This window comes from Python bivittatus, unplaced genomic scaffold, assembly GCF_059951505.1.
Source record: "Python bivittatus isolate LINGU-HERP-01145 unplaced genomic scaffold, Pbiv_v1 ctg000700_np1212, whole genome shotgun sequence".
In the NCBI taxonomy this organism is placed as follows: Eukaryota; Metazoa; Chordata; class Lepidosauria; order Squamata; family Pythonidae; genus Python; species Python bivittatus.
In genome coordinates this window covers 37,975,001-38,093,681 of record NW_028277098.1, presented here as the reverse complement: position 1 = coordinate 38,093,681, position 118,681 = coordinate 37,975,001, and the positions used below count along the sequence as shown (strand labels likewise).

The window sequence follows — 118,681 nt, the reverse complement described above, 5'->3', positions numbered from 1 at the left end:
CTCATCATCACCCAATTAGATGACTGCAATGCCTTTAAAGATCACCTGGAAGCCTCAGCTGGTACAAAATGCAGTGGCCCAGGTACTCATGAGTGTGGAATATTGGGCATATATTATACCTGTTTTGCAGGCCCTGCATTGGCTTCTTACTGCCTTCCAAGTACAATTTAAAGTATGTTCCAATGCAGTTGACTGTCATTTCCTATTGATTGATATATGAAGCACCACCTCTGTTTAGAACCTTCTTTGCCAGATTTCTTACATCAGCCCATATATAATTTCTGCATATTTAAGATTGATTCTGGAAGAAAGCCCATGATTCTTTTCTCATAATTCATACAGTTGATTATGATTATGAAAGACATGATTCTTTCTCTACACACACACACACACACAATTTTATATATTTACATATTTTATATAAAATGTGTGTGAGTGTGTGTAGAGAAAGAAAGGGGGATTATTGGTGTATTTGTTTCATTATGAGAAGCATTAAGTTATATCTTTTCCAATTTTATAGTTGGAACAGATTACTTGCTTGAAAGTACTGTCCATCTAAATTTCAAATAAAATATACATTTTTCAAATCTTTTTCCAACAAAACTGATCAATGTAAGTGAAAATAAGGTAGTCACTGAGGCAACCTCAGAGATGATACTGAATGGCTGTTGCTTATAAGACAGTCTAGATTTATACATACCGACCTATTGCTTGCCTTCGACCAGGATATTCATGTACTAATTGATATCAGCTGGGAAGGCCATATGTCCCATTGAACTATGAGAGACTGGTTTTCCTCCCCCCCCGCTTGCTTTGACATCTGCAAAAAGGACAATAAGTATTTTGTAAGTGAAAGAAAGAATGGGTTCAAGAAGCTTGAGGAGTAATAAGAACTAAGAGAGAGGCAACCTGGCACCTTGCATCTTCTAGAAAGGAGAGGCAGATGTGCTCAGAACTGGGTCTTAGCCAGGAGGTAAAGCAAGTCCAGCATTTACAGCTGGACATGAATATCCATATGAACAGACAAATGCTTGAACCATGTACCATGTGTGAGGTATACATAATAGATTTTCTATGCTGTGCTTCAGTTAAATTCAGTTAAATGTATCTATTTCTAATACCAAATAATAATCTAAAAAAAAATCAGATTAAATATCTTCAGATTTATCTTGGACATAACACAGGACTCAGTTACAGAAGAGAAAGCAGTTTGAATTGTGCACAACAGCAAACCCATGGACCAATGTACTGTTAGTCCAAAACACCAGAGATTGGAGAAATCAGTATCTGTTAAATATGGAATAAAAAGAACTATGGAAATGGCAGGATGTGGACTTTATCTGCCAACCAGGAAAAATTGTCCAGAGGAAAATAGCATATAGGTAATTATATATAGGCTTAGGGAAGGAAATAAAGAGAACATATATAATTAAATATGATATGTTCTAAAGCAGTGATTCTCAACCTTCACAACGTTAAGATGTGTGGACTTCAACTCCCAGAATTTCCCAATCCACACATCTTACAGTTGCAAAGGTTGAGAAACACTTCTAAAGTAAGGGTAACACAAAATACTTTACTTGCCATATACCCAAATGTGTATTATGAATATAAAACTGTCACGAACACATGAAACGTTTTTTAAAATGTAGTAGAATAATTTGTTTCATCTTGGGATCTAAGATGGCAGATTCTTAAATGCTTGAAATTCTCTGCTTTCCCAGAACAATTACTGGACTAAAAAGCAGTAGCTCATACATACTGTATTCTCTGTCTCCACTCAGAACCAAAAGTTTGTAAAGAAGTTACATTCCAGAAATGGGACAGGCATTGGAATCAATGGATGCTTCCTCAAGAGACATAACTTTCTCTCTGTATATGCAAGGCAATTAGATTCTTCAGGCAAATGAGGCAACAAGATAATTTGGTAACAGAAATGGAGGAATATGGTCTTGGAATGAAAGATTATCTAGGAGAATAGAGAACAAAGAGAACTAGATTAAGATCTATATATATCCTCCGTTTCTGCCCTCACCTCCATCTACATGGACCATGGTCCCAAACAAATCTTCAGGTATGTGAAGGAAAGGATGAGATGTCCCCTTCATCCATTCTGCTTTACATACTATCAATTATCACAGATCTCTGCTTGGTAATATGTTGCAGTTTGCTCATTAAGTATTTGTTTTAATTTAATGTTTTAATTTGACTTCCATCATGGTTTTATAACCAATCATATACTATTTGCAACATTCTTAGGTTTGTTTTTATCTTTTATAAAGCTCAACAAATTGTACATATTTACAGGAAAAAAAGAAGAAAATGTAAATTAGCCCATTATAGTACTTAAATTTGTCTGGAATTTTATTGCTATTTATTCTCATTAATTGAGATATGTTCTGTACTCTGTTAAATTGCCCAGTAACTAATTCATGTCAGGTTCTAGAGATTTTTTCTATTGGCAAAGCTTAAAAATGAGTATTTTTTCATGTTATATACAAATTACACGCTTATTTGTTCCATAGTTCTTTCCATGTTTTTCTGTCCAAACAACTTTCTATCCAGCACGTACATCTTATTATTAAGCAACAAGCACAGTTTGTGTATAGCATGGATACACTGAGTCTGTTTTTTCTACTGCCTAGCATGAAAATGTATATGAAGTGGCATATGAGATATGCCTGATAATTACAGAACAACTTTCCTATAACAATAAAGCAATAAACTACTAAGAATAAATGTTAATTAAAATGGTTTCAAATTAAGAATGAACAATGACTTCTTTGAATGTTATTACAGCAGTGCAGAAGCTGTACACTACTGTAGTAAAAATTAGAGATCTGGCAGCATATGAGCAAAGCTAATTATATAGTGGTGAACTAGGTGGAAAAAGATACAGATAATTAGCTTTCCAATACATATTGGGCTTCAGAATAGGATGGCCACTTATACACTGCCAAAAAGACAAAATGGATTAACCAAAGGATCCAAATATACATAACATTTTATATTATACCAGTAAATATAGGAACAATACTATATACATATATCTCTCCGTAATTCCTTTTCCTTAGAAGCCATCCTGTGTATGAAAGGAGCAAAGGAACCGAGTTTTACATAAGGTTGGGAAATTTATGGCATTTCATACTTTGCTGAATTATATTTAATTCCTGATTAGGATTTCTGGGAAATGTAATTTACCAACATGTGGAGAGTCACAAATTATCATTAGTTTTATATAATTGTGGAATGGACGAGGGAGGAAAATGCTAGGCCACAAAGATCAGGTGGTACCTCCAGCAAACAGGTTCTGTTTCCTGAAATGGGGTAGGAAAAGTAACGGTGGACAATTCATTGGATTAAATGAATACAAACCAGTATTTATATAATAAATACTGACAAATGAGGGAAGAACCAAAAAGAAAATTCTGATGGATAAACATTAAAGTAGGGAATAAGCCCAATAATTACTATTCTAATCCCAAGCTAGGAAAAAGTGGTGGGCCGTATTCTGTCACTTCATTGTGTGGAGTAGCTGCTAAATAGTAGCTAGGGACTGTAGAAGGCAGCTCTTCTTACTCATCTCTCTTTCTCTCTCTCTTCTGTTTTTATTCAATTTTCTGGGAATTTCTTAATTCAGTCTTCCGAAACCTTGGAACCTTCCTGATAGGGGGATTTCGACTCCAAGAATTCTAAGTGATGGTCACACTGTCTAGGCAATTGTGGGAGTTGAAGCTCACACATCTGGATGTTGTCCAAATGGAGAAAGCAATTTTAGCCCATTTTCCCTTTCAGAACAATTTCCTTCAATATGTTCCCAACTTGGTTTTGGTTTATTCAGAATCGCATCTTCAGAGAGAAGATTGTCCCCTGAACATTTACAGTCAGCCTATTTAACATTTCTACAGTCATATGAAATGAATAATTGAAAAAAAGGCCATTGTGCTATGAAGTGGATGTCCAGCAAACAAAACAGATGATTTGATTCTTTCAGGAAATGAGGTTTTACAGTGGGGGAGGCTAGGGGCTGCAATACAACCTCTTTTTCTGCTGGAGGGTCACAGGGAAACTTCTAGTAGCAGCACCAGAAGAGATGGGGTTATTTTTTTTTGGCTTTTTAGGGGGAGGCAGTTAAAGATTGGAATGGAAATGTGAGACAAGTGCTTCAAACCCTGCAAACTCCTAAAACAGATAGATATCACTTTGCTGACATTCAATATTTGGCCACTGAATTTTGGCAGCCCTATCTTGTGGTGCTAGAAGGACTAGCTGTGACCTACAGGTAACCGGTAGCCTGCTATGGCTTACAATATTATATCTAATGATCATCATAAACAATCTAATTGTCCATACATACATACATACATACATATCCATCATGATGTTCCCTTTTAACAACATTATGCAGAACACTGAAGAGGAATAAACAAATGTCATGTAAATTAAATACATGAGATAAGAAGAAAAGGAAACATAGTTAAAACTAGTTTATGCCAATACTAGTCAATATACTATATCTCTCCCTATTTTTTTATTTTGTGAACTACATCTCTTTACTTTGAACTGTTCATCTTTCTTTTTGAGGATTGCATCAACTTGATCCAACCACAACTTTCTCAGTTTCATCTTCCTCTTGACCTATAAATTCATGTATTTATCTTGCCAATTAATCATTCCGTCTACATGACTGGACCACTCAATGAATGGTTGCTTACTTTTGCATTCAATTCACATTCATTCTTGAGCCCATCCCTTCTTGTTTTACTACAGTCTTCTTAAGTACGCAATTCCCATTGCCTTCAGTTTATTTTTATATCTCTCCTAACATAACAAATTCTCATCTCCATTTAACAAAGTGGGCAGGATCATGCTCTCTTCTACACTTCCTGCAGGCATAACTGGTCACAGAAATAATCACTTCTGTTTTATTTATCACTTTAGGTTTAATACATGCTAGCTAACTTATTATAGGTGATATATATATTTTAGTTCATAGGTTGTAATATTTTAGATCTGCACTTGCACTGGTAATTAACATCATTATCATAGTGTAGGTTACATTTTTATTTGTTATTTTATCTTTGTTATGCTAGCATTTCATCTTATTTATTTGACTTTACTTTGGTGTTGTGTTTTTTTCAAATGTTGCTGGTTATTGACCAAATAAACAATATTTTGATTTTGTATCTTCTACATATCCTGCTATCTTCACTTCTTTCAACATCATTGTAAAATGCAACAAATGTATTTATACTACAAGTAATAAAGGAACAATCTTACTTTACCAGCAATCCATTGCTAAATTACTAAGATATTTATTTAAAACCACAAACCCTATTCATTCCCATTTGTGGTACAAGGTGGTTTACATCTATAATTTAATTTAAAAATTAAAAAATACATTTACTGCTTACCTAACTTGCAATAAGGAGAGAGTCAGTCAAGTTGTTCCTTAATATTGGCCTGATCTCAGAAAAACAGTGGTAGCGTCTGAGATTAAACATCTCTATGTTGGGACCTGCTGAATGAAAATGAAAAAAACAAACAAACAAACCCCACAAAAACAGCAACACAAACAGATTATGTTACATATACAGGAAACCATTATGCCCAATTTTACATCCTATAATCAGACCTTAATACACAAAATATTGAGCAGTAATTCCATTAAACTGATAGTTCATAGGCAGAGAGTAAACACCTATCATTGGTCCAAAAATGTGCCCTTGGTGTTACGCACACCACATTTACATCAGAGAGTAATCCTCTCTGCTGCACCCATGCTCAGTAAAGGAGTGAGCACAAAAAGCAGGAAAAAAACCCTATTGTTTAAGGTCATGCAAAAAATATAAAACAACTTTAAAACAAAAGCTACCGACTCCCCCAGTCAATCTCAGATTTCCCCAGCAAAGTCCTATCCTTACTCCACAGCAGCTTCTTTTGTGTGATACTCCCCTAAGTGCTGTTTCTCCAGGTTGCAGCCCTCTGGGGGAGACCAAGAAAGGGGTCTCATCACCTTTCAAGCCCATAACTACTATCCCAATGGCTGTCAGATGACAACAATGACTCTGCTTGGTTGGAGCTGACTGGCTGGCAGCATAGTACCAATAGTTTAAAACCATTACGGTTTTAAAGTCATTCTTGGCCAACCCATCATCTCTCATCTCTTGTTTTTTTTGGGTGATGGAATTTAAGCCAGGTATGCCTAATCCAAGATGGTAAGCTGGTCTTCCAGGTAGTTGCAGGAAACAGATGTTGGTGCCAGGAAGATCTTCCAGCTCCCCAGGTGGACTGCAAATGGAATATCTCCTCTTCACAGTTGAAATGACAAGGCTACCTAGAAAAATTCACACCCTACTTTACTTCTCCTGTAGTTTCAGCTCATTTAAAATGAATTCATCAGTTCATGTGACAAAAATTACCATAACAATTTTAAGGAAAGAAAGTGGATATATAATACGCCAGGATTTTAATCTTTTCTTGGTGGTGCTATTACTACTATTCTTTCTTTCTTCAGATATATAGCATGACCTTTTCCCTCTTTTCTCTGTGACTGGTTTCAAAATATAGCCAAAATATATCTTAGCTGATGGTCTGAAGGTTGTAACTTTCAGAGGAAAATGTTTATTTAATGAAAAATGGATTTGTTCTGAGGAAATATAAAAATTCACAGGCTAGAATTTTCTTTCTATATATTTGGCAGCCAGCATAACTACAACCTGTGATGCAATTGTTACTATAGAAACTGTTTTTATTTAAAACACTGTAAACAAGCCTGCTAAACACATGCATATGAAGAGTTGTAAGATGGCCCTGGATGGCTTTACATTTTCCTTGCACTTTTTGAATGACATGTCCATCTTCTTTGTATTGTAGAACTAGGTATTTATTCTTCCATTAGTGTTATATTACCCTTAATTAGTCAGAGTTCTTCACAAGAGTAGTAGAAAGAAAAAGAGTCCTTATCCTTAGCATTAGCATTACCACAACCTTATCATTAAAGCTGTGGTCCCTTCTTGTCTGGGGCAGGCTGCAGTTGCAGAAATGTTCAGAAAAATGTAGCTGTTGTGAGAAATTTTCACTCACTGAATCTTTAGGAAAGTAGTCTTTCATGTTGAGACAGAGTTTTCTTTTTCCCTCAGTACAAACTGCAAATTTCTTCCTTAAGAAAATCTATAACAGTGTAGCATTTTTGGCAAGAAGATAGATACAGTATTCAGAGAGGCTAACAAGGAGGGCTAGGAGACAAGAATAGGGTGCCATCAGGAAGAAAAGGTGCCACTAGGAAAAGTCAGAAATCAAGAAAAAGATGTATATATTTTCCTGCTGGTCACTGACTATTTTTTCTATTAAATAAAATAAATGTATACATTTAAAAGTTTGCTTATTAAAGGAAATTGCTTCAGATGCTCGTTAGTATAGAAACAGATGAGAGAATTTGCATGTTTCAGAATTCCTTCGCAACTATTAGAAGTATATGAGCTTTGTAACTTTCTTAAAAGGGGGAGGAAAGGGATATGAAAGAAATGAAAAAGCAGAAATGATAATAGAAGTTACTTGAAGAAAATGCATGAGAAGATATTATAATATGCTTAATGCTTAATATTTCATGAGTTAGATGCTGTCAGGAAGTAGACAAAGAGCAGATGAAAGTACCTTTCTACCTTAACTGTTTGGCTCCCTGTAACTGCCATAGAAGTACATTGATTTTGAAAATTGCAAATGTCCTCTGATTTTTATCTATTCTTTGATAAAATTCTGCTTCATGAATGGATCCAATCCTCTGGAAAATTCATAAAAGCCAAAACACTGTAGTAAAAAACATTAGCAGATATTCTTTACCATGAAATGACACACACACACACACACACACACATATTAGTAGACAAGGACCAGATGACAGTGCGGTGGTGATAGATGTAGCTGTGCCAAGTAGTAGACAAGGATCAGAAGGTGGTAATAGATGTAGCAGCGTCAAGTGACAGCAACATCAGGAAGAAGGAGGATGGGAAGCTGGAGAAGTACCAGGGCCTGAAGAAGGAACTAGAGAGGATGTGGAAAGTAAAGGCTAAAGTGGTCCCAGTGGTGGTAGGATGCCTTGGGCCTGTGACTCCTAAGCTGGGAGAAGTGGCTCCAACAGATCCCAGGAGCAACATCAGAGCTCTCCATCAGAAGAGTGCAGTGCTGGGAACAGCTCAGATAATGCCTCTAGTAGAGGACCTGAGATTGAGGAAGACACAGCTATATGTGTGTGTGTATATTACAATAATGACAAAACATGCATCATGACATCACAAAGCAAGGTCGGCCCTTTCATATTTGTGTCATGATGTCATATCCATGTATGTAAGGACGGAGTTTTCATTGCAATATTGCAACACATGTTTCATCATCTGCTCCACTTTCACGTTTCCTGTTGACACCTATATGAAAGAACAACAGGGAGTTGGGATTAGAATGCTAGATTTGGAACAGGAATGATGAAGTTGTTACGATCAATATTTTTAGTTGAGCAGAAAAACAGTCCCAAAGCATTTAAGATGGGAAAGTGCAGATTTAGAGAGCAATCTAACAGTCCAAGGACAATATTTCAGGAAGTTCTCATGATAGAATCATTAAATAAAGGCATAATCACATTCTATTAAGAGGTAAAATTAAAAGGATAGAACTGGAAAGAATCCAGGCAAACATAGCCAGGCAAGTTTGGAGGAAAACTACAAACACAGTTTCACAGAATTTTCAGTAGTCTCAGGCAGAAGTTTAAATACTGAAAACTCCTATTCACCCCCTCCTGCTGGTGCTAATCATAATTAATTGCAAAAACCCCCAAGGTGCTCCTACAAGCAAGCATCAGCACTCACAGGAAGGGCAGGCAATGGGGGGAAGGGGAGAGTGATGGCATATGCATCATGACATCATCACACAAATGACATGAATTACATAACTCAAGTCATTTCCACAATGTGACATCATTGTGGCTCTAAATGGACACTTATGGTGTCATTCCTCCACTTTCCTGATCTTTGAGCTTCTGGGAAACAGTGGTAACATTCACTTGTTTAGGTGGCCAAACTCTATACCAGGTCAGAATTTATGGGTGAAGAACCAAGAAGTATGAGGCTTTGTTTTGCCATGAATCTGATGTTAGGGTCTGTTGCTCTAGAATTTGCTCTTTTTCCTCAGATGGAGGTCTTCTGAGAAGGGCATATCGATGAGCCCTGTCACTCCACAACCTGTTGGATTTATGTTGTCCACCAATAACAGTACATTTGCACTATTCTTCCTCTGTATTGTGTTCACTTGTTCTAATTTGCAATTGTGGGCTGGGAATAAGAAGATGTGAGGTGAGGGAGTCAGCCTCTCCAATAGGAAAATCAAAGGGTGAGAGACATATGCAGATTTTTCTTGGAACGGGGTAGAGGAGAGAGAAATGACCTCTTACCTGCCATTTGCTGAGCAACCTGATTTTTTGTCTACTTCTGATGTACCATGAGAATGACAAGAGTGTCCCCAGGGGAAGATGTCAAGTTTTCTCTACACATGATATGAATGAATGTCACCCAGTTTTGATTAGCAAACATTAGGCCTGTTCTGTGTCAACTTAAGATCCCAGATTGTACAACATATTGTAGAAAAATTTCTGGTCTTTTCTACCTATCCCAGAATTTGTAATGTCTATCACTTATTCCAAAGCAAAATTGAAGAATTAGGGAGGGAGGGAGAGATGAAGGAAGCAAAAACATCCTTTCCTATAGGCAACACAAATTGATTTGTTTCTTCTAGTTAAACAACAACGTTGACATTCCTTACAAGTTTCTAATTTCTAGTCTTCACAGAAAATTAAACAAATGAATAAGCAGCCTCAATAAAAATACAACAATTATATGCTTTTTTTATGGCAAAATGTGGTAATGGGGTTTCAGCAAGAGCTTTTTTCTCTTGCAAGTATGATGATCAATCACACACTTTTCCAACATTGAAGTTGCAAAGATGGGCAGAGATCTCCCAGCAGTTGCACTGGAAATCATAGCTTTCTTTCCAATTTCATTGTTAGAAAGCAAGACTATGGGTAGTTTGGAGCAACATGGTGAAAGTCCCTGCAAAATACTGGGTGTAGAGGGCCAAATCAGAAAAAAAAATGTCAATCTTTCCTGCTCAGAAACAGAAAGAATGGTAATGAGAAGGTTGGAAAGTTATCAAGTTTCTTGCCCTGGAGTTAGCTATATAGATCTGATATATAGATCTATATATGGCTTAGCTTGATTCCTTGGTTTGATTTGGCCGAAAACTCAGATATAAGTTGCCTATATTAGAAACTTTATTGTAGACAAAAATGAAGAGGCTTGTCTGCTGCTAGTGCAAATATATAAAATGCTGCTATACTCAGAAATTTAAACTGAAGGTTTCTTCCTCCTGTCTTTCTGAATAATGGATATTGGGTGTGGTGCTTGGTGGCTTTGAAGTTGAGCAGTTATATGTTTACCTAATGGCCAACCTAGCCTGGGAATATTAATTCCATCTCACCATCTCAATCCTTATAAATGCAACTTAGTTGGCTATGGAAGAGTTAGAAACAAGTAAACTTTGTGCAAGCTCATAGGAGTTTGCCAGGACAGAGAACAACAAAGAAAACTGTTCTAAAAGCAAAAAATAAAACTCAAGAGTTATGAAAGGTTTAAAAAGTTCTAGACTGTGGGTGCCACACATGCATATGTGGGGGAAACAGGACAGGAACAGATAAGGTTTCATCTGGAGGCATGGCTAGAAAAGAGAGGAAAATAAAACATATGGGTGAGAGAGAGAGAGAGTTAGCTTAGGATGAAGCAGCCTAAAGAGAATGAGAAACTGTTGGAGAAATACCCTGAGAAATATCCTGAGCTCCCTTTTCCCTTCTTTGCCACCTGGATGGTGAGGTTTGGGTCTGTTCCTCTACTCAGTCATAACATGGATTAAAAGTCTCCAAAACTATAATAAGAATCTGCAGAATTTTGGTTAGACATGCAAGAACATGTTAAGTAACATTACCAGGTTGAGAAACCCCAAATAGACATACAAGCAACCTTAAATAGTTAATTTCACACAAGGAATTTCAAACCATACGATTGCATTGGCTAATCTGTAATTTGGTCATTTACAAATTTCTAAGCAAGTGGACCCCTTCATGGATCACTGCCTTGTCGTGGTGAAGGGGCTTGCATAACTCAGTGAAGCCATGAGCTATACCGTGCAGGGCCACCCAAGACGGACAGGTCATGACAGAGAGTTCTGACAAAATGTGGTCCACTGGAGAAGGAAATGGCAACCCACTCCAGTATCCTTGCCAAGAAAACCCCATGGACAATGTTAAAAGGCTAAAAGATATGACGCCGGAAGATGAGCCCCTCAGGTCGGAAGGTGTCCAATATGCTACTGGGGAAGAGCGGAGGGCAATTCCAAGTAGCTCCAGAAAGAGTGAAGCGGCTGGCCAAAGCCGAAAGGACGTTCAGCTGTGGATGTATCTGGAAGCGAAAAGAAGGTCCAATGCTGTAAAGAACAATATTGTATAGGTACCTGGAATGTAAGATCTATGAACCAAGGCAAGCTGGATGTGGTCAAACATGAGATGACAAGATTGAACGTCGACATCTTGGGAATCAGCGAACTGAAATGGACGGGAATGGGTGAATTTAATTCGGGTGACCATTATATCTACTACTGTGGGCAAGAAACCCTTAGAAGAAATGGAGTTGCACTCATAGTCAATAAGAGAGTGGGAAAGGCAGTAATGGGGTACAACCTCAAAAACGACAGAATGATCTCAGTGCGTATCCAAGGCAAACCATTCAATATCACAGTCATCCAAGTCTATGCCCCAACCACTGATGCTGAAGAAGCTGAAGTTGACCGCTTCTATGAAGACCTACAACACCTTCTAGAACTAGCACCAAAAAAAGATGTCCTTTTCATCATAGGGGATTGGAATGCTAAAGTAGGAAGTCAAGGAGTAATCGGAATAACAGGCAAATTTGGCCTTGGAGTACAAAATGAAGCAGGGCAAAGGCTAATAGAGTTCTGTCAAGAGAACAAGCTAGTCATAGCAAACACTCTTTTCCAACAACACAAGAGACGACTCTACACATGGACATCACCAGATGGTCAATACCGAAACCAGATTGATTATATACTTTGCAGCCAAAGATGGAGAAGCTCTATACAGACAGCAAAAACAAGACCAGGAGCTGACTGTGGCTCAGATCATGAGCTTCTTACTGCAAAATTTAGGCTTAAATTGAAGAATGTAGGGAAAACCACTAGACCACTCAGGTATGACTTAGATCATATTCCTTGTGAGTACACAGTGAAGGTGATGAATAGATTTAGAGGATTAGATTTGGTAGACAGAGTGCCTGAAGAACTATGGACGGAGGTCCGTAACATTGTACAGGAGGCAGCAACTAAAACCATCCCAAAGAAAAAGAAATGCAAGAAAGCAAAATGGCTGTCTGATGAGGCTTTACAAATAGCTGTGGAAAGAAGGAATGCGAAAAGCAAGGGTGAAAGGGAAAGATATAAGCAACTGAATGCAGATTTCCAGAGAATAGCCAGGAGAGATAAGAAGGCCTTCTTAAATGAACAATGCAAAGAAATTGAGGAAAACAATAGAATGGGGAAGACTAGAGATCTCTTCAAGAAAATTGGAGATATGAAAGGAACGTTTAGTGCAAAGATGGGCATGATAAAGGACAAAAAAGGCAGGGACCTAACAGAAGCAGAAGAGATTAAGAAGAGGTGGCAAGAATACACAGAAGAACTATACAAGAAAGATCTTAATGTCCCTGATGTCCACGCTGGTGTGATCACTGACCTTGAGCCAGACATCCTAGAGAGTGAAGTCAAGTGGGCCTTAGGAAGCATTGCTAACAACAAAGCTAGTGGAGATGACAGGATTCCAGCTGAGTTATTTAAAATACTAAAAGATGATGGTGTTAAAGTGCTGCACTCAATATGCCAGCAAGTTTGGAAAACGCAACAGTGGCCACGGGATTGGAAAAGGTCAGTTTACGTTCCAATTCCAAAGAAGGGCAACGCCAAAGAATGCTCAAACTATCGCACAATTGCACTCATTTCACATGCTAGCAAGGTTATGCTCAAAATCCTACAAGCTAGGCTTCAGCAATATATGAACCGAGAACTACCGGATGTACAAGCTGGGTTTCGAAGAGGCAGAGGAACTAGAGATCAAATCGCCAACATTCGCTGGATCATGGAGAAAGCACGAGAGTTCCAGAAAAATATCTACTTCTGCTTCATTGACTATGCAAAAGCCTTTGATTGTGTGGATCACAACAAACTGTGGCAAATTCTTAAAGAGATGGGAATACCAGACCACCTTACCTGTCTCCTGAGAAATCCGTATGCGGGCCAAGAAGCAACAGTTAGAACCGGTCATGGAACAACCGATTGGTTCAAAATAGGGAAAGGTGTACGACAAGGCTGTATACTGTCACCCTGCTTATTTAACCTATATGCAGAGTACATCATGAGAAATGCCAGGCTGGAAGAATCACAAGCCGGAATTAAGATTGCAGGGAGAATCATCAACAACCTCAGATATGCGGACGATACCACCCTAATGGCAGAAAGTGAAGAAGAACTAAAGAGCCTCTTGATGAGGGTGAAAGAGGAGAGTGCAAAAGCTGGCTTGAAACTCCACATTAAAAAAACTAAGATCATGGCATCTGGACCCATCAATTCCTGGCAAATAGAAGGGGTAGAAATGGAAGCAGTAACAGACTTCATTTATTTGGGCTCCAAGATCACCGCAGATGGAGACTGCAGCCATGAAATTAAAAGACGCTTGCTCCTTGGGAGGAAAGCTATGGCAAGCCTAGATAGCATATTAAAAAGCAGAGACGTCACCTTGCCGACAAAGATCCGCATAGTCAAAGCTATGGTTTTTCCAGTAGTAATGTATGGCTGTGAGAGCTGGACCATAAAAAGGCCGAGCGCCGAAGAATTGATGCCTTTGAACTGTGGTGCTGGAGAAGACTCTTAAGAGTTCCCTGGACTGCTAGGAGGTCAAACCAGTCAATCTTAAAGGAAATCAACCCTGATTGCTCATTGGAAGGATCGATAATGAAGCTCAAGCTCAGATATTTTGGCCACCTAATGCGAAGAGAGATCTCTTTGGAGAAGACCCTGATGCTGGGAAAGATTGAAGGCAAAAGGAGAAGAGGACGGCAGAGGATGAGATGGTTAGATAGCATCACTGAAGCAATGAGCATGAAACTGAGCAAACTCAGGGAGGCAGTGAAGGACAGGAAGGCCTGGCGCAATATGGTTCATGGGGTCACGAAGAGTCGGACACGACTTAACGACTAAACAACAACAACAAAAAGCAAGTGGAAAATCCCTGATAAGTTTACCTTTGCATATGTGTATAATAGTGGCAGTTCCCTAGCAACCTACTGTAGGATTTGTTCCATTATCTATAGCATCTGTTTCAAGGTGTAGTGTGTAGTTCCACCACACCCAAACTGCACCCTTGCCCTCACATAAGAATAATGGCTGTTTGTTTATCTATTCTGTACTGTTTCAGCTAACTTTGCATTCTAATAATGAAGTCTGTTTCGTTAAGGCTAAAGCTTTTATTAGGACTAAATTCCTCATGGATCCCCAAAGTTCTCTGGGTTCATCCATCTCTTATAAGACAAAGTTTGAGTTAAGGGAGAGAGAAAGATTACTCATGAGTTAAAAGCAAAAGCCTTCCCCCCCTGTAGTATTTTGCCCAGTGAGGATTCCACTAACAAAGGCAGTTGGACAGCTTAGGGGTTCAGAGGATTCAGGAGATGAATTGTTGCACTTGGCCAATGCATGGAGAGAGAAAGAGAGGCTGGCAAGTTTCACCAGCTAGGAAATTTCCTAGTGGATTGGCTGGAAGAAGATCAATGGTTTGAGTAGCCAGGAAGAGAGTGAGGCCAGAAGCAGCAAATTGGACGTCCAAAAGGAGGGATCAAGCAACCTGAAAACCAGCCACTTGAGTTTTTGCAGAGACAAAACCTGATATGATCATTCTGCCAAGGAAGAGGAGAGAATTGTTTTGTCTAAATATATTTGTGCTTTGAACAGTTCTGAACAATTAAGAAATCTGCTCAGTCTATTATGACTGAGCAAGCTTCCCTCCAGGATAAGAGGTACTACATCCCAGTGAATTCAATAGTATAGTGCTGCTTCAAATTATTCCTATACCATGGAGTTCAAGCTCAGAGAGCACCACGGACTCCACAGTTCAACCCTGAACTACATATATCTCTTCTATTGTTCATATAATAGTATCTGTATGGTTGTTTCTTTAATGTGAATATAGGTAGTCCTTGGCTTATGACCGTTTGAAGTTATGATGGCACTGAAAAAAGTGACTTACGACCAAACCTCATACTTACAACTGTTGTAGTGTCCCCGAAGTCACATGATCAGAATTCAGGTCCTTGGCAACCAGCATGTATTTACAATGGTTGCAGTGTCTTGGGGTCATGTGATTGCCATTTGAGATCTTCCCAGGGGGCTTCCAACAAGCAAAGTCAATGGGGAAATCTGGATTCGCTTAACAACTGTGCGATTCATTTAATGACCACTGCAAAAATGGTTGTAAAATTGGGCATGACTCACTTAATGACCGCATTGCTTAGCGCTTGAAGTTCCAGTCTCAGTTGTGGTTGTACATTGAGGACTATCTGTAGTAAAGTTAAGATCTGTTCATAATTAGCTGGTGGATGTTTTTCTTATTGGATACCCTGGAGGGAAGGACTCTGCTGCCCCCTAGAGTCCCTCCACTGGTGTAAAGGTTGGCAGCAGGCTTGCTTAAAGTGAATTGGGTAGAAGCTGGAATGACAGTATATAGGAGATCAGTCAAGCCTAGCTTCTGCATTAAAACAGGAACTACACAAAAGTAGTGGAGAGCTGGAATGTTTCTAGCACTGGTGTCCAAGAGTTCAGTTTTCTTGCTAGCATTTCCAAGCACCTTGTAGCAGGGAAACCCAACTGGATCACTTACAGTTAAACATTTGTGTTATCTGCTTCCCTGTAAGAATAGCCAGCAGGAGATAGCAGAGATGGACAGCTGAACGCTGCTGCTGATGGAGCTGCTCCAAGCTACTGTTGTAGCCTTCTGGATAATAATTTTCCTCTGTGCATTAGAAGGAGTAAGAGAATTAGATGGGGATAATATCTGTAGCATTTGAGCTGAAAGAATATAGCTGAGCTGGGGGTCATGGGTCTCTCTGCTTTTCTGGAATCTGCAGCTTAGGTATTTGACTTGATAGATACCTCATCACTTCCAAGCCTGCAGGAATGGTATCATCACAGAATGATAGAGCAATACATGAAATGATGTAAAAACTCAAGACTTGTTTTTTAATTTTTTTTTGTTAAACTGTTGTAATATGAAGGCATAACCTAACAAAAGCCCAAAATTATGCAGAATGAGTCCTCTGTAGCCTCAGCTTAAAAGCAGCAATTGTTGGAAACAATAAATAATAATTTTTGCTCCAGTTGATCATGGGGACTCTGGAACTTAGTTTTGCCTATACTTTATGCCTCTTCTCTGAATTTCTGGTATGGCTTTTGCTTGGATTGGATGGATTGGACTTGGACTAACTTAGTTGGTTTTTCTTCACTTTATACTGGTCAACTTCAGTTCAATATTGGGCAAAATTCTGAAAAAGATTATTAAGCACTAATTTGCTAGCATTTAGTTTGTTAGCATTGCTTCATGTAGGTTAAAGGTAGGATTAGGGTAATTAACAAGTCATTTTAAACCAGCCTGATACATCTTTTTATTAGATAGACCAGTTTAGTTGACCATGGGAATGTGGTGCACATACTGTATCTTTACTTCAGCAAAGTATTTGATAAAATATCCCATGAAATCCTAACAGAGACAATGGCAAAATGATGGCTAGACTATGCTAATATTATTAAATGGTTATGGAACTGGTTGGAGAATTGTCACCAATGAGTATATGTAAATGGTGCTTGGATGAGAAGTTAGAAAATATAATGGTCACATTTGGGGATGACTCAAAGTTACAAGGGGATAGCAAACACCTTAAAGGACGGTATTAGCATTCAGGAAGATCAAAATACTATGGGGCCTTGAAGAAAGTACTTATGAGGAATGGCTGGAGGCACTGGATATGATTAGACTGGGACCTGTCATCTAGACTTTTCAGTGTTGTTCCAGAAGCCAAGAAGGCAAGAACAATGCATTTAAATTATGAAGGAACATATTTTGATTTTGACATCAGAAAATATTTCCAAGGCGTAAGAGCTGTTCAACAATGGCACAGATTGCTTTGGGAGGGGGTGTGCTGTCCTTTGCTGGATGTATTAAACAGAGACCAAAGGGCCATCTCTTTGGGATGTTGTCATAGCGGACTCCTGTACTGGGGAGGGGTTGAACTAGATAATTTCCAAGCTTCTTTCAACCCTTATGTTGTATGATTTTATGATGTTTCATTGATGATAACACAGAAGAGATTTGCTGTTGCCTTCCCCTAGGAACCCTCCTTCCCTCCTTCCCTCCTTCCTTCTCTCCCTCCCTCCCTCCCTCCCTCTTCCCAGTCTCACATACAGCTTCAGGATCTCTTGGTAGATGCTCATCCATATACTGACTAGGTCTCATCTTGCTTATCTTTTGTGGGGAATAGTCAAGGTCAGCTAGTATCAATACTTAAAATAACAGGAATAATGATTCTATTACACTTCTCTAGGTTTGCTATGTCAGATGTGTTAGAATTACTCAAACTGATTTATTGTCCACTTGTTCTGGAAGCAGGGAAGGTTTTCCCAATATTTCACCCTGCTGTATATCTTTATATGCCCACAGTAGGGTATCTGTGACACTTCTTCCATCAACTCTATTGTACAGAGTTACTAAGAGAAATATTTGCTAAAATGAAATGTAACTTGAAGGAATTGCAAACCAGAACAAAATTGATTGTACTTATTGCTCTAATTTTAGCAAAGAACATGATGCAAACCTAGGATACTATTGCTGTTTATTAGTTAGTATAGAATTGTTTGATTTTGTTAACCTTAGCAGCTACTAAATATTTCTGCATCAGGGTCATTTTTATAAACTGACAGACTTTGTTCCACAGCCCTGCTCAATAAACATTAAACTCATTGGAGTCTCTGTGTCTCAATTGTGTCCTGTGGATATTTTTGATCTACTCAGCCAGGTTATATTTTCCTTGTTGTTTTTCCATCCAACCTTTATTAACACATCAGTAGATATAGCTATTGAGATTGTGCTTCTGGCTGTGTTAATAGTGGTCATATCTAATCCTGAACAAATCAGGCTTGGGACTCTCTGGTAACACTAAAACTATAAAAATATGGTTGAGGAATAAAAGTGCTAATTGAAGATTTAAAGCTGGAGCAGAGAGAAGAGCTTTAAAGGTAATATAACATTTTTTTGATACCTTGTTTTTGATATAAAGCTTTAAACACAAAATTTTGTATAGATTTTTACATATTTTCTAAAACAAGTTATACTAGGTTAACATTATTTATCACCACATGTGATCTTCCAAATGTTAAGAGCATTGCTTTGCGGATCTAGTCTGTCCACAAGTAATCTGATAATGCACAAGATTTAACTCATTGGTTTATTTGAATGCACTAAGTATTTTCAACTTATCTGAAAATTAAAACAAATGAGTGAATGGGATTTGAACTCTTCAGCCTAGGTACTTGAAGCACATGCATGCACACACAAATAAAGAGAGAGAGAAAGAGATCTCCAATTAGCCATAGCTGATTAGCCTCTATAACATAATAAAGCAGCATTATGAAAATTCAGGTTGTAGAAAAGCCTGGACAATAAAAACAATGTTTACCATATAGATTCGAAGCCTTAAGAGCTGTTTTGTTTAGTTAAGGAACTTTAGAAGAAAATAAAAGGAACAGTCTGTTTTACTAGGAAAAACATTTATTTAGTGCATTGTATCTTGCTTTTAGTCCTTGTTTGTTCAATGCAAATTCTAAACTCTTCCATGCTTTTAACAGTTTTATAAAGTCTCTGTCATATTACATATTCACTTACATTGTGTTAAAATGGAAGATATTTGGCTACTTATCCCAAAATGGAATGATGGGAATGAATATATTTTTATTTCAGACATTATTCTTAAATTTAAACCTTTTCACTGAGAACAGGAGTAAGCCACTTATGGCATTTCAGATGTTGTTGGACTGTGGCTACCATCAGTCCTTACTGTATTTGATTTAGAAAGTCATCTAGTATCAGCTATTATTTTTCTACTGTGTAGAAGGTACTTGTATTGCAGAAGATCATGTTAGGAAAAATATCTGTGGCAGATGAAGTAAGACTATTTGCAAGGAATTATCCAATTTCAAGTAAATGTTTTGAAGTAAGTAATTATTTTAGCTTTAAGAGCAAGGATACCCAGGTTCTAGTTCTTTCTTAGGAATGGAAACCAACTGGGTGATTTTGGGCCAGTCACTTTCTCTCAGCCCTAGACTACATGACAAGCCACATAGGTATCTTTCCTTTCTTCAATATCCATTCCATCTTGGACAGTCTTTAATTAGAACTTATACTGTACTATGTGTTGTACCCCTTGAACTGAGGGTCAGACTAGAGTTTTCAATATGTTCTTGCATTTAAAGTATAATGCAAATAATATATAATTAAATGTATAATATGTAATGTTAAAAATGAAAATAGCAGCCCCTATCATAATTGTAGTGATTGCATTAGGAAGAAAATGTCAGGACTTCTTTTTTCTTATGATTCTGATTAGCATTCATCTGAAGCTGCTATTTCCATTCAGAAGAAATCCCATATTTAAACTAATACATGCTTTCCTACTGAAATAAACAGCAGCTATAGGAGTGTAATTTTGTCAAGTAAAGTGTTAAAACTTCCCCTCCCTGCTTGCAGAAAGTTCAGCAATTGTCAGTCTCGCTAAGTGTACTATTTGCATTTTTTTTACAACGTTGCATACAGGTTGGCCTTGACATGATTAAATATGAAAAACATTTCTGATTTGTCATGATTCATGTCACATACCACAGTATACAAAAAGTAAGCTTATGGGTAGGTATGAGACAAAAGGTTTAGATTGTAAGTTGTTCTGCTTAGCATTTTCCATCAACCCCCTCTGTCTGTGGACTGCATGTCAAATAACATTCTCAAGGGTCTTATAATTCTCAAAAGTAGAGTATGTGTGACATAAATGTTTTTTTTTTTTCTCATAGGATCTGACTGCCAGTTTCCATCTGCAGCTCTTGTTTGTTAAAAGGAAATGCAAGAGCAAATTGCCTAACGACTATATTTGGATGTAAGATGGACCCCAATCATATATGAAACCCAGGGGACCCATTTCTTTCTACTAAAAAATGCCAATAAAATTTTCTATGGGAAAATTTCAGTTTTGGTAGATCAGAAATAATTTCCATCATTTACACAAATGATAGGATGTTGACTAAAAGAAAGGGGGAAAATCTGTGAATACTTGGCAGGTTTTTTTAAAACATTAGTTTGCAGGGAATAGTGAATGTGTGGTCAAAAATCCACTGTGCTATGAAATGGATATTTTTAAATCAACATAGTCAATCAGTTGCGAAACCCTTTCAAAGCTTCAATTTGTTTGCTAAAGTCAACTTTCACTGACTTCTGTATACACACATTAAGATCTTTGGAGCATTCTATCTTATTGTTTTGAGCTTGGCTATGAAGCTCAGTTAAAAGAATGTTTGTTTTTGTAGTTCTGCTCTAGATAATAGCAGAAGGTGAATGCCTTCAGGGATAAAAAGGGATGGTTAAATTGGCAAAGCAGGTTCACTAGCTTTCCATCTAGTACTCTGTTCTTTTTTGGTTGGCAAATGTCTTCTCCTACCCCGAAACAAACAAATATTTGAATTTATAGTTACCACACTTTTGCTGTCTAAAGCAGCCTTCCCCCAAATGTGACAACCACCAGATGTGTTTGGCTTGTAATTCCTAGAATAATGCCCACATCTGGAGTGCACCATATTAGAAAAAGCTGCTGTTGCTTGCTAATTACATAATTTAAAGTACTCTCATTAAAGAATCCCAATTTTCATGAGAAGCCAAATACTCTAGGAACATATTAGCTAAAATTGTAACATGTTGAATAGTTCGAGTATGAAAATGCTAAAGAAGATGATCAAAAATACTGTAAGTGTAATAATTTATTTATTAAAAAAGGTTTATAGTATTTTTAAATAGAAAACTTTAAAAATGGTAATGCTTCATGAAATGAAGACAAAATTTTTTAGATATTTTTCTTTGTGGATTATGTTACCTTTCTTTAAACAATTTTCAAGGGTAAAGGGAAACATATAATATGTTTATATATACTGTATACCAGCAGACAAGCAGCTAACAAAAGAAGAAAAGAAATGGTTTGTAAGCTGTGGAAAAACTGTACTTGCTTAGAAATCTAGTCATATTTTGGTTTTATTGAGGGGTGAGGGGAACATTTCTGGCCAAAGAATCTCTTCACAAAATATAACTTAATGCCTCATCTTAATAGTTTGCTCTGAGTATTTCAATAGATTAAAATATAATTAGTTGAATCTCAAACAAGCATACTTATGATTTTTGTAGTTGGTCTTTTGAACCATTTCAAGCTGATATATGTTGCTAGAATGCTTACATCAAGTTTGCAATTTGTTGTGAATTGTCCCTGTTTCCTGGCATAAAATTGATAGATAAATATATTTTTTTATAATTTCTTCTGGTCTTTTGGCTTTAACAAAATAAAAATTATCAGAAGATGCTTTTGGTCCCAGGTGTTATCCTAATCTGCTCCTCCATAATTCATTTTAATAGATCTCAAAGCAGAGCAGAAGATTTATCATTTTGGTTACTTAATTATGTTTCTGCTATCTTTTGAGGTCTGAGACATGGAAAGTATTCTATGACCTTATTCTGATAATAAACATGTTCATTTTCAGGCTGTTGAAATATATATATTGCTTGTTGAAGCCTTCTTAACAGCTTGATTCCTTTGAGCCAACGCTAAGCTGAAGAAGCTTCAGCTCTTAAAGTTCTTTTTAAATCACCATGTTGTACTTTTGCATTCACTGAAGTTCTGAATATTGAGGGGAAAAAAACCCTCTATTGATTGTCCATATGCAACTATGGATAGGCTTAACCTGTAATGCAATACATGTTTAAATGCAGTATAAAATTAAAATTGAAATATTAATAAGCACTGTGTTATTGATTTAAAACTGAATGTACCAGAAAGCTAGGAGAATAACTTTTGTCCACTTCTCACTTCCTCTAGTGGCAAGAAGTCCAGGAGCAGTGCTATAGTAATAATTTCCTTCTCCTGAGGGATACAGAACACTACTTTTATTTTTCATTGTAAACCACTGAGAGATTTCAGTAACTGAAGAAGTTGCATAAGGACTAAAACATACTAAAGGTGTATGTTGCTGCTTGTGTATCTCTTTATTTACAGATATAAAAGCAGAGATGAGAAGCTAATGCAGTTTAACATCAGGTACCAACACCTCTGATCACATTCTGAAGGAAACAACTTGGACCATAATAACTTCTGGACTGCTTCCAGTCAAGTTCAATTACTCCACACAAAGCAAAGCATTGTAATTTTTCAGCTCCTAACATTATTCAGATTCAACCGTACAGGTTGTCCTCATTTAGCAACCATAATTGGAATTGGCAACTTAGTTGTTAAGTGGTCACTAAGTGAAACTGTGACTGTGCTTATGATCTTACTTCAGCTTTCCTTTGCGTTACAGACCTGCGAAACTCGTAAATATGAGGATTGGTCATAAAGTTACTTTTTCATCACTGTCATAGCTGTGACAGTGACCTCAAGGTTGCTAAACGAGGCAGTTGCTAAATGAGGACTACCTGTAATAAAATTGTTTTTCTATTCATCCCAAGAGTTATGACTTGATCACCTTCAAATGCAGGACAGTGAGAGAGTTTTGCCATCATCAGTGCTTAGGGCAACTGCAGGGGTAGGGTGGAGGTGCTGTAAAAATAAAGTCAGGATAGTGGCCAGAGCTGCATGACTGAAGCCCTGCTCCCTTTTCATGTAGGTTGCACATCCCTGTCTGCAGTATTATTTTATTAATTTTCTTGACTACCCATTAGCTGCCTTGGGATACCACACATTCACAGCAATTTAAAGCAGTCAAATTTATAACCAAATTATTTCTTCTCAATGTAGAACAAATTCTGGCATGAGTTCCATTTTTAAAAATGAGTCTATAGGGTGAGGAAGCGGAACTGGTGAGACAACCAATATTTATATTTTACTATCATGTCTTCTACCATGACACTGCAATGGTAAGACATACTGTATTTGGCACTGGGTTTTGGTGCAGTTCATAGTTGCTGAGCTGGAAAGATCAAAATTAACAGATCTGGAAATGTAATAATAAAAATTAGAGTTCAACCCATGTTTGATTCCCTCTCCATTTTTGCCAAACTCATTAAACCTCCTTCCAACTGTGGCATGGAAACCTTCCATGAATATATTACTACAAAAGGAAATTAGAGTACACTCCTTAATTAACTTGGTGTGTGACTTAATTTAAACCTACTCAGAGCATTGCACCTACGATCAGGAGAGCATCTAACAAAAACCAGTGCCTGCTTTGAAGTCTTGGTAAAGGGTAGGGAAAAGTAAGGGAAAATTATTCAGTGCTTTTTCAGAGTTTATGTAAGTCCTGAATGCACCTGGTAAATTTATTTTGAAGATCTTTTAGCTTGCCCATTTTAAGGCACAACCTAGCATCTACTAAAACAAACTTAATTCGTAGGAATTTAGGTTACTTTTTGTTATTACTAAATTCTATCCCTAGAAGTCCTGTTATGCTCCTTCATCATTATAGTGTAGGGGCTGTTCCAAGGGGGAATGAGTGAAGAATGCCAAGATTATATAATCCCAGTATAAAGGTAATCCCAGCTGCCCAGCTAAAAGCAAGCAGACATCTATATTAAGCAGCAGTGTTATAGGAAGATGATGGAGGCAGATGATCACTTCAGTGACAGTGGCAAAGCATTGTTTCATACTGCATGGCAGAAGGCAATGCTAAACTACTCCTATATTTTACCGAGAAAACCACATGAATAGACAAGATAATGTGACTGATGATATGAGGCTGGATAATGGACCCCTTAGGTTTGATGGCACTCAACATGCTACTGAGGAAGAGTTGAGGATCTTTCAGAGTACTAATGGTGTTTATGATGAAACTAGATTAAAGCCTGCCAGATGTCCAGTTGCTCATGTTGCCATATAGTAAAAGAAAATCTGAAGCTGCAAAGACAGAATTACAGTGGGAACATGCAACATAAGAAGCATGGACATGGGAAAGCTCAGCACAGTGAAAGATGTAATGAATTGACTACACATTGACATCTTAGGCATCGGCAAACTGAAAGGGACAGGAACTGGGCACTTTCAGTCAGAAGATAACATTGTTTACTAAGGCCATGAAAAACAAGGAAGGAACAGTTTTGCTTTCTTAGTCATGAAGGATACAGCAAAGAGTCTGCTTGGGTACAATAAAGTCAATGACCAAATAATATCAATTAGACCTCAGGGGCCACTGTTTAATATGATGATTACCCAAGTTTATGTTCAGTCACTGATACAGAAAAAGAGGAGTTGATGAGTTTTATGGCTAAATTTATTTATTTATTTATACATTCGATTTATTGTCCGCCCATCTCCCCCAAATGGGGAACTCTGGGCGGCTCACAAAGTACATATCATACAATTACAATTATACAATTAATTACGTTATGTGACCAGCAGGGGTCGCTAGGGGGTCATCCGGGCTTTTTCCTCCTCCGTAGATCTTCCTCGCCGCTCATGCCGGCTGCATTCGGAGTTCGGCCAGCACCGGTATTTTGCTCCCCTGCGCAGCACCGCCGGTTCCTCCCATCTAAACGGGAGTACCCATTTATCTACTTGCAGATGGAATAGCTTTCGAATTGCTGGGTGAGCAAGGAGCTAGGACAAGGGACAGGAGCTCACCCTGTCCCGCGGGGCAGGGCTCGAACTGCTGGAGAGCCAATCATTCTGACCGGCAACTCCTGCGTCATTAAGCCCTTGTGCCACCACGTCCAATTCAATCTGAATTCAATCTGAAATTGACAGAACATGCAAGCAAGATGTGCTGCTTGTAGTTGGAAACTGGAATGCCAAAGCTGGAAATAGTAAGAAAGAGAACATAGTATGTATGGCCTAGAAAACAGAAATGAAGCAAGAGAATGACTTACCAGTTTCCGCCAATCCCATGATTTCTTCTTTGTTAACTTATTTGACAAATAATCAAAATGATACCTATATACATCACCAATTGGAGCACAAAGACATCAAATTGGCTATATCATTGATACAAGGAGGTGGAAGAGTTCATTTATAACAGTAAGATGTGGCGAGGGGCTGATTGTGATACATGAACTGCTCATTTGCAAGTTCCAAGTCAAGTAAACTGGAGGAACAAAACTAAGCAATTTCCACAATATGGTATTGAATGTACACCCACCATTTTCAAGGAGAACATCAGGAATCACTTTTAAGTCCTGAACCTAACTGATAGGGCAACAGAGGAACTGTGGAATGAAATCAAAGAAGTTAAGGATGAATGTGAAAAGAGACTGCCGAAGACCAAGAAACAGAAAGAAGCAAACTGAATGTGAGAATAGATGTTGGAAATTGCCAAGAAAAGAGAAGAAGCCAAAGAAGGGCAGAGATCAGGAAAACTTAACAAAAAATTTCAAATAGCTATTAAAAGAGAAAAGGAACAGTGTTACAATGACATCTGTGAAGACACTGAAGATGGAAACAGACACGAAAAAACAAGGGAAGTCTTCCAAAAGATCTCTGAACTCAGAAGGTGATTCTAACCTCAAATTGGTATCCTAAAGTATGCCAATGGACAGATAGATTCGAAGAAGATCAAACAGAGATGGAAAGAGTATGCTGAAACTCTGTACAGTAGGGATCCAACATCCAAGATATCTTAGAAGTTATTCGCTATTTACAAGAACTTCTAGTACTAGAAGATGTAGTAGAGATCAGCACAGCCATTATCAAGTTGGAAAGCTTGGAAGGCTACAGGAACTGATGAGATATCTACAGATATATGTCAAGCCACAGAAGAAGAATCAGTAAGGCCTTCCGGGAGGGACAGTTATACCCCTCACTTCATCATGCTTGCCATCTTTTTTTCTTTATTTTTTATGTTGTAATTTTTTTGTTTGATTGTTGTGAGACACCCAGAATCATTGAGAGTTGAGTGGTAGACAAGTTTAATTAATATTTCTACTACTAATATCTGGATGAGGAGGAATAGACTTTGGCTCAATCCTGACAAGACTGATTGGCTATGGCCGTTTGGTCCCCCCGGGTCAGGGACTGTTCCATTGTTGGTCTTGGATGGGGTTGCACTTCCCCATTTGAGACTAGTGTACAACTTGTGGGTCCTCCTGGACTTGTAGCTACTGTTTGATTAGCAGGTGGCAACTGTGGCCTGGAGAACCTTTGCATAAATTCATCTTCACAGATAAGTTTATCCTCACAGATTTTGTGTACCAGTTGAGCCCTTTTGTTACTCAGGAAGACCTTTAGACTCTCTCTCACACCTTGGTCACCTCACAACTGGACTACTGCAATGCACTCTACATGGGCTATCTTTGAAAACCATTCAGAAGTTACAGCTGATTCAGAATACAGTGGTCCAGACTGCCTTATCTTGTTTTATGTGTTTTTCACTGCTACTAATATTTTTTTCTTTGATATTGTAAGCCCCTCAGAGTCTTTTGGACTGGGCGGCCATAATAAATTTAATAAATAATAAAAATAAAAGATTCTAACTAAACAAACAATAAAAATAATAAAAATAAAAGATGGAGAATGACAAAGTGGTCAACAAATTGGAAGAGGTCAGTCTACATATTAATACCAAAAAAGGAGACTTAGCAGAGTATGCAGATTAGGGCCTTACATGGAAAGGGAGATTGCAGATGTAGAAGCTGTTTTTAGAAAAGGCCAAGGACAATAAATATTATTGCTGACACATACTACACAATTAATTAATTAATTAATTGTGTAGCATGCGTCAGCAATAATATTGTAAGGGTAAAAATATTAAATAAATAATAGGTAAATAAATAAGGAAAGAGTTTACAGCATTGTTTCATTTAATTAATTAATTAATTAATTAAATGAAACAATGCTGTAAACTCTTTCCTTATTTATTTACCTATATGCTAGATATATGTGGAGGGAGGCTGTGTTGGAAGAAGATGAATTTGGTTTTAAAATTGAAGGAAGAAACATCAATAACCTGTGCTATGAGTTGACACTGATTGCTGAAACTGCAGATGATCTGGAGGCTCTAGTAATGAAAGTAAAGGAGCACAGCGAAAACATGGGATTAAGATGAAAATAAGGAACACCAACCTAATGACAACAGGTACAGCAACTAGCCTGCAAATTGATAATGAAGATATTGAAGTGGTGGATAGCTTCTGACTTTTAGGCTTGATTATCAACCAACAGTGAAGAAATAAGCCTCAGACTAGCATTCGATAACAAAGAAGGTCTTGGAAAAGATATTCAGATGCTATGATGTGTTTATACCTACAAAGATGCTAGTCCTTTAACTAGTGCTAGGATTATAGGAATGCTACTTTACTGTTGGGTATAATAACAGAAACTTGAAAGCCTGCCCCCTCCATCCCTTCTTATACTAAACAGATTCAAGGCAGGATTATTCTGAGTCTCTTTTTCATATTTTTGCCTTACTTCATGCCTTAACTGTTGCTGCATACTGTACCTTCTTCAAGTTTGTCTCTGCGTTTCTCTACAAAAGATCAGAATCATGCAGGTAATAGTTTTCCCTGTGACACTCTAACAAAGTGAAAGTTGGACTTTGAAGAAGCAGTATAGAAAAAGTATTGATGCTTTTAAATTTTGGTGTTGGAGAAAATTTTTAAGATAACCAAGATAACAAACGAATGACAGAAGAAATCAATTCACTTGAGGCACAAATGACCAGGCTCAAACTATCATATTTTAGAGACATTATGTGAAGACTCAGCTCCTTTAAGAAGTCAATTCTGGGAAAAATGAAAGGAAAAAGAATAAGAGGACAAGCAGTGAGGTGGATAGACTTGATTACAGCAGCAATGGGTGCACTGTTGAGAGACCTGAGGAGTCAGGTTGGGGACAGATCATCCTGGAGTAGGTCTCCCTATGGGGTTGTTAAGAGTTGACACTGACTTGATGGCATATAACCAATCAATGAAAGTTGTTGTATGAATGGATATAAGTGATTATGGACCTATAAGAACATCTTCAATTCACAATCACTTTCCATATTGCCAGTTTGGAAAGAAAGCACTATGCATATAAGTTCTTACTTATATATGCAAATAAACACTATCATGTGCATATAAATTATGCTATAAATTATCCTGCATTGCCTTGGTTTTCCAGGAAATTCTCTGTATGTTATAAATACATTAATAGATATTTGCATTGCATGTGTTCTGTTCCTAGCTACAGCAGTATCCAAGGCTTGTTTTTGCCCTAAATTACATGAGTTTCTAGCCGCAAGCTTAGAACTCTAGACAAAGATGTAGACATTCATTCTGGAACATAATAAGAGAAAAAGAGAAATGAAAGTGTTTTGCAATTTTTCTAATAAAATCATGCACATATATGTATGCTGAATTTGATTCTCAAACAATAATCCAGCATTTAACCCTAAATCTATCAAATCAGCATATCCTTATTATTAGACTTAATAGTAATGGCATCACTTTCATTTTAGTCCATCCCTTTCATCTCCATAGAGCACAGAGTTATAAAAACTGCTTCCCTGTAGGTTCTTCTCATATTACTCTGTAACATCTGCATATCAAAATTATATGCATGAGTGGATGAATAACCCAGCAAATTGCTCCCTATCTATTTAAGGCTTCTGATCCAGGAGATACATCTTAAAATCTGTTCCAGTCAGTTAAGAACTCTTTGCAACAATGAGAGACATGGGGTTGAGAGCTGCAGAGGAATCAAAATTTTAAGTCTCAGTTCTCTAGGCAAGAACATTCTGAATGGAACTCTGCTATGAATCTAACCCATTATCTATTCCAAGAAGAGAAACAGGGAGTTGACTCCTGTACTTGAATTAATAATTAACAGTCTATGAATTGGGCTTAGACATCCACAGTTGAATATATTTGGAATCAGAGGCAAGGGCTATGGCTTCCAGCTAAAAATGCTAGAGCTGACATCTTTTAAAAAGTTGATTAGTCAGCTCACTTATCATTTATTGAACATTCTATTGCATTTTAATGACATGTCAACTGTATTGAAATGTGGTAATAGATTTTCTGACATTTGGTAGGATGGTCCATTTTAATAAATGCTCAGAGGCTTACTGTACAACAATCCCAACTGTGGTCATGTTACCTAGAAATTTTGAGACTTGTACTTTCAGCATATCTGGAGGATGTTGGGTAGGAGAAGGCTGGTTTATGTCTTCATAGGCCTCACAGAATATCAGATTAATTATGAAAATGTTGCATCACTGCAATTCACTGTTAAGAAAAGTGGTAACTTGCTATCTGTTCAAATTACCTTCTTTCAAATATATTGGCAAAAAGTACTCTTTTTAAACAAATGGTTTCTTTATTAATTGAATTTACAGTCAAACAGCAGAAGAAGTAAAACAAATTTTTAACTTTGGTATGATGCTTCAAGACACTTTACAATTTTATATAAAACACTGCATAATTTATATTTATCTCATCTTCTATATTACAAAAATTAGGCATTCCCTGAATAATGCATTTCAGAGAAAATATTCCATTATCCCACAATTATATATGATTTGAGAGAAGCAATACTTTAATTCTTTCCATTAGGCTATAGTATCTTTGTATATTGCACATTATAAAATTATAAACAAAAATACTTGAATAAAGTATTTTAATTCTTAACAAATGTTGCTATCGATTTAAATCAGTCTATTTTGTTGGGGAATGAGAACTTTTGGAAATAAAGGAAGAAACAGCACGCATACATTCACAAGAACTACAAGACCTAATAGTTAAGGCACCAGGCTAGAAACTGGGAGACTATGAGTTCTAGTCCCGCCTTAGGCACAAAGCCACCTGGGGAAACTTGGGCCAGTCACTTTCTCTCAGCCCTAGGAAAAAACCACTTTCAAAAAACCTTGCCAAGAAAACTGCAGGGACTAGTCCAGGCAATCACCAGGAGTCAAAAACTGACACAGAGGTACCCCCCCCCGAAAACCCCCACACAACCCTGCTCCAGTTATTTAGGAATGCAACCTCTTGCTCAGTGTAGTATGTGACTGTCTTGGTTCTGTTTGAAAAACCTCTATTGATGGGGAGCCCATTACCTCCCTTGATACTTTCACTATTGAACTGATACTATTGTTGGTAAAATTTCCCTAGCTTCTCAACTGAATCTGTCTTCCTGTAAGCTAAGGTCATTTTTCCGTGTGTTGTCCTCTGGAATGACAGAAAACAGGTCTTTAGTATGAAATCCTCTCAAGTGCTTGAAGTTACTGAATTAATTAATTCATTTTCTGAGTTTGCACAATACATTGACTCCAAATAAATGCAATAGCCTATACAGCAATCTAAACCATGGAAAACTAAAGAAGGTTAACAGTAAGGCAGCAAACTATTACGATGCCAAAATGACAACATGCATATGATGAAATAGTCACACACTTGTGTCAGGATGTAGGAGGAGGAGTATCTTTATTTATTTTAACCAGAATAAAATAATATCCAGTTATAAAATTACAGCCAATATCAGCATGCCTGGTGCTAGTAAGTCATGGTGTTTGCATGATTATGATATCATTTGCACCCAGTGCCCCCCCAAGGATACCCATATAATAGGACCGTGTATGTTTCAAAAATTATTTAGAAGTGCCTCAGAACTTCCACAAATGTAGCACTTCCCTGCTATTTATTATAGTAGTTCAACTTTTTTCAAATGCCCATGGGAGCCTGAAGAAAGTTGCCACTGATTTAAGGAATGCATTTATTAAAGTTAGTACATATTTATTTTCTTTGAACATATCTGAATCAATCCTTTGCTGTTTTAGCACCCTTCACTAACCTCAGTTTGTTATGAGTGTTAGCCTTCCTGATACCATCTTTACAAACCCAGGCTGCCTATACACACTCTTCTTTTGTGACTTAGACTTGTGACTGTCTCTCTTTCAAATTTGATTTTTTAAAATCAAATATAATTTTTTATTTTCACTATGTTTCTTATGTAGTTGTCTTCCATTTTTCCTTGTTAGAATTAAGGAAAGGTACATGAATAAACTGTGATGCAAATTGTCAATTCATTCTGGATGGTCACTTTGATCTGATTCAACATTTCAAATAAATTTTGAAAATGTTTTTTGGCATGTATACAATATCCCTCAGAATCATTAAATATATTTTAAAAAATCTGATCTAAGCTGTTGATTCAATTGGAAGTCTGGTTTGATTGAGCTGTTGGAAGTCTGGTTTGATTGAGATACAATGTTAAGCTGCCTCTGTTATGGGCTGAAATGAGAACATGTTTAAAAATGGTTAGTGGGGCAAGTTAATGCTATGGTTAGAGATGCATGGGGATGAGCCCCTGGTCTATCTTATCTCTTATTTTTAGGATAAACATAGAAGTGGGAAGGAACAGGAGGAAAGGAGTTTGTGAAGATTGAGTACCTACCTATCTGAATTGATGACACAATCTTCAATGTTTGGTTTGTAATTTTGTTTCATATGCAAGTATAATTAAAAATTTGCTTCTTTATCCATCTCATTATGCTAATATCTGGCTACAAGTTCTCAGATTGGTACAATTGTTCAACCAGTTACATTTGCTGAAACTATTGTGCTATTGGTAGGCCAAGGTTTTTGCTAAAAACTAAATATGCCTTGCAATAATGTTTGTACATCTTTTCTTTCCAAAATGACTAAATTACAGCGTTTGAGACAATGAGTAATTATTTCCAAAGGTACATCATTATCCTAATGAGAGCTACATACTTTGGATTACTTTCTACTGAGCTGTTACAAGGTTATATTTCAAAACTGCTGTTACAAGGTTATATTCCGCAAAGGGTGGTCATAAAAGTTGACTTTCTCACCTAGCACTGCTCGGCAGCCCCAAATGATCTGGAGCATTTTTTCTGACACCAGGGGACCATTCCCTACAGGGAGGAGGGCTGAGGAGCAAGAGGCTCAGGGGGAGATGGAACTTCTAAAATCAAAATCATACCTTTCCCAAGCAAGGGGCTTGGTAGTGTGAGGTTAACACTGAATATGATGATATTGGACACTATAGGGATACTTAAGTATTTCATTTTGGTATATAAAGGATTGCCTGGACAGCAAGCTAAGTACTAGGGCTCAAGAATGACAGATTTTCCACCTCTTCACAGGCTTTTCACTTTTTGGGACAAGCACCCAGCACTTCATTTATGCCTTGAAGAATAATAAACTGGTCATATGACAGAAGAACACTGGTCTCTTTCATCATACACCTCGGAAACTAACCTGAACTGAGCATAAGACTCCAATGACGGCGGGAAAAGTCCGAGTCTTTCAGGTCTCACAGGAGAAACTTGCACACCTTGGCGCACATGTTAGTAGCGGGTGCAGTGCAGACCCCTGGGCACGCAGTGCTAGGGTTCCCGGTTCTGGCATTGCGCAAGAGCACCAGAGCGTAAATGTCTAATTCTTAAGCCCGCAGGCGTTTCCCGCGCCCCCAGGAGCGAGTGCGGGAGCTGCACAGGTAGCGCGAGCAGAAGCTGCCCGCTTTTCCCGCCCGCCGTTTGTCCACACAAGAGTCGCGCGCCCTCCAGCCTCAAAGCTGTCTCTGCAGACGGCGCCGACGCTAAGCTGAGTGGCTGGGATAAGGCCGAAGGGGGCTTGGGGAGAGGGGACCCAGGGATTCAGTGCCAGCCGCCTGAGAGCGTGGACACTGACAGGAAAGGAGTACAAAGCGAGGAGAAGGAGGAGGAGGGCTCAGTTCCCTTACCCTCCCCTCCCCTCCCCTCCCTTTTTCAGGAAGCCCCCTCCCGTGGAGGAACGGTCGTGAGATTAACTGACCGTCGCAGCAAAAGGTACGTGTTGTTTTTCCTGCTTCCTTTCTTCCAGCTCGGAAGGTCTCGTGTTTTGGCAGAGGCTGCGTTTGGGAGAAAGGCATTAGTGGGTATTTATGTGCCTCGGCACAGCAGCATCTCTTCCTCCGAACAGTTGAGGTAGCTTTCGGACTACTTTTAAGTTAACTTTGGGTACCTAAAAAAACCTTTAAAGACTAATGAATTGATTATAACATAATAACCTTTCGTGGGCTACAAATTATAGAGTAGAGGTGTGTATGTGCGTGTGTTCATATTTATGGGCGTTTGTGCATAATAAAAACAAACTAATGTCCTTCTTTTTTAAAGGGAATACCCCCACCAACCTGCTCATCAATCAGACGGGACGTGCATGGCGCGCTTTTAGAGACCTCCTCCCAGATACATTTGCTCTAACCTGACATTTGCGACTGTAGCCTCCTACATTGCCCTTTAATTTTCTTCAGCAGGGCAGCTCTTTCTGTTATTTTGGAAGAGGAGGGAGTGGAGATAATGCTTTCTGCTCTGTCATAGCTTTTTCACCTTAAATGAGCACTTGACTTGCCTGAAAAGTTTTAAAGTTGGATGAAAAGGCAAAATAAACAAGCAAGTGCCCATAAAATAAATACAGGGAAAGACAGGCAGCAGGCAGTGATTTGGAAATTTGAGTAGGGCTGTTAAAGCTGATGGCTAGGTTGCTGTTTAATTTGTTGATTTAATTTACATTCAATCCTTTCTCCAAGAAACTTTTCACAGTGTGTGTGGGAAGTGTTTGTGTATGTGTGCATATGTAAGAAGGATGAAGAGTTGAATGTGTGACATACTAAACTCAATGCTTTAAAATTCATCACACTTGAATATTTTAGTCTCTGATAGTAAATGTAAACCTACATTTATCGGAGCTCTGTTCCGATCTCCAAGCATAAGTCAGGTAAATGTAAACCTACACTTATCTGTCTTATGCTTGGAGATAGGAACAGAGCTGTTTTTGATCCAAATAAAAAAAAGTAGACTGTCCTTAGTATGTACAACTTGGTTTTACATTGATTGTTTTTGTCTTGCTATTCCAAACTCTTCTTTTTCACATATAGACCGGTAATGCAAGAGTCTATAAGGAGGCTTAAATATTAAGTATGTCAGTACTTTCAAATTGCTTCAGTTTAGCTGATTGAGTAATTGAGTTCAAAAGTTTTGTGGATCATTCACTGTGTTTCCAATCAGATGTGAAGAAAACCTGGCAAACTGCCTCAGTTGAATGGTTTTCAGAGAGTTAGTTGGCTTATATATATGTTTTTGTCAATCAGGAAAATAGCTTTTTCTGTCACACTTGTTCCAAACATGTCACATTATCTAAAATGACTCTTCCTTCTATCTGAGTGATAATTGTACTGTGCCAGCATTGGCAGTGTATGGCTTTCCAAATTAGGGGGCCTTCTGGGCACATAGATGCCCAGGGTGATTTAAAAATGACAAATCACTGATTTACAAGAATGCTACTTACCACAATTCCCTACTGCCACTCCTTACCTTTTCCAGGCAGGCGGGCACATTTATTGGGTGGTAGCTACCCACTCCTTTTATGGGGTTCATTTGAGGCCCATAGGCATTCTTGGAAATGAAAGTGATGCTGAAGGCTGACATTTTGCTTTGCAACTTTAGTAAGTTCAAAAAGCTGATGGGCATGGTATCCACAGGCATATGGGTGCCTTGGATGCCACCTTGGGAATGCTTATATTAGTGTTGGGTGAAAAATAGATTGAATAGTCAAAGGTCCTTATAAGAGCTAAATAGTCTACTCATTTTGAGGTTGCCTGGGATATTTTTATGTAAATTTAACTACAATTAAACTATGTATTTTGTTGGATGCAATTTCAGAAACATGGAGGGATTTACACAATTGAAAAAAATAAATATGAGAACAATATCATTGATTGGAATAATATTACTACTTACAGTTCTCTTGTCTGAATTTAATTGGCCCTATTCACAGAACATTCTGGACCAAGTCAAGGGTTATCATAGATCATACAAACATTCTGACCTAGTTAATTAACATTGACAACTAATCCAAAAGCGGTTTAGAACAAAACTAGTTTCCTCTGGTCAATGGCATTGGGTAAAATGATTACCAGGGGATTAACTATCCATTCCTACTCCTGCGACAGTCTTGGGCCCCATGAAAATCTTTTTTATTTCTTACACCACAGTAGAGGAAACTACATTAGTGACAGCCTCAGAATCTCTTTTGCCATGATTGGGAGGACTCATAAAATAGCATTTCCTAATTGACTGAATGATCCATGATTTCAGGCCACCAGCTCATGGGAGTAAGGGGATGAATTGGCCATTTGTGTTATCCAAACACAGCAATAACTATTATGTTCTAGATATCAACATTTAGATAATGTTGTAAAAATACCGCAAGTATTAAAAAAAATCAGAATAGCCTGAATAAGTAGATTTTGTAACAAGACTGTGGGATTTAAGTGTTTTCTTGTACCTCCCTTTATAATAATTTTCATCTTTAAACCTGTAGGATTTTTAGATTATGGATACGCAATGTGGACTTATGTTAAGATTATGGATATGCAATTATGGACTCATGCTAAGTCCAGTCAAACTTTATTACAGGTCACTGATCCGGACTTAATTAAAAAAAATTAAATGTAACATGTGAGTTGAAAAGGTCTACTTTGCTGTCAACAAAGCAAGAATTCTACAGGCTACAGATATAAAATTTGCAACAGCTTGGGATAGCTTTGTGATCTTGGGATATTTATCTACCAGAAGAAGCTACACATAGAATTCTTTTGCCTAACCTGGAAAGGGGCTTGGAAGAGATGTTAGTAATTCATTGGGAATGCCATGGTAAAAATTACAGTATAGCAGATATGATCCCATGATTCAGTGCTCCCACCTTTGCAGAGATAAAGGCTTTCAGCATAGGGTATTTTGTGGTATTTATCCTAACAGCACTGCTGTTGGTAAGATATTAAACTGCAGTAGTGTAAACGTTGTCCAAAGTTTTAATTTGTAAGTTGGGCCAGATATAATGCTGGTTTAAAATGAAAGTTGCTGTGCCCCAATCAAGATCTAAGTGGCATCCTGGGCTGAGCAGCCACTTTTAATTTGTTTTGAAAAGTGTTTAGAAGTTTGTATAATTAGTCACTGACATTTTATATTATTCTTATATATTAGAAATTCTAAAATAACTTTCAAATAGTAAATTAACATTGTGCCATGCTCTGTGTATGCACTTATGTTTATGTGATGAAAGGGAGATGCCTCTTCCATTAGAAGAATTTTAGTAATCTTATTTGCCTGCATCTTTCTCTACAAGTGCTGTTACTGAATTCCTGGTTGGTTAATTTAAACATCCCACACATTTGTGACTTAATTGTGGAAGAAAAGATCTGAGATGTTGTAACCTGTTAGTGCTTTGACTACATCTTTTTAGAACAATTAATGCATGCGCCAGTTCATTCTTCTTCACATTATTTTATCTCAAAAAATCAGGTTAGGTTCTCTGATTGCTTTTATGCTTGCTCTTTTGAGCAATCGCAACTTCAGTCTGCTGCCAAATACAATGGGTTTCAAAGGAGTGATACTTTCACTTCTGGGATGTTGTTGGGAAAGCACATGCTTCTTATATAAGCAGGAAAAATGAAGCAGGGTAATTTTATGTAGACATTGTGAAACATGGAACATATGAATTATTTGCTTTCAAAAGTCTTGCAGTCATATCACAGTATGATATTGACTATTAAAACATAACAGGCTCCAATTACTCAGAAAAAGAAACTACTGGATAAAATTCAAATGATGCAGTGAGGAAAGAGAAAAACAGCCTTTTCCCTCCATTTCTGACCCAAAACAAACTGAATAATTATGGTATAGGCCAGGAGATGAAGTGTTTGAGTGGGTGGTGGCTGATCTTCGTTGAATTGGATTCCTGGGCCTGTTAGTGGCTTTTGATACCATCATCTATCAAATTTTTCTGAAGGGCTTGCCTTGGCAGTGATCTTTATAGTTGTTATCTTTAACCTTAGATGACTGCTTCTAGAAGGTGGTACTGGAGAATTTCTGGTAGCCTTTATAGCAGTTAAGCTTTCCAAAATGTTAGAATTTCATTTTATCTCTATTCTATTTAACAATTTGCATAGTTGCAGAACAGCATCTAACCTCCCTCCCCATGTTTTTTTAATAGTTTGTGGACCTTCATGATTTTACTTACCCTTTATGCTACTTAAAATATACATGAAAAGCTTAGACCGCTTTTTGAAGAATTACATTGCAGTGCCATCAGTATGCTGATGATAAGCAAATCCAGCTTTATTTTTAATCACCCAGGTAAGGCAGTGAAAATGCTGTTTGTGGAAATGATCTGGACAATGTCCTATAAACTAAAGAAGATGGAGGCACTGCTAGTGTGGAGTTGTCTATCTGGATGAATGATGTTCAAGGGTTAGACTTTTCCTAAAAGAATCACATTTGGTGTCTGTGTGCATGTGTGCACATGGTTCCATTTTTGTTATTTAGAAGCATAAGGAATTATATGGTCTGGAATGCTTTTTACCAGCTTATTAGGTATCTATTGCCAGGTGTGCAACATATTATGCTACTTGAATAGAGACAGTCACTGAACATGGTTTGGGCACTTAAGTTAGAACAAAACATAGCAGCTGAGTTATGGACTGAATTTGGGTATCAGGATCATCTTAAGCTACCAATGTATGATTGTCATTTGCTCCCAGTTCTTGATAGACTAATTTAAGATATTGGTGTTAACAAAGCTCTTAATTACTTGGAGACAGAGTATTTGAAGGAGTACTTCTTTCTGTATATTCCTATCCATGCCCTGAGATTATCACTGGAAGCCCTGCTTTGAAAGTCCTTCCATGATGAAGCACTGTGGATACTATTGTGAGGTGGGTTTTTCCATTAGATCCCCCCTCTTTCCTAGAGATATATTTATATTTTTCTGCCATTGTGTTATCTTTTAAAATAATGTTACATCTATGATGGTTTGAGATCTTCTTGTGATACCTCTTTTAGTTGTAATTGATTGCTGCTTTTTTGTGTGCTGCTTTTATTATGCTTCTTTTGTCCTGATTTATATGGATTTTGGATTTCATGATACTTTATTGTATAGCACTTTGAGAGATGTTAGATATAAAATGCATTTTGTAAAGAAATGGACAGATCCATTATAATAGGCATAAAACCAGGCACTTGTAAGCTGGATCCCTAGCTCTCCTGACTGGTTTGAGCTGCCTGGGAGAGAACAGGTGACAGGATTTGAGGATTAGTAGATTCCTCATTGAGTGAGAGGGTTGTCTGTGTTGCCTCGAAGGTGGTGGTTGCGCATCCTCTTCTACAGAAGCTATCCTTTGATTCAGCAGTATTAGACAACTTCTAGCTAGTCATCAACCTTCCCTTTTTGGGAAATGTGGAAAAGATCTGTTAGAAAGGGTCCTGATATGAGCAGATTATATGACCCCTTTACAGACCTGGGCATTGAGCTGAAATAGGACTGGTAGTTCTTGTAGATAAACTGCAGTGAGATTTAGATGGAGGGAGTGTGGTGCTTCTGGTCCTGCTCTTAATTCTCTTATCAGCATTTTATACCAACAACTATAGTATTCTTCTGAACTGCCTGTGAGGGTTGGGAGTCAGAAACACAGTGGTTCTACTCCTTATGTCCAGTTGGTGATCAAGGGTGATGAGAGGTTGGACCACTGGGGTGCCTAAGGGTTGGGTGTCTTCCTCATTCTGTTTAACATCTATGCAAAACCATTGGTAGAGGTAATTTCTTGGTTTGGGGCGAGATATTATCAATATGTTGCTGATATCCAACTGTGCATGCCCATTTCTGACCAAGCAGAGATGCTATGGAGATGTCTGAAGACTGAAGAGCTGAGTGAAAAGAAACTGTCTCAGTTTAAGTCCCAGCAGGACAGAGTGGCTTTTTACTCAGAAATATCTGGATCAAAAGTAATTGCAACTCTGGATTTCAGTAGGATAACACTCCCCTGGAAGAAGTAGACATGTGATCTCAGGGTTCTCCTGGATTTGATGGCTCCTGCTAGAGCAGCATGGCTAAAAAGCTTTTGCCCTGCTTAGGACAGAGCATCAGATTTGGCTATTCTTGCAATGAGATGCTCTGGCTAGAGTCACTCATGCATTCATTACCTTGTGGATGAATTAACTGAAATATATTCTAGATGGTTCTGTTTTTGAAGGTTAACTGGAAACTAAAATTGATCCAGCTATCCTCTTGCTGATTGGCTATGGTCATTTCAGTTGAATAACACTGATACTGCGAGAGCTGCACTGTTACCAATAGATTTCTGGGTACAAATCAAAGTGCTGATCATTTCTGATAAGGTCCTTTATGGCTCATGTTCTCAATATCTGTGTGACTATATTCTCCAACCAAAGTCTGCCCATCCTGTATGCCCTCACTGGGAGGATACACTTTTGATTTTCACATTCTGACACATTAGGAACAAAATCACAAAAAATGTCTTTTTTTGTGCTGCCTAGACCTTATGAAAAACTCTCTGCCTTGAAGTTAGGATGGTTCCTTTATTGCTATCCTTTAGAAAAGATAAAGATTATCCCCTTCCTCTAGGCATATGGAGCTTTGTTAGGTGGTTAGGATTAGCTGATGTCATGATCTTATGTTTTTATTGTTGAGTCTACACCTGGGAGAGAGCCAAATTGGTGTAGTGGTTAAGGAATCAGGCTAAAAACTGGGAGACCCTGAGTTCTAGGCACAAAGCCAGCTGGGTAACCTTAGGTAAGTCACTTTCTCTCAGCCCTAGGAAGCAGGCAATGGCAAACCACTTCTGAAATCTGGCCAAGAAAACTGCAGGGACTTGTCCAGGCAGTTGCCAGGAGTCAACACTGACTCGAAGGCACCAAAACAACAAAACAATTACACCTGGGACAGCATATAAATCACATGAAATAAATATTTATAAATTAATAATAAATACATTCTATAACATAATTTGTTATCTATATAACCTGGATCTGAACAGCTTCTTAAGGTTAATGCATCAGGTTTGCAAGTAAATCAGTAATTTCAGGATTTTCATTTTCTTTGGATAATTGAACTCTGTAAATTACTGTATCACTTCTGAAAAGTCCTCTTAATTTCAGAAGTGGTTTCCCAAGCCTAATGATAAGGTTATAGGGGAAAAAAAGTTTCTAAAGTTTTCTTGTATTAACTCTTTATGATGTTTATAAGCACAAATTAAAACAAGAGCGAATTATTTCCTGTATATTTACAATTTAGCAAGCTTGATGCATAAAGGTCACAAGTTCCGGAGACCAAGGGAAAAATGGGAATGCAATAATAACAATTACTAGAAAGCAATTTTACAACGAAAAAAAGGGGTACCAGACCATCTTACCTGTCTCCTGAGAAATCTGTATGCGGGCCAAGAAGCAACAGTTAGAACCGGTCACGGAACAACCAATTGGTTCAAAATAGGGAAAGGAGTACGACAAGGCTGTATACTGTCACCCTGCTTATTTAACCTATATGCAGAGTACATCATGAGAAATGCCAGGCCGGAGGAATCACAAGCCAGAATTAAGATTGCAGGGAGAAACATCAACAACCTCAGATATGCAGATGATACCACCCTAATGGCAGAAAGTGAAGAAGAACTAAAGAGCCTCTTGATGAGGGTGAAAGAGGAGAGTGCGAAAGCTGGCTTGAAACTCCACATTAAAAAAACTAAGATCATGGCATCTGGACCCATCAATTCCTGACAAACAGAAGGGGTAGAAATGGAAGCAGTAACAGACTTCATTTATTTGGGCTCCAAGATCACCGCAGATGGAGACTGCAGCCATGAAATTAAAAGACGCTTGCTCCTTGGGAGGAAAGCTATGGCAAACCTAGATAGCATATTAAAAAGCAGAGACGTCACCTTGCCGACAAAGATCCGCATAGTCAAAGCTATGGTTTTTCCAGTAGTAATGTATGGTTGTGAGAGCTGGACCATAAGGAAGGCTGAGTGCCAAAGAATTGATGCCTTTGAACTGTGGTGCTGGAGAAGACTCTTAAGAGTCCCCTGGACTGCTAGGAGGTCAAACCAGTCAATCTTAAAGGAAATCAACCCTGATTGCTCATTGGAAGGATTGATAATGAAGCTCAAGCTCAGATACTTTGGTCACCTAATGCGAAGAGAGGACTCTTTGGAGAAGACCCTGATGCTGGGAAAGATTGAAGGCAAAAGGAGAAGAGGACGGCAGAGGATGAGATGGTTAGATAGCATCACTGAAGCAATGAGCATGAAACTGAGCAAACTCAGGGGGGCAGTGAAGGACAGAAAGGCCTGGCGCAATATGGTTCATGGGATCACGAAGAGTAGGACACGACTTAACGACTGAACAACAAATGTATGTATGTAAGTATGTATGTATGTATGTATTTTTCAAATTTATTAGCCACCCAACTCCACTGTAATGGTAGAATTCTGCATATTCAATGAGAACTGGGTTATATATTTCCCAAACAGAATCTGCTGTATAGCAAACCATTTTTGAAACAAAGAGAGTTATAAAGCTGTTTTCTATTTGGCATGGAGATCTGTTGTTGAAACACAAATGTTATTAATAAAATAAAATGAACAAGCTAAAGCTAAAATAGTCTTTGGATTCTAGCCTTTAACTGATTAATTAAGAGTATTAAGCCATCATTGGATACAGCTGATTTTAACAGTATTTCATACTGTTATGGAATATTGTCTAATATTTCATATTTAGCCAATTTGATGGAGAAGGAGGTAGCACTGCAGCTCCAGAAGCACTAGATGAAATGGATGATCTTTGAGTTGGAATTTATACCTTAATTTGGCATAAAGACAGCCAGGGTCAATTGTTTCTTAGGAAATCAGTGATTAGCAGCATCTGGGTGTGGGGGGGAGTTGAAAAGTCAAGATGATGGTCCTTGCAGGGCAATTGAATCTCCACCCCATTTATGGTTGTATTGATGTTGCATGCAACATTGATGTTGAAGGGGAGGGCTTTGATTGTGCACCTGCCATCTTGACCTTTTTTACCCTTCCCTGCAGAAGCTACTGCCAGTGATATTTTTATATGCAGGTAAATACAAACTGAGCCATCTCTTTTGTAATACAGAAGTTATCCTCAGTAAACTAATCCTTATAGTATTGAATTGAAATTTAGGCTATACCATGTTTGAAAAATTACTGTAACTGCATAGTTTGCTCAGTTTGTAATTTCTTTTGTATAAGCATTCAAATGTGAGCTATTTTAACTTTCTAAAATGTTCTGGTTTTGATGTATCCTATAACATTTGAATTGTATTATGTTGTATTAAAATTAAACTTAATCAAGGTAGGACTTTGAGCAATGGAGATGGAATGAGAAAGTGGAGGCAGGAAGAAGATTATATTTCTTTGCCTCTACTGAGCCATAGAAAATGTTTCTCAAGAAAGTAGGTGACCTGAAAGGATTTTTTTCTTCATGACTGTCAAATCAATCCTAGACAAATGCCAAAAGGAATCTTTATAACATACTAATTTATTTTGTAAAAAAGCATAAAAAAATAAAATTAATATTTGAAATAGTTAATACCTTCTTTTTCATTTTTTTTTTCAGGGAAGGGCTTCTATTCTTTATAAGTTAACATTTCAGAAGGTCCAGGATATTAGAAACCTCTTTTTGCAACCTGTCTAAACAAATAACATTATTTATATTTGAATTAACTATACCATCTGTATTCTATTACTTATTGATTAAAGTCACATAGAATGCTAAGTCAGGATATTTTTACCTACAGTTTCTTGACAATTTTTAATTGAATTGTCATCCACAGTTAGCACACAAGCACACATGTAGCACACTAACCAACTAAAGCCCTCCAAAACATCTTAAGCAAACCAAAAGACCCAGTAGCCCAAGAAGAAAAAACAGGAATCATCTACAACATACAGTGTAAGGACTGCAACAACCACTACGTAGGACAGACAGGCAGAAGACTAGCAGAGCGCATCCATGAACACCAACAAGCAGTCAGAAGACCCCATGAAACTTCTTAATCTCATAAGTTATGGAAAGACTCAACCATAGTTTCAGCTGGGAAACTGTCAGCGTCTTAGACCAAGCTAAATCCAAAATGTGAGGGAATTCCTGGAAGCTTGGTATTCAGACAAGTCAGCCATCAACAGGTACATAGCGATAAACAACATTTACAGACCATCAAAAGAGACAATAAAAAGGATACTAAAAGACCAGAATACCTCTTCACCAGCAATCAACACTCAGATAAGCAGGGATTAACACTAGGATTAACACCAGACAAAGAATCAAGCAGTAGACAATACCCTAATCAAGGAACTACCAACTCAGACAAACAATCAAGCAGTAAACAACACCCTAATCTAGGAACTAACAAGAAAAAAAAAACAATGCCCTCTCCAACACTGAGAGGGCAAGCTACTGCATATAAACAGAGAGCAAACCCCACTCCCTTCGAGCACTGAAGATGTAACCTAATCGGGTCATGAAATGTGTGCAAGAAACCAACCAAGCTCAAGGAACCCCAAGAATTTTACAATTTCTAATTTGGCTTAGTATTGTATGGGAACCAAGCTAACATTTTTGTAGGAGGTATTAAATGTGCAATTCTGCTTGCGTGGCTAAATCTGGTAGGATATACTGTACATCTGAGTAGACATGTTAGGACTGGCTCATAAAGTAGAAGCATGAAAATATTATCCTAATATGCTGATTATATTTTCCCTCAACAGTTACATATACTAATCTCTAATACTGTAAATATACTGAATTGCCACTATATAAAATGACATAGTCTAAGAATTTAATTCAACAACCTTCAGGCATCTAACCCAGAGATACTGTAGAATTCTCTGCTTGTTGATAAAAGACAATTCTGTTTGGCTCCACATTTACCCATCTGAGGATACCTGGTAAGATTACCTAAAGACTAAGTTAGTGTCCTTTCATGATTACAGGTAGTCCTTGCTTAATGACTGTTCACTTAGTGACTGTTTGAAGTTACGATGGTGCTTTAAAAAGTGACATACAACCGGTGCCTGAAGTTATGCCCATTGCAGTGCCCCAGTGGTCATGTGATTGCAATCTGGGCACTTGGCAACCAGCTCACACTTATGACAGTTGCAGCATCCTGGGGTCACATGATCACCATTTGCAACTTTCCCAGCCAGGTTCTGGCAAACAAAATCAATGGGGAAACTGTGTGATACACTCAATGACTGTTGCAAAAATGGTTGTAAAATCAGGTCCGGTCACATGATGATTTGGTTAATGACTGTGTCACTTAGTGACCTAAATTCTGGTCCCAATTGTGGTCATTAAGCAAGGATTATCTGTACTTCAATGACATATCAATATAGTTTTCTTGGTAACAGTATGGAAGTGATTTGCCTTTGCCTTCTTCTAAGATGTTTATTTGAATTAGAGTTTAGCCTACAGTCCGGAATTTCCTGCTAGATGCTCACCTGAATACTTACCAGTTCTGACCTTGTTTACTTTTCTGGGGGAGAGGGGAAACAACCAGTGTTGACTTCTGAGTCTAACTTACTATCTTGGTATTACCTTGTGGTTTCTCATCCAAATATTAAGCAGACTCACCTCTGTTTACCTTTTCAAGGTCAGCCAAGACTGGTGAGGTACCTCCACCTAGAAAGTCAAATCTCCAGAATCATCAAGAATCAAGGATTGGTAATTATTTAGAAGTAATACTGTTTGATACATGAATTTTTAATATTTGGTAATTAGCAATTTAAAGTAATGACTGCATGAATAGAATTCCAATCATCACAGACATGTTGCATTTACTACAGTAAAAATGACTAAACTAAAATCTTAAAAAGACTTTAGTAAATACTAAGATGGTCGCTGATAACTATGACAAATATTAATGCATATTCAAAATTAGAATAATTACAATACAAAAAGTACAAAAAGTAAAGAAAACAAAGGAAATTTTTAATGCTGTGCAGATAACTCACTTCTAAATCATAGTTGGTGTTCCATGATTTGAACCTTGTGCTTGAATGTTTTCCCTCTGTTTATAAGCTTTATTTCTCTTTTTTAAAAGATTTCCTTCTATTTTCATAGAGAACACAATTTGCAATTGCCTCCAGACAGGAAAACAGTAGGTTGCATAGCCTGTCAAAAGTAGAAATGCAAATCAGATAAAATTTGAATTTGGCGTTCTATTTTCTAGAGACGAACAAGTCACAGTTTTGATGTATGTGGGTTACATTAAAGCAGAAATAACTGGAACATTGTATGAAATAGAGTAAGGCAGGGGGGGAAAGTTTGTAATTACAAATATTCTCAATTTAATAATAAACTGTTAAACCATTTCCATTTAATATGGAAGTGTGTAAAGAATGCATTGTCAAATGAAAGAAAAAATTCTCTCTGGGCGGTTCCAGTCAGTGTTGAGCGAGGGAGAGGTTGAACCCAAGGCAAGGGTACAATTCAAGATGATGGTTGCCAACCATAAAGCCCTTCATGGCATATGACCTAACTATATCATGGACTACCTATGTCCAATAATTTCTGCCTGACCTATGATCAGGCAGAATGTGTGCGTTCCAGTTCCCATTGATTAAACAATGTTGTCTGTTAGAACTGAGGAAGTGTGCCTTTTCTGTTGCAGCATTTGGTCTCTGAAAGCCTCCCACCCCAAGAGATCTATATGGCTCCCATGCTAACAATCTTTAAGAAGCCCTTGAAAATCTGGTTGTTTCCCCAGGCCTTGGGCTAGAGTGGTATTAAGCCCCTTATAGGATTCTTTCTGTTAGCACAAATGTTTTTTATGTTGTTTTTATTATATAGTTAATAAAAACTATATTATTATGTACTAAGTAATAATTTTAGAACTATTAACATTGTACACCATCCAGAATCTTTATGGGATTGGGTGGCTCTCTATATTTAATCAATAAAAAAGTGTGTCTGTGTGTATAAGTGAAAATTAGAAGTTATTCAGCCTGAATGATGCATTCTGCTCATGTTGTAAACTTGCTTTTAGTGTTTATGTTTACTCTGTTTTATAGACGTCTGCTGTTGGCCATGATGGCATTAAAATGATGAAACATGCATTGTGATGTCATGATGTGAGGTCTGCCCTTTTATACTAGATTGCAATCAAGTATGTAAGGGACAGAGTTTGCATTGTGATGTTGTAATGCATGGTTTGTCATTTGCTTCCCCTTGCCCCTCCATGAATGCCTATGATCTGACATTGTGTCATATTCTCAGGATTGAGTAAGACAAAGATTAAACTATTGGCAAGACTCATTAAATACAGTAAAATAGGATGAAATTTTCTAACTATTATGAGCAAGTTTGTTTTTATTTTTTTGTTTTAAAAGATTCCAAGGTCTTTTCACTCATTCTGAATATTTTTTGTCATGTTTTGCCAGAGGGAAAGCTAATAATATGGAACAGTCTAATTCTTGGAAGTCTGGAGTAACTCCCAGTTTCCAAATAAATAAATCAACACACACTCCCATATGCATTAGGAGTAGGAGTTTATGTTTCAAACTTATCTATTTAATATTGAAAAACAGCTGTGACATACAATTTGTTTTTGATGATAGCTTGGATACTCACATTACTATGTTGCCATTCCGTATTAGCTAACAGCTGTAAGTATATTTCTTTCATAAGTTGTAGGTAAGTAAAAAGTACTATTGTTGTTTTGTTAGAAATTGATTGCTAAATGTATATTTGCTCCTCTAAAGTTTGCATGTGATTGTGGGAAGTATCCTCTTAGAACATGCAGTTCTAATTTTGTGCTTTTAAAAAAATAGTTCTGAAATAAAATACAATTATTTCATTCCAACTTAGCAGAAATAATTGGATAGCACAATTGTATGAAAGTATACATACTCTTTCACTCAGTGCAATGGAATATAGCTTTTATTCCAAATTTGTTCATACTTTAGCCAGTTCCTATTTTGATAAAGTGTGCATTCAATATGGAGATAAACTTAGAAATGTGATTATATTAATCTTCTCAATTCTTACTGATGTAAAGTACAGGGTTAAGTTCTGAAGTACTGATACATCTTTTTATCTTGTAAATGGTTTTGTTTTGTATTGTGAAAAGACATCTAGGAATTACTAGTTTCTTTGTTTTCATATACTAATATCACCCAAAGGATTTTCATTTTTACAGATTAAAATGTGAATGAAAGTTAATTTTATTTTCGCATTTCTGAAATATTATCTTGGGGATTCTAGCTAATGATAATGCATGATATATTAAATCACTAATATCTGTTAAAAATCCATTCAAATGATCAAAGTATTTTTCATATTTTTAATATAATGCCAATATTTATTTGTTGACTTTTGGATAGCTTTCCTTTGGATTTGATTTTTTAAAACATTTTTTAAAATGTTGAAATCCTTTTGGTTCTGTTTGAGTCTAAATAACTGAATTGTGAATTAAAAAACTCTTATGGCTGTATGGGGGAGAACAAATCAAACACCTTTCATTTGATCAGATGAGGAGGGTGAACATGGTTCTGAAGAGAAAAGAAGTTACTTTCATTATACAGACCTAAAAATGAATATATTATATATATGCATTCTTTAATCAAGTAGTCTAAAAGTATTTATCACAACATCAAACTTTTGTGAAATTAGAATGGAAAATTCACTGTAAGGAATATAATCTTAAACAAACAAAAAAACAAACAGAACATTTTGTCAGTATGGATTCAGATGTAGGTACCTGCATTTCCTATTATATTTGTGCCAACTCCAGATAATTTTATTTCACTTGGAAATTGAGATGGTGTTAAAAATATAAAGTTTTTGGTGGAGATCTCTCTTTTATTAGTCTTTTTTAAAAAGTATTTTCTTAAGGTTAGGGACTTCAGAATTCCAATTTAATCAGTTATTTAAGCAAGGTTATATTATTTAGCGCATGATCAAATGTAGCTTTTTGACTGTTCCAGAATCTGTGGAAATACCACCAACAAACACTAGTATGACATAATTCTTATACAGTATTTGTCTCTAACAAGACAGAAGTTTGGCTGAAAGACTAAGGAAAATAATAGCTGCATGAAAGCTAAAATGTCAACACATGCATTATTTGAGGTTGCAGAAAATGCTTATTGATGTTATTTGATTTTAAGAATTCTGTGTGTTCTAATATATGCATTATTTTTACATAGGCATCAGTGTACAGTATATGACATCTTTGGTATGAGCATGAAAGTTTGGCCACTAGCTTAAGGAACCTGCAGTCTAAAGTTGACAATGAAAATAAACCAGAGTTAAATAGGAGGAGATGTGTTCTTTAAATAACCTGAACTTTAAATTATCTGACATCTCCAAGGTAGTTGAAATGAAATGAGAAACATTTGTGAATATTCTGAAACTGATTAAATGCCCTTTGGATCAGATGATGTCACGTAGGCCTTAAGTTTCTTCAGCAACGCTAAAAGACATGTCATCAGTTGCCTATTTGAGTAAAGTAAATTTGTTGTCACTTTCTCTCACATAATGATTTCTTCATTTCCTCCTTTTTATTCTTTCTTTTTGTAAGTTAGGCTTTTATTCCATTTCTGGTATTCCACATGTGGCAGTGGAGTTCAAATTCCCCATTTTCAGAAATACTTCCAAACAAGCTTAATTGTTTTATTTATTTATTAAACAAATGTATATCCCACCACAATCACTGAGGTTCTTGGTGGTTCACAAAAAGAAGCTTACATAGTAACAGTACACAAGAGCATAGATTCAATTTAAAACCCCAAACAGTACATGGCATCAGGCCCCCAAACCCCTCCAGAAAAGAGCTTCTTTTATTTTTAATGGAAGGCAGATAGTAGCTTTGTGATAACTGTTCACAAAATAACAAAACTTTGAAGACTCTTCAGCTGCAATCTCTTTGGAATAAAAAGTTAAATCAGGTGTATTAAAAGCTATTTCTGAATATATATATATATATATATATATATATATATATATATATTGTAAACTTGTCCTTTAGTTTCTTATATTAGTACTGAATGAGAAGCTAGTGGTTGGATGGTTCAAGACAGATGCTTTACAATTTGTTAGCTTTAGATTTGATAGCAGGGAGATTTGACCAATTTCTTGTGTCTGTCTTATGTAATATCCATACATTAAGGTATTCTGAATTTTTCATACTCATTTTTTCAGCCATGTGTTATTGTATGCTATTCATCTAGCATTTCATAGCAGAAATATGGATTGTTATAGTTGGACTTTTGTTGTTCTTTCACATATAACTGATTCTATACATTATTTATTCTTTTAATGTAATAAAGAATAGGACTGTGCAGCACTTTGGAAATAATTTGGAAAGAGTGCTTTAGAACACATTACTGTATGAATGTGGCATCTGTCTGCAACTTTTTAAAGCAGCTATGTTTCTTTCTGGAATCATATAAAGTGATCCCAGGAAAAGACACGCCTCCTTTAAAAAGTGGTGGAGAGATGTTACATTTGGACCCCTGTACATTCTGAAGCACCATTTGAAATTGAATCTGCAGCCCTGATTAAATCACTGCTAATCAAGTAGTGTTTTGTTTTTGAAAAATAATAGAATTTGCCTTGGTTTATATTTTGGTTTGTTTTCTGGATTTCTTCTTTATTGTTTTAGTGACAGCCATGATCGATGGGAAGTTTTTGTATATGTTGCATTCAGTTGAAACAGAGAACTAAAAAAAAAACCCTCTTTTTGTCTGAAGATATTTCTCTTTAAACAATAACATTTGTGTTTGCAATAAACAACTCTATTTTTAAGCTTAATTTTAGTGAATAAATGTAAAAATAAGTTAAAATGCTGGAGAGCATGATACAAAGCCCGTATACATTAAATCTGAATTTTTGTCATTAATATTATACAGTAATTAACTTCACCTTGTTTTTAATCCCAGTCTTGGAATCTGATGGGATATGCTTTTGCTTTGGACATTCTGGTGCAATTAGATTTGAATGGTGAATTTGAGATATATCATTTTAAATCTAGCAGCTTCCAGGAATGGAACATTAGTAAGGATGCTAAATTGGTTACCTTCCATAGGTTAAGAACACATAAGCATTATAGTGGGTTGTGACTACTACAGTGGAATAGTATGTTTATACACATGTATCATGATATGCATAAAGTTTCCCTCTTAAAGCTGATGCCTACAATTCCATTTTCCTGTCTTTCTATCAATGATGCTTTGCTAATTGATTTAGCATTTCAAGTACATTTCATGTCTGTGAGATCAGCTGTGAAATGCGCCTAACAGTACAGTCAATTGATAGTATGACATCTTGATTGGATTTACATACTATGGTAAGCCATATTAATATCTTGGTTGACAATAAAATAAATGAAATACCATAATGGATTTCTGTTTGCACAATGTCTCAAGATAAGCATTTATGGTCAATATGCGTTGTGCAAAGTCTTCAATGGTTCTTGCAGAACAGTTTGCAAAATAGTACTACTCCTAGAATATTTTCTACTGAACTATCTTTAGATTTAACCACTTTTCTTTTTCAATAACCTTTTGGCAATTTTAGAAATCTCTATTCTTCTGGGTTTCTTTTTATGAAGTTGACACAAATTTTGGTTTTGTTAAAAAGATGTGATTTTTGAAAATGGTTTTTCTGTGTCTTAGGATGTTTTCATACTCACATATTCCATGATACCACATTGACTCTTTTGTATGGCAGATACTTCTACCATCTAGATCTAGCATAGTACAAACAGCCAGGATGGTAGTATCTCCACCAGTAATTTTATAAATGTTGGGGATCTGTAGAAACCATCAAAGTTCAGGGAAGTTAAAAAGAAGTTGAGTAATCTCTCTGCCCTTTGAGTGTTCATTCCACTGCTTACTGGCATCCGTGGGGAGGGGAAGTTAAAAAAGGCAATATGGTGGGTGTGGTAGTACTGTATAATCAAAGCCCTGATCCTCTTCTTTGTGTATCAATGTCACATGCTCATAGAAAAGGACAGGGCTTCCACCACACTGCTGAAAATGCCTTTTTTGACCCTCACTCCCTGTGGATGCTGGTGCTGGTTTTCACTGAACATGAATGTGTATTATTTATTTATTTGTCAAATGTATACAGCTGCCCATCTCACAGACAAGTGGTGACAAACAACCAAGCTAAAAACAATTAATTAATAAATACCAAGCAATTATAAGTAGTAGTCTTAAAAAATGTTAAAAATTGTAAAAAACAAGCTAAAAGAGAATATTGGGTGAAGAGATGTTAATAACAATGTAGGCACCTCAATAATTCACCAGTCCCCTTGAGTCCCCAGGCCTGATGGCACAACCAGGTTTTGAGGTACCTGCAGAAGGTCACAAGTGATGAAGCCAGCCTCACTTTGCGGGAAGGATATTCCATAATGCCGGTGCCACAGCAGAAAAGGCCTACTGCCTAGGACCCACCAAATGTAGCTCTCGAGTTGATAGGATCCATAGCAAGCCCTCTCTGCTGGATTTGGTGAGATGGGCAGATGTAATCAGGGAGAGGCGATCCCTCAAATAACTTGGTCCCATGCCATGTAGGGCTTTAAGGGTTGAAACCAGCACATTGACTTGGACCCAGAAACAGACTGGTAACCAATGCAGCTTGCGGAGCAGAGGTGTAACATGTGTTCTATGAGAAGCACACATAGCTGCCTGCGCTGCTGCATTTTGCCCCAGCTGAAGCTTCTGGATACTCTTCAAGGACAGCCCCATGTAGAGCACATTACAGAAGTCCAACCAGGAGGTGACTAGGTCATGAGTGACCCATGTAGTACCCCTCGAACTAGGAACAGGTGCAACTGGCGCACAATATGAAGTTGTGCAAAGGCTCTCCTAGCCATGACTGTCACCTGCTCTTCAGGCAGGAGTCATGAATCTAGGAGGACCCCCAGATTGTGCATGGGGACTGCTTGGGGCAGTGCAATTCCATCCAGCACCATAGATGGCATAGTCCTGGAACTGGCAGTCCCCAAAACCCAAAGCCAGGGTTCAGTTGAAGCCTGTTCTTCCCTATCCAGACCTTCATAACCTTCAGACACTGGGATAAGATGTCCATAACATTGCTTAATTTGCCAGGGGCAGAGATGTATAATTGGGTATCCTCAGTGTACTGATGATACCTCATCCCATGGCAACGGATGAGCTCACCCAGTGATATAAGTCTGGGGAATTCCACTGCCAACCCAGAGATGGAGTCAAGGAGCTCAGGCAGGAGGTTGTTATGCAGCAGGGAGGCTGGTACAGCAGCAACAAACCCAACTGATCCCTAGAGCCCAACTTATGAACAGAGTCTCACATCCAGTGACCTATGGTGCAGTGCCCTTGAAAGTCTTAAGCAATTCTCAGATGACAATCGCCACACCTCTACCCCTACACTGGGGCTCGGTTGATGCTATACCCAAAATCCAGTTGGGCGTATCTTGGAAAGAGCCACCCCCAGCTTCTGAGCCCAGCCAGGTCTTGGTAATACAGTTGTGTGAAAAAGAAAGTACACCCTCTTTGAGTTCTATGGTTTTACGTATCAGGACATAATAAAAAGCATCTGGTCCTTAGTGTGGGAAAAATGCAGTTAAAACGCACAGATCCTGTGTTCCTAGATGGACATGTGGAAGGAGGCGGTGACTCTGTGAGGTCACTTCCTTCTTTCTCCTCCACCATGCTGTGAAGAAAAGGCACATGTCTGAGCTCTTAAGCTCAGAGATAAAGTATGGCCTAAAGTATGGCCTAGTCTTATAAACCAGTTAATAGTTTAAATTTGCTGTTTATTTATTTCTTGCTACTGTAACTGCTGTTCTGAAAAGAAAGAAAAGTACTTCATGTGAGTAAACGTGATTTCTGCTTTTCTTTACAAGAAAAACTGTGATCGTTATTTTTCGGGGAATAAAAGGGGTAGCACCAGATATAATCCCATGCCCACACTTAGCAGTTCTGAAAAGTAGGTAAATACAACCTCAGATATATACCTCAAATACAACAACACATGACATATTACACCATGTCATCATTTATTATGATAATGTATTATTATTATGTCCTGATATACGTAAAACCATAGAACTCAAAGGGGGTGTACTTTCTTTTTCACACAACTGTGGCAAAATGTGCCAGGCCCATAGGCACAGCCTGTCCTCCAGCCCACTCCTTCGGCCACCAAACCTAGCGTGGCCAGTACGTGGCAATGCTTCTGCAGCCTGCTCCTTCCTCTGTTATTACCTTCCTTATTAATCTTTAATAGCCACTGATTGTGCACATCTCTACGCTTTTTAAATTTCTTTTTAAAGTGGTGTAACAGAAGGGTTGTGAGTTTATATTTGAGCAGTAAATTCTATTAATTATGTGTTGTGTGGATAAGAACTTTTATCTTTTGAGAATTTACTATAAAACACATCCCTGGAATAGCTTGTTTAATTGGCTATTCAGCAGTCCAAAAGGAAAAAAATGATTCAGAGCATGTGTGGGCACTCCCATAGCATTTGTTGGCAACTTTTTAAAGAAACTGCATATTTCCATGCATTTGGTTTAAGATGGTGCCAACAGGTTATGCCCAGATCACTTTTTTCCTCTTCAAATCTGGATCACTGCACAGCTTTAGCTGTTGACATATATTTGGAATTTTAAATATGTTTTCCTTCAATCTATTTGGTATGTTACTACATAATACATCTCTGTCCTTTTATCATTATACTAAGTCTATCAAAATAGTAATTTTTTCAGAAATGCCCAGTCCATACAAATACAGTTATTTACCTCATTATTGCCCTTGTCTGATAAGAATCCCCCTCCCCCTGTCTGCAATTCTTTCGGAAAGTTGCATTTTTCTGTAAACAAAGAATTTATTTGTGAAACATCCTTAGGTTTCTATAAATGTCAATGATCTTTCCCCCTATTTTTCTTCAAGATCTGTTGTCCAGAACAAGATGAACTGGCGTAACATTTTGACTGGATTTCTACAGTTAAGTAAGTTGAAATTTCTTGTCTTTAGTTCTCATTTGTATGATGGATTTCTTTTTAAATTGCAGAATATGACCCTAATTTTTGATGCTAGAATCAGTGCAAATGTTAAAACTAGTGATTAAGTTCAAATACATTTTATGATCTTATAATTGCTTCACTAATTAAACAAATCAATCATACTGTTGCCACAGTACATATTCTTCTTCCACTGCACAAGCTGTGTCACCAGAAGATGTGATTGACACACCTATGGTGTATTTCTGGTGTATTGTACAGGATTTCTTTTATAGCTAATTTTCTGTATAAACTGTACACAATGGGTTAGATCCAGCTTCTTTTCTACCAACTTGAGCATTTCCTGAATGTAATATAATTCAAACAATAGCGAAGATATACTTTTGCTAATTTCTCCCTCCCCAAGTTCCTCAATTCTCCAGAACAGTTTTAAGAGTAGGAGAATCTTATACTGAGAGCCAGTTTGGTGTAGTAGTTAAGGCATCAGGCCAGAAACCGGGAGACTGTGAGTTCTAATTCTGCCTAAGGCACAAAGCCAGCTGGGTGATCTTGGACTAGTCACTCTCTCTTAGCTCTAGGAAGGAGGCAATAGCAAACCACTTCCAAAAAACCTTTCCAAGAGAACTTCAGGGACTAGTTCAGGTAGTCACCAGCAGTCAACAATGACTTGAAGGCAATAAACAAACAAACAAACTTACACTGAACCAGAAGCATTCCATAATAGAATAACCCCTTTTGTTTATAGCAGGCAGGATCTGCATCCTGTATGTTACTAAAAGAATGTTAGAATGATACATTAAGCCAGTATTTCTCAACCTTGGCCACTTGAAGATGAGCATGCTGGCTGGAGAATTCTGGGAGTTGAAGTCCACGCATCTTCAAGCTGCCAAGGTTGAGAAACACTGCATTAGGCCATTCTGAGTAGCTGTTAGGATTACACTGGTTCATGTAACTAAAAATGGTAACTTATAGATTTGGTCCACACATTTCAGTTTAGATAAGCCATCAAAGATAGTTTAAGAACTGCAACAGATAATCATGTATGCGACAGTGAATGTTATTGGGCCATTTATATATAATTTTATTTTTAAAATATTCTTGATATTAACAATTAAATTGTTGCAAGCAAATGTTTCTGATATTCTATAATATAATATATACCGTATATCAATTGAAGATATATAAGCCCATGAATATGTCTACGTTTTCACCTTACAATAGTGATTTAGCTCTTCCTTATTTAAAATATTCAAACTATTTTTTTTTTCCTCTTTATTTCAGATTTCTTTCAAGTAGTAATTTCTCGTTGCATGGTATATCAGATTCCTCCGCAGAGCTTTGAAATGCCATGTGTACCAGCTAGAATTGCAGAGGATGGTCCCACTTGGCATGATGTGCATGGTACAGTTGGAGCCAATGCCACTGTACTGGTGGCTGAAGATAATTTCTTATGTTGTCGTTGGAGTGATACATATATACATTGTTTTGCATACACTGCAGAGATGGAAGCCAAAGCATTTATTTCTTCAAAAATGGTTGATTCAACACTTCAGCAGATAGGTGTGTTTGGGAAATATGTTTTTATTATTACTGAGATTATTTTAAATTGTTATAGTGGCTGTACAATGAAAATATAAGCAAAGAATATAGATAAATCAAATTGTATGCAGTAAAATAGACAACAGTAGAACCGTGACCAAGCTAAAACAATTTATGTTGGCTTTTTAAAAAAAGTTCTTTTCAGCAACAGGATTTTGGCTTGCTACTGGAATGGATTTAAAGTCAGTGTCAGATGAGAAATTGGATAGCTCAGTCTTGCCTATAGGTATTACTGAAAGGATGAATTAGTATGCGTAATAGCAGTTGATCTCCAAGGGTGAGAACATGGGTGTCCATGAGGGTGGGAGAAGGGGGAAAAATGATAAAATATGTGCCATGACTTCATGACATAAACTCCGCTGCTAATTTATTTGCATTGGGATGTCACATATAAATATGTAAGGGGTGGAACTTGTGTTTTTGTTTTGTCTTTTTGATGGTTGTGGTGGATGCCCATAGATGGGAGCTACATGAAATAATACGAGCTTATGTAAAATCAAGATCATTTAATAGAAAGCCAAAGCAAATAAGTTTAAAATCTGACTCTTCTACAATACCCAAACATATAATCCATAGATGCTGATGAAAGCAAGACAGAATTGGGCTAAACCTTGGTTAGGGAGGTAGTATAAAATAGCCAGAGGTTCATATAGTAAAAACAAAGACACAAGCTGGAATTGTAGAAATATATAATAATTTGGAGAAAGTTATTGATCCAAAACCAGTCCATGGGAGAGTACAGAAAGGAATAACCCTTTAAATAGGCTTCTGTTATCAAGTAGGAAAAAACTGAAATCTGTAATACCCATCTACTACATGTACATATTTGGAGTTATAATTGGTATGAAGAGCTAATCAAAGTGGACAGAATTAATATGTGGCTTCACATGAATGCTTGCCATATATTTGAGCTGGCATACCTTTACTTCCTTCACAGCCATGATTTGCACAGTAGTGTGTTAGTTACCTTGGCAGCAACATGGGGGCTTTTTCCCATTGCCCTTTTAAGGGACAAAATTATATAGGAATAAAATTGGTTGCTTCCACTCCAGTCTTTGCCTGCCTCTATAGCCACTGTTCTGAATTGTTGCCAAATGCTAGGATCCTTATTTATCATGTGCAAGCCATGTTAAGGAAAGGAATTGGTAGGTTGCTCTGGCTTTGTTTCCCTCTGCTCCCGCCAGATATAAAATATTGGGGAAAATCATTCATCAGTCACTCTCTAATGCAGGATGAAGATGAGGTTTAGAAAATTGCCAATTTTTGATGAATAGCTAGATTGGGGCATTTAGCCATCTGTTAGTACTCACTTCTGGTTTTGTGTGTTTTGCACTGGTATGTTTAAAACAAGCACAGCTAACAGCTCACTTCTGGGATGGGGGTGCTATGAAGTGACTATCACTTCTGTGATAGTGACTATGAAGTAAAGAGGGACTTATGGTGGCTTTTAAAAAGCCAGCTCTCCTTCTTTATCTGTCACTTCACAGGCTGTACAGCTGATCCCTAAATTGGTAAACATGGTGGGTTAATGGAGAACTGGCTCTTTCAAAGCCATTAGGTCTCTGATCCAAGGGATCAGCTTACCCATGGGATTGGAGAACTGAATGCATACAAATCTGATTCTTGCATCCTGGAAATCAGCTGACTGGGCTGGTGAAGGAAAAGAGTCTGTTTAAAAGAGCCAGATTCCACACCATATCTGGAGGACAGTGCCCAGGGACTGGAGTGAAGATGCATGTGTCTTCCAACCTAAAGTGGCCAATAAGTGTTGGGCTGCCCCCTAGGGTCACCATCAAAATGGTAGAATCAAAGTGTTAGTAAAGAGTGTCAGATTGTAGCCACCTGAAAACTACTGTGGGTTGCTGGTGACTCAAGGGGGAAAACACTACATTAACACTGGAACAGCTAAGGATGATTTTAGGCTGTCACAGATGTAGGCTGAAGAAGAGATGAAAGCAACACTATGGGTACACAGCAAGAAAAAATTTGCTGGATATGTTTATTCCACAGTTAGATGAAAGTGGGAAACTGGAATGAAATTTAATTCTAGAATTGTATGGAAAGTCACCATTTTTATTTCAGCAAATTTTGGATTTAATACAATCAGGATATCAGTTTCAGGAAATGGACTATTTAAATTTCAACCTAGGAAAATGTAAGTGGGTGCTTGAATTTATTGATATTGGTGCCACTAAGAATATTAACATGAGCTATAACATAATAACACTTGATAATTAGTATTTATAAACTTTCTTTGAAATGTAGCCTCTTCACTGCATGATAAATTATTTTCAAGAGTTCAGGGTTACAAGGATTTTATTGTAATGCTTAACTTTCTATTTAGATTCAGTTTGGAATCTGCAGTTTTGGACTAATGAAACTACAGAAGAATTGTTTTGCATTGTGAAATTATCTACTAAGTCACCATATTTGAATGAAGACTTTACAGTTAATCTGTTGCATGCATTGTAAGTATAAACAAAATCAAAGTTAAAATTTGTGAGCTTTACAAAGTATAGGATCTTATCCCGTTCTAATATTTTGACTCTTGATAAGGATAGTTCCAGTTTTATAGTTTGGTTGTCTTTCTGCCAGATTTATTTCATATAAGGTGGGTAGGGGTGGGGGGAATATGTCTTCCTACAGCCAAGAGGAAATTGCAAGAGTGGGGAGAGAAATTTCCAAGTACCAAGTACAGTGGTACCTTGGTTCACGAACTTAATTCGTTCCACGACTCTGGTCGCGAACTGAATTGGTCATGAACCGAATCAAATTTTCCCATAAGGTTCAATGTAAATATGGTTAATCCGTTCTGACCCCTACGAATGTGGTCGCCAACCGATTTTGGTCGCCAACCGAATCAAATTTTCCCATAAGGTTCAATGTAAATACGGTTAATCCGTTCTGAACCATATGTATTTTTTTTTTAAACCACAAAAATATGAAACAAAGTACAGTACAGTACAGTATGAAGAGAGAGAACACTAACCTTGCTTGAGGCGACTTCTGGCATGGACGACAGGAAGGCGGTTGGGGAGGCGGTTATTGTTTGGAAGGAGAGTCGCCCTCCCTACAGGAAGCCACGACCACGTGTCACAGCAGGGAAAATGGCCACGGGTCATGTTCGTCACCCGATGCGGAGTTCGCGAACGGAAGCAAAATTTTGCGAACGGTGCTGTTTGTGAACCGAGGTATTACTGTACCAAACTGAAAGGGGAGAAGGGGCTGGCATGGAACAGAGCGTGCCAAAAGCAAATTACAGCCTTCCTATCTATGTTTTTTATTTTAAGAACAGTTTAAGAGAAGCTGATTTAAAGCAAGGAAACACTCTTATTTTTTTGGGGGGGGGATGAATGAGACTTCTTGTCTTCAAAATAAATTTGAAGATTTCAAGAATTATGCAAAAGTAAACAAGCCTATCCTCCCCATTAAAATACAGTTTTAAATGTTATTGCATTCTGGGAGTCTTTTTTTTTAAGATTGTTATCCCACCTTTTTTTCATGTACAACTCAAGCTGGCAAACATATCAATACTCCTTCCTCCTCCTATTTTTCTCACAACAACAATCCTGTGAGGTGAGTTGGGCTGAGAGTGACTGGCCCAAAGTCACCCAGCCAGTTTTTTATGCCTAAGTGGGACTAGAACTCACAATCTCCTGGATTCTAGGCCAGCACCTTAACCACTACACCAAACTGGCTCTCCTTTGCCAATGAAACAGTTTTACTTTAAAGAGTTGTAACATATTGTTCTTTTGTTTGATAGATTAAAATGTAATTATGAAAAGTTTATTGCCCAACCATAACTCCAATGAAATAATTCATTTTATTTGGAGGTGAGATATTACATAAATTCATTTTATTGTTTTACAAGTTCATAATATCATGACATTTAAGATCCCTGGAGTCAGACCCATACTCCAAACATAAAAAGTAAACTGTTAAAATGAGGCATTTTCCATCCTGTCTACTTTGCCTTTCGTAAAGTGGCAGGTTTAATTTTTGGCAGATGAAAGATATCTTTTGTCAATACACTTCTTGAGCAATACTTCTGTTTAGGCCTTAAAACAGAAATCAGGCTGCCTTATATTGTCGTCAGATACTTCAGTTAAGAATTGTAGTTGTATTTTCATGCAGCCCCTTTTGAAACATTTAAAAATGTTATTTTGTGTTCCACATAGTCTTCTCAATAGCAAAATATTTTGTTCACATAGAATGGAATACAGAAATACTTTTATTATGTGGTCTGGCCTGAATACTTAGGTTCCCTATTGGGAACATGTGTGTTTTCATTAAAAGTTCTACATCAGAAAGCCTTCTGCTTTAAAATCTCCAAGAAGAAAAAGCACTTACATGTACCATGAGTGCATTTTTACAGTGTTTATGTGTCACACTAAGCTATGATTTGTTTTAATCATGGCCAAGAGTCTACACCTGCTGAACTCAGAAGACTTATTCTGTAATGTAGAATTGGGCTGCTAAGATATCAAAAATGGAAAACTCACAGCATTGGAGAATGCAATATTTGTGTTATGATTAGCTGCCATGTTCCGAATGAGAGGAAAGTTCCCTCATTTAAATAGAATGAGGTTCTTTGTCTTGTGCTTCTTCAAGCAGACTCTCAAACCAAAGGAGACTAGGAAAACACGGTTCACTAGTTGATCCTAATTCACCTTGTGTGCCCTCTGCAAGATGAAGGAAGCAAACATAAATATTCAGGAACCAATTACAAGGATTCCCACAGTCATCAAAATATATTATCTTTTGAGGAACTGGACAGATTTGAGAATCCAAAATTCTTGCCATGAAGCCTAGTGAATGCTGATTCACTGAGAATTGATTCACTTTGAAAGTGATGAGAGTGTATGGGAGAAGTGACTGCTATTTTGGAGCTCCTATGGGCTTTCCTGTAGTAAAACTGATTACTCACCTTTTATAAGCAACCAATTCCTGTATTAAACTTTTCTTATATTTAAGAAAAGCATATTATATGAATGTACGGACCCTTACCCTGTTTTCTATTACACCAAAAACAATCAGTTGAAGTGGTTATAGTTAAAAATCTATCTATCTTTCTTTCTTTCTTTCTTTCTTTCTTTCTTTCTTTCTTTCTTTCTTTCTTTCTTTCTTTCTTTCTTTCTTTCTTTCTCTCTCTCTCTCTCTCTCTCTCTCTCTCTCTTCATTTTTTTCTCAGATTTTACAATCATTTTTATTTTTTTTCCTGAAATATTGCATTTCCCAGATTTCTAAAACAAATAATTGATCTTAATGCAATATGTTTAGTTAACATGTTTTTGTTTCAAATAAGACATTGAGTATCACATCTGGATTCTTTTAGGAATTTAGAAAAAATAGTAGCCAGTGGAACAATGAACTCTTTCCACTTGCAAGTAGTACAGCACAAACTTAAGCCAGAGTATTTTTTCCTACGCTTTGTTTATCAGAAGTGTGATCTAAAACATATGAATTTATAACTGTATTTTTTTAAGTCCCCAATATGAGCAACTACACTTTCTCCTTGCACTGTTATGACTTCTATTGTGATTTGGTTTTATGGTATGGGAATTATGAATATATTTGAAAAGACCAAATAAAATATCATTGTCATTGAGTAAACTTGTGTTCTATTTCTCCAGATTGTTTTTGGCTCCTTCACTATAGTACTTTTTATGCTGTAATGTATCTAGTGAATTATCTGAGGTATACTTGTAGTCCCTTTTTGGTTATGAATTGCCTCGATTGTCTAATTTTATCATAGTTACTGAAGGGTGGAAACAATAATTTGCAGCATTACAAACTTTTGTTCCAGTATAGTGCAAGCAAAAGTTCAGTTACCAATGTTAAATTAGTGGTGCTTCATACTGAGAATGTGGGACATGCACCAATCAGATTTGACAGTACGTATTAACTATAAGGCTGTACATCATACAGGCTGTAACTTAGTTTAGCTGTGAAGATGCTTGGAAGTCTGTTTCAAGTGTTGCATTGCAAACCAGAAAGAGAAGGCATGGGTATTGAGTCTCTTTCTGATTTATTCTTACTAGTTGTAATGCACTGAATAATGTTCCACTGAATGGGTCATTTCCCATTCATTGCTCAGAAGAAGAAATCACTGAATGAATTCATAGCTACACAGCTGTTGTGGCTATATCATGCAATAACATCTGCATTCTTATACTATTCTTATAAATTGTTACACATGCAATGTGTGGGACTGGCTTGCAGTAATCTGTAAGTAAATAATCTCAATATTGGTGAATATATTCTGGGACTAGGAATTAGGGGAATTGCCTATTTTATATTTGGTTAACTTCCACTTGAAGTAGTAGGTTTGCAGCTTATGGATCCATCACTGTCATTAAAGGTTTGAATTTCCTCTCAGGCTCAGAACAGCTATCATCAACTTAGCTGACAATGAATGTTCTTTTTCTTGAACAATGGCTTTTCTCCTTCCTAAATGGGGAGTTATGGATTATATTAAAAGGGGAGAAGTGTTCAAGCCTTTAGCTCACTTCATTGTTGAATGCCTTATGGTTCAGAGCTTTTCCCCATGTTATTTTAACATCTATATGAAACTTTTGTGGGAGGTTAGTTTGGGTTCAGATATTATCAATGTATGAAGGATACCCAATTATACATCTCCAGAATGTGCTAGGAGAAGATGCAATGCACATTCTGACTCAGTGTCTTGAGACTGTAGGGATCTTGACAGAACATAACAGGCTGTAATTGAATCAAAGCAAGACTAAGTTGCTCTTTGTCCAGAAGTCCTTAGGTTAGCTGGCAGCCTCTATGCTAGGTGGGATTCCATGTATTCATAGCTTCTGCTAGAACCACAGGTGGAATCTGTGGCCATAAGACCTTGACCTAGTTTCAACTTATGCACTAGCTGCAACCCTTCTTAGAGGTACTCACACCCTTAGTATTTTTAAATTAGATTACTGCAACACACACTGCACTTGGGACTGCCTCTGCAAACTCCAGCTGATGCAAAATGCAGGAGTTTGCATGCTGGCAAGATAATTGCTTCAACAGTTCTAGCATAGTAATTTGGGTGTTGACTTGCTACCAGCTAGTTTTGGGGTACTAGGAGCTGGTGACGACTTGTAAATCTACATAGGGGACCTTCTCCTGTGAACAGAATCTACCTGACATGTGGAATTAGGTCAGGTAGGGATGATCTGGGTTCTCAACCTTTGGAAAATTGAGGGTGGGAGGAGCAGAAACAGGCTTCCAGTGCCTCAGCCCTGTGGAATATGCTGTTCCAAAATCTATATGGCTTCCATGTTTCTATCTTTTTATGTAAGCAGGATAGAGTGTTGGAAACTGGGCAGAGTATACATTTAAATACATATATATGTACATATATACTAGAAAGCTACTTAGATTGGCCTGACTGAAGTAGCATAAAAGCATACCTGTAATATATAAATAGAATAATGCAAAGTCCTAAATAACTTGTTACCAGGCTATCTTATGAACAACTTCATTTGTTTTATTTGCTATAATATTCAATTAAAATTAGTGATTTTAGCTGTTTCGGGTATTTCTATTGAGGCTTGCCACTTTGTTGAGACATAGAAGAAATATTTACTTTATTTGGAATGTTAGATTGTAATACTGGTGTGCTTTAGATGTTTCTATGCAGTGTTTACATGCTGGCTCAGAATATTGGTACAGTAGAATGCAAGATGTAGACACAAGATATCAGCTGCAGAATTTATGAGCTTGGAAGGAAGTTTGGGGGGTGTTCATGGGAGGAAATTATGTGTTGTTCAAGCCCCATATCATTCAGATGCTTTTAACTTTAGGAAGAATATTCTGGATGATTTCTCTTACTCATCCTCCATGTTCCATAAACCTATATCATAACCATTACTATGAGAAATCTCTCCCATTTAGTATAGATTGCACTCCAGAGGTTTTTGTTTCTCAGCTGATCTTAATGTATTAAATACAGCTTGATGTGTTAAAAGTTTGGGCCTCAACACTTATTTCAGAAGTAGAGGAAGCTCTAAAATTTGCTGCCTCTTGTGATGGATGGCCACCTCCCTTCTTCAGAAAGGGAGAAAAAAAAAATTAAGATGAAAACAGGTGATTGTCATTATCTGCTCCATTTAAGGGAGCCCACATAAAAGTTGACTGTTCCTAGATTAAAGAGAATAGAACTGTTGCCTAAAAAACAAGAGAAGTTCGTAAACATAGAGATCATTCATGATAGCTGGCAATTCCCCCTCATAGTGTTTTTAAAAATTATTTACTGAGTTATTCATTATTGGTGGCAAGGAAACAGTCAGCTGCCCTCGTCTTGCCCTGTTGCTAAATTCACTCAGTGCTTAATTTATGTGCGTGCTTAGTTTATTACTTTGACAATCTGCCACAAGGGCTGAGGTGTTTTGTCAGCTACTGCTTCTGTTCACACTGACAGTATTGTTGCTAAAGGCTAATTTTGTCTTTTTACTACCCTTCATCTGATACTTTCCATTTTGGATGTCACAAGTTAATATATATTCAAAAAGATGTTTGCTTCATTTGAACAGCTTTCCAGTCTATGAAACAATGTGTAAAAACAAAATTATTTAGAGAGGTCAGCCAAAGAAGATATTTTGAACAGAATTTTGTAGAGGAATGAAAACAAAATAGTATACTTAAAAGGAAAACCCAGACTTTCCATAATCTAGTCCAAATAACAGACCCAGAGGAGTTTGAATTTAAATGAGATTTATTTTTTCCTCCATGGAAATAGAAGAGCAAATTATATAATAACCTAGCAAACTACAATGTTAGATTTAAAAGCATGAAGGTAACATAAGAATATTTGAGGGTTATTAATCTAGAAGTTTTTAATGATAATTGTATACTTCCATGAATATAATTTTGAAGAAACAGCTGAAAACAGATATAGCATTTTAAGAGCAACAAGTGCAATTTTATCTCTCTCTTTGAACAGTAGGTATGCCTTTTTTTCCCTGCCCTGCTGCATATTCTGTTGACATTAGTTCTGTTGGTATTATGAGTAATACAGACCAAACAAAGGAAAATGTAATTCTTAAAATCAAGAAAAATGATATACTTTTCCATTCTGAAAAAGCATCAATGGTATTCCAAGGTAAATGGATATAATATTACAGTTACAAAGGCAACTGTGAGTTCTTTCAGTTCCTTCCAACTATTTCTTCCATTCTTTACCCCCTTAGCAACTTATTTTCCAAACAGTATAAAAAAGTTTATTTATTAATAAGCTTTTCAACTTATTTACTTAAAAAAAAAAGACTTTTTTTTTTAACCTGCTCCAAAAGCATAGTCTTATAGTTTTAAAATGATCTTTTAAAAAACTGAGTTAAGGTTTTGTTTCCTGCAATTAAATGAACAATCATTTTAAAGCAGCAAACAGACACTATTTTCCAGAAAATAATTTCTCCATCCCTATAGAAATCTTTTTAACACTTTGTCAAATTTTCAAGCTTTGGCTACCTAGTGGGGAAAATCACCCAGAAAATTCAACCATATGAAATTGTCCTTCCACAAACACTAAATATTGCAGGGATTTTTGTTTGTTCGAATTTTGCCCAAATAAATGCCACACACTCAACAGAGATATTAATTCTAGGATTTTTTTGAGCCTTTCTGCACAAGTGGATTAGAGCAGCATTGGACTACTTCATAAATTCCACAACTACATTATTTCACCCTCAAGTCATGCCTGCTCTATGATTGAGCTCTCTCTGTCTTCTTACTTCCTGTCTTATGCTTATCCCTTGTAAAGCAATTCAACTTCTGGACATCCCCAAATTCTTTTCCCTTTCTTAAATGGGATTCATTTAAAATCAGCTGTAAAACATTGAAGCAGATTCTGAGTTATGCTGCTTCTTCCCTAGCCAAGTTCTTATGATTACAAAGGCCTTGTGTTGCCTTTAGATAGTTGGTGGGAGTTTTGGTGGGGAGAAGAAGCCACTAGATTTTGGTTTTTTTCCCCTGTGTAGTGGATTGTCTGGGCACCTCGCCTCTTTACTTGTTTCTTAAGCCTTTTCCAAAAGGACTTTCTTTGCAAATGAGTAGCTAGCATGTAAGCAAGCATACTGTATGTTATCATTTATAGGAGAAGACAGGGAGTTCCATGGATTGATCAGTTTTGGACCAGTTAAGCTTTCAAATTGTGGATATTTGTCCTCTAGTTTGGATATAACAGATAAAATGGATGAAAATGGGATGGTTGCACAGACAGATCATCCCTCAAACGTTTGCTTTTCCATCTGCTACAGAAATGGCTTGATAGTGTTTATAGAGATTGATGTAGAAATGTATTTTAATAATATGATTGGAATTGATTGTTAGAATTATACAAAATGATTAGAAATATTTTATCTTGCCTTTGCATAAGTAAAGTGTTGTGTTGCATTTTCAACAGAATTTTTTTTTCATTTCTTACATGCGTATCTAAACTAATGCAAGTAATTTATAGAATTTCTAATAAAGTCCTCTGCATGCTCTAGTAAAAAAAATACAACAAGAAAATGACTAGTTTTGTTTTCTCTTCAGAACAGATACGTCACTGGAAAGTGCTTCTACGAATTCACTAAAGGAAAATGCTACAGTCACTCACTGTAATACTCTAAAAGCCCCAAAATATGAATGTCAGATATCTTCAATAAAACTCAATCATATTTACATTATGTGGCTCAAGATCACTAATGGAAATGTATTATTGCAGTCACCGTTAATGTCAGTCAAGCCTATAGATATTGGTAAGTTTTGATTTATTAGCAAAAGCATAGAACCACTTGCCAAGTTCTGTCAGAGTAAGCCAAAATTATCCTTGAGACTCCATTGTAATCAAAACATCCTTGGTTTGCAGGTCTAGATGTACACTATGGCTGAATTAAACTTACTCTAAAAAATAGATTCTCTGAAAAATATGAACTAATGGGAAAGGTAGCACAGAATGTAATGTTTGTATTACAATCTTTTTTATATCCCAACATGCTTTAATTGGATATTGAAGTGAAACAGTCATTCTGTTTAGTGATACTAGTCTTGAATGAATTCCCTAAAATGTTGAATTAATATTATTAGTTCTAAATCCAGCATTCAGTGAACATTGTGATTTATAAGTCGGTATTAACTCATGATTATCCTGACAGACTTAATATAAGAAAATGTTAATTATATAAATTCTTAGTATATTATCAAGAAAATTATGTTAGAGAAAGAATATATCATTTTCATAATCCTCTTTGTAGCCAGCTGAGTGAAATTTAAGAAAGAAATGTTTACCAATTCTTTTGCAGCCCACACTCTTAATGCTGTTCTAGAGTTTCCTATCTCCCCCAAAATCATTAATTTAGGGGGGAAATGTGAATCCCTCCTTCAGTCAGGGCATGCCTGGATTCAACCTGAAATTATTTTCTAAATTAGGAATATGTTCACATAATGATCTGTCATGGTTACTGGAAGTATAGATTATACAGGCTTTTAATTACATTAAAGCATACGAAAGGGCTTCCATTTGTAGCTCAGGTGGTTTTTTTTTTTTTTTTAAATGTGTGATTATGCCAATATAGAGTCAAACAATACACTGGGACACCTGTATTTAAGGACTAAACTGCATAGAGAAGAAAACGGGGAGAGGAAATACTCAACTCCTAAATAGCACAGAAACTATCCCTCAATTAATTTTCATAGGTTCCCATTGTTCCAGTTGGTTTGTGATGGCTCATTTCATTTCTGAAGTTGGACTTCAACTGAGGAGAAGAGCACTAGGAGGGAGGTGCAGGAAGCCCTGATATGCAACTGAGGGATAGTGCTTAGTTTCTTATAGATGCCTCTTTGCTAATAGAACTGGATCCCATTCCTCACTTTACATATAATTGGATAATTTAAGCACATGAGATTTGATTGATTGATTGATTGATTATGTGCCATCAAGTTGGTGTTGATTCTCAGCAACCATATGGATAGGTTTTCTCCATGATGATCTGTCCCTAACCTGGTCCTTCAAGTTTTCCAATTATGTACCCATCACCATGGTAATTGAGTCCATTCACGTTGCTGTTGGTTCTCTTTCCTTCTTCCTTTCCCAGCATTGCAGCCTTCTCCAAAGAGCTAGATCTTTGCATAAAGTGTCTGAAATATGAGCTTGGACATTTGTGCTTCGAGTGAGAACTCTAGGTTGATTTGTTCAATGATCCATTTATTTGTTTTCTTGGCTGTCCATGATATTCTCAGGAACTTTATCGATTGAATATGGCAGTAGTAGGATTCTACAGCTTTACTGTTACCTGTTCATACAAAAACCAAGTTGGCAACAATGCTTCTACCATGAAATCCAGAAGTTTTATATGGGGGCATGTTAATCAAATTGGGTAAAAACTAACAACCATTATGTTGAAGAAAACTATTGTTTGCAGATTTTCTCTTGCATGTTAATTTCTTACCTGAAATCAGTGGGGTATAAAATGCTTAACTTTGGCTGGATTATGTTGACTTTGTGCCAATAAGCATGTATTGATCTGGATTTTCAGTATGAAAATGAAGATTTGACAAACCAAAGGTACAAGTCCATTCTAATAAACTGATATTCCTACTTTCATTGAAATGGTACCCTTAGTGGTACAGGTAGTCCTCATTTAGCAACTGCCTTGTTTAGTGATCATTCACAGTTACAACAGTGATGAAAAAGTTTGATAAAAATGATGAATAAGTTTGATAAAAAGTTAGAGCCAGTTTGGTCTAGTGGTTAAAGCACCAGGCTAGAAACCAGGAGACTATGAGTTCTAGTCCCACCTTAGGCGTGAAAGCTGGCTGGGTGACTTTGGGCCATTCCCTCTCTTTCAGCCCAACTCACTGCACAGGGTTGTTGTTGTGAGGAAAATAGGAGAAGGAGGAAGCAGTATTAGGCAACTTACCACCTTGAGTTATTTATAAAAATAAGAAAGGCGGGATTAAAAAAAAGTAAAAAAAAAAGTAACTTTGTGACCAGTCCTCATGCTTACGACTGTCGCAGGTCTGTAAAGCAAGGGAAAGCTGAAGTAAGATCATAACACTGTTGCGGTTTTACTTAGTGACTGCTTTGCTTAACAACTGAGTTGCCAGTCCCAATTGTGGTTGCTAAACAAGGACTACCTGTACTGGGACTACAGCTCCCAGAACTGCTTGCTATGAATTCTGGAAGTTGTAGTCTCAACATATCTTGATGGAGTAAAAATGGGGAAAGCTGATCTGGGTTCTAGTGAAAAAAAATCCTTTCAGGTTTTTAAACATCCAATTTCACTCTGTAATGCTTTATTCCAAGTATGAACAGCAAAAATAGAAAAAAATTTTTTTGAGAAGATGGGTTACATTTTAATAGCTGTATTATCACAACATTTGTTTCATAAAAATATAATTTGTTTTTTTTATTTTACTTCTATTTAATTAAATCAGAGTTTGATATAAACAGAGGATGGATGCACTTAATATTTTGTTACTTTCTGGCTGAATAAGTAGCTGCTTCTAAATTACCCATTTTCTGAACTGTTTTATGTTTTATTATTTTACTTATAACAACAAAAACATTTTGATGGACCACTTTTCTTTACTTTTTAGTAAATTAATATAAACCTTTTAGAATGAGTGTTTTATATTAGTTATAATATAGGTTAATGTTTTGGAAAGATGATGGAATTACAGGAATGACACAATGATTCTGTAATCATGTTACTCAGTAGTCAGATGTTTTAAAACATCTAGTTAGCAGAATTAAAATAGCATTTGGTAGAATTCAGTTGTTTCACATCAAATACATGCAAGGTCTGGATATACATATAGACTGAGATAGCTCTGTACACAAGTCAGCAATACTTTATTGTGGAATGGAATTATGAAAGTGGGTTTTCTGATGTTAAATTCCACTTTTAAACTTTCTTCTAAGGCACAGGGCTTGTAGTGGCAGTTAGTTGTTTTTAGAAAACAGGCACATTAAAGTGTGATTATTTATTTAATAAAAATGTAGCTTTGCCCTTATGCATACTTTCTGAAGCAGCACCCCCAGGAATATTCATAATACAATCAATATGTGCTGAATTGCTGAGATTGCAATCTTTTACGTATTCACAAGAATATTGGTCCAGTTGAAGTATTACTTTTTAGTAAAGTTATACATATGATCTAATATAAGCTCCATTTAATGCAAATATTGCTTTCATTTTTTTAGTCTTTAATCAGACTTGCTGGTTTATTGATGTATTTGTTAGGGTACATTATTTCACTTAATTTACAAATATCTTGAATAATTTATAAAATGATTAAATATTTTAATAATAACAGAATAATAATAATGCTTGAAATACATCAGTTGTAAGATTGTCATATTGTTTGAATTATATTTGTTGTGTGTGTTTACTTGTGAAACAGTGATTCTTTTATGTTAATATTTTATCTAATACAAATAGACCTAGAAATATAGGTATACATAAAATTGTGAAATGAATGCATTCAAGAATAGTGCTAAAAGTTGAATATCCAAATTAGTAGTGTAGAATGGTACAACATTTGCTGAAGATGATGATTCATATCAGATATATGTTATATGAATATAGTTTGTGGAAAATAAATGATATTGTTATAAGTCATAGGCCAACTGAAGGTACAAAGAGATGTGTTTAATGTGGCAACTCCTTAAACAGATTCAGCTAAATTCTATAATCGCTTATAAAATAATTTGTATATTGTTTGGTGCTTGATCTTAAGTATCTGGATTCAGATTTCAGTTTAGCCAGGTGGCAGTTTTAGAATTAGTATTAACATAAGGGAATATTGTTAAACTTTCCCAGCCCATGAAATAGCAAAACATAGTCATTCATTTGTACTGTTCATCTTTTAAAAAAGTGCCTTACTTTTGTTTCTTTTCCACTAAACCTATTAGCTGGTATTGGATATCTTCCTTCCAAGCCTGGATATACTAAATAATATGGGAATTTTAATTATTATTTTGCTTCTTTTGGATACTGAACAAGCTCCAGCCACAACTGCTTCAGACCACAACCACAGTTCAGCAAGGAATTTATGAATATGTTGAAATTGTTTTGTTGAACTGGAACATGAGGGAATAGGATACTCCTTCTTGCTTAAGGTGAAATTGGTTGAAAAACATGTTCCAGATATTAACTGAGTCATTTAAAAACATATCTATGTATGCGTACGCATGTGTGTGTGTGTACATACACACATGCACACACATACACAGAGATCAACATCAAACTAAAATGAAAATATTAGCAAGCTAAAATATTACCAGAAATCAGCATGCTTAAGGCATATTGTTTATTATAATATTTTACAGTAAAACCTGAGCCTCCATTACATCTGCAAGTCGAAATGACAGATACCGGACAGTTAAAAATCTCTTGGTCTCAGCCAGCGTCAAAATCAAATCTATTTCTGTATGAAGTGAAATGTTTTACAAACTCAACTAAAAGTTTCCAACAGGTGAGAAATTCCTTGTTCTGAACCTTTCATAAAATAGGTAAGAGACATTGTAAATCTTGATTTAAGATTAAACAGTCCTAAATATTTAATTTGTGAGAAACTGAAAAATTAATTACACAGTATAAATGACTACCAGTACATGTAGAATAATACAAAGTTTTCTTGTAACTATGAGTTTTCATGTGGGAACAGCAAGATGGAAGAATGAGGAAATACATGTTGTGAGATCACTACGCAAACCGTGTTTTAGATATTTGTACCCAATATGCCGATGTTTCCTTATGATTTCATTATAATGGTTTGTACTGGACACCTATGCAAGCAATCATAGTTTCTCACCACAATACATTCCCATTGAAATGATTAAAATCAACAGATATAACACTTAGAAATAAAAGGGATTTAATCATGCCTCATTTTCATTGGACTGTATCTAATTAGCTCATGATATAAGCACCGAAACATATTTCTAAAATGTGATTATAATCTACTCTCCCAGTTGCAGACAAACAAAAAACACCACTCTCTAAATGCACTTTGAACCTGTTTTAAGTTTGGCATGGAATTGTCTAGGAATCAAAATTTGTGTGCATGAGAAAGATTGAACAATCCTCTCCATTTTCATTTTATACTATTTAATGCAGTTTCTATGAATCAAACTGAAAGGTGACAGAGGTCATGGAGTTTATATATGTAACCTTTGCATATATATATATCTTATATATAAGATCCCTCGGTTTGGAGGAACAGTGGGGGCAGCGGGGGGTGCCGGAAGGCATCCCAATTGACTTTTGCTGCATGAGGGGCAAATTGGGGCTTCAAGATCCAGCCACCCCTACTCAATCCTGCCCAGTGCCAGTACAGAGCAGTGGGTCCCTCCATTGGGTGTTTGGGACTCCCTCCCGGTAGTGAGAGTCTGGGGGGGAGTCTAGGAGCGTATGGGGATGCAAGGCTCCACTTGCTGGGTGAGAGCCAGGAGGTGTGAGTGTGTGTATGGGATGCCCGCCCTGCCGGCTAGTGAGAGAGGTCGTGCAGGGGGGCAGAGGGTGATTGAGGTGTGTGGCCGGTGGGGGGTGGGTCTCTGCCTGCGCCGAGAGTGTGAGCTGGTGCGTGGGCGAGATCCCCCCTCTCCTGGGAGTGTTTGGTCTTGAATGTGGATGTCTGATGGGATGGAGGGATTTCTGCCCCAGATTGGGGTCTCCGAGGGCCTGGGATTGGAGGCACTTGGGCCTGGCACCCTCGGGGAGAATGGGGGGGGCACATTATCGAGGTGGTGATGGCGGGAGCAGGGGGGCAGGCCATCTTCGGGGAAGACGCCCCCGGTGTGTATTGCCAGTGGCGTGTTCCGGCCCTCCTTGCTCATGCCCAGGTCCTGGCCAGCAGGTTCACAGGGACCCTGGCCTTCGGCTGCTGCTGCTTAATGCCAGGTCAGTTAAAAACAAGGCCCCCATCATAGGTGACTTGATCACTGAGGAGGGGGCAGACCTGGCATGTATCACCGAGACCTGGCTGGGGCCTGGGGGGGGTGCCCCTCTCGGAAATGTGCCCAGCTGGGTTTACGGTGTGGCACCAGCCAAGATACCAGGGCAGGGGAGGAGGGGTGGCTGTTGTCATCCAAGAGCCTCTAGTGGCCTTCAGGGGCATTGCTCCACAAGTTTCTGGCTGTGAGACACTTTCTTAGGTTGGGTGCCCGCAAACAGTTGGGAGTGCTGCTACTGTACCAGCCTCCCTGCTGCGTGGCAGCCTCCCTGCCTGAGCTGCTGGAGGCCGTCTCGGGGCTGGCGGTGGAGTTCCCCAGGCTTATGGTTCTGGAGGACTCCAACCTGCCATCCCTGGGGCGATCCTCTGAGGCAGCTCGGGAGTTCATGGCTACCATGGCAGCCATGGGCCTGTCTCAAATTGTGCGGGACCCAACCCGAGATAGTGGCCACATGCCGGATTTAGTTTTCTTGTCTGAGCAATGGCAAAGTGACCTGAGGGGAGATGTACAGCTTTCCCCGTTGTCATGGTCAGATCACGCCCTGGTGACCCTGAGTTTCTCCTATGCCACCCCCCTCCGCAGGGAGGCAGGACCCATGCGACTGGTCCGCCCCCGGCGCCTGATGGATCCGTTAGGGTTTCAGAGGGAGCTGGGGGATATTCCTGTGGACCTGCTGCATGGTCCAGCGGAGGCCCTGGCTGCTGCCTGGAATAGAGAAGCGGCCGGGGCCTTGGACAGGATCGCGCCTTTGCGACCTCTCTTGCCACACCGGCCCCGACACTCCCCATGGTTTACGGAGGAGTTGAGGGTGCTGAAGAGGGTTAAGAGACGTCTAGAGCGCCGCTGGAGGAAGACACGGACTGAATCCGACCGAACACATGTTAGAGCCGCTATTAAGGCCTACATTGTGTCGATAAGGGCGGCGAAGCGCCAATACTTCTCCGCCCTTATTGCGTCTGCAGAGTGCCGCCCGGCGGTCCTGTTTGGCATCACCAAGTCCCTCCTGGGTAAGGGGGATGTGGTGGTGCATTTGCAGGGCCTCACGGAGGAATTTGCAGAGCACCTGCAGGATAAAATCGCTCAGATTCATTCCAAGTTGGACTCCGAGTGTGGTGCAGGGTCTGGGGAGATACCGGGGGATCGTTCTTGCCCAGTTAATTGGGAACGGTTTGATCCTGTTGTTCCTGAGGAAGTGGACAGGATCCTTCGGTCTGTGAGAGCCACCACTTGTCATCTGGACCCATGCCCCTCCTGGCTGGTGAAAGCAGCTCGGGAGGGGACATGTAGTTGGATCCAGGCGATGGTTAAGGCATCCTTGCAGGAGGGAGTGTTTCCGGCACCCTTTAAAGAGGCGTTGGTGCACCCCCTCCTCAAGAAGCCCTCCCTGGATCCTACTATACTGGACAATTTTTGTCCAGTCTCCCACCTCCCCTTCTTGGGGAAGGTGGTTGAGAAAGTGGTGGCTTCGCAGCTCCAAAGGGTCCTGGAGGAAACGGATTATCTGGACCCTTATCAGTCAGGTTTCAGGCCCAGCTATGGAACGGAAACGGCATTGGTTGCACTTATGGATGATCTCTGGCGGGAGCGGGATGGTGGTAGTGCAACCATCCTTGCTCTCCTTGATCTCTCAGCAGCGTTCGATACCGTCGACCACGGTATCCTATTGGGATGGCTCAGGGATATGGGGGTGGGTGGCACAGTTTTGGGCTGGTTCACCTCCTTTCTCCGGGGCCGATCCCAATCGGTGGTGATAGGGAGTGAGAGGTCCCATCCTCGGCCCCTCCTTTGTGGGGTGTCTCAGGGTTCGGTTCTCTCTCTGCTCCTTTTCAACATCTATATGAAGCTGCTGGGTGAGATCATCCGTCATCGTGGGATGAGGTATCATCAGTATGCTGATGATACTCAACTATACATCTCCATCCCTGGTGAGGTAAGTGATGCTGTTTCCGCCCTCTCGCGGTGCCTGGAGGCTGTGAGGGTCTGGATGGGGAACAACAGGCTCCAGCTGAACCCTGGCAAGACGGAGTGGCTGTGGGTTAATGGCTCTTCTGTATCCAGGATGTTGTCATCGTTGGTTCTGGATGGGGTAGCACTGCCCCAGACAGACCCAGTGCGTAACTTGGGGGTCCTCCTGGACTCACAACTCCTGCTCAAAGAGCAGGTGGCAGCCGTGGCCAGAAGGGCTTTTGCACAGCTTCGGGTTGTGCACAGTTACGCCCTTTCCTGGATCGGGATGCCTTGCGAACGGTCACTCATGCCCTCGTTATCTCCCAGATAGACTACTGCAACGCGCTCTACATGGGGCTACCCTTGAAGAATATCCGGAAGCTGCAGCTGGTCCAGAATGCGGCCGCGCGGGCGATTTTTGGGGCCCGAAGAAGGATCCATATAACACCTCTGCTCTGTGAGCTGCATTGGGTACCAGTTTGCTTCCGGGTCCAATTCAAGGTGTTGGTTATCACCTTTAAAGCCCTACATGGCACGGGGCCAGGCTACCTGAAGGACCGCCTCACCCCCACGATCTCTACCCGTCCCACCCGATCTCACAGAGAGGGCATGCTTCGGATCCCCGTGGTAAAAGAACTCCGATTAGCGGGGTCCAGAAGGCGGGCCTTCTCTGCTGTGGCCCCTGCCCTTTGGAACATCTTGCCCCTGGAGGTGAGACAGGCCCCCTCACTCCAGGCCTTTCGGAGGGACTTAAAGACATGGCTCTGCCATCTGGCCTGGGGCAGGGAGGGAAGAAATCAGAATTGGGGTTGGCTGGCCCCTTAGTGGTATGCTGTGGCCCCAGCAGCCTCTTGGATTTCTTAGCTTTTTTATTTTTTAATGTTTGGTTTTATAACTTTTAACTGTATTCATGTTTTTTAGTATGTTGTAAGCCTCCCAGAGTCCCCCATTGTGGGGAGATGGCCGGGGACAAATTAAATAAATAAATAAATAAATAAATAAATAAATAACATCAGGTGTTAAAACCAAGAAAAAACCCTCTTTTTCATTAGCTTCATTTTACGACTTCCTCTCTGATTTTATTTTTTCAAGTTAATTCAGTGAAAGAAGGGTATTATTATGATTATTTTTTTCAACAATAATTTAATAGGTGGCTGAAATTACCATGGAAACATCACTGACCGTAAATAATGAATTACTTGAATCTTCATATGTAGTTCAGGTTCGGTGCAAGAAGCGTCATGGATTAGGTCTTTGGAGTGATTGGAGCTCACCTTTTAACATGGATCTGCAAGGTATGTTCATGGTAAAAATTTGATTAGTGTAAGCATAGAGTATTAGAGTGTTTTATTTGGCACTTTGAAAAATATAAAGCCATTTATGTATGTGTCGGGTGTTACACAATTTGAAGCACTTATAATAAAAAACAAAGCAACTTTGAGTAGGTTCAAGTGGTGCTATAATACATGCAGTTTATGCATGGAATTACAGTTCCATGATACAGATAGTCCTCATTTAATGATCATTTGTTCAGCGACCGTTAGACATTACGATGGCACTGAAAAAATGGACTTATGACCTGTGCCTGAAATAACGACTGTGGCAGTGCCCCCGTGGTCACGTGATAAAAATTCAGGTGCTTGGCAGTCTGCCCACACTTACAACCCCAGGGGCACTTCAACTCCCCCACCCCATCCCTATCCCCCCCCCATCTCTGCCCTTTTGGCTGTCCTGCACCCTGCCTTGCAGGGTGGCAAGCAGCCCCAGAACCTTGCAGCTCTGCAGCTGCTTGCCACACCCTGGGAAGCCTCAGCAAGTGCCAGCAAGCATTCATTTGCCCAGTTACCTTCTCTCCCCAGCCCCACATGGCTCCCCAGTCCACCCCAGCAAGCAAGCCAGGAATCATTCCTTTGTTCCCCAGTAAGCATTCATTCGCCCAGCTGCCTTCTCTCCCAGTTCCCTGCACCAACCTTTCACCTTTTGTGCCCAGTGCCTCACTGTCTTTGGTCTCTCCTTTTTGTACCCAGCTTCTCTGGCAAACATTTCTTACACGTGACTAAAGCTGCGCCCCCTTCGGGAAAGTTTGTGAAGAGAGGGCAGCTTTAGCCACTTCGGAAGTGGGGAGGGGAGTGGAATGGCTTGGATTGGGGTGGGTGTTCAGCTAATGACTGGTAAAATTTGCTTAATGACGGCAAGGGAGTAGGGACTGCTGTTGCTAACCAAAGCAGTCATGTGATGTCTTGCTTAATGACCACATCACTTAGTACCTAAATTCTGGTCCCAATTCTGGTTATTAAGTGAGAACTACCTGTTTTTGAAATCAGAATATCTTTCTTGTAAGAATACTGTGAAATATGATTCAAATGAAATTTCAATTGGAGTTTTAATTTGGATAAATGGTGTGTGTATTCTAAATAATTACAATTTTTAAAATGGACTTGTATTTGTATAATTTTGATGATAGTAATAATGATAGTGATAATAATAATAAATGCAATTACACATTTTAAAAATAATTTTTATTAAAAGATTTTACAAGATTTAAAAAACTACAGATACATAGAAAAAGAAATAGAAAGATTATAAAAGGGTAAAAGACAAAGTGAAGAGTAACAAAAAAGAAAAAAAAAGATATTTAAAGAAGTGACTTCCAATCTTCTTTGCGGCAGTTACAAACATAGCAGTTACCATCTCCACCCTCCCATATTGCATATCATAGTTCCCTTCTTCCCATAAACAAACCTTTTTAATCAATGAATTCTGAAATCAGCACTTCATTTTTATCCATTTTCAGTAAAAGTCTGTAAAGGGTTTCCAGTCTTTCATAAAAGTCATTGTAGTTCCCTCCTTAATCAAACAAATCAGTTTAGCCATTTCTGCAAACTCAGTGATTATTCAATTCAAGTTGAAGACTAGTTCATTTCCTTTTACTGGGAATTTTTAAAGATTGTTCTTAATTTTGGGAAAGACGTAGGATATATAGAATTCTATCGAGTTTTTAATTTTTTTTGTCTTTTAATTTCCAGAGTAAAATCATATTAGTTTGAGGCATCAGAAACAAAAAGACTAATAAAACAAAAAAACTAATCAATTTACTACGGCATAAGTTTCCACAATTACATATATTTAGCACACTTAGCACAGTTGTTGCGAAGAATGAATAAATAAGTTTATTATAGATCACAGATCCACCAAGTATATCAGAAGCATTAAGTTAGAATAAAAATAAATTAAGAAAATGATTAAAAAGTAAAATACAATAATACAAGATAAGAATAATACAACATGCTAATGCTTTATGCACTATAACCAATATAATATAATCAATCCCTAATTAATTTGTCATTAGCAAAGCACAAGTTTTACAAGCTACAAATGCAAACTCAGGGACAATGTGTGTTGTTGTAGGGTCTTTGCTCCCAGAAAGAGTTTTCCATAAAATTCATTTGGTCATTCACAGAGTGGCCTAATGAGGGATGTTAGTAACTCCCTACAAATATTTCTGCAGAAGTTACAACAGAGTAACACAAGTAAAGTCACAGTAGTCTACAAATCATATATTTAGGGATGTGTTACGCTTTGGACCCAAAGCTGAAAAGGTGGCTGTGTGTGTGCAAGCCACACCTGTTAACACCGTTTTAAAGAAGCTGTGTCTTATCTTGGGCTTGCACAGTAGTTGTGTGATCTCTTACATATTTGAATTAAAGGACCAATACCTGCTCCAAAATATTGTTGTACCTGTCAGTGCCTCCTTGATGCAAGTAGGTATTTTCCGGAGACTGAGTTGTGTGCACACCCAAGACTGCTCAGAAACACCTTTTCAGCTTTGTGTCTGGAGTACAGCATGTGTCCACCCACAGTATAATAAATACATCTTTAAAGGGTCATAAGACTCTTGTTTTTCTATTAATGTTTAATGTAGTTCCTGTGCACACTTCCCTCCTATTTGTCCTTGTTAGGAAATCCTTTGTTAGGAAAGCAAATTACCTTTTATTACAGACCTGTTTGTCACATTTGGAGTTAGAGAACTAACAAATGTTTGCTTCAGGTACCATTCACCAATTCAAAACCCTATTCTTTTATATGGAAATTAAATATTTATGCATTTTCTGGATTCCATGCTGAAAGTTCAGTGAGAAGCTTAGGGAATCTGTATCCCAAATGAATGGTCTGATAACTGTGGTATCCACGTTTAGGGTCACAGTGTTAGAGCTCTTCAAATTGTGTTGTTTATTTTTTCATAAACACAGTATGATACACTTCTACTCATAGGATAGATTCTATGTTCACCCTGAATTATCAGAGGAGAGATTAAAATTCCTTTCATATGAACTTACAAATAATTTACAATAATTCTTTTCAGACCTTATAACAGGTTTTCTCCATTTAGAGAGACTAGGATTCTGGCAGAAATAGCTATGAAACTTCTCAGGAGCAATATTAGTTTGTTCTTTATTAGGTTTGGATAGTAATAACTATTTAGTTCTATATCTTAAATCTTTTTAATGCTTTTTCCTCTTCAATTTCAGTTGTAGCACCACTTGGAAATTAATTTAATAATTTGATTCTATATCACTTCTGTTTCTTGATTTTATAAAATTTAATGGTATTTGAATCTTCTTTGCATCTGGTAAGCTGAGTGCAATTTATGTATACATTCCCATCAAGCTGTTCCCTTTCATGGTAAGCATTACACAAAATGCAGAAAAGGAAAGGTAAGCAAAATGAATCTACAGTAAATCTACACCAACACCTTTCACTGTACTTTTCTATACTTTTCTATTCTTCCAATTAATGCATTACATTACATCCATCCACTAATTCATACATTGGCTTCCAATCATCAAACATCTTGTGAGGATCTCAATAACTTACCCATTCGCTCTTCTTCATATATTTTTTTCTGACTTAATTTTTCAGTGTTTCATCTTATATGGTCATTATCAGTATCTGCAAATCTTAAACTTTCTCCATCCATTTTCCCATCTTTTGTAAACATTCTATCAAGGTACACAAATTTACCTACTTGCTCTTAATGCGTGCCATTGAATAATATTTTGTAGTTCACTCAATATTCCCTGTCACATACAGCTATTGTAATCTCTGATACATTAATTTTCAAACCCATATGCTTTGTTGTATCATGCTATCTTATTTAACACTTGCAGCAAATCATTTGAGTTCTCAGCCAGCAGTATTTGCATACAAAGACACACATAAATTCATGCTCACAACCAACTTACATCTAATGTCATCACAAGCTTTTGTTATACATTCATAAATATTGAACAATCAAGATACTACATATCCTTTTCTTATTTGCTTGTCAATGTTGAACCATATAACAAGCATTTTATTCTCATGAATGCTTTACTTCTATATATAACTTCAGCAGTCAACCTCCCTATTTGTGCAAGTTCCCCAAAGTGGTCAACATTGACCCCCAAGGTTGATGGAACTATCTGTTGTTGTTGTTGTTATTATTCATAGTATTATTAGTTAAAGTAGTATTTATTAAACTGTTTCATATAATAAATGGTTGGGGGTCAATGAACAATTTGAAACTTCATGAAGGGGTCAATAAGCTGAAGAGTTTGGGGACCCCTGCTCTAAAGCAATAAACTTGCTTTCTCACATTTATACATTTCTCAGTTACCCGCTGAAGAGCAAAAATCTGAACTACACCCCCTGCTTAGTTGCACTGTAGTTCTCATATGTTACACATTATCACTTCTTTTAAACTTTCAGTCATAATTCTGCCAAGCATTTTCTCAGGCACATTTAAAAGACTAACTCTCCTGCAGTTTTTGTATTTATTCTTGTTATCTTTCCCTTTCTATAAGGAAACAATATCAGCATTCCTCCAATTATCAGGGACAGATGCAGTCTTCACAGACACTCTGTAATCATTTTCTCCTAAGTCATTTCACCACTTTTATTATTAATTCCATTTCTGTCCTCTCTGCTGGGGGTTTCTTGTTTAGCCTTTTCACCTACTTCCAAAACTATGTTTTATTTCCATCAAAATCTCCATCCCTTGTAAACTTAACCGTTCATCACTCTCTAGCTACATTTATGCAACCATTTTTTTTCTTTCCATGCATGTTACATAATTTTAATTTACTGCAGCAAGCATTCTCTTACAGCATTTTCTTATCTTTATCCTCTTATCATTCTGCCAAGCACCCCTTTTCCCATTAGCATAATTGCATAAATTTTTGTGGCACCTTGTAATGTAATTATTTTCACTTTGTTCAAGCACCTTTCACCCAATCTTTCTTACATCCACTTCCATCCATTCTGCTGAGAGATCAGTCTATGTTATAATACTTTTAATACAGGACTCATACATTCCCTTTGTGCACTTATGCTAGTTTTGTCCTGTTGCAGGTGAAGATCACACACAGAGATTAGGTTTCAGTAATTTTCTTGGTTAAATTGGAAATTTACAGGCAGAGGCAGTCAGCATGGGTGTGTGTGCAGTTGCATGCAGATAGTGCGCAAACATATGCAAGCCTGCCTGCAAAAAAGGCCAGGTCCAAACAGCAAGTAATAGCAGCATCAGGTCATGGTCCAAAATCCAAGGCATTCACAAGAAGATTGTCAGCCATTCCAAGGTGAGAGTAGCAGTATTCCAGGATGTAACAATTCTGAGGCACAAGCATGCAGGGTCCAAGTTGGACCAGTTGTTTCCAACAGGTTCGCTCACTAGCGGCTCCCCTTATATAGGGTGGGAACCAATTAAGGTTGTCAGTGCTTGTGCCTGGTGTGGAGGAATGCTGAATGCTCCATTCTCCAAAGTGACTGGCATGTCTGGAGACTGGGCGTGGCCCAGGATTGGAATCCTCTTCACCTAATTGTGGACGCAGCTGTTCCAGGTGAATGACAGCAGAATAAGCCTCAGTTGCTTGATTGGTTACCAATTCCTGAGGCTCACATTCATCTGGAGTATCCAGAATAGGCTTCCCAGCAGCAGAATCTTCTTAATCTGATTTGGACATAACTACTTTCATGTTAATTTCTTTTGTTTCTTTTATTTTCTTCTATAATCTTTTTCCTCCAAGATTCACTCTTGATACTACCACTTAATGGTCTGTTCCATATTCACGACCATCCTTGTATCCATTACTGATTCTCTCAGTTTTTCATCATGAATAATCAAATCAATCAAATTTATTGTTTTATTACTCTCCCATGTCTTCATATGAATAGGCTTATGCTTAAATCACATAGTGAAAACAAACAGCTCTTTTTCTAAGGAGATGCTCTCCAAAACATTATCATTCTTATTCATTTTTGGTCTCTGGATGGCTCAAACCTTTTCTGTACTCTCTCATCTTATTCACCCATTCATATCAAACAATAGGTAGAACTTAAACTATTACTTAAAACAATAGTTATTTTCCCTGGATCATATTTATTCAGAGGACACATAATTTTCCCTAAAACTCATTCCTAGTTCTTCCATTATTACCATACACTAGAGCATATCATGCAGCTCCTACCAGCCTATGAATTCCTACTTCATACACAATCTGAACAGCTAGGTGGCACTGATAGAAACCTAGCCTATAAGCCCAGTAAAATAAGGAATAAATAAACCATATATTATGACATACATTTTAATTCATTCATTCATAATTAAACTTAAATCTTTATTTCCCTGCATGTATTTATAAGCCCCATTCCATAAGTAGAGACCACTTTCCTTCCCGTTTCTCTTAGTTTCACAAACACAATCTATTTTTCTTTGTTTTGTTTCATGTGCTAAGTCATGCTTTTACGCTCTTCTCCTCTTACATTTGAAATCACCATCCTGCACATGCTGTAGTTGTCAACAAGTGGACCCATGTATACTGAACACTACCTCTTTGTCATGGCTTTGGTCAATTGAGGCTTTCACATAACTTTCCTTGGTAAAATAAAGAAAGAGTAGATTTAGTCATCAGCCTCAGCTTTATTTATTCCCAAGCCACATGCAACATTCCCTGCTAACACTAAGAATACAAGGCTGGTCAATTGGCACATTATGGTCAGTATGTCATAAGCGCAAGTAAAGCCCAGTTTTATCCCAGGTCTGCTCACATTATTCTATAGGATCTCTAATCTAGAGACTACATCTCAAGCCAATATACTGGTGCCCACACGTCACCATCTATAAAGTTGGGAAACAATAATAACAATAATAACAGCAACAGTATTTATTAATAATTAACAATTATATATTAACTATTACAAATAGAAATTATTATACATAATAATTTAATGATTATAATTAATTAATAATTAATAATTAATAATAATAAACATCTGCCTATCCCAGGTCCTTGGGAAGGACTCAATAGGTGGACAAAAATGCCAAATCCAGTCTAAACATCTAGCTGACTGTGTGACCAACCATAATAATAGCAACAATAATATCTACTAGGAAATATATGTAATGTGCTAAAACAGTTAGAAACAAGACTGCAGAGGGTCATCCAGGTGTGTGTGTATCAAAATATCAAGATGGGAGCTCCAATCACACAATGGAAGCCTGCCCCTTTTTAATGTCTGTTTGTAGATTTTTATATACCCCGCCCCCCTCCACATGAATGCTCCTGAGACTGCAATTTAAAGATTGGGGAATATATACAATATATACATCAGAAAGAGAGGAAGTTCGTAAGACAGCATTATGGGTAAATATCGATATATAAATAAAAAGGTTTGAAAAGAAGATCTGGACTTACACTTCACTCTGTCTGTAGCCACTGTTTGTCCAAAATGCCAATCATCATCTCTCACACTTGACAGCTATTGTTAAATAATATAAGAAACATCTGGCTGTAACACAGATTCGTGGAAAAGTGTATGTAGTAAATAATGATTCTAATGTGTAAGATGAAATATTAGCATTCGGTAAACACTTTTTAGTGATCCTATTGTGATGAAGATGCTGATTAGGAAGAATAATTTCTTTCCTATAGGGAACTGTTTTCCATAAGGGTACTGTTAGTATTATATAAAATAATTAATGTACTTGGTGATGGCAAAGAGTTGCTCTTCATTCACCCCACTTCATTAACATCAGATGTACAACAAGCTAGAACTAGGCTTATATTTTTACATCTTTAATTAGCTTTACATTCAGATCTGTATTTAACCTGGATATATCTATTTAAGATAAATGGGCAAAGCTGTTTAATACCTTATAAGAAAGCCTGTATTCTGAGACCTCCCTTTGAATTACATTGATAGATTTTTAAAATTGTATGGTACATACCATACACACACACACACACACACACACACACTTACTGTTAAATGCTATGGTATGCTCCAGAATTCATCAAAATAGACGAATGAATGAATGAATGAATGAATGAATGAATGAATGAATGAATGAATGAAAGAATGCACACACACACACACTGGATCATGGCCCATGAGGAATCAAAAATTATGTTTGTTTATTTTTACAATATTTTTAACTTATCCCAATCCAAAGACCCTGAGTGGCATACAAGATAAACACATAACAACAGAGGTTCCAAACATATCAAACATATCCTCAATAGATGCCCATAACAATTAATTAAAAATAAATGAATGGCAGAATAGTGGTTATTTTTACCACTTTATATAATGATTGGAGGGAGGGTGCTAAAATGTATCTCTGGAGTCAATGAATGTTGAAGTGTGGGGGCTACTTCTTTCATAGTTAAGGGGGAAGAACATATTTAATCTGAGAGAGGGACTGCCTTTTTCTTATGTTGGAATCTGATGAATGAGAAAAGAATATTATTTTACATTACATAAATGACAAAGTAAATTTACTATTAAAATGCCTACATTTGTGGTTGTTTTTATAAAGAATAATTTTATAAAAATTATTTTAAAAATATAATGTTTGATTTCTTTTGTTTTTAATAGATGTCATGTATTTCCCTTCCAAACTCCTAGCAAGTGTTGGAACAAACGTTTCCTTTTACTGTATTTATAAAACCAAAGACAAAATAATCTCATCGAAGAAGATAGTGTGGTGGTTGAATTTAGCAAAAGAAATCCCAAGTAGTCAGTATACTTTTGTGAATGACTACACTAGCAAAGTTACCCTTACCAACTTACCTGCAATGAAGCCTGGAGGAAAATTCCTTTTTAACGCTTTATACTGTTGTAATGAGAACAAGGAATGTAATCATCGTTATGCTGAACTATACATAATAGGTAATGTATCAGATTAATTCTACAATTATATATGTTGATGAACCCTTATTCTTTGTTTGCATATTCACTAATGTTGTCTTTCAAATAGATGCCAATATAAACATCACATGTGAAACTTATGGCAACCTACAAAAAATGACCTGTTCCTGGTCCATCAATCCAGATCCAATGCTTTTGGAGAGTACTTTGCTGTTAAGATATTACAGGTATATGTTCATTTTAGTATGGTATTTTTGAAAAGCTGTTTTTTTCAGAACTGAAGATAGTACAGTGATGAAGAAAATTCTATGTAATAGGGAACTTTTAGAGCTCCTGGACAGTGTGTCCCAGGGCAGATGAACTAGTGGTCAATCATGGACTGATGATTTAACAAATAAGCAATGGAATGCAGTGACCAGAAGCATCTGCAGGATCTAATGCTTTCATGAAAATGTGGAAAGCTGTTTTCATAATTTGCCTTCTCTTGACCCCCCTGCAGACACCTCTAACTAAATGTTACAGATTCAAATCCTGCTTAACTATGAAGATCTCTGAACCATCTTGGGTTAGTCACAGCCTGATATACTCATAACTTTATTGTTAAGCTGCAAATACACTTCTGAGCACCTCAGAGAAAAAATGAGATTCATCTGAAATCAATAAATTTAATCTGAGGTCTCTTGCCAGGGAAAGGAGTATTAGATTTGGCTCAAGGCTGTTTGGCTCAGTACTGTAGCAGCTTGGATATTAGCTTTTGCAAAGTGCTGTTGAAATCACCTTCCACCCTCAGCCTCTGTTTCCCATCTTCAGAATGAGATTAATATTGACCTGTTTCTTATAGTCATTGTGAAGATGAACAAGAATAAGATTTACAAAGTTCCTTGTCTGCTAGAAGTGATCTCTGTCTATCTCTCTCTTTCTAACTGCAATATGGCACATACCCCTTAGTAATCTTTGTTCATGTGTTCACATTCACATAGGAAGACTATGGCACCAATCAGTGCCATGGAACCAATAATTCTATTTTTTCCCCTAAAGTCTGCAAAAGAAGGAGAAAACATGAATAAAAGTAAACATATTATGAACTTGTCACTTTTAGTTTTTCATCAACTCAGAATCTAGATTGATAATGACCATTCATTTCTTTAATGTGGTATCTTGTAGAGACATTTATTCATTTTCCTCACATCCTATTCATTATCAGTATCAGCATTCCCACTGATTTTAGCAGGCTTTAGATCAGATTGGGAGGCTTGTTTTTTTCTGGTGAATTGCCAAAAGGTAGATATAAAACAAGCTGGATGATCTACCTATTTTCAAAGAGACTCAAAATCTATGGCTTGGTTAAAGAGGCAACTATCCTTCATGACTAATAACAATCAAGTAATCAGTCATGAGTACACCAGCTGTGTGTACTCAGGTTCTGGTAAGATGACACATGCCAAACGTCTTCCAGTACTTCATATAATTGACTTCCCACCTGATTGAAATGGCACTATGGAGAAGCTGAGCCTGAAATGCAATGATGAGGCCTGTAGCCTGAGGCATTATAGCAGGACGTGCATAGTTAGAGCGAGCTTTAGGCTTGTTAGTTCATTAGACTTGAGTCAATGGTGCTGACGTTCTAAAATGAGAAATTCTGAGATGCAAATCGATTTTCCGGGTATTTGCCTAAGAATGTTGTTTACATCTTAATATACTATAAAAAATAGCTTCGTCCCAGGGAGATGTGCTGAAATTACATTTAATGACATATAAATTTGACAAATAAATAAATACATAAATAATAAAATAGTTCCTTTTAGCTGAGTAAGCTGAAATAAATGGTTAGCTACAAATTTTATAACTAGATAATTAAAAATACAGGTTATGTGAAGACTACTCTTTATCACTTATGTTTTTATTTACAAAGAAGAAAGCCAGTTTGGTCTAGTGGTTAAGGCATCAGGCTAGAAACCAGGAGACTAGGAGTTCTAGTCTCACCTTAGGCATGAAAGCCGGCTGGGTGGCTTTGGGCCAGTCACTCTCTCTCAGCCCCTGACATCAGGCTTGGGTGACAAGCCGGTCGGTCAATTCCTGTTGCAACCAACAGATCAACATTTGGTTGATCTGGGGGGGGGGGGGAAAGCAGACCCTGCACATGTGGGAAAAACACTAGGATGAAAAAAAAAATCTTTTCTACAAAGTAGTTATACTACTCATGTTAATTTAAGTGCTAGGTGCATATAACTGTATTATTTTCTTGTTATTTTAAGGAACGATATATACTGTTCAGAATCTCCTAGCATGCATTCAGATTCAGAGGTGAAAGAATGCAGTTTTCAGAGGAATAATGTTTATGAGTGCATCTTTCAACCATTTTACCTTCTGTCTGGATACACTATGTGGATAGAAATTAAGCACTCATTGGGAACAGTTACATCAAGGCCAGTATGTGTCCTTCCAAAAGAAGTAGGTAAGTGAAAGGCCTCTCAAACAATGGATTATTGCCCAGCTTGATTTGAACATACCATGGATTTTCGGGTATTTTTTTGTTTAATTGATAAAAGTTTTATCTTCACTCAGGCTACAAGCTGCACCAGAGGAGAGGGCAGAGGAAGGGGAGATTGCCATATACAGTGTTGGATGTCATGTCATAAGCTGCCCCCCCCTTTTTTTCTTTTGGTGCCTCCAAGTCAGAGTTGACTCCTGGCAACTGCCTGGACAAGTCCTTGCAGTTTTCTTGGCAATGTGTTTTGGAGGTGGTTTGCCATTGCCTGCTTCCTAGGTCTGAGAGAGAATGACTGGCCCAAGATCCCCCCCATCTGGCTTTGTGCTTAAGATGGGACTAGAACTCCCAGTCTCACCACTATGCCAAACTGGCTCTCTTATGATTAGCCAACTCCTTTTCTATCTGTGCTGCCATGTTGCACACATATCTCAAAGAGGCAGAACTTGTGGTTTGACTTTGGGATAATGGCTGCTGTTTTTGAATCTACACATTATGCTATACGTGTTCAAATATAACTCTTTAGAGCAGTGTTTCTTAACCTTGGCAACTTGAAGATGTGTGGACTTCAGTTCCCAGAATTCCCCAGTCAGCATGGCTGGCTGGGGAAATCTGGGAGCTGAAGTCCATACATCTTCAAGTTGCCAAGGTTGAGAAACACTGCTCTAGGGGCTTGTGGCAAATTTCACTGCCAAGGAAGAGCCATTCGCAAAACAGCTTTTTAACAGTATGAATTAAAGGAAAATAAAAAAGTGAGGTTCCTGTCTCACTTTCAAGATGTACATAATACAGTTAATACAAGCTGTAATACAACATTCCTTTTAAGATGTATCCTGTATTTCAATCTGTAATTATAAAAATGTAATTGCTGCTTCTTACACAAATGCTATTGGCTCCTGTTCCTTGAAATTCTTTTTTCTCTCTTTTTTTTTTCATATTCCACATCCAACGTATTCCTTTCAATTGGCCATTTTAATTATTCAGTCAATAATGGTGAGCCTGTGTGGAAGATAAAGATAGCTGTTTTTATTAAAACTGAAACAAAATTAAATGTGTGTGAAATTACAATGAATTATCAGGCCTTGCAATAAACATTTAAAATAAGTTTTCATTTCTAACATGTCTTTATTACATTTCCATATAGATAGGAAGGGTGATTTATAGAACAGATTATTCTATGCTCTAGAATCACATTACAGGATTCAATAACAAGTTCATAAGGCCTTGTGTGGTCATTTAAAGATTGGTTTTGGAGATTCAGTTCTGTTGCAGCTATAGATACGACAAAGGCTGCAGTGTTAGTTGTTTGTCTGCTCCTTCCACCTTTAAAGCAGCACATGAAAGATGCCTAATTTTAACATCAAAAAAGGTGTGTGTATCATGAGTATTTGAACTTCTCTTTGTCCTCAGCCTTACCTCCCTATAGTCCATTGTTCTAAGCATTTTTCTTCAAACGGAGCTCCAGTATTGTGCATGAGTCAGTCTGCCGGGAAAGTGTCTGAAGAATGAGAAAATGGGACAATGACGTCTTATAATGGAAAAAATAATACCTTTTAACCTTATATATGTCCCCCATCGCCCTCATTGTGCCTGAGATTATGGTTACTTTCTAGGGTTGCTGCATATCAGCATCCATTGCTGTCATTTCGTGAACAGTTTCAGCCAATCATCTTTACTGTACAGGTTGAAACATGTTGCATTTCTAAAAGCCACAGGAAAAATTGGCTTCCTTATTAAATTATTATAAAATTTACTTAAAATTAATTTGAAAATAAAAAATAGTTTCTAAATAGATCTTGCATCTGGATCAAATGTTAGTAATTTGGTAACCGCTCTTTCTATATATTATGGTGTAAGGCCTTGAGTCTTGAAAGTACAAAATCTAAGATCCAATTCCATAGAACCTGAGTTTGGCAACTCAGCCTTTTTCAGCCAGCAGTCTTCACCAGGTGAAGGCTAGATATCATATGACTCTGCCAGAAATATAAGAACTCCGGAAAAACCTTGGAAGAGCAATGCTGTCCTCCATATTTCAGTATAAGTTTAACCCAGTTGTCTTGAGTTGATACTGGATTGGGAGAGAAGGAATTTTTCATGAGAAGGAACTATTTTTTTTTCAAGGCAATAAGGAAACAAGGTTACTACTACAATTGTTTTACAATTAAAGATCGATAAGGATTTTATAAATTGCAGGATACAGTACATGGCTTTAATGAAGTACAGTAGGGAAGAAGCAATACATAGTTAGACAATGAAGATATTCAGTAAGTCAGCCAAATTTCTTTTGTTTACCTTTCTAGTGAAGCCATTCTCTCCCTTCAGTGTCAAAGCTGAAATCACAGAGGATACTGGGCAGCTGAATGTGAGTTGGAATAACCCCAAACTTCCGAAGAATGACCTTCAGTTTCAAGTTCGATATGCTGCTAGTGGAAAAGACATTAACTGGAAGGTATGTTCTCATTTAATGCAAACCAACTAATGCTTCACTGCGGATTTCCTATTAGTTTTATTAGTATCTAGTTTTTGATGTGCCCCTTTTCTCTTTATTACATAACAGATATCCAATCTTGGCTTTAGTCACTCAGAAATGATTTTATTCATTATTTGTTTAGGCATCCTTGCTTTTTTACAGATTCAGGAAGTTTCTGTTGTATCGGTTACCTCTGTGAGTATTGCTGTACAGGATCCCTGTATAGTTTACATTGTTCAGATGCGCTGCAGTATGACTGAAGGAATTGGCTATTGGAGTGATTGGAGCAGATCAGCTTATACAGTTGTTAAGGATATTAAAGGTCAGTATATTACCTATATGCTATTGGCTACTTATTTATTCATTTAAAACTGCATGCATATAAACAATTTGAAATATACATTTTTTTTCCCAGCTCCTTTGAGAGGACCTGAATTCTGGAGAGTTATTAATGAAGATCCCATAACGAGCCAGAAAAATGTCACTCTGCTTTGGAAGGTAATTATGGGAAGAAAAATAAGATATTCAACATCTAGTTTTGTTTTTATAAGGTTCCTATTGTGTCTTGCAATTAGGAATATGAAACTACCTAAAAATGTAATCCCTTTACTGTCTACACTGGTAGGGTAGTATCCTGATTTGGGTTTCGTTTTTAATTAGTTAAAAAAACATAAGACATTTTATACATTGTCCTGATTTACATAATTCTTATATTAACTAAGAACCTTTTTTTTTTAATGGAAAAGGGCAATCTTTTAAAATGTGAAGTTCCACGATGTAACCACTTTTAAAATGTAATTGTTATTGTTTACATGCAACTTTCAGAAGTGTATCTTTTTTTTCAGGAATATTTTCTGATTAAGCTTTGATTCAGGAAAATAAATCCTAGTAGGCTTTAATGTTAGAAGTTGTCTCAGAATAAAATTTCTAAATTTGTTTCAAAGGAATTCAAGGTGGAATTTTTTTACATTTCTACTTGTGATAGGCATAATGCATATTTTCATTGTCTTTCAAGGATACATGATCCAAACAAATTAATTATTAGCAAAATCAGCACATCAAAGATTTACAGCAAGGTTCTTTGGTGGATCAGGGAATCTCACAACTTTTAAAAAACTTGATCAGGTACAACTGTACTTGCAGTGTCAGCAGTTTATGTGAATAGAACCAAAGGCCAAAAGTTCTCCCTTCTTCCCTATATGCTATTGGCTATGGCTATCTTGCAATATCCCATATGATTTCAAAATCTGTTCCAAAGGATTCCCAGGCCTAAAGATTAGATCCTGAAGATAACATGGGCTGTTGCAGGGAGAAGGAGGGAAAGTTCTTTTGTATGAGCAGAAATCTGTTCCTATGCCACTGGATTTCACCCAATGCCTTAAACAAAAACAGACAGTCAGTCTAAACTAACAAGTGCTTCCAATGAGAATTCTTAGAAATATGGAACCAGCAAAGTAGTTTACTAAACTAGAAATCCATCTAATTGCTTTTACACTTTAAAAACTTTTGGAAAAATTGGTTTAAAATACAATCTTGATTGCTCAGCAAATTAGTTTAATTTCTGACCTAATTGGCTATATGAGGCAATGAAAGTTAATCTCCTTAGTATTTGTAGGAAAAAATATTTTATTATAAAATGAATAAAATATCTGCCCCTGTATTATTAAAAAAATTGAAAATTAGCTTCAACCCAAAAACAAAATAATATATATGTATTTTTTTTACAGCCATTGATGAAGAATCTTTCTTTATGCAGTGTTCTAGACTATGTGGTAGAGCATAATACTTCAGAAAACTTTACATGGTCTGACTATATAGAAAATGACACTACTTATACTTTTTCCTGGTCAGAAGATATACATTCTGTTAAAATTCTAGCAATCAACTCAATTGGAGCTTCTTCTGTGAATTTTATTTTAACTCTATCACAACAAGTAAGCACAGGTAAGAACAACCATTTTGGATAATTGCTCCCCCACAACCATTTAAATGTATTACTTTTAAATAAAGAAGGTATTTAGAAACTACTGATCTTATGGAAGTTATTCCCTTTAAATAAAGCGTTTAGGATTGCCATCTAACATCCTTCAATGCATTCATTTTGATTACTCTCATTCTGGAATGCTGATACAAGTATTATCAATACATGATAGTAAATATATAAAATAGCTAAATATATAGAGGACATTCTCATTGGAATTATGCAGTGATGTATACTTTCTTGAGCCAAGAACCATATGTGTCCTTTAGGTGGCAAGTAGAGGCCACAGTCCAAAATTAGATGCCAAAGTGTCCTAAGGGGGCATCAGTACATTAAAATGGTGGTGCAACTGGGTGATTAAAGTTGTGCACCTTTTTACCAAGCACTGAACATATCAGGCATGGATTTGGTTGCCCAGTTGCACCCACCATTTTGACATGGTTGACTCCCCTCCCGATGCCCCTGAATAGCGGATGGGGAACTATATTTGATTTACAAAATTACATACTCTTTACATTTATATTTAATGAACATTAAATATTGTTGACTATAATTAGGCTCTAACTATGTTTTTAATGCCCATTCCATTACAAAAATTAATGAAGTACAACTTTTTGGACATGTGTTCTGGGAGGCTAAAATTGTGTTTGGTGATCTAAATTTGATAATGCTTTATCCAAAATAGATTTACTTGTATTGCTACATGTGAATTAAACTTGTTTCTACAAATAATTTGCAATCTAGTAATATTATTCCTTTCTTTCCTTATGAAGTTTACAATATTTCTAATTACAAAGTAAAATAAAGTAATTTTGTTTTTCTTCTTTAAGATATGGATGAATTATCTTTCAACTTTTGTGCAATTTTCTGATTACCAATTTTTTTGTTTGTTGGTTGGTTTGACTTAGTAAATATTGTGCAGTCTCTGAATATCTACCCAATGAACAGCAGTTGTATAATAATGTCCTGGACACTTTTACCTATGGATTATATTGTTACATCCTTTGTAATTGAATGGATCAATCTAAATGGAGAAGAACAAATTAAATGGATAACGGTTCCTTCCAATGTCAGAAGGCATCAAATATTTGGTGAGTTTGAATATGAAAGCATATACCTGTTTCTCTTGTGTTACAACAGTACTTATGCTGGAAAAAATAAACTGGACATAAAACATAGAAGGCTAAGGAATTTTGAGTGTATAAAAAGATTTACTGAAAACCAATGAACAATGACAACTTCTAAAAAAAATTATATTAACAGGATTCAAAATATGCTGTGTAACATTTGAGCAAAATACTGTAATCTATATTAACATTATTTTTCCCTTCCTTTCTGTCTTTTCTAAATTCCTAAATGTCATAAGCGTGCAACATGGATGGTCAGATAATGAAAGGAAATAATAAATATATGTATTTGCTAAATATTTTACAGGAAGAATCCTACAGTAAAATGTTTTTTCAAAATGTAGGGTCTATTATTCTAAACAAATAATATTTTCTTCTTTTCAAGACTGAAAAACTTACTTATGCTATTGTGAATATCATTTACAGACCTAAAGTTAAATGTCAGGTCCAGTGTTTGTTTTACGCTATACATTTAATATAATTGCATTTATTTTTAAAAAATTATAAACTGCCTCACTCCAGAGGCTCTAGGCAGTGTACAGATTAGATTATAATATATTATTATAATTATACAATAAAGCACAAGATAAGCCATAGAAAAAATAACAATAACAATATCAGTTGTGCAGACTACATATGTTAATCTCCAAAGGCCATCCAAAATAGCCAGATTTTAGCTATCCTCTGGAAAGTTGAAAGAAAGGGGGCCATACTTGCCTGAGGGGGATAAGCTGCTCCACAGGAGGAGAACAGCCACTGAGAAAGTCCATCTTTGTGCCCCCTCCCATAATACCTTCTGATTGGAAGAGACTTTTAGCAGGTGCTTTCTGTTTACTCCAGTTGGGTGAGCAGAATTTATCTGGGACAGTAGCCTCTGAGGCTTTAAGCAGATCAAGCTTCTCAGTAAGGCTGCAGAAATGTCCGTAGCTGATGATTCACCAACATCAGAAACTCAGTACTGATGAATGAAAAAAGCAAACAAAAGTGCAAGAAGAGGCTTTGAATATAGAAGCATGGGGTGAGAAGAGGAAATAAGAAAGTATACTAGTTCTGGAGTCCCCTTTTTTCATTTCCTTTCATTTAAATCGCTAAGAATGAAACAGTTTAAGCAATAAAAAACTAAAAAAAGGAAGATACAGGAATGGTGTATTGTTCACATGCTTTTGCTCTGTGAACTTGGAAAAATAAAGGATGAACCTGTTCCTATGCTTCTAGATATCCCTACATCCATCTGTAGGAAAGTTTTGCTAAAGCATGAAATTGTTTGCCAGCTTGTCTTTGACATAATATATCTTAAGAAAGGTTGGGTATCTCCCCTTAGGTTAGGGAACCCAACTTGTTCTCCAAACAAATTGGAGAGCCACCAGAGGCCTTCTGATGATATGGTAACATAATGGAAAGGGCCTGCCTTCCTGCTGTTTGTGTTTTTGAAGAGTGTGAATGTGTGTGAGAGGCCTTAAAACACTTTGAAAACAGCCCATTTGGACCACATGTTGGATTACAAAATGCAAGTGATTTGTCTCTTAAAAGCCTCCTACACATATGCTCACCTTGAAGTTTGAAGAGAAAGAAAAAATTATATTGCTGAAAATCTGCTATTTCCACTGAATTTCTTTGGCAACATGATCTTGCAATGCTGGAAGCTTCTAGATATCCTATGATAGGTATATTATCACTGCAGGTTATCAACTGCAGGTTGCCCCAACTTAAATTGTGGGAGATATACTGTTACATCTAGTAACTTTTTATTCTTTTATGATTTTGGGAAGCTATTTTTAGGTCTCTGTGTCAAAGCAATAGAATATAAGAAAGTGCCAGTTTTCCAAACCTGTAAGTCTCAGATTGTTGTGTTTGACTTTCTGTAGCTGTGAGGTTTAGTCTCTTCTATGAATCTGATAGACTGGGAATTGCTCACATGTGCTGGTATTTGTAAATTAAACATTATTGTTTTATTCCAGATAACTTCGTTCTCATTGAGAAATACAGATTTAGTTTATATCCAGTCATTAATGAAGGAGTGACAAAACCTGCAATAACAGAAGGATTTTCCAAAGGTAATTTTAGTAAAATATTATCTTAGATAGAACTTCTTAAATAGTAATGAGAATATAGATAATACATTGGAGATGCTTCATAACATAAATGAATGCATTTTTAAAATCTTTTTTGTAGACTTTAACAGAATATGTTTATATTCCAGTTATGATAGTTGAGAGAGTATAAAAGCTGCTTAGAAAATACAAATGGTTTAGAAGGGATTGTGTTATCAATGATTTTGCTGTAGCTCAGACTACAAAGGATCATGCTAGTGACAAACATGCACATGTAGGAACAGGTCAAATATTTATCATGCAAGTTGCTTATCTTTCATATCTAACATGCGGTCATACTTCTTCCATTAAACTCACAAGATGGCACCCATAGACACAGCTAAGATTGTTGGGTGTTAAAGCAGCCAAAAACATATTAGTAAGTCTACAGTACTGGACTGCATTCTCCACCTTGTCCCCAACTGAAGAAAGATACATCACTGGGGAGCAACAAAAGGAAAGGTATTAACCATATGTATGATTCATGGCTTAAATCCCCATAGGAAAATGCCTTTTTCTTCCATGGTAGCATTTTTTTAATTAAAAAGAGGGTGGCTAATTGTACCTAGTGTTTCACATATCACAAGAAGAAATATGGTGAGCCTGATATTGGCTGATTAAATACAGAACAGGACAGGAAGCAGAGTTCCTTCAGTATTCTATGATGCAATTCATATGGAAATTTGAACTCATTCATGGGGAGTAAGTATTCCCTGACTACTTTGATTAAACTGAAGCTGAAATGCTGCTCCTTCAATCTGCTCTTTACAATTGCCTAGTTGAATGCATATCTTTTCTGAGAAGATGGCACCAAAATAGGATGTAAGTAGTTCTGCCTTTTCTTTGTTATCTGTTCTGCCCTCCTCAATGAGCAGCTGGTATATTGATTGTTTTCTTTGTTACTCTGAACATCTCTAAATAACCCCTTTTCCTAATCACAGTACATTCTGGTTTTTAGTTTTCCTGACATCTCTCTACAAATCTAGGCTATGTATGTACTGTTCCTTAGTAATATATCTCTTGTTCTACCTTTTATATGTGCCTTTTTTTATTTTCAGATTTTTCACTATATTTTATGTGCAACAATATTTGCTTCTTCAGCTCTCTTCCTTTTTATTTCCAGTTATTTCCAATTGCAATTATTTACAATTGTTCTTTTAGAATCTCAGTTTTCAGGAATTCCCATTCATCTGTGCATCCTTTTCCCATTAGCTTCGACTACTGTGGAATCCTGTATATAATTACTAATAGTTTTTACAATCTGCTTTCTTAAAGACTAAGATGTGTTTCACTACACTAGAATTTCTGCCCCCAGCCCAATAGTCTCAATTTTTTTTTTTCCTTTGTATAGTAAGTACTCCATATTAGTTAGGTACAAGACAAGGAATGCTAATTCTGCTGTAGCTTTCTCCATTCTCTGAAAAAAAATGTTGATCAAGCTGATTCCTGAGTGTTTGGGAAGGATTATTTTCTCCCCCAACAGATGTCTGAGCAACAAAGTCCCCCATTGGTACTTGTTCCCTCTTTGAAGACTCAAAAATTGGAAAACTATTGGAAATCTATATGAAAACTTCACCTATATGTTATTCTTATTATTATTGAGTGGTTGGTAGTAGATACTCAGAATCATTCTGGTTTTATTCCTTTTTCCATTTATTTTAACCCATATATTTCAATGTTGCAATGTGGATGTTTTATGTTAATTTGATCACAAAGAAAGTAATACCAAAAATTGGAAATATATATTCTCCATCAGTTATGCAATGTTTATGCTAATGGGATGTATAAAAAAGGATGCTTAGTGAAATGATAAAATGAAAAAGGCTGTGAATGAGCAAAAGTGCATATAAGAGAATGACTGCAGCAAAAAATGAGGATGATAGAAATATATAGAGAAAAAGAGTGGTGAAGAATGTTGTCAATGAGAGCAAGGAATGGTTAAGATTAAAAGGGACAGAGAAAAACATGGTAATTTGGTGGCAATTTAAAATGTCTTAGAAGTGAAAAGAGTTAAGCGTCTCCAGCAGAGTAAATGGAATTAAAAGTGTTTGAATGCTTTGGAATGAAACTAAAGTGAGGGAATGCTAGAAGGAGTATTTTAAAGATCCATATGGGAATGATAATTAGGTATCAAAAGTGGAATTAAAACAAATGCTATAAATGTAGTATCTAAGAAAAAAATGGATGAAAAGGAAATTATAAATGTGGTGAGAATGTTGACAAATCATAAGGCTGCAAAAAATTTAAAATACCAAGGTAAGTTAAGGTATGGGTATAGTTTGCTTATGAAATGGCTGTGGGACTAATTTAACACATATGAAGACTGTAATCTGTGCATAATGATGGCAAGTTGCCATTATTGTTCTCCTATACAAAAGGAAAGGTACCTGGAGTATATTTAAAAACTACTGGAGTACTGGTCTGTTAAAAGTGCCTGGGAAAGTGTTTAACTGAATTATGATTGAAAGACGAGAGTGTGACAATGGGCAAAATGTGGGAAGTGCAATCCAGCTTTATACTGGGCAGGGGGTCTGCAGATCAGATTTTTGCTCTTCAGGAGGTGATTGAAAAAAGTATGAATATGAGATAGTTTATTTTTATGTTTGCTGATTTAGAGGAGTCATATGAGAAAGTAAATTGGCTTCAGTAATGAAATGTTTTGTGTGAATACGGAGCTGAGAGTTGCTGAATATGTTATACAGGTAGTCCTTGTCTTACAACCACAATAGGGACCGGAAAATTTGTTATTAAGCAGTGTGGTTGTTAAGCAAGGCATCACATGACTACACCCAATTTTACAACATTTTTTTGCATTGGTTGTTAAGCAAATCACACAGTTGTTAAGCGAATCATGTGGTTCCCCATTATTTTGCTCATTGGAAGCCCCCTGGGAAGGTTGCAAATGGTAATCACATGCCAGTTGCCAAGTGCCCGAATTTTGATCCCATGACTATGCAGATGCACGATAGTCATAAGTGTGAGGACCGGTCATAAGTCTCTTTCTTCAGCACTGTTGTAACTTTGAACGGTCGTTAAACAAATGGTTGTAAGTTGAGGATTACCTGTAGGTGGAACAGTTGGTGAACAGTATGACAGTTGCTGAACAGTATATGGTGGACCTAAAGGATGCATGAGAATAAATGGAATGTTTACATTTGTGATGTTAGAAGTATGTTGGTTGTTGTCAAACTATACCTCAGGATTTGGCAGTTAATCATAGCTTTCCAGTCACTTAACTCCTTATTCAGTACCTGACTTAGCAGAAAACACTCAAAAATGACTTGGCTAGTTTAGAATCTTTAGGGCAGACAGGAATGAAGCCTTAAACACAACAGTTGATTAACCAGTTAAAGACAAGGAACTCAGAAACTTTTAATATATACCTATGCTCCAGGTTTTAAATTCTAGAGGTTTTTCCTTTCATCCTTCACAGTTAATGGATCCTTGGTCTTCTGATGGCCTCGGGAGGTAGCAGAGGTATGTTTATATAACAGTTCTCTCTAATGTGGGAGAAAACTGTTAGCTCTCCCCTCGTCAGTCTCAATTCATATAGTTGGGAATGTGAATGTCCATGCATTTTTCTATGTAGATGATATGTTGTTGGCTCAGAACCTAAGGAATCTGCAGCTATGTCTATTATTGTGAGCCGCCCAGAGTCACCCACTGGGGGAGATGGGCGGCATACAAATTTGAAAATAAATAAATAAATAAATAAATTGTATGATGCAACAAGGAGTATGGATCTGAAAATTAAAATATCAGAGACCAGGGCAATAATAGGAAAAAATTCAATTAAATAATTGAAAGTTATGCATACATGGAGAAAAACTAGAGTAGGTTGATGAATTTGTATACTTGATAGAATTTGTACTAAAGATGGGAAAACAAATGGAGAAGTTTTTAAGACATGACAATTCTGGTAGAAAAGTAGTGTGCGCTCTCTTGAGAAATGAATATTTGTCAAAAGAAAATAGTTATGTATAAGATGCTTCTGTCCATTTTGTTATATGGAAGTGAGAGTTTGGTAAGCGAGGAGAAATTGAATAAGCTGAATGCAGAAGTAAGAAGCATGTGTTGTTAAAAATAAAAGAGATAGTAATGAATGATTGTGGATTGTATACAAAAGTGAATGATTAATATAAACGAAATATGTTGAGGCAGTTTGGTGGTATAAAGAGGATTTAATTACAGAACAAAAATATGGAAAAAGATTGAATTGAAAGGAAAGAGAAGGCCAAGAAAATCATAGTTGCATAGGGTTGATAAGATATTCAAAATAAGAGAGGTGCTAAGTTAAAAGGACAAAAGGCAATGTATGAAGTGATGCATGGAAGAGGTAGAAGCAAGAGTGGTTTGCAATGATAGAAATGTATGGAGAAATACAGTGAACGATTTGGTGGGAACTAGATTTAACTATTCTTTTTTTTAATCTCATGGCTTTTGGCTTTTTGTTTTTTATTCATATTCTGTGCTTAGAATAACACTGCATATCTTGAAGGTGAATAATATTTACTTACTTACTTACTTACTTACTTACTTATTTATTTATAGAGCTACCCATCTCAGCGGTGTGATGGGTATGCATGTATGTACAAGTTATTATTATTTTTTAGTTCTAAATAATTCTATTAGACTGTCATGAAATATGGTTTCAGTCTTAATTTTGGTTTCTTTTCTTTTTTCTTTTTTTGTTACAACTATTTTTCCAACCAATACAAAAAACATTTGAAAAGGATTTCTTGTTCTGGATTCAGCCAAACCTTCATAGCAGCTGAAAATATAGTAATGGGAATGTTTCTATTTCACATATCATTTTGCCAAGTACAGTGGGATCTGACTGCTACTTACAACAGCAGGGCAGGGATTGCATCTGGCTTAAACTGTATTTTTAATCCATACAGTATAGTATTGATAAAATATAGCTTTTAAATACTTTTATATAGAGTTAGGGTGAATTTCTTTACTTCTGCTAACATATTTCTGAAGCATTGCCTTTGAATGCTTAGCCCTATTGAGTATGCATTGCTTAGAAAAAAGCTTGTTTTGAAATTACATTTGACTAAGAGTATAGTCATTTTCATACTTCTGTGGGAATATTTTCTGCCTTTTAATGCTGTTTAATGGTGCTTGTTTTAGAGTACTCATACATAGAATTGGAATGCATGGCTAATTTACCCAGCCAGTGTATTCTTAACTGTATATTCAGTTTTACTTAAATAAATGAAAAAAACTGATTAATTCAAGCAGATCAAGATTTAACTTTAAGGAGATAAGGACGCTCAAGGTTTAAAGCCTTTTAATCTTATTCTCTTTTAATTATGTTTGAGGCCTGGTGAATTTGGTGGGACTTTCTTGCATTGTGCATAGGATCTCACTGGAAAATATAACTTACAGTATGTGCAAAGATATCCAGATTTATTCATCAATAATGTGTTTTTTTTAATATATATAGTATTCAGGTTTGATCTTAGGAGACTTTGCTAGGCATATTGTGCTAGAATATTCTTCATCCAATATACCATTTAATGTCATTAAACTACTATCTTGCATGTGTATGTTGATTGCGATGGCAATAACTTAAAAAATATATATATATTGTTTTTTCAGATGAGATTGAAAAGCAGCATGATGTGAACTTCTATGTGATTCTACCCTTAATGATTTCATGCTCATTTTTGCTGCTTGGATCACTGTTGATTTTGCAGCAGAGGTAAAGTTTTCCTTTATAGTAGTTTGCTGAATCTGTTCATAGTGGGAGAACATTGCATAATCTGTAAGATCATCCTCTTGAACGGAGGAAAAGAGAATAAATTAAATTTAAACATTAAAATTGGGGAATATTTTCAGATTGTTAGAGTTTGCATTGTAGTATTATTATTATGTAATATTGCAGCAACCATAAGCTGTAATATTGTTTCTGATCATTCTTTTGTTAAATGTATATCCCAGCTTCTGTTAAAGACAGTGTACACAGCATTGCATCTTTCAGTTTTTCATGCAACGACTACCCTGTAGCAAAGACAGAGCTGGGCGAGAGTGACTGGTCCAAAATCATACAGTATGCCTCCGTAGCTGAGGGTGGCCTTAAACCAGGGTCTCCCAGGTCCTAGTCCACAGCCTTAGCCACCACACCAAATTTGATTTGTTCACCCTCAACCAAATCAATTCCTTATCTGAATTTTTCAGAATGAAGAAATTGTTGTGGGTTGATGTTCCAAACCCAAAGAATTGTTCCTGGGCACAAGGAGTTAATTTCCAAAAGGTATGGATTTCCATTTTAGTGCATTTCATTGTTTTATGTCTTTTATCTAGTTGGAAACTGAGGTCAATTATTACCATTACATTGCCAGTGGATTTTCAGATACATTGACAAAGATAAATCCAGCTAGGTAGGTATCCATTCATACATAGGTAAACATGTATATTCTAAAAAAAAAAACACCTTCCAAGTTTTTTTTTTTTTTGTATTAAGAAGCTCCAGTGCTCAAACAAATACATATGCTATATGGAGATTCCATGTTCTGTTAGGACAATATGCAGCGAGCATTCAACATTTCTATTGGAACCAGGGATCTTCAATCATTAGGGAAGAGGAATCTGTCTTAACATTGTCTAAGAAATATGGTCATTCTCACAGAGTAGGGCATAACATATACAAAACATTGTGAATGGATATAATCCACCTATCCACATTTCATTTCTCTCTTTCATTCCTTTGGTGCATTTCTTGGTGATTCTTACATGGCACAGATGGCAGTTTTATAATGTATATACTTTGTAAATGAAACTATAAAAGTTGAATTAAATATTCTAATAGGTACATAGAAAACATTGGGGAAAATTATTTTTTAAATTTATACATTATTTTCAGTTTACATTTCCATTAAAACTTTACTTTCTCATCTTTATTGTTAATTTTATTTCATTTCATTTAAACAGAGAATGGACATTCTTTGAAGTCTAATCTTGGTCACTGCCCGCTGAACATTGTGCCAGCACCCAGACTTCCTATACAAGTTGTTAGAAGAATTATCTATTTGAATTCAGAAGACAGAATTACTTATCATTTCATTGTCTGCTGACTTTGTTCGTACATAATAGTGTTGGAACTATTTTTGTTCAAAGGTTATACTAATGGTATATCATTCTAAGAACACTATTTTTCAGCAAGGCAGGTTTTGTTGTGTAAGAGGAACACTTGAGGATTCAAGGACAGTGGAAACTATGTTGTAATCATTAATACATTCATTTCCCCTAGAAAACTCGATTAAGTAATCTAAGCTCAAAGAATAGTCTGGGCAAACTATCTTGGGTTGAATTAATAAAGTTGGGGGAATGTGGTAGCTGGGGAATGATTTTATATGTAACTTGGATATTCCCAGCACCTGATTTAGAATGACACATAAAGATACAGAGCGTCATGTCCTTAAAACCAGCAACATCAAGGGGTCTTTAATTCTAACTTTTTCTTAAACTATTTGGTTTGTTTTCTAAATGAGCTGGCATTTTAAAGTGCTTATTATGGAGCATGTTTTTCACTTAGAGCATCATATACTGAATCTCTATAAGCAACCAGTTCAGGACAGCCACATATATGTACCCAAGGCACACTTAGTATAGGTGCCTCACTGAGCTTTTCCTGGTTCACCCAGTCTCTCAGTTTCATATTCTCTCTACTCTGGAGATGCTCTGGATCTCCATATTCTCACAATGTCAGAAAGGTTGGAGAATTTAGAAGAATTTGTTTTCCTGTGGGAGGAAACTCTTGCTTCACCCCTCCTTCTGACACCTGACAGAAATGAGTTATAAAGGGAAGGCTGGATGGACGGTTTTGCAGCTCTCTCGTAGCAGATTTCCTTTCCAGCCCATACGGAACATGCCTGCGAAGCACTGGAGGACTCCAGCAGCTTTAGAGGGCTTGGGAAGTGAAAACAGCGATATACCCTCAGTTGAACTGTGCCAAGAAACAGGGAAGAATATAGTCATTGTTTTAGATAGAAAAGAGAATGAAAATTATTGTCAGGAAAAATAATCCTATTTAGTTTATTTTAAATGGCCCTCTGAAATTCCTCCTACATGTGTGACCAGAGAAAGTGGGAGAATCATTTCATCCGATTTCCCAAATAAAAGAGAAATTCTGTAATAATGTCATTGGGTATAAAAATAACTATGTTGGCAACATGATACCCTTTGGTATCTTTCAGAAGGTCATGAACTTTGCACCATTTCAGATTATTATTGGTGGAAGCTACCACAAAAAGTTATGAATTACACTTATGGCGATTATTACAAAGTGGCTTTCCCCCCTAAAATGATAAATTAAGCGGGCAGAGACAAAAAGGCTGAGATATCTGCTCTAGTTAGTAGAAACTATCCCTGAGATTACAAATTGGGGAACAGGAAATTCAATAGAACAGAACTGCTACATAAAATTCTATAAAAATGTACTCTAGTTCCACATGCTAATGACATCTACTTATATTCTGTGAATTTTCAATCTTAATGTAACAAAAACTTTGAAAACTCAGAAATATCTAAAAGCCTATTTACAAGGTATAAACATATTCTGTGAGACGATGGTGTTCATTACTGTCCAATTTCATGCTAAATACAATATATACAAGGGCCATGTACTTGTTTTACTGTGACTATTCTACTCCATTTAAAGTCAAACTCAAATTATTTTTTAAATGAAAATTATAAACATTCTAAAAGATTTATTGATTTCTGAACATTTTTCAGCTTTTATTTAGTCTAATTCCAGTTATAATTTTATCTTCTGTTATAGCTTGTCTGCTTCATTAGAATGGTATCATATAAAAAGGAAATGTTGACAAATTAACATAGAGTGACATATAAAATGAGCAGGATTTTCCTTGTCCCAATTTCTAATTTGTTCAGGGCACTTGGAAAATAGCTGTAGATTTTGAAGTAACTTCCTAAAAAATATGAAAGAAATATGAATAAACTATTTATCAGAAGACGAGTATTCTTCCTAATTTAGGTGCAATGTTTATTAGCAAATGATCTATACAAACTCAATAGAGTCCTTTGTCCGCTCTCACTTTTTGGCACGCTTGGCACACGCAAGCAGGCAGTGCACCAGGGAATTATAGGGAGTAGGAAATCTATCCCCATTTTTAAGGAAAGATGAACACAGAAACAAAATTCTGTTGACCCCCTCTGAACTCATGCTGTCTGCTGGTGCCCTTGTACTAGAAAGACAAAAACCTAGTCTGGATCTTTTTCCAAATTATAAAAAATTCAGCACCAACAAGAATGACAGAAATTATTCCCTGATAAATACTTAACAGACCAATACAGGGAATGGTTTCTGAAATTCTCTCCAACCCCTTTAGCAGCAGCGGCCATAGGAGGCATTTGTATGTGTTCTGTGTAATAAAGTATTGTGTGTTTGTTTGTGTATGTGCACTTTCTTCCCAGAAACTAATCAGGGTATATGCACAACACCAGTGTCTGCATGGGGCAAGGGGAGTCAGATTGATTGAAGCAGTTTTTCAAATGGTTTTCTGTGGAACCCTAAGCTCTGGGACAACTTGATGGGGTTCTGTGAGAAACTAAATGCAAAAAGAAAACAGGTCACTCAAACACAATCAATTTTCTATCATGAGAGCTTTGCTTCTTGATTAGAGATTCCAGTAATTTCTTTAGAAAGAAATTACAGGTTCTATGGCCTAAAAATGTTTGAAAATCCTGCACTAGAGCATCTCTGAAGCCTCTTCAAACATTTAGCAAAGAGTTTACCACCCCAGGTGGCTGCCTGTTTCATGGGCTGACAGCTTACAGAGTTAGGAAGTTCCTCCTAATGTCTAGCCTGAACCCACTTCTTTGCAGTTTAATCCATTGGTTTTCATCCTGCTCTTTGGAGCAATAGAGAATAATTCCACTCCTTCCTCTATGTGACAACTCTTCAGATATTTGAAGACTGCTTTAATTTCCGCTCATCAGCTGTACAGGGCAAACATACCCAGATTCTCTAATAATTCCTTGTAAAGCTTGATTTCCAGATCCCTCACCATCTTGGTAGCCTCTCTGTAAATTTAATTTGTCACTGTTCTTTTTAAACTGTGGTGCCCATAACTTGACACAGTATTCAAGTGGGGTATCCCTATATGTGAATATGTGCACACTGGGAAGCAAGGGGCAGGCCACATACACTCTGTTCTGCATCATGTGACCAAAGGGAGGACCCTCAAGTGGGCTGGTGAATATTTTGACCTGCTTCTCAACTGCCTTTCAGAGTGGGATTCACTGTTGTTGTTTTTCTGGAAGCCTTTTCTCCACTACTCTGATACAACCCATTTTCCAACTCATTCTTTCTTTTGTTAAATTCCCCCTCTTGCAATTTGTTCCGTTTACAAAGAATTATCCTGTTGATGGACACACAAAATCCTGAACTTCTTTTATGTGAGGAATAAAAAGGGTTTATCTATTTTCTTAGTATCTATTGCCCTGTGTATGTTTGAATGTGATTATACGCACACATACACATGCTGTATGTATGTGTGTATGTATATTTCAACTATATACATAGAATGTTACAGATTCTTTTGGCTGCCTTCCTTGCAAATACGTTTCAGTTTCCACATGAAGTCAGTAAATTATTAATAGTGGATACCTAAGTGATTCCATTTTTCATTCTCCTATTATCCTGCAGATGAATTTAAATTAAATTATTTAACTATTTTATAATTAAAGCATTATATTTTATCAGCTAATAATATCTCTAACACACTAGGTTTTCATGAATTCTTTTCATTCTCTCCAACCCAACAGAATATCGGGAAGAAATTCTGTAAAGGGGCCGAGTATTGTGTCCGTCTGTCCATTCCTCTGTCAATAGGATAACTATGAAAATGGGACTTAATAGCACAGAATGGGACTTAAATATGCCATAACTGATTTGTGCAAGTAGTTACGCTCAGGGAAAAAAAAAATCCCTCTTCATTACAATGTTGTAACAGAATGCTGTATGCTTGTGACTCAGCCACATTAGTTGTTGGCTACTCTCAAAGAAACTCTCAGAGAGTGCAATGTATTTCTGAAGGACTACCATTGTATAGGACCTCTTCACCCATTTCAGCTGTCTTCATCAAATGTTTGTTAATCCTCCCCCTCTCTTTCTCTCTTTCCTTGTGCACTGCATCTATTGAGAGCTGGGGCAAGCTGAGAATATTAAAGGCACTCCATGTGGCCAGTGTATAAGTTCCCTGCAGTCAGCTAAATGCCATTCTTGCAAAGATCCACAATTGTATCCATTGAAGCTTTTGCAAGAGCTGCTATGGCTGGCCTAGGCTCTCTCCAGCTGGCCAGAAAGGGAACATAGAAATCAGTCTCCAGCCTGCAACCCATCCCCCACATTAGTTTCCGCATACAAGTTTGTGGCAAAGAAAAGCAGACAATTGGTATTGCTGCAAGAGCTCCAGAACCCAGTGCAAGGGCACTGTGTTGCTTTAGAGACATTGTAAATTGGGGTGGGGAGGGGGGGAACAAGGACCAGAGAGCCAGGAATGGGACACTGATAGAAATTGTTATGCATGGGAAAGCTACCTGCCTCCAAGCCTTCTAGAACTCAACTCAAATTGCAATGATTCTGTAGATTAATGACGATACTAACTTGGAAACAAAGATGTGCATTGCCACTGCAAAAGCTGCATCAAATCCTCATGTGCTCTTAGGCCTCCTTCATCTCAATACATGCTCATCCTGATCTGGATTAGGCCACTGTGTGCTAACTTTCCAACAAAAAACAAAAATATGGAAGGTCAGCTGCATAATACATTTTCAATGTATTTTAGCTCCATTAAAGCTAAGCTAAGAAAGAGCTCAGGAAAATGTCTTCTAGGGAATGGGGACAGAAGCAATATTTCTGAGATGCAAAGCTTCTCCTACAATCTTTTGTGTAAACCACCCAGAGTCACTCTACAGTGATATGGGCGGTGACAAATTTGAAAAATAAATAAACAAACAAACAAATAAATATTGTGGCTTTCCTTAACCACTCACAAAAGAGGCAAAAAAATTGCCAATATTTGATCAGAGTAAGTTTTAAACTTAGGGCATACAGTATCACCATATATTGTTTATGTAGTCTACATGAGAAATATACTTAACTTCATTCCGGAAGTTGGAGAGGGATAGCAAAACCTGATAAACACTTGCACTGTATATCAATGAGTGCTGATTTCTGCAGACGCAGCTGTACCATAGGGTATAAACACTGACAAGAATAACATATTTTCAGTCAGTTTTACTGTCAGGTAAGTGTGCCTAGAATTGCAGCATTTATTATCCCAAGGACTTTGGTCTTTGCTTTGCAGTTATTTTGATTACCCCTCATTTTATCCATCAGTTAATTTTTAGAGCCATTGCATTCTTCGTATTTTTACTGAAAGGAAGATGCAATGTATGCATAATTCCTCTAATTGACAAGACTGAAAACATATTATCTAAAGCTTGAGTTTAAACTTAAAACATACAAAAATTGAATATCTAAAATGCTATCATAACCTGCTGATTTAAATATATATATTTTTACTTTTAACATGTCTGCCTTATGTTGGTGCACTTCATTTAAAATGAAATATATAACCCAGGACATCTAAATGCAATGCCATAATTTGGTTCCTCCCTCCAAAGAGATAATTTCAAAAATGTAATCAATCAAGCTTTGAAAATGAAGAACTAGATTCAAGTATAATAAAATGTTCATTCGCTTAATTTTCCCTATTCTTGTTTTTTTTTCAGTATGAACCATTAATCGATAAGTGAGCTTTACAATATTCTTGTTTTTTTAGCCTGAAACCTTTGAGCATCTCTTTCTCAAGCATCCTGAAGCATTGTCATTTGGTCCTCTACTTCTGGAACCAGAAATAGTATTGGAAGATATCAGTATTGATAAAGCAATGAAAAATGAAGATAAACAAGAATTACTAGCTGTTGACTCACTGTTTGCAACCATTCAAGACTTTGAGCATGACTCAGCTTGGTCTATTGGTCATTTCAATAGTGACAGTCTCTCTGTACATGATGTTGAAAACAATGGAAGAATCTCAGAACAATGTAATGTAAAATATGCAACTATTATAAGTGGCTCCATGTCAAGTAGGCTTTATGAGCCTCCAAAGGATTTAAGCAGTCCTTTTGATAGAAGTTTTTTGAACCTTAAGTCTTCAGTTCCAGCTTCTTTCTCTAGCATTTCTTGGGCAGTAGGAAATCAAGCATTTCTGATATTACCTGAATATTTTAAAGACCCTCCTAGAAAAACACTCTCTCTCTCTGTTGTTTCCTCTGAAGTTTTCTCAGAACCTTCAGAACAAGATAAAACTTTCACTAAAGGTGGCAGTCCAGAGAGAAGTTTGTTCTACTTAGGCATGGGCCCACCCAAAAGTAATGAAAATGATATTTTTTTAGCAGAAAATTCAAATGTGGCATCATGTCACTTTCATACCAATACTCTCATTAAAAACATGAGGATTTCTCAAAATGTAACATCTGATCTAAATCCTTTTATCTGTGACTGTGAAAGGCCCCTTCAGACCTTTATACCATATATGCCTCAGTTTCAGACATTGACAGTTAAAGTACATGAGACAGCTAGTAGCAAAGCTTAATTAACACATACTTCTAATCTATTTTGATTATAATGTTTTATGTCCAACAAATTTTATTCATTTAGAACATTTTGGCAACTTTGGTACTTTGCAAGAGAATAGGTAAATATTCAGATTTTACTCATAATCCATATTATTTAACTCCCAACTAATACAATATTATACTTTCCTGAAGGAGAATGACCAGTTAAAAATGTGCTTGATTATCTGGAAAGACAAAGTAAATTCTATCTTTCCAAATAAGCAGGTTCTGAATGTGGTCAAACTAAGATGAAACAGAATCAATTCTTTCTGCAGTATATCCTACCTAACATTCTGTTTATAATCACAATCACATAATTCCTTTAATTTTTACCTTTGGTTTCCCCCACCCCTGGGGAAAAAAACACAGAGCAGAAGTTTTAACTGAGCATAATACTTCTGTTCAACTCTTTTTTAGGGCTTACAGTTTGGGAAATCCAAATTCAAACATATTTTAAAGTTCTCTATTCTATACAGGTAGTCTCCAGTTTAAGAACGAGTTCAGTTCCCAAGGTCTGTCTTTAAGTCAAATTTGTATGTAAGCCAGAGCAGTATTATTGTATAATGCTGTATAAGTAGTATTGGGTAATTAACTCAAACCACTGTGTATTTAACTTGAATTTTGTTATAATAGGCTCTGTTCTTAACTATGGGTCGTCTGTAACCCAGGCGTTCTTAACCTGGGGACTACCTGTAATTAGAATTAGAATCAGATTAAAATGATGTAATTACATACAAAATGAACATATATTTTCAAAATTAAATAAGATCAACAATTTTGAATTGCTTAGTGTAAACTATATGAATGAGGAGGAGGAAGAAGTAAAAATCAGATACATTTCTTTTTCACCATAAACCTCAGATTTTGGTAGTTTCTATAACTAGTAGTTACCAAGTCAATTTGTCGTTAGACAAAATCATACTTTATTGTGCTTGAAATACAGTATTTGTTTGCAATTTTGTGATGTTATGCAAACTGTTTTTTATCAGTACTTTCTTAAAACATTGCTACTTGAGATGCTGGATTGAGAAAGCCAAATTTAAATCCATAATGTTAACATTGTTAATAACTTATTTCATTAAATGCACTATGTATGTTAAATAATTTTTTTTTCTAACTCTGAAATTGTTCAGTCAACTGAAGACATGGTAATGACTTGCCCAAGTCCATGAGTAGCAGATTGAACTGGCAGAGATTTGGCAAGGTTTGCTGATAAGCAAATACCCCCAAAAGAGCAGAAATCACAAAGTCCAGAGCAGCCATCAAGCTATCTGTGGGTATTTTTCTGGAGTAAGCTGGGAGTAACAAAGAGCATCTTGGCAACAGGACTAAATCTCATTATTTTGTCTTCTATAAAATGCTATTTTGTGATTAGCCATACACACTGTGATAGCCATTCTGTAAAAGCATCCATGTTATTCTCTCTTATTCCAAATGAATTAAATTAAGCTGGAAAAGGTTGCCTGCTTCAGTGTACAGCCATTAAGTTTAAGTTTAAACTTAATGTTTAAAGTACTTAGGCTTAAGTACATCCATTATATACTCATCAAACATTAGCAATAATTAGAAATATGATATCAATACTTCTTATAAAGTAACTTCAGTGTGTATCCCAAAATTAAGAGTCTTAAGGTTTATGTGAATATATGAATATCCCCTCTCTTTGCTGCTTGATCAGCCACACTTGAAAGTTGGAAAACCTATTGGAAGTTGGAAGAGCATAATTTTGAGGCAGTCCAGAAGCTGCAGTGAGTACAGAATCCATCTGCAAAACAGTTAAGTAGGAAAGCTAAATAGGGTCATATGAACTATCAGACCACATTCAAGAAGTTGATTCTAGTATATGAAGCTAAAAATGGCTTAGGATATCTAAGAAGGCAGCTCCTTCTATATCAATTGACCTAGGTGTTTAGATTAGCCAGGAGGTGGATCACGCTAGAATACCTGACATTTTCAGTAGAAACAAACAATAATGGACAATTATCTCACTTCCTTTATCATCTTAGTTTTAACCATCAACATCCAGCGCAGATTTGCACTTAGGATGAACAGAGACTGCTATTACCTTTAGGAAAGACGTAGGGCACAATATCCATCCTGGAAAAGCTGTGTATCAATGGCCAGTGTCATGTATTTGAATGTATGTTTTTGATTATGTGACCTGGGTAAATTTAGCTATATGTTATGTCACAACAATTATTTTGGAGTCTTTTGATTGTAGCTGTACTAATTGCTAGTAGCAATTGTTCTAACTGCTGTGTCTCTGAATTCTTATACTGTGCCTTATGATTTGTTTGCCAAGTTCATTGTAGTGTTTTGAAATCTAGCTTACAATGATATAGGGACCAGTTTCTAAAGTGTACATGTACCATGAAATTCATGGTATAGCTTTATATGCTATGGTAAATCAGATCCCTATTTCTGTAAGATGCATAACTATTCATTCAAATTACATCCCATTAATTTGAGCATGTTCTTCTTTGATGTGCTTCTGAAATATTCTTAAAGTATTTAGATAAATTTACCGTATTTTTGTCTGCTTATCAGAAAGATATGATATAGTAAGCTAGATGGTCATTGGTGGAGTAGCAATTGGATAAATTAATACTGGTTATGTGAAAATGGCGGCAATTTTTATTTATATAAATTTTATATGAGCATCCATTGACCCTAAGGACAATACACTTGATCCAAAGGATTGGGTGGTCTTCAGATCTTCTCAAAAATATGCTACTGTTTTATACTTTTAGCTCCATGGTTATTCAAATTTAGGGTGGATATCAATAGAACATAATAGAGGGTGGTTCAGAAAGACGCAGATGTTGACCCTTCACTATAGAAGTGAAATGTGCTTCTCTATTACTGCTTTATACTTTTATTGTGACAGAAGAAAATTATTAAATTCACAGAGAATAATCCACTAACTGTATTTAAATTAGAATAATAAAATTATAAACTCATGCAGTTGAAGGAAGCTTTTTAGTTTGGCCATCAGGTATAATCATCTGCCCAGATCAAGAACCCAAATCAAAGCACTCCTGATAAATGCCTCTCCAGCCTCTGCTTGAACTGTTGAGAAAAATCATTTTTCTATAATTTTCAGCTGGAATTTGTGTTCTTGTTAATTTGATTCCATTGCTCTGTATCCTGCACTCTGGAATGAAGAGAACAGATCTTTGGGTATTAAGGAGTGCTACCATATTCAGTCCCATTTGCTCAAAGCTAAATATACTAGTTCCCTCTCTCTCTCTCTTTACGGACTTAGTTTCTAGTTTCCTGATTATACTTAATGCCATCAAAGCACCCTGGCATAAGACAAAACTTTTCTAGCTTACCCTACAGCCTACCGGTAAATTGCCTTGTTCCAGTAGTGTTTCTTCTAGCTCAGGGAGCTTTCCAAGGCTTAAGCAAAAGCCTTTCCCAGACTTTTATTGACATCGCTTTAGCCAAGGTTCGCTGGGGATAAGATCTGAGAAAAAATGCTCTACACATTAAGCAGAACAACACTGGTATTTTCTCTTGGGTACTTAAAAAATAAAACAATACTTCCTGAGGCTAGCAAGAAATAAGAAAAATGAAAGGGAGCTCATCAAATATGAAATCCCAGACTGAGAAGGTTGTCCATTTGCTCAACATTCTGACCTATAGACAGACCACTGCAGCCTTTGGGTGCTGCCTTTCCTCACAAGATCTTGGTTGATCTCAAAAAGCTAATAGGGGTGGATCTGCTAGCACTTGGTTGAGGGAGGAGCCGCAAAGAAATATAGGTAGTCCTCTGGTTACAACCATTCATTCAGTGACCATTCAAAGTTACAGTGGTGCTGAACAAGGGGATTTATGACTGGTCTGCAAAGTTGTGTGGGTCATGGGCCCATTCTTATTTGCTAATGTTTAGGAGGACTTAATCACTAGTCCTCCCCCTCACATAATGCTTATTAATTTAATGGGGATGCTGTTAGGTTAGGATGCACACCAACACACACACATACAGAGTATATATATCCTATTCACAGAATTAACCAAAGAGCTCCATGGTTGGTTAGTTGACCCATGTTTGGCTAATTACATATTTATGTTTGGGAAGGAACTTTGTGCAGATTACCACGTCAGTGATCCTTGGGAAACAGTACCTTTATAACAGCAAATAGTTTGGCTCGTTTGAGTCAATAGGTGCTATTTGTTCATTAGGTACAACACACTACAGATGCATTTCATAGCAAAACAGGTAAACTGACATTATTTTTTGTACATGATACAGATAGATCAGATGCTGATGAAATGGGCTGCACTCTTTTTGGGCTATAATTACTTTGTCCAGCTCACCCAAATATATTCTAATATATACTGATTATGCAATAAGAAGTGATGCCAATATCACTGTCAATCATATTGATGGAACAATGGCCATGGAAAGCGGTATGCAAATAGTTTGCCAGTCAGCTCCAATATTTCCTATTATTTTTAATCTGTATTTTGCCATAGACTCTATAATATAGAGAGCTTTCCATGATTTGGCATCCTTCAAGTACATTGGGAGTATTAATGCCTGGCATTCCCAGGCAGCATGACCGTGCTAATTGCTAACAGAGAGTGCCAGAAATAAAAAGGAGATATCTATTTATATATCCAAGTGAATATAGTTTATAGCCTGGCAAAGCTGGCTCTTTTGCTTGTCCAATGCTGAAACGATCATATTGTTTTGTAGCTAACTAGAAGTTGTTAATGAATCTACCTGCTGTAACGTGTAAAACTTTAAGCAGCAGAAGCTCTGGCTACCATATGGGCTGTATGGAAGGACTGGAATATGGAACGTTTTTGACCAAATGAAAAATCATGTTATGTCTAAGCTGCACATAAAGCAAAGTTTAGGGTTACAGGATTGGAAACATTATGGACCGGAACAAATGGTTGGTTTAAACTCATCTCTCCCTACCAATTTACTTTAAGCACTGCTAAGTGCAGAAGAGGTTGGCTTTCATGATTTTGGAAGTATAGTTGTCATGTTTGTTGTGTGATACATTATATCTAGGTTATGCTTGAATATACAATATATACAGGTGGAACTCACATCCAAAATAACTTCTACTGCCTTCAAGGACAGAACTCATTCTGAATTTATTTATATGTGCTTTTGAATTCATGGGTGATATTTAATGTTTACGGGTCATTTGGAGGAGCTTTTACTCTGGATGAATTTAATACATTCTATTTTTCAAACTGTGAATAATGTTTGTATCAAGGGTGGCTCTGCTTTTTATATCCTGTGTGTGTCTGTAGAATTATTGCACTAAGCTATCTGACTAGTCTCAGCATTTGGATTCGAATGAAAAAAGGATTTGAGTTTTATTCCTGCCAAAAGTTTGGCTTGAGATGTCAACCATAATTTCTTAGTTGTTGAGATGCAATTTGAGTTCATGCTTTAAAGTACTTGCCAAAGTAATTTTGTATTTATTTTTGTGAATAAAATGCTCACTGTTAAAGTTGCATTGCAATTGTATTTTGTAATCTTTTCTGCACAGGATCTTTGTTTGAATGTTTTCAGCGAAATACACCTAGGAAATTACAAAAAAGAATGGAAGCCAATAAAGACACTGAATTAGCGCATTATAGAATAGGAGTCATAACACCCTGGGGCAAAGCTAGCTGAAGACACTGAATGGCTGTCTTGTAGTTCAAGACAACCTTTCTAACTGATAATCTTCAAATTGCTGGAATAGCATATTTATGGAATCGTAGTTGGGGAACAGTGCATGATTAGGCCAAGAGAACGAGAGAGACAAGAAGGGAAATGATATAACATTGTACCAAGACATTAGAAATGATGCTAGGGTATTGTTTGTGGAATCTTGCTTAATTCTGAAATAAGAAGTGAGATATAACAGCTTGTTTATTACTTCAGAAGTGACCTTCCAAGTATTGTTGAATTACAACATTCTAAGGGCCATAATTGGTGAGTCCCTTGTCTGAAATTCCAGCCCTGCCCAACATCTGAAAAGCCTCCAGTCATGCTTTTCACTGGTTACTTTATGCACTGCATTTTTTTCCTTTCCCATTGAACCATCAACCAAGCGAACTTTTAAAACTTTTCTTGAAATTATTGGTTGACCAGTCAATTTATCAATCACTAGGGGGTAGCAAAAGTGTTTTTTTCCCCCTTTTTTTGCCTCTCTTGACTGCCATCTAATTGCCATCCAGATGTTTGTCCCTGAAATGCAGCCAGTGAATAAATACTATTGAACAGCTGGAGTTTGAGGAAGGGATTTCACTATGGTGATTGGTGTGGCAGCTGTAAATTTCCCTAAGGACATCATATGAGGAGAAGACGTCAGTGCTTCTCTGGGGGTGGCAGACACTGGGAAGGGACTACACTGCCAGGCAGCTTACAGAAATACAAGAGTTATGATAACACTTTCCATTACATGTACGGTCAATTTCAGAACTGTTCTCTCTGGGTTGACTCATTTTCCAGTCAACCAAACCATTTTTTAAGTAGCTGTAAGTAAGATGGAGTTCTGAACTCCTTTGCAGCCAAAAGAGGACTGAGTGGCGATGAAAAGATCAGAGACCAGATTGAAGATAATCATCCCACAGGAATCTCACCAGCATGGAGGATGTTGTTTCAGTCTGCCTTCCCAAAGCACATCAGCATGCCCCCCGCCCCCATTGCCTGCACACAGAGACTCAAGGTGGGATATTAGGGAAAACACCACTTCCAGTATGTAATATCTTAAGCCATCCTCAGGTTGTTTCAGCTGCAGGAAGACAGGTATAGGTATGCAGACATGTGCTTGAGAAAAGAGTAGTGCCCCATCCTCACATCAGGACAAGGAGACTGCATGGATTCAGATGATAAAACTGAATCATGAGAGAGCTCAAAATTGGTTGGGCGTTGTGCTTTCATCATCAAGAGTCCAATGTATAGGAGGCTTTCTGAGTCATTTGGTGGTGTAGAAAGCTATGTTCCCATAGACACATTTTTTCTTTTATATGCTCTGAAGCTGACATTCAAAACAGTTTCCAGGAATAAGCTTTAGCTTAATGTTAAGCTCTGTTATTCCTGGAAAGTTCTGAGTATTCATCCTGATGCTTCTGTGAATGAAAGGGCTTCTTTCATTCACAGAAACTCTGGAATCTAGTGAAGGATCCAACCCCATGGAGCCTGGTAGTTGAAGTAATAGGTTTTAAACTTCAGATTTACGAGGCTGAATTGGAGCTTAATCCCTACTCCCAGAGGTGTATTTCCAAAATTATTATGGTGCCTAGAACATCTTTCGGTATAATCTTGGATTACATCTCTTATATTTTGGAACATTGGGCAGTAAAAGTAAGATTGCAGATCCATGCTCAGAATGTGGTGCATACTTCATGTAGCTATGGTTAGATTTGATTTCACAGAAATACTTTGGAGTGCCTATGGCCATGATCACAGGACCTGTCTGCAATTCTTTAATGCAGCTGTATGTTTTCTTGGGATAATGTAAAGGCTGCTGAAGGCAGCTACCCAGTCCTGGCAAAAGACACAACTGCTTTAAAGAGTGGGGATGTGATTTAAAGAGACACAACTGCTTTAAAGAGTCCTTGGGTGGGTGGGTGGTTTTTCTCCTTTATCCTCCTTCCAAGCTTCTTTAAAGCTACCATAGATAAACACGGAACCAAACCTCCCCCTCACTAGCACTGATGAAGTTACCTAGTCGGATAATGAAATGTCTGCAAGCAAACAACCAAGCTCAGAGAGCACCAAGGACTCCACACAACTGCAGATATTCTCTTCTATTGAAACTTATGAAACTGCCCTGCATTCTTTGCAAGTATGCATAGGCTGTGTACTTACATTTCACTCTGCTGAAATCAGGAAGGTAGATGTGAAGTTGCCTTCCCGCAACTGCCTTGGCCTCAAAACCAAATGAAATCAGACCAAACCACGCTGTATGGTGACATTTTAATTTTCACCTTTGTGGTGTGTGCTGTGCCTTTTTGGCATTTGCTCCTCATTCGAAACTTCCCAAAGGAGTGATACGACGTTTCAGGAATGATGTGAATTATTTCAGTGGCAGACATTGGATGCATTAGTTAGGACCAAAAGCCATACTGTCGTTCATATCTCAGCTGGAGTTTAACGCTGTTTATAAATGGTCATGGTCCAAACAACAGGAAGTTTCCGCAAAGGAATCATTTAAGCAAGTCTGGAGTCTGAGTTCATCTTTTTCCAGAGTTAAATAGCAAAAAGCTTGGCTTTTCTTTTCTACCTGCTGTTTGCTGCACTGGCCTGCCATCTAGTGGGCTCTAAAGAGTTTGAGCATCATTGATGGTGAAATAAAGGATGCACCCTGTTAAAACAGGAACAGGTTTTTTCCTGTGAAAATAATTATTTTTCTGGCATGCAAAAGGCAATGCAGCAAGCTTCTTTGTGAAACTGTGTCCCACTCTTTAAATGTTGTATTCGCTGATTTGGGAATGAACCGACCTCAGGAACAGTTACGCTGAGAGACACATTTCAGAATAGCACTCAAATATCCAAATTATAAAAAGGAATTATTCCTTCTTCAATATGACAAAGCTGGTGTGCACTGAGGATTATGTAAGGTAGCACCACTGAAAAAGCTCTAGACTTGTGCTGCACTTCAAGAGATAATGGATATGAGAAAGTACTTCAGATGATAACCAGACCTTGTGGGAAAAGCCAACAGCATCCACAGGAATCGTAAAGACACCAAAATGGCAACACACACCCACACACAGTGACTTCATTGCACATCACCATCATCATACATCCCAATGCCTGGTACAAGTAATAATCACAGCATTTGCATAAAGTTGCACATTTTTCATCATTTGTTTTCCACATGAATACAGCCGCTCATGAATACAGCCCTTAAAACCCCCAGATTACAGCCATTTAAAGTATTAAAAGTTAACCATGATGCATGCTTACAACAGGCACAATTCAGCTAATCTATGAATTAAAATGGCCCGACTTGTTGCCAAATTTTGCACCAGATGCAGATTCCAGATTCTTTTCAATGGCGGTCCGCTGAATAACACAAATGACTGTGTCAGAACTCAGAACATGGAAAAAGCAGTCTACACAACCAATGTAATTAGCACATCTAGTAAGAATTCAGTGACCATACGTCGTTTATTATAAAGGACAGTCCTTTATTTCAGAAACCTCTCCTTTAGATTTATTTATTTTTCAAAAACTCATTTTTGTCCTTTATTTTGGTCATTTAACTTTTACTGTACAAATGGTACCACTTAATGCACAGTCTTTCACATTCATGTGAAAAATATGGAAATGGGATTGTCTTTTTAAAATAAATTTACACATACTGCTTGATTTTAGATATTTTTATTAGAATATACATTTTCGTAAAGTTTTTCTTGGTTTTGCTCTTGAATTTTCCTTTGTAAAGCAAAGTTATAAACATAAACAATTAATTTTTTTAATCCTTATGAACCTCTTTCAGATCGCCCCTTTTTCAGGTTTGTCCTTTATTTTTTCCAGTAAAATATGGTCACTGTGCGTAAGAGTCAATGAGCACCCCCAAATTATGAATCTGACCTTTACAAGAAGTGCAATGCTTCAATTTGTTTTACCCTACCTAGGATTTCACACTATTCTCCCTATCCAGTAATAGCTCAAAATTTCTCTTCTGCCTTCATAAGATTAAATGAAAATATGAAATATGGTGGGGCATAATCCACCTATTGATATCTCTGTTGTCCATATCTCCAGGTGGCCTCTCTCACCATATTGGTGCTGAACAATGTAAGAAAAACAATGGCTATGCCTGATCAATTAATCACAATATATTTCATGAATCCAATATTCTGGGTTCACAAGATGCACTGAGCTATAAACTAACCACATTAGCTGAGTTCACACAAAACTCTAGACTAACTACTTTTTGATGCAGTGGGCAAACACAGCTGGTAAAACTATGAAAATTGCACAGGCCAGTA

General features: G+C 37.1%; 1 protein-coding gene across 1 annotated transcript; it reads left to right on the top strand.

The window, feature by feature from the left end:
• Positions 1-54,178: 54,178 nt before the first annotated feature.
• On the top strand, positions 54,179-108,696 carry LEPR (leptin receptor). The gene is made up of 18 exons (XM_088153322.1): positions 54,179-54,218; positions 55,512-55,790; positions 58,174-58,297; positions 66,366-66,571; positions 71,146-71,291; positions 75,869-76,013; positions 84,634-84,927; positions 85,016-85,133; positions 87,162-87,361; positions 89,695-89,843; positions 90,027-90,186; positions 90,280-90,362; positions 91,592-91,808; positions 92,754-92,936; positions 94,931-95,026; positions 100,670-100,772; positions 101,249-101,324; positions 107,881-108,696. Exons 1-18 carry the CDS (start codon positions 54,179-54,181, stop codon positions 108,694-108,696), a joined length of 3,435 nt encoding a protein of 1,144 aa, XP_088009448.1.
• Positions 108,697-118,681: the final 9,985 nt, after the last annotated feature.

Coding starts and splice junctions, on each gene's coding strand:
- LEPR (XM_088153322.1), top strand. CDS start 54,179: ATGAACTGGCGTAACATTTTGACTGGATTTCTACAGTTAA. Junction 90,187..90,279: donor AGTTGTTAAGGATATTAAAG/GTCAGTATATTA, acceptor TTTTTTTCCCAG/CTCCTTTGAGAGGACCTGAA. Junction 90,363..91,591: donor ATGTCACTCTGCTTTGGAAG/GTAATTATGGGA, acceptor TTTTTTTTACAG/CCATTGATGAAGAATCTTTC.